Consider the following 144179-nt stretch of genomic DNA (forward strand, 5'->3'; position numbering starts at 1 on the left):
CATAGACACACACAAACACACACATACACGCATAATTATTCTACACATATTGTTCAGGCATGAACATACGGCATCGTTCAAGGACTTGCTCAAGTGTCCCACGACTGCCTTAAAGACCAACGGACGTTACATTACTGCCTGTGTTATCTAAACGCGATCCCACGCCTGCACACTCACTGTGGTTCAAGTGTTAAGTGACAAGGATCGCGCAGCTGCATCGTTTAGAATTACACTTATAGATTAAGGTTTACACAGCTGCATACAACACTGTGTTAGTTAAGATAGGCTAACCAATAGAATTAGACGTCCTCATGCGGCGCCCTACAAACGCACCATGCGGACCATTCTCATTATAGATATTGTCCAATAGAAATCAAGTTCCACATGCTGCTGTGCTGTACACAGCGTGAGTTTTGAATAAAAGCACAAATCGTGCGACAGCACGAGTAGTACAAATCAAAGAATCGACGCGTATTCATTTCAAGTGTAAAAGTATCTACATTTTTTTGGTCCTTCGAGCCGGATATCCTTATTCTTGTTATAATATAATAAGTTGAAGATAAGGTTATAATTAAAAGTAATCAGTGCTTTATATGTGATTAAAGATTTAACTGATTCTTATAAGCGTTTCTGTGGCTTTAACAACAGAAAGTAGTGATATAGTGCCTTAATAAGTGATTTAGGGTGCTCGACTAGCGAAAGCAAATTTGTTAAATAAAGAGTTTAAGTGTGAATTGGTAGAGTCAGCTGTGAGTCGAGGCACATCAAGGTCAACCAGGCGACTAAACTAAATTTCCTAAATTGAGCCGAAAACGACGGAGTTCGTCTCAAACAACTCAGCCCTCGTCAAAGGTGTAGTGATCGACCAACAGTATTTCAACGAGAGGATCTTCGACACCACCATGGCTCGTATCAAGCAATATAGGGAGTCATTGATGAAGGGAAAAACCTCTGTCAGAGAAATTGCAACCGCTTCAAAAGTACTTGAAGTGGAGGCTGAAATTGCACGCGATCCAAAAGTACCTGAAGTGCAGTTTGAATTTGCATCTCGTAATTCAAGCCCAGTTGATCAATTGGGTGAGATAGCAGATAAGCGGGCAGAGCGCCTCAGGCAATACCTTACACAGGTGCACAAATGCCTAATGGGTAATGACATGAATGAGCTTCTAGATGCCAAGGACCGGATGCAAATCTTATGGTCAACTGTCCAAAGCACGCTCGACAAATTGGAAAGCAAATATGAAAGTTTCGCCTTTAATATAGACGATATCGATTTGCTAAGAGAGGAAGTTAGCCTTGTTTCCCGGAAAATTGACAGGAAGGCAAGTAACCTCAAGATGCAGAAAGAAGAGATTCCAGAATTGCCCAAAATAGAGCTTCCCAATTTCAACGGGAACTCGAAAGACTGGCCAATATTTTTCGAGCTGTTCAAGGAGGTCATACACGAAAGGAAAGATCTCAGCAACGCAAGGAAACTCAATTACCTCAAGACTTGCCTCAAGGGAGAGGCCAACCTGGTAGTTGGCCACCTGCTGAACGGATCAGCAGCAAATTATTATTCAGCATGGGAGCTAATTTGCAAGCGATATGAAAATAATCGCAAAATATTCGCTGATCGTCTGCGCACGATTTTAGAGCTGGAGCCACTGACTCATGAGTCACAGGAAAGCATACGCAAGTTTTTGGATACAGCAATGGAAAGTATCCATATCATTAAAGAAAAGGGTAACATTGGGCAGGACGCAGACGTAATTTTTGCCCAAATATTGCTAGGCCGATTTTCACAAGAGTCGTTGCAATTGTATGAGCAACACGTGAAAAAGGCAAGACAGATCCAGAAACTGCAAGACGTTTTTGAATTTATTGATCAAATTTACAACTCAGTAAGTTCATTACAAAAGGACGTCAAAAAAGCTACAGCAATCCAGAAGCAACAGAAATGTGTCTACTGTAACTTTACTGGACAGTACATAGGAAGATGTAAAAAATTCAAGGCTACACCAGTTAACAAAAGGAGGGAGTTTACATCAAACCAGCATTTATGATTTCGCTGCTTTTGCAACCACAATATCAAAAACTGTAAAAAAGAGTGGAAATGCCAGTCGTGTAACAAAAATCACAATACGTTATTACATGAAGAAGCAAAAAAGGAAAGTGTGAACTACATGAACGAAACCAACGGCCAAGACACACTTTTGGCCACAGCTCTAATAAAAGTCAAAAACGCACGGGGAGACTATGAGCTACTTAGAGCATTAATGGATGGAGGATCGCAAAGAACCCTCATATCCGAAGAAGCCGCACAAATTCTACAGCTTCCAAGAGTAAAGCACGTAGTAGAAATACAAAGAATTTGTGCAGATGGCACGGAAATTTCAAAAAACAGCGTCCAATTAAAGATTAGACCAAGATTTGAAAGCAATTTCGAGACTCGACTCGGGACTAGACCAGACGTTGGCAAGCATTTGGAGACAATTTGCAGAAGAGCTTCCGCTATTGACAAAAATAAGTATTCCCCGTTGGATTGGAGATTAAAAATCCAATTCTATCCAAATACACGGATTTTGCGATGCGTCGGAGAAAGCCTATGCAGCGGTAGTCTACACCAAAATAGGAACTTGAGTTACCCTACTTGCGGCTAAAAGTAAAGTCAACCCAATCAAAAACAAAAAAACTATTCCCATATTGGAATTATGTGCCGCACATTCGCTGTCGAAACTTCTAACACTCGACTTTGGGGATGAACGGCGAAATACATGCTTGGAGCGACTCTCAGATAGCTTTGGCCTGGATAAAAAACAAAAAAAGTAAGGACAACTTCGTCAAAACAAGAGTGGACTATATTGCCAAACAGCTGCCGACGATAAATTGGAACTACGTAAAGTCTGAAGAAAACCCTGCAGATGTAGCATCAAGAGGCATTGCCCCAAGTCAACTCGAACCGTGCTCTATTTGGTGGCAAGGCCCAAAATGGCTAGCTTGGCCAAGAAGGGAATGGCCGCGTCACAAGGAAGTGGCAACTGTCTCCACAGTGTGGAAAAAGGATAATGGATTCTCAAGTCTACTCACAAAGTACTCTAGAATTTAACGGCTTGAAAATGTCATCGCATATGTACTCCGTTTCATTGCCAAAATGCATAAAAAAGTTTCAAACTCAGATCATTTAACGGTGAACGAGGTGAAAAAAGCGCGGACAACAATTATTCGCCTACAACAGCAAACAGATTTCACGCATGAAATCTCCTTGTTAAAAAAGAAGAGACCACTGGAGACAAAAAACAAACTACTTCCACTCAACCCATATTTGGACCAGGATGGAGTTTTACAGGTGGGAGGCCGTTTGCAAAATTCAAATTTGCCATTTGGGGTGAAGCATCCGGGCATCATGGAAAAATCCCACATCGCGTGGCTGTTAATAAATAATGACCACAGAATAACTCTTCATGGCGGGATCAAATTAATGCGAAATGTAATTGAGCGCGAATATTGGATTTTTGGATTGCGAAATCGCCTAAAGAAGTTTTTGCGAAATTGCACAACGTGCATAAGATACAAACAAAAAGTATCAAAACAACTTATGGGTAACCTTCCCAACTATCGAGTTACCGCAAAATATCCTTTCCATGACACTGGAATTGACTACGCGGGACCTTTCTTGATACGTTGCTCAAAAGGCCGAGGTCAGAAGTCGCATAAAGGCTACATTTGCCTATTTGTCTGCATGGCAACCAAAGCGATTCATTTGGAAGCAGTGAGCGACATGACAGCAGATAAATTTATTGAAGCACTTCACCGATTTTTTGCAAGACGAGGCACAAACTTTATTGGCGCTGCGAAGAAATTAGACAAGGAGCTAGCAGCTGCCATTCAAAACAATAACAGAGTGGCACCTACAATGGAGAAAGAAGGCATCAAATGGCATTTTATCCCCCCGGGAAGTCCCCATATGGGAGGCTTATGGGAAGCCGGAGTGAAATCGGTTAAATACCACTTAAGGCGTGTCATCGGTGAAAACAGCTTTACGTATGAAGAGTTTGCTACACTCTTATGCCAAATCGAAGCAGTCCTAAACTCGCGGCCACTAATAGCGATGGGCCGTGATCTGGAATTAGATGATGTTCTTACGCCTGGACATTTCCTAGTCGGAAGGCCACTTATTGGTCCACCGAATTCATCGACGAAGAAAAGAGGATCGGAAATCTGGACAGATGGCGATATATGCAGCGAATAAGGAGCGAATTCTGGAGAAAATGGAAGGAAGACTATTTGGTAACCCTGTTCACAAAAGTGAACAAGAGCTCAGAAGTTAGCATAGGGAGCACAAGCAAAAAGTAGGCTAAGCAACAAATCTCGGTCTAAAAATAGCCGCATGCAGCAGTGGTACAGACCAACGCATAGTAGATAACAGAAAATGCATAGGCAAATAGGACCGCGACAGCGTTTAAGGGTGGGTGCACACTGCGTTTAAGAAAGGCTTGAAATATACATATGGAGGGGAAATCCACTTGACACCGTTAGGATAGAATAAGACAAAAAATGTAAAATTAGAGTAAGTACAATGTTTAGAAAATAAGAAAGAGTAAAATATTGAATTATTAGTACATAAGAAAAAACCTAGTAAATAAGACAAAAATTGTATAAATACTGAAGGAATTTCAGAAATAAAATCAGAATTAAATTGGAAATTTAAGCATTGGTTTGTTTCCTTTTTTGTTCTCTCAGAGACGCTCTACACGGGATAAAGTGTAGCCTCTGATAGTGAATAGTTCCTAGCTGTATAGCAAGGAACTATTTACAAACCCTCCAAAAAAGATCTAAATGGCAAACGGAAAGCTCAAATTTAGAAGAAGGGCTGGTTGTTCTTGTTAAAGAGGAAAATACACATCCTGCGAGATGGCCAATGGGTAAAATTGTACATATTACAAAAGGCCGAGACAACAAAGTAAGAGTTGTCAAAATTAAGACAAGCAGCGGCGAAATTCAGAGATCGCTGAACAAAATCTGTCCACTACCAATTTCAAAAGAGGAGAAGATAGGAAAGGAGAGCCTACCGGAACGGAGAACTAGACAAAATACAACGTTTGCCTCATCATTGTGTCTTATGTTGCTTCTTCAAATGACTACCGCAGCCACAATTCCATATCGAAATACAAGCAACTTACACATTCAGGAAATTGGAAAGAACTCTGCCATTTTCCTTGAGAAAATCGGAAAAGTTGAGGTAGTGTGGTCTAATTGGAAAATGTTATTCTACTTCGATCTACAAGCATACTTCGATGTCTTGACTCAGTCAAAAGTTTTAATTGAAAAGTCAAAAGGAATATGTTCAAAGTTACAGGAATTCGAACAACAATTTATTGCGGCTTCTATCAAAATCGAGCAGCAACTAAGCTCAATGGACGAAAATAACAAGCTCATTATGGAAACTACAAGAAACCGCAAGAAACGGGATTGTGCTAGTATTTTCGTATGTCCTGGTGGTTTCTTCGACATATCAGTAACCGCGATTGGTATGATCAATATAAAAAATTTATTGGATAACCAGAAGGAGTTGAAAGCATATGCTGGAAATCAGACGTCAGTTATAAGAGCGACACAAAACTTGGTGAAAACAACTACCGAAGAAGTTAATAAAAGCTTGAAATAAATCACGGATAGCCTGGAGAATATGGCTGATGCAGTCAACATATAGTATATCGAGAATCAATCAAATTTTTCTTGATCATAAATGGCAGAAACTCGGAACACCGGTTACAAGCAATCTACAAACTTCTCACAGCGCAAGGAATATTCAAAGACGGTATTGTTATTATCGAAGCAACTATACCACTGTACTTGAACCAAAATTCGGACATCTTTAAAATAATTCCTATGCCGGTAGTCAAAGCTGGGCACAAAATGATACCAGTGGTCAAAGCGAGAACATAGCTCGCTGCTCTTCACTCTTACCATTTAATGTCAGAGGCGGAACGTTATAAATGACGTCAAGAGGACGATGAAACAATGGTATACGAGGGAAACTGCCAATGGGAAGATGCTATCAACAATATGTGTGAGATATCGCCACTCAAACCACATACCGACCTGCTATGCACCATGGTTGACTACAAGGAGCAATCGTTTTGGATGAGGCTGGATATTCCTAATCGCTGGCTATACAAACTTTTTGCTGAGACGACTGGTTCACCTTCCCCAACAAGGTATCATGCACTTAGAAGCTGGTTGCTTAGTAAGACTGAGTGGAATATCAATGCAAGCACCGGAAGCAATTCAGTCATCCGCAGCACGGCATTATCATGCACATTTCGTCAAAGAGTCAAATGAGACGAATTCATTCGAGCTCGCACCAGTGAGCCATATAGTGGTAAACAATACAAAGGCGCTCAACCAGCTTCACCAACAGATAAAGCAATTGGAGGAACATAAAATACGCCTTAAAAAACTCAAATTTTACACAGTGACGGGCCACTCATCATTAGTTTTAGTAATAATAGTAATTATAATCATAACAATTTATGCTAGATTAAGATGTATGCAAATTTCATGATATTTACACTCAAGTAAAATTTGGGCCTTAAGACCGAAAAAAATGTTGGGCATTATGTCCGACAAAAAAAGGGAAATAACGCCCAAATCATTTTCGGGCGATAAGTCCTCGGGTGTTATGTCAAATTATTTACACTTATGACGTGAACAGACTTGCTGCTATAGTATGACTTATGGTCTATCGGAGAATATGACAAGAGCGTAAAAGATCTCGATGGAGGACGCTGTTGTGGAAGTACCATGGCGCACCTGTCTGGAGCTGTAGGCACGTGTTCTGGATCTTATTTATATGGTAGTCGGCAGCAGTTCTGCACACCCAGAGGTGTTTATTCTAGAGAGAGATGCTGCTTCTACAATTGAGAAGCCAATGAAGCTGCTTCATTGTTTAAAATCGCCTGTCGTTCAGGTAACTGCGCAGCAGGAGGAACAGAGTTGCCCAAAAAGAAATAATCTCTCCTCAGAAATCCCAAATCCACTCGAGCAAAGATGTGAGATTCAGATTACAACATAAGTACATACTAGTCCCACATTTGAACATTTCCTATTTTACTGAAAAGTAAAACACTATGCGCTTCCCTGTTTGTATAGTTGTAACACATATTTGGTGTTGCGTGCAGATATTGCGCCAAATAAGTGACAGATACAACACTAAGGTCGTCGGTTCTATACACTGTATAAACATCGCTCATCTAAATTAAAATGATTTTTTGCACTAAGCCTTCCTGTTGGAAATATGTATATGGGGGTGATAAGGTGCGGCATACCAGAAAATTATTAAAAATCAATTTTGGTAACTACATTTATTTTTTTTTTGTTGGAGGCAAATTTTGGCGTTTCGGTTAACAGGTGGGAATAGTTTAAATATAAAAAAAAATTAAATGAATATGTAAATACTTTTCATCTATTTTTTTGGGCAAAGCCTGAAACAGACAATAAAATCAGAATTAATTGTTTCTTAGACGACGTTAATTGCAAGTCCATCCATCTATCTGTATGAACCCGTGGATCTCAAAATGTATAATGGCTGGAGTAACCAAACTTTGAACACATGATTTAGTTCTCGGAAGATAATGATTTTTCTCGTAGTACTCCCATTCCCACGTTGGAAATTCTCACAACTTTACAATTTTTTAATAAAATATTCCATCCGTTTATATTGCGGCGGTATTAAATTATTATTTTAAGCAGTCTTAATTAAACAATAATAGAATTTTTAGATTGAATGAAATATTGTATTAAAATATTTATAAATTATTTGTTCAATTGGGTAGGAATATATATACGAGTATATGGATAGCGTACGCGTGACTCGAATATTTCCCCATGCTTCTGCACAAATTTGTAGCGTTACGTACTTTCCACTATAGGAAGTTATGAAGTACATTTGTTCCGATTTAATAAACAGGGATGGCCATTTCAATCCAATTACACACGAGTACATAATACGCTGGATCTATTGCTACACACTGTCGCCTGTTTATGTTTCGAACCATAACTAACGTCGCACTGAAGCTAAGGCCAAGCATGAAACCAAGAAGCCACTAATGCTCTTCGCTCACTAAAATTTTTGGTGCTCTTCAAACCGAATTTGAGTTTTCTCTAAACCTGTTATTTAACAGAAGACACTCAAACGAACCGGTAACCATGAAAACTGATGGCGTTCATTCAGCACACACTTAGTAGTCGTTGGAAATTAAAAAGCCGCGCACGGTCCAACTCTAAAGCTTCCTCAGCATCGGCGTGGCCCATTTTAAATCGAAAGTAACGTCGGCTTTAATTGAGCCTCAGTTCTACTTTTGTCTTTTTAGTGCATTGGCGAAATAGTGAAAATACGGTAACCTTCGCAATATATAAATACAAGTATTATGTTTGTATAAGATTTGGATGTGAAAAGAGTTAAATTTCAGTGAAGAACTTCAAGATTCCTTTCTAAAAAAAATATATTTTAGATTTAATGATATTTGTAATTTGTAAGTTTAAGTTTGATTGAGCCACTGTAGGTGGGAACGTAAGGATTTCAAATAATATGTTTATATTCTTCGGAGAAACGCAGGCTTAAATAAAATGTTTCTTAATTAGAACTGAACGCTATTATCATTAGCATTCGACTCGTTTTCTTATATGTGCGAATTAAACAAACAAAAGTAAAATTAAAAAAGAAAGAAAAAAGTTCAGCACGTCCCCTTACTTTCACTTCGGGCTTGAACTGAGTATTCGCACGTTTGCGATAATATAAATAAAAAAATAAATAAATGTATATATGTATGTATTACGTACCTATATGTGTGTATATTTATGTACATATATATGAATTTTGAAGAAAGATATGATGTGAACGCATTATCTTTCAGCAATAGTATGACTGCCTTAAATAGTTATATGTGTGTGAATTCGTGTGAATTGTGAATTTTTTCCCAGACACCAACAAAATATGTATCCAATGGTATAAAATATATTAAAACTCTAAAATCAGCAGACACTGCGGTGGTTGCCTTCAGTTACCACTTTCTATTTATGTAGACCAGATTGATGAGAATGAATGTAACAGCCAAAAGGCATAATGAAATGAGTGGTTCCAGACATGGTCGTCTGCCCGTCGACCTGTCTGTATGAACGCATCAATCTGAGAAAGTTTAAGAGGTGGAGCTACCGAACTTTGTAGGACTTCTTTGCATAACAAAGCTAAAGGAATACGAAAAATAAAATTTGAATAGGATTTACCCTCGGTAAATGTTTGTAATTCAAATTTCCGTAATTTTTCAGCAATACTCGTATATTCTATTAGTACTTATATGCCCTAATATTAAGCTTCATCCTATTTATTCCTGCCCATTCTCTGTCAGAATTATCTCATGAACAAGGCAGTATATACATACATACTCATAAATACGAGTATGTATGTGCTGCATACAAATGTACATTTATATACTTGACAATATTATTTATATACATAACTTTCAAAATGTTGGCTATCTGCGAACTCGCCAACAAAGGGCTGACGCCTATTAGAGCGTATACGTGTGTGTACATACATACGAGTGTATTAACTATACTCGTATGTATTTGATTGTAAAAGAGTTGTCATTTCTTAAAATATATAGTGCTCTAAAAATGTGTCATCATGCTCTGTAGGCTTGATAAATATGGTACAATATATATATATATATATATATATATATATATATATATATATATATATATATATATATAGAGTTTAATTTAATTTAATCAGCTATGGAATCGAGTGGAACAAAGTTGTCTTTAAACTGAGTCGCTAAAAGCGCTGAGTTTGCTGATGAGATTAAATTAAACTCAATTTATATTCAAAACCAGTTTTCCTTTGTAGCCGTTTATGAGTTGCCGAATTGTTGGTTTGCATTAAAGCTGGGCAGGCGTCGCCTTTTTATTATGGCGCACACGGATTCACATTTTAAATTTAGTATCAAGTTAAAACAAGATCATGTTTAAGTGACTTCTAATTACCGAATTCTGCTGGATTGTAGCACAAAAACGTATTTAAGTATTTCAAAATTGTTCTTGTTGTTTTTGTCTGTCAATGAAATGTCTTACATTTCTCTTTAGTTCAAGGAAATGTGAGCTCTTGCCTGTGCTGAGACGGTTTATCATCCGTTAATTTGAAAAATTGCATCTGTTGAGGTTTATAACGTTTTAAGAGCCTATGAATTTTCCGCTTAAACAAATTGAACAACGAACAGACACCGAACAGAAAACACATTTTCTGCGTATTCACATAAGGTATTATAGTCTCCGAGATATAGACGATTATACGAACGGCGTTACGGAAAAACCCCATTATTGGGAAAATGGGGGGGAAAATCATAAAAATAAAACAAACTGGTATAGCGTACACACATAAGGCATCACAAATTTGGAGTCTCTAGCTCTTATAGTCTCTGAGAACCAGGTGTTCATACGGACGGACAGACAGACATGGCTAGATCGACTCGTCTTGTCATGCTGATCTAGAATATGGGGGGTCTGCCACGCCTTCTTCTGCCCGTTACATTTTTCAGCTCGCGCAAACCTAATATACTCTACACTGTACATTTCATGTACATAGTATAATAATACATAATTACTGAACCGGGCGAGCAAAACTCTAGCTTCCTACTCATTATAGCCTGTACCCAAAGGGTAAAAGGCTATACTAGTTTTGTGGGAATTTATGTAACATACAGAAGGAGGCGTGGCAGACCCCACAAAGTATATATATATATATCAGGGTGACAAGTCGAGTCGATATAGCCATGTCCGTCTGTCCGTCCGTCCGTCTGTATGAGCGCAAGGATCTCAGAAGGTACAAGAGCTAGAATATTCAAACTCGGTATCCAGATTCCCATAAGCCCTAGGCAGGTCAAGTCTATTTTTTATTCTGATACACCCCCCAAGTTTCATCATGATAGGTCAATTCTGAAGAAAGTTATAGCCATAAATAAAATCGCTGCTCATGCTCTGCTTGCAGCGCTGCCCGCATCTGTTGTTGTTGTTGCTGCTTGGGTTCAACTTTGTTCTGCATACATACACGTATATAAACACGCATAGACATGTGATGTAAATGTAAAACTGTACATAAACATGTCTTCTATGTATGTATTAAATAGATTTTCTTAATTAATTTAATAAATTAATTAAATTTTTTTTAATTTAATTATTTTTATACTCTGTACATGAAATATACAAGAGTATATTAGGTTTGCGCGAGCTGAAAAATGTAACAGGCAGAAGGAGGCGTGGCAGACCCCACAAAGTATATATATTCTTGATCAGCATGACGAGACGAGTCGATCTAGCCCTGTCTGTCTGTCTGTCCGTCCGTCCGTCCGTATGATCACCTGGATCTCAGAGACTATAAGAGCTAGAGACACCAAATTTTGCACAAAGATGCCTTATGTGTGTACGCTATACGAATTTGTTTTATTTTTTTGATTTTCCCCCCACTTCTCTCCTATGGGGATTTTCCCGATTTTCCATTCGTATAATCGCCTATATCTCGCAGACTATAAGACCTAGGAACATCAAATTTTAGTCCAAGATGCCTTGTGTGAATACGCAGAAAATGAATATTTTGGAATTTCCCTCCCTCCCCGCTCTCCCCCGCAAATGCGATTTTATCTAACTCCCGTAATTCTTGGAATTTCGAACTAAAATTTTGCAAATACCCCCAGTTAGTAATTATGTGTCCGTATGCCAAGTTTCACTATGATAGACCGATTTAACAAGAAGTTATAGCCATAAATATATTTGCTGCTGCAGCGCTGCTCAAGCGCTGCCCGCGGCTGTTGTTGATGCGGTTTGGTAGATGCGCATAGGCATACATACACTCACACAGACGCAATTGCTATGTAAATGTGCAATTATACACCCTTTACGTGAGTTCGAATACCAAGAGAGGTAAAATCGATCAAATTGTTTTTTTTTATTTTCTTAATTTTTTTTATTTTTTATAATTATTGTAAACATATGTACAGAGTATTTCAAAGTCGGGACACCCGACTTTAGCTTATTTACTTGTTGTTTGTATCTTAGAAGCCAGATGTTTCTGTCGCGATGACTGGATATTGTAGTAATTTCGTAAAAATACATTATTATTAAAGTTCAAGCTTTCGACAAATTTTGAGTTCGAATAACGCTCTGAAGATTAAACAGAGAAGTTTTGTGACAATCTACAACAGTTGAGTCACATTTTACTTCAAATGTTATTTTTTAAGGAACATTTCAAGAATGTCGCACCTTAATAGGTAACTTTAGATTGATTAGTATTTGTTTCCTTATCTGTATAGTAGCATTGAATAACCAACTGACAAACTGTTGTATTTGCAGCTAAATCCTTAGTTGGTATTATTTGGGCTTCATCGGTTCTACACTGCATTTCCATCTACCCACGACTGACTCGAGCTGGATAACAAATTGTACACACGACGATACTCTGCATCTCATATGATGAGAATTCAGCTGTGACTTTCGCAAGGTGAACAATTTACCCTTACTTTGCCTGTACGAGTATATAGTAAAATTATTTTCTTTATGCATTCGATCTCCATTATAAAATATTAATATTTTCAACAGTTTTAATTTCGCGATTATATATATACATATTAAGTTAACATTTGTGAAAATCTTCGAAGGCTAAGCTAAACGAATATAGTCCACATATTTCCAAGAAGACAGTATGATCATGACTGTTTGCGTGGTTGAATTGCGTAAAAAACAAAAGATTTAAATCGAATTACAATTTTCGGGAACGTACGTTTCGGTGCTACTAAACGGTTAAAATAAAATTATAGTTTTTTTACTACAGCCATATTTTAGTATAAATTATCGCAGGAAGCGGAACAAGCTAATCAAATTGTTCTAACAAATTATTATTCGTGCTTATTTTTAGAATATGCTACGAGTGCCCCCCATAAGTATATCAAGTTTAAGGCCATGTGGTTTTTTGTTAATACTCAGCTCACTCATTATAAATGATTGCAATGCCCATGGAAGGCTTATAGAGCCTCCAAGCAGGGCGTCTGCTTGGAGATATGGATTTCAAACTCCACCAGATTACAATGATCATGAGCTGTATTGTGGCGGTTTTACGCGCCAGTGGAAACACAATGGTGGAAAATGCGGAGAGTGTGGAGATGCTTGGGACTTGTCAGAGCCAAGACCACATGAGAACGGAGGCCAATGGGGACAGGGGGTGATTGTTCGTAGGTACTTACCCGGATCCGAGATGTCTATTAGAGTTGAATTGACGGCCAGCCATATGGGGTAATGTTATAGCTGTGCTGTTATGAAGGTTATATTAAATGTCTTCACCTTTATTTTGCACAGATACTTTGAGTTTAGATTGTGTCCTGAACCTAATGCTAAGCAGACGTGCTTAGACAAAAATATTCTGCATATTATTACGGGTTTTCCATCACAGCCAAGTCCGACGGATGCCGATTTTCGGTTTTATCCTCGAAATGGTAGCCTGATATACACTATCAAAGTTCGTTTGCCTGGTAAGCTTGTAGTTCTTAAACTGCTAGTTAATAATTCAAAGTAAAATATATAATGTATTATTAAACATGTTTGTATCCGGAAAGCAAATTCGTATGCAAAATGAATTTGGATATTAAGCCCTTTATTAATGCTTGTTTTTTAAGTTTCAAGCTTTTTCTCAAACAGTTTTGAGCATACGTGGTGTGTTCAGAAAGTAAGGTGACTTCTAAATTTTCGCGGGCAACGTAAATTCGATTATAAATATGTTGTTAAGTTAGATGTATTTTGGTGCGATTGAATGGTTCGATGAACTACTTTTTCGGTCTAGGCTCTCTTGGGTGCTCCCATTGGGACGATGGGGCTTTGGTTTCGATGTCATAATCATTTACCCAGGATTCGTCATCACTTATGACCCTTTTAAGAAAATCAGGATCATCACTGACGTCATTCAAAAGCCCCTGAGCGATGCTCATGCTACGGTTCTTCTAATAAAAATTAAAAAGTTTTGGAACAAACTTCGCTGACACACGTCTCAAGCCCAAAACATCCGAAAAAATTGCACGACACGAGCCGACTGATATGCGAACATACTCACCAACTTCTCTTATGCTTATTCGATGATTTTCAAAAGCAATTTTCTTCACAGCTGCGACGATATCTTCTGTTGTTGATGTGCTGGGGCGTCCAGAGCTAGGTTCGTCGTCGGCATGTTTTCGACCATCTTGTAATAATTTCTTTAAATTACAGCAGACAACAAAATTTGAAGTCTCCTTACTTCTTGAACACACCACGTATTTCAATATATAGACAATATAGATATATGTATATTGATTGTATATTTTAATTAGTAAAGTTTTTATTATTTTATTTATTATATTATTAGAAATAACGTGCAATCAATGCGTACTACAGTGGCGGTATGTGGCAGGAAACAATTGGGGAACATGTGATGATGGTACTGGAGCGGTCGGCTGTGGGCCACAGGAGGAGTTTCGCGCTTGTGCGGATATTGCGATTTCAACGGAGATTCATACAAATATGCGTCCTGTTAGACCAACGTATTATACAACCGCTACACCATCTGTACACATGAACAATACAAGCATAGAGCGGACACAAAATGAATCGTTTAACTTTACGATACTGACTGGAGTCATAATTGTATTGACCATTTTAATCCTGAGTATATGGTACCTATACCGATGCCATCTGTCTAATATTAAAGAGTGGACAAATTCGTTCTCAAGTCGATTCTGCAAGAAGACAAGGAAAGGTAACACTCTAGTAACTTTAACGCCACCCAAAGTTATGCCTCTATGTATACCAGTAAGTTCACTGGAAAATACTGCCAGAAACCAGACGCCTCACCAACCACCGCCTGTTCCACCACCAAGATGTAAACGTCAGTCGCGAATCAATAACATGTTAGTCCATGAATCCAGTATTGCTTAGTGAAAAACTCGCTTTGCTCTGTGCTCTATAATGAGATTGAAATTTTAAGACTTAATCGATGAAATGCAGTACTGCCTTATTAATATTTATTTCTGTTTCTTGTAGCATAATTTTTTAAGTATTTCTATGCATTTTTCTCATATTATACATACAAGTATATTTAAAAATTGCTAGATCCATACAATCGACTGCCTTTTAGGAAGTTTGGCTTCAACTTTTGCCTAGATATCTTTTTATTGTTTTAAATAAATAGCATTATTGTACACTGATAAATGAATAAACAAATATCTTATTCAAATTACCTTATTTAAAATGGCTTATGTTCGTAGTTGTAGTTAAGTGGACTTACAAGTAGGCTCTGAAAATCACTCAGTTACTTTGAATAGTGAAGTACACCTAGCCCTCGCTTAAAACGGGGGTGCGTACCTAGAAAACCTCGTGGTAAGCGAAATCGTGTTAAACGAGACATTGAATTCACACAAAATATGGGATTTGGATATATACACAAAAAATGTTGCTGTTTACATTAAGGTCCACACATTTTCGAAATTACCATATAATTTAATAATTGTCCTCCTTAGGACAGATTTTAAATAAAGAATAAACATTTAATAAAAAACAAAATGTTACTCAAAGTGTTGAATATTTAACATTAACCGTAAAAAATGTTGAAGCAGCTTAATATAAAAATTTAAGAACCATTTGGTGGTATTCGCATATAATCAGTTTAAATATAATCAGTTTAAACAACCGCTGGTCATAATTTCTTCCAACATCCATTGAATGTTTTCTATTTAAGCTCTTTTAGAGACAAAATAAACAATTCAAGGCAATAGAAAATTTCTTCCCAGTACTGATTGGATCGATGGAGTCAGTTTCAGTTGTATCCGAAATCCTGAGTATAGAGCCCCTGATGTACTCGTAGTAGTATGTTTATACTCTGTACATGAAATGTACAAGAGTATATTAGATTTGCGGGAGCTGAAAAATGTAACAGGCAGAAGGAGGCGTGGCAGACCCCACATAGTATATATATTCTTGATCAGCATGACAAGATGAGTCGATCTATGTCTGTCGGTCCGTCTGTCCGTCCGTATGAACACCTGGATCTCAGAAACTATAAGATGTAGAGACACCAAACTTTGCACAAAGATGCGTTATGTGTGTACGCTGTGCAAGTTTGTTTCTGTTATATATAATCATTGTCGTTCAAACCGACTCTGAATATTTGTAAGAGTCACAAAATTGGGGTCGATGGTACAAGTTATAGATTGTGCCACTATTGGGAGACATGATGATGACGAAGTGCGCGATCTTGAACAACTTCAAAGTTCTGGTGTTTTAGACAAATATGAACACTTGTGGTGGCATATAGTAGATCATATTCATGCAAATTTTCTTAAACTCGTAATACAAAACGCCAGGTCTACGAATGGGAACCATCTGCTGACATTGTAAATTATTCGGGCTTGTGGCTAAGCTCTTTCCAATAAAGCAATGCTTGGATTCCATTTTATCGTATATTAACCCAGTTGCAGAGATTTCTCTACAGGCTAATGCCATCATCTTTTTCCGTTGTCGGTAAATTTGCAAAGAAGTCAATCTACAACTACGCATTATTGAAGTGATGACCGGACAAAGCCAGGTGGGCGTCCTCTTGTTATATTTTTAATTTTTTTGATCATAGTATTAGTCGGTATAATTTGACGATTGCTGGGTTTATTAAAAGAAGCTTTCTTTATACGACAGGAGATGAATTCAATAAAAAGTTTAATTATTGAGCGAGAGAATTTTTACATAGGCCCCTGTGATTAGGTCTTTAGACTATCAAAAGTTTGTTTTTTATTTGAATATTCAAATTATTTATAGTGCTCCATAACATTTATGATAAGCTTAAGAAATTATTTCGTCTGTTGACCCAGATATTCCGGATAAAAGCTTTTTCGTAAATTTGCGCAATTCTAGTGGGTCTTTATTATTAAAATCGTCCATTATCATTTGCATTTGCTCTTTCAGTCCATCAGCAATTGATGTTGTAATACGGTCTTTAAACAAATTTGTTATTGGACTTAAAATAATCCCTGTTAACTGTCGAATCAAGCGAGTTTGGTCCAATTGCACATGAATGTTTCTGAAAAAAAAGTTTCTTGTAAAATATAAAGGTAACCAAAAAAGGAATGCTAAAGTCGATCAGGCTTAACTCTTAAATACCCTGCATCCACTCCAAAAAAAGGATAAAGAAAATTTAATTACCTTTAAATAAATGTTGTACCCAGTACCCAAAGGGTAAAAGGGTATACTAAATTAGTGCGGGTGTATATAACACACAGAAGGAGGCGTTTCAGACTCCACAAAGTGTATATATTATTGATCAGGGTGACAAGCGGAGTCGATTTAGCCATGACCGTCTGTCCGTCCGTCTGGATGAGCGCAACGATCTCAGAAGGTACAAGAGCTAGAATTACCAAACTTTATCCAGCCGCCCATAAGCCCTAGTCAGGTCAAGTTTGTTTTTTTTTATTTTGATACACCCCCCCACTCCACCGCAATTCGTGTTTTTTCTGATAACTTCCGTAATTCTTGGAATTTTGAAATCAATTTTGGTAGTTAAATCCAGTTATGTGTCCGTTTGCCAAGTTTCATCATGATATGTCCAATCTGAAGAAAGCTGTAGCCATAAATAAAATAAAAGCCCATGCGCTGCCCGCAGCTGTTGTTGTTGTTGCTGCTTTGGTTCAACTTTGTGCTGCATACATACACGCATATAAACACGCATAGACACGTAATGTAAATGTATGCTGTTAAAACTGAACATAAACATGTCTTCTAATTTAATTAAATTAATTAATTAATTAATTCAATTTTTTTAATAATTTTATTTTTTTTCTTTTATTCTGATACACCCCCCATTCCCCCGCAATTCGTGTTTTTTCCATAACTCTTGGAATTTCGAACTAAAATTTGGTAACTACATCCCGTTTAAGTTCAAAATTCCAATTCAATTATGGAAAAAACACGAACTGCGGGGGAGTGCGGGGGTGCATCGGAAAAAAAACTCAAACTCGTACTTTCTCGGTCTTAGAAGAATCTGGATACCATGTTTGGTTGTTCTAGCTCTCTTCTGAGATCCTTGCGTTCATACAAGCAGACGGACATGGCTATATCGACTTGTCTTGTCGTCGTGAGCAATAGTATATATTTAAAACAGTTTGTCTTGACTGATTGGTGAACAACGCACAGCCCAAATGGTAAAAGTTAGGAAGCTGAAATTTTGACTCAAGTATCCTTTCATATAAGAAGCGGTTTGGGAAACAGGCTCCAATGTTTTTATGAAACTTATTTTTTATACTCTCAGTAATATTTCAAGGGAAACTGATTTGTTTGAAAAATCCGCATTTTTCAACCCATCTTCAAACTAAGTTTTTAAATTCAATAAAATACAAACAAAACTCCACATTCTGTTTTTTGAATTATTCCTTGGAGATTGAATCATTGGTGTAAATATAAATATAAATTATGTATATTTTAATTATTAATATTATTACTATATATATTTATATATAACATACAGGGTGCGCCATCTTTTATGTCGGTATGTAGATATTGAATAACTTTGTCATTAGTGAACCGATTGACTTGAGTAGACCAGTGTTGAAAACCTCAGTTCAAGAAATTGTACAGAACCAAATTTAAAAAAAATATCTCATACTTGAAAATCGGTTGTTTATTTTCAAGGATATTCAATGGTTGCATACCGACATAAAAGATGGCGCACCCTGTATTCTTACCTGAACTCTATAATCCGGAAATCGTGAAGATGAAGTTTTGAATTTATAACATTAACAGCCAGCTCCGCATAGATTATCGTGTCATCAAGTGACCCAATTACTTTTCCATATCCCTCAATAGCCATCACCTTGAGCATAAAATTATACTCAAACTGTACATAAGACAAATAATTAAATATAAAGTCAATAGTTTATAGAGGGCATATACATATGTATGTATTATTTGTCCAATGCTCAACATATGAAAAAGTCCCTGTGCAAATCAGTTTGTCCCATATTTAGCTTAAGAAAATCAAATAAATGGATAAATTAGCGTGCCCGACTTTCGAAAACACTCTGCAACTACGAGTTTTGTAGAATATTTACAAAAATTATAAAAATACCCTTTAACAAAAGTTAAAGGGAATAAATCGACTCTTTCAGTGGTCTGTCATCACTCCTGGTCCATTTTTAACTTTGCAGAAATCGTATAGTTTATTTTTGTACCTTTTAGCTGCAGAGTATAAAAATTGGTTTGATGAATAAATGCATTTATAATATTCATTAATTTCTTAACGATTTTGGAGAATTATATGAACATTTGTGGAAAAGGTCCACCGAGACCAACAAATTAAAAGTTCTTAAACTTAAATTTTTATACTGTGTACATGAAATGTACAAGAGTATATTAGGTTTGCGGAAGGTGACAAATGTAACAGGCAGAAGGAGGCGTGGCAGGCCCCACAAAGTGCATATATTCTTGATAAGCATGACGAGACGAGTCGATCTAGCCCTGTCTGTCCACCTGTCCGTATGAAGATCTGGATCTCAGAGACTATAAGAGCTAGATACACCAAATTTTGCACTTATATGCCTTATGTATGTACGCTATACGAACTCGTTTTATTTTTTAACTTAGCTATACTGGCTTGTCTCGTTTTCAAGAATATACATATAACAAGTATACTTTTTGAGGTCTAACAATAATCCATCTGGGTTTTATATGCATTAATAGTAAGCCAATATGTACGCCTTGGATACCGAGTATACTATATGATGTTTATTGTTAGGGGAATTTTTTCACAATCTATGAATGTACAATTTTTGAGTATGAAAATAATATGAAAAAATATTACCTGCAACTCATTGATCCTTAAGTAAAATCGACATAGAAACGATTTACCTTTATATGTCATCAGTGCAGTCCCATTTCTTCGTATAACAGAAAGGTTATAAACAATTCCGTTGGTCAATAATAGACTTGCTTCATAAGTAATAAATAGCGGCTTCTAGACAAATTGTAGTGGCTTACTTGAGAATTATGTATAATCAAGTTCAATTGAGTTTGAACGTACAACAGAAAGACTCTCTTTCATATCCGGCAGCTTTAAATGTTCTATACCCAGAGTGTGAAGATGTTGCAGCACCATTGGTGTAACTACATCTACTTCTTCATTTATATTAGTCCATCCGACATCGTTCTCTTCAAAACCACTGCTGTCGTCCATATCGCTAGAGTTTTGTTCATCACGACGAAATCTTTCAATAAAAAAATATTGATTGTTTGTAAATGTTACTTCATTTGGCATATCATAAATAAAACATTGCAAGATAAGTGCAATGAAAGTGTATATTTACTCGAAGGGCTAGGGTTATTATAAATAAACTGAATGTAGTAACATAAGCATAAGCGAATGAATGTTCTAATATAAGATCACTACTTTGTTGTATTTCAACAATTCTCCGTTTCAGTGGCTACTTGTTGCTACAAAATCAAATAAGATCAATAAACTACTTAAACTTCAAGTTTTAACATTCGCCAACGGAAGTAGATTTGTCATTGACGAAAATATGAAAGATCGGAATCGCCGCTACCTATCCGAAGTCTCCCTGTTGCAATATACTGCAACAAAGTTAATTAATGTAAAATAAATAAGTTCACAATGTCCCTGACCGCAAGAAAAATTGTCACCGACCAATCCCGTTGGATTGGGCCGAAGTCCAACCACCGAATGCGAAGCGGCCAACATCGACGCCGCTGCCACTAACCTAAAAAGAAAGCTCCAATCAGTCTTAAAATATGAAGTGAATAATCCTGTGAACGTACGATTATAAGTTCCGAGACCCTAACAATAATCTTAATTATTTTCAGTTTCCTTTTCATTTGTAAACGAAAAAACTGTTAAAATCAATTATGTACTTATATGTAACACAAGTAGGTAAGAATAGGTGCAATACCTAATATCATGTTCCTGTTGATAATTGGCACTCAATGCGGCAGCAAAGATTAAAATGAGACCAATGCTTATCATCAGTCGGATTATATACATGATTATTAGATTATTATTTAAGCAATTAATGTAATATGTGTTTGTTGCTTTAAACTTGTTTTATTTATTATCCAAACGTTAGCAGGCTGCATCAATAATAGAACTGAAATTATTAAATATACAATCATACTCGGTGAAGTGTTTATTTAAACTACTCCGAGATATGCAATTTAATAAAGTAATGTGTTTTCGGAACATGAATGGCATACAGAAGACGCGATTAATACATACATATACATAAGTTGTATACAAGAAAATTACGCGATTACCAGTAATGCGTAAATACTTTTAAGCAGCAACAGTTCCTGTAGGCTTTTGGAATTGGGCGTGGGCCGCGATACTTATTTAGTCAGTACGCAAAATGGGCATATATATATATATATATATATATATATAGATATATATATATATATATATATATATATAGATATATATATATATATATATATATATATATATATATATATATATATATATATATATATATATATATATATATATATATATATATATATATTTATATATATATATATACATATATAAATGACAAGATATAGTGTCAAGTGTGCCTCTTTTAATGCCAAACTCGATCTGCTTGCATGGGTTCGCCATAGCTATTTCGCATCTAGTTTTTGAACACGAATGGTACTCAGAATTAAATTAATCAAAACAAATCACGCTGCTACTAGGGATGCGTCAGCACTTTATAATCATTTTATATCTATGTTCTCGTTCCCCTTCCAACTTAGGTTTACAGCGTACTGACTAAATCACTATTCATTTGTACATGTATATGTATTTCGAAATAGTTTTGAATCACTGTAATTTGCACAATTGAGTTATTGTGCTGCGTGAATAGTCTACCAATGTCAGCAGTTTGTTTCAATTTGTCACCCAAGTGTGGCAGCCAATAAGAACGAGATTTACAGTGCACTCGATGACGGTACCTCACGTGCGCGCGGTTACAACTTAACTGCTGCTGAGTTGCGGGAGCTTAAGCAGTTAGTGTATAGATGTAGCGAACAGTACCCGTACGATACCGAACAGCCTTGATCTTGCGAAGCTTTTGAATGCTTTTCCTACGCCGATGCTAAGCTACAATTGCGATTAAAGCTTGGCCGGTTAGTGCTTCTATTCGCATAGGAGACTGCTAAGTGTCATAGCGTTGAAATTTCTTTGTATGTATGCGTATGTTTAGATGTATATGTACATTCTATACTATAGCACTAACCATACAACAATTTTGATGGGACGTTTTCGTTATATGAAATGAAGCATCTATGTATATGTTGTATGGTTAGTGCTATAGACAAGCACGAGGGGTGATGCGATAAATCAGTCTGTGTTTTGCGACCCCACCTTATTGAACACACACTGGAGGAACAGTTGACGAAATAAATGAATACAGCATTTGTCAAATATTACTTTTGCATCGACAGTTATTAGTTGGTATACTTAAATTGAAGATGGCTGTGATGGCTGAAAACCATGCAAACACTCATCTTACATATGCACTAGTATATGTGTGTAGATGAGCATTAGACATGATTTAGACGTAAATACATATATATGTACATAGTATGTTTCAAATGCATTCATTATATCACGAAATCACGTTTGCGTAACACTCTTGCAAATGCAAGTAAGCGAAGTACATTTTCTGCGACATAAGCCTAGTGAAAGCAACCGGAAGTTAGTATCATCGTATAGCTCACGTAGCTTATGTTATGATGACTACGTTGTTGAAATCCAAATTCCGCGCAGATTAAAATTCTGAACATAATAAGGGACATATAGACTAGACTTTTCTTGCGTGTTGAGAAATGACAATTTTCAAGTGTTATCGATAGTCATGTTTTTGAAGGGTGCTAGATTAAAGTTTCTATAGGACACAATATTGAGAATATAATTGATCTGCGTTTGCTCACGGCATACACTTAAGTACATAGAAATACATACATACATACACGTATGTACGACAGAAAATAAAACACAAATGGAGCCCGTTGGATGTGTCGCTGACCTTAAAGTCGCATTTTAAGCATAAAATTATTATTTTCGAAAGTTTCCTAATAACACGATCACAAATGCATAATTAATTAATTGCCAGCCCAGCAAGTAAAAGTAACAAGAACTGAAATAGCTTATTTCAGAGCTATCTTCGACTGCGCCGAAGACATGTACACGTATACCCTATACTTTTCATTGTAGCTTATTTATCTTGCTATGTTCGTACGATCCCATTTTTCATTAGAAATAATTTTTCATGTATTTCATAAAATATGACAACAACATAATCAATATGCAGTTATGTTTCAATATGTCTATAAGAAAACATGTTTTTGATACAAAAACCTTTCTTAATTCTTCTTGATCTGACATGGTTGGTCTCGTGATTGAAACCGACAGGTGGACATTGGAACTTGAATATCATGCTGATAAAACTATCTATATGAATGAACCCATAACATGTTATTTACGATGCTTCCTTATGAGTGTTACATGAAATGTTTGAAAAAATCTTGGTTCATTGAAGGTTAAATGCATCATTAGCTTGGCGATATATACATATGTGTTTAAATATAAAAATGTTAATAGTGTTAAGTGCTTTAAGGCCCTCCCTGAGAGATAAGCTGAACATCATTGCAAGCTCCTTCTACGATGCCAAAGGGCTGTATATGATCTGGTTACACCCCCCATCTGGCGATACGGCATCTAGACTGACTAGAATGTTAAACGTTGTGGTGTGGCCAAAAATTGTAATCCGATTCGTAATGATATGCAAATATCAACAAGAAAGTAATGCTAAAGTCAACAAGTACCCTGTACCACCCCATACAAAAAAACAATTAATTTAATTAACAAATTAAATTAAATATAAAATATTTAACACACATAAGTGCTTATGTACAATTTCAACAGGATACATTTACATCAGTGTCAAAGCAGAAACAACAGCTGCCGCAGAGCTTGGGCAGAGATTATATTTATGGCTTTAAATATCTTCATAATTGACCTATCATGACGAAACTTGTTATACATAATTACTAACTGGAGGTATTTGCCAAATTTGAATCAAAAATTCCAAAAATTACGGGAGCTATGGAGTAAAAACATGAATTGCGGGGTAGTGGAGGGTAGCAAAAAAAAACAGAAGCTCGTCCTTTCACGGACTTAGAAGAATCTGGATACCATGTTTGGTTATTCTAGTTCTTATACTTTCTAAAATCCTTGCATGCATACAGACAGACGGACATGGATATATCGACTCGTCTTGTCATCTTGATCAAGAATATGTATACTTTGTGGGGTCTGTCACGCCTCCTTCTGCCTGTTACATTTTTCTGCTCGCGCAAACCTAATATACTATTGTACATTTCATGTACAGAGTATACAAATGTAATTAATCAATTAAATTAAACAATGATTATTCAATACATGCATACATAACTGGGGACCTATCTTTATGTACAGTTTCAACAGCATACATTTACATCAGAATCGTGTCTCTGTGTGAATATGTATATGCGTGTATGTATTATTATATTGCTATGAGTAGAATTAAACAAACATTGCCAAAAAATGTATTCTTTGTGTTTCATTTTCTTTCTTTATTGATCACAATATACAGTTTTACACTTGCTTTAAATTAATGTCCAAAAAGTTGGAGTAAAATAAAATGAAATTCATATAATATTGTTTAGGGTATTGCTTAGAGGCAGAACGTTGTTAGCCAAGGCAACAATGGCAGACGCTGGATGATTGACAGCCAAATCACAAAATACATGGCACTGGTTATCTCTTGATCCAGCTTGAGGGCGAGCTACAAATGCAAAAATCTTTTTTTTTACAGTCCTTTCTAAGCCTTCATCATAGGCGGTAACGGTCCAATAGTGGTTGTCTGGATTTAATGTGAAGTATGAAATATTCTGTGCTACATAATGCCGCCTAAAAAATGCTTTGCGTGTATTGTCCGTTAGAGTGATGCCCTGTGGTGAAATTTTTAAATGTACCTCTATGGGAAAAACTCGATCGAGTTGCCCGTACATTTCATAAACGGCTTTCCGAACAGCTTCCTTGCCAGTAAGCGACTCCATGTTGCATTGAAACAAATAAAGTGCATTACAGGTGCATCCGTGCCCCAATGATTGTTTCTGGTTGACACTAAGGTCGTCATGGGCTGAGGTAATATATAAATTGCGGTCGGGTATACGGAGCGTGCAAGGCAGAGCCAACTGGTTGATGGAGTGCTGATACACAAAGGCAGATAGGGATGTAAATATTGGCTCGTTTGTGCAACCCTTTAGGTGTACGCCTCGCGTCGTTGGCTCTAAGAGAAAGTGCCTGACAAGCTCGTCTCCATTTTCAGAGCTTATAGCAACTCCAGGCGGTGGTTTGTCAACACGCAGAACTAGACCAAACGCGTTTTGGTATGTTGTCGAGTTGCGAATGATAAAAGTTCCAGGTGGTGCATTGTGCAGCAAGTCGACGGCCTCTCTGCGCGACACCTTTGGCTTGTACCAGTACTGTGAAGAATTTTTGGCAAAATTCACCAAGTGCGGTTCAACCTCTTGCGTAGGACATGACCAGTCAGCATGTGGAGATATTGGTGCGCAATGGCTGGAGCTGGATGCATTTGGAGGGGCCGGTAATGTGGGTGTAATAGAACGGTTGGTTCCCGTCAGATTATTCCCATTAGCTACTCTCTCTACTGATGATGGCGTATTAGCCAAATCTACAAATTTTATAACGGGAACATTTCCAGCTTGATCAAAAACTTGTAATTCGCTGAGCTGACAGATCTTCTCATTTTCAGAACAAAGCAATGTTTTGTTGAGCTTCTCGTGAAGCACATCTAAGTCTTTTTGAATAGCTGCTTTTTGTGCTAGCTTGGTGGCCACATTATTTTGCTCGCGCAAGGCTAGTTCCTTTCGTTCCATTAGCATCTCCTCAAACTCTTGCCGCGACGGCGTCTTACGCAACACTGGGCTCGATTGCACAATGCTGGGTCGAGTGAATTTTCGGACTGTTGATGGACTTGGTGAATAATTGCACCGCATGTGCTTTAACTTATTTTCCTCCAGATCGACATGATTTAACTTACTAGTGCTAAAGCCAGAGGGCAGATTGCCATATGTAAAAGGGAGTGCATCCTCCCGGACATGGTATGGAATATTCTCCAAATCTTCAAAGTTTTTAGTATTTTCCTCTCTAGGAGATCGATCTGTTACATCAATAGACACAGATTGATGCATATACATCGGAGCCATTTTGCAAGCACAACAATTGTTCGAGATGATTGTGCTTCAAATTTGATAAGCTATAAATAGCTAGATATAAATAGTTATGTGTGCTTGTATATGTTTGTGTACAATGTTCCGTGCTTCCGTGCACAAAACTCGCGTCCGACGTGGAACAACTCTCGCACTATACTGAGGGAATGCATAAATACCGCTCATTATTTTTGGTCTTGCCCAAACTTAGTACATGGGACGTCACCTCGGACGGCGGCGCCTGTAGCGGCTTAAGCACCAGCCCCCTACACTGCAGTATTCTTAATTATTTATTAGATGAACCGAATGAACCCCCCCCTCTTCCGCTACAGAATTTCGTCAATAGCGTCCACATTACAAATGGTACCTAAACCAAACTGCACACATCATTTATATATAATTCTCTACTGTTGTTTAAAATTTTATTAAATTCGGTGAATTCTAAGCAGAATTATTAGCGAAACAAATTCACTCCAGCGCAACCCCTCCCCCCCAACTGCAGCAACAAGTTCGCTCTTCTTCTTCCTCTTTTTGCTGCTGCTTTGGGCGCATATAACTCAGTGACGGAAGTTTACCTGGGTACAGGGTATTACACTGTCGGGCTTGCTCGACTGTACCGTTCTCTCTTGTTATATCTGGTGAAGCATATTCGGCCTTCCGTCTACATTGATTCGAATTCCCCATAATTTTACTTTTAATTTAAACTACTACAACTACTATAGTGCTACACTCCAAGATGCATACATAATGCTTATCAATGTTATAATATTATAATTCTCTGTCCTGCATTCCCGCTTGTACCATTCCCACTCATTATAACCTGTACCCAAAGAGAAAATGTATACAACTTAGGTACCAATGTACGTACCACAAAGTTACAATAGTACTATATACATATTTATTTATTTTTATAGCCTGCACCCAAAGGGTGAGAGGCTATACTAGTTTTGTGCGCATGTATGTAAAACACAGAAGGAGGCGTGGCAGACCCCACAAAGTATATATATTCTTGATCAGGATGAAAAGACGAGTCGATATAGCCATGTCCGTCTGTCTGTCTGTCCGTCTGTCTGTATGAGCGCAAGGATCTCAGTAAGTACAAGAGCTAGGATAACCAAAATTGGTATCAAGGTTCCTATAAGCCCTAGGCAGAACGAGTTTGTTTATTTTTTCTGATACACCCCCCACTCCCTCGCAATTCGTATTTTTTCTTATAACTTCCGTAATTCTCGGAATTTTAAAATCAATTGTGGTAGGTACATCCAGTTAGTACTAATGTGTCCGTGTGCCAAATTTCATCATGATAGGTCAATTCTGAAGAAAGTTATAGCCATAAGTAAAATCGCTGCTCATGCGCTGCCTGCAGCTCTGTCGGCAGCGCTTCCCGCAGCTGTTGTTGTTGTTGCTGCTTTGGATCAACTTTGTGCTGCATACATACACGCATATAAACACGCATAGGTACGTGATGTAAATGTATGCTGTTTAAACTGAACATAAACATGTATTCTAATTTAATTAACATTAATTATTTTAATTAATTAATTCATTCTTTTTTTTTTAATAATTTAATTTTTTTTTTTTTTAATTTTCCTTTTTGTGGAGAGTACAGGCTATTTTACTGTCGGGCTTGCTGACTGTAGCGTTCTATCTTGTTTTTTATTTATTTATTTAATTGACAAATAACTGTCAATGTTAAACATAAAGAAAAGAAATAACATAATAGATATACATTCAAATATTGAAAAAAAACATAAAAAATAAAAATTTAAATTAAAATAGAATTACAAACGATTTAACGAGATTCAGACCGGATCAGGAAATTAAGTAAGCAAGATTTAATCGAACTAACCGAACTCTCATGGCCAAAAAGATGACTCAAATTATTGTAGTTGCTACACAGAACCTGAAACGGACTGTGCAAAGCATAGTTGCTGGTACAGCGATTTAGGCTTATGGGAACAAAAAATCTTGAAGGTCTTTGTGGTACCGTAAAGTTAATTTGCCTAACAAGCACCGAAGACTCGATGTCGCCGGTAATTAGTTTATGTATAAAAACAACACTTAATAAAATCCGGCGGTTAGCAAGTGACGGAAGACCTAACAATTGTAGCCTGTGAAAATATGATGGTAGAGGGTCAGTTCTACTCCATCCAAGACCACGTAAGGCAAACAAAAGAAATTGCTTTTGAACCGATTCAATGCGATTTTTATGTATTTCATATTGCGGGTACCAGACGTTACAACAATATTCTAAGGTAGGCCGCACCAAAGCCGTATACAAAATAAGTGTTGTGTAGGGGTCTTCAAATTCAAATTCAAAACGCGGTCTACAGGAGAGTTATTTAAATAATATGAAATGAAGTGAGGCTTGCATCGGTGGAACGTCATTAGCTTGCATTTAACAAAATTTAAGTTCAACAGATTCCGCGAACACCACAATTGGAAGGCATTGAGATCAAGCTGTAAATTATCATGAAACTGAACATCGTTATATGAGAGGCAAAGTTTTACGTCGTCGGCATACATTAGTACACGAGAGTAAGTTAGGGATGATGGCAGATCCTTTATAAAACAAGTAAAAAAAGCTAAAGTCGGGTGTCCCGACTTTGAAATACTCTGTACATATGTTTACAATAATTATAGAAAAAAAAAAAAATAAGAAAATTTAAAAAAATTTGATCGATTTTACCTTTCATGGTATTCGAACTCACGTAAAGGGTATATAATTGCACATATACAAAGCAATTGCGTCTATGTGAGTGTATGTATGTTTATGTGCGTCTATTTGTGTCTGTGTAAGCATTTTCGCAGTCAACTAAACAGCAACATCAACAACAGCCGTGGGCAGCGCTTGGGCAGCGCTTGAGCAGCGCTGCAGTAGCAAATATATTTATGGCTATAACTTCTTGTTCAATCGGTCTATCATAGTGAAACTTGACACACAGACACATAATAACCAACTGGGGATATTTGCACAATTTTAGTTCGAAATTCCAAGAATTACGGGAGTTAGAGAAAATCGAATTTGCGTGGGAGAGGGGGGAGGGAGGGAAATTCCAATACCCATTTTCTGCGTATTCATATAAGGCACCTTGGACTAAAATTTGGTGTCCCTAGGTCTTAAAGGTTCCGAGATATAGGCGATTATACGAATGGAAAATCGGGAAAACCCCCATAGGGGGGAAGTGGGGGGGAAAATCAAAAAAATAAAACAAACTCGTATAGCGTACACACATAAGGCATCTTTGTGCAAAATTTGGTGTCTCTAGCTCTTATAGTCTCTGAGATCTAGGTGATCATACGGACGGACGGACGGACAGACGGACAGTCGGACAGACGGACAGACAGACAGGGCTAAATCGACTCGTCTTGTCATGCTGATCAAGAATATATATACTTTGTGGGGTCTACCACGCCTCCTTCTGCCTGTTACATTTTTCAGCTCGCGCAAACCTAATATACTCTTGTACATTTCATGTACAGAGTGTAAGGAGTAAACAGTAGAGGACCTAAATGACTACCCTGTGGGACCACCGAAGTTACTGTTTAAAAAAAAAAATAAATAAATCCGTCCTTTCTCGGACCTAGGAGAATCTGGATACCAACTTTGGTTGTTCCAGCTTTTATAGTTTCTGAGATCCATGCTTCCTTCTGCATGTTACATATTTTGCACAAGCCTAATATACCCTTTTTACCCTACGGGTACAGGGTATAAAAATGTTAATAATGTTAAGTGCTTTAAGGCCCTCCCTGATAGATAAGCTGCACATCATTGCAAGCTTCTTCTACGATGCCAAAGGGCTGTATATGATCTGGTTATACCGCCCATCTGGCGATACGAGATCCAGATTTGGGGATTGCCTGTGGCATCGAACAGACGACTGACTAGAATGTTCAACGTTGTGGTGTGGCCAAAAATTGAAATCCGATTCGTAATGATATGCAAATTTCAACAAGAAAGTAATGCTAAAGTCAACAAGTACCCTGTACCACCCCATACAAAAAAACAATTAATTTAATTAACAAATTAAATTAAATATAAAATATTTAACACACATAAGTGCTTATGTACAATTTCAACAGGATACATTTACATCAGTGTCAAAGCAGAAACAACAGCTGCCGCAGAGCTTGGGCAGAGATTATATTTATGGCTTTAAATATCTTCATAATTGACCTATCATGACGAAACTTGGTATACATAATTACTAACTGGAGGTATTTGCCAAATTTGAATCAAAAATTCCAAAAATTACGGGAGTTATGGAGTAAAAACATGAATTGCGGGGTAGTGGAGGGTAGCAAAAAAAACAGAAGCTCGTCCTTTCATGGACTTAGAAGAATCTGGATACCATGTTTGGTTATTCTAGTTCTTATACTTTCTAAAATCCTTGCATGCATACAGACAGAGAGACGGACGGACGGACATGGATATATCGACTCGTCTTGTCATCTTGATCAAGAATATGTATACTTTGTGGGGTCTGTCACCCCTCCTTCTGCCTGCTACATTTTTCTGCTCGCGCAAACCTAATATACTATTGTACATTTCATGTACAGAGTATACAAATGTAATTAATCAATTAAATTAAACAATGATTATTCAATACATGCATACATAACTGGGGCCAAAAATCACATTTAAACCATTAACCGCCTCGCCGTATTCACCTGATATGGCACCGTGCGACTTCTACCTTTTCGGAAAAATGCATTTGCACATAAACGAAAAAAAAGCGTTATGTAGACGTAGAGGCCATTCAAAAGGCTTGCACCGGCATACTGGCGGCCATACCAGCCAACGAGCTAAAACACTCGTTCGACATGCTTTTGGATCGTGCAAAAAGCTGCATTGAGCTGTATCCACATTTTTATACCCTGTACCCGTAGGGTAAACAGGGTATATTAGGTTTGTGCAAAGTATGTAACATACAGAAGGAAGCATCTCCGACTCCATAAAGTATATATAGTCTTGATCAGCATGACGAGAGAAATCGATCTAGACATGTCCGTCCGTCTGTCCGTCTGTCCGTCCGTCTGGATGAACGCGAGGATCTCAGATACTATAAAAGCTAGAATAACCAAAGTTGGCATCCAGATTCTCCTAGGTCCGAGTAAGGACGAGTTTATTTATTTTTTTTAATTTTCCCCCCCTTCCCCCGCTACAGAATTTCGTCAATAGCGTCCACATTTCAAATGCTACCTCAACCAAACTTTGCACACATAATTTATATATAATTGTCTATTGTTTCGTCTATTGTCTCGTCTATTGTTCTCGCCAGTACAACCCCCACAAACTGCAGCAACAAGTTCGCTCTTCTTCTTCCTCTTTTTGTTGCTGCTATGGGCGCATATAACTCAGTGACGGAAGTTTACCTGGGTACAGGGTATTACACTGTCGGGCTTGCTCGACTGTAGCGTTCTCTCTTGTTATACCCTGTACCCGTAGGGTAAAAAGGGTATATTAGGTTTGTGCAAAGTATGTAACATACAGAAGGAAGCATCTCCGACCCCATAAAGTATATATATATTATTGATCAGCATGACGAGAGAAATCGATCTAGACATGTCCGTCCGTCTGTCCGTCCGTCTGTCCGTCCGTCTGGATGAACGCAAGGATCTCAGAAACTATAAAAGCTGGAATAACCAAAGTTGGCATCCAGATTCTCCTAGGTCCGAGTAAGGACGAGTTTATTTTATTTTTTGGAATTTTCCCCCCCTTCCCCCGCTACAGAATTTCGTCAATAGCGTCCACATTTCAAATGCTACCTCAACCAATTCAATTCGGTCAATTCTAAGAAAAGTTATTAGCAAAACAAATTTTCGCCAGTACAACCCCCACAAACTGCAGCAACAAGATCGCTCTTCTTCTTCCTCTTTTTGCTGCTGCTATGGGCGCATATAACTCAGTGACGCAAGTTTACATGGGTACAGGGTATTACACTGTCGGGCTTGCTCGACTGTAGCGTTCTCTCTTGTTTTTTGATAAAACTTTAATTTTACTGTTATTATTTACAACAACTTAAATTAAACTTATAGAAATATACAAATACAGCTTAAACTAGGAGTTCAGTCTTATTTAATTATTTATATCATTTAATTATTATTTATTTAATCTTATATTAAATAAATCTATTAGGAAGATCAGCAGGGTGTGATCTCTTCAGCCTCCTTCTTACTACTCTTCTTCCTTTTCGTCGCCGTTTCAGCAGGCGCCTTGCTAATACATTCACATGGGTTCGCAGACGCTCCATGTATTGCTCAGCCTGCTTATTTAGCACGTCTCCAACTTTTTGCACCCCTAGATCCCTTTCTATGTGTGCCGTTTTCATGTACCAGGGGGCACCTGTTAGGAGGCGAAGGGTTTTCGCTTGCAGGACCCGGATTTTCTGCAGGTGTGACTTTCCATAAACTTGTAAGCTATATCGCCAAGAGGGAGCGATACAGGACTTCTAAACAGTCACTTTGTTTTTTAGTGACAGTTTTTTGTTGGTTAGGAGCCATCTCATATTGTTTATTCTAACACTGAGTGTCTTTACAACAGAGCATATGTGCTCTCGAAATGTGAGGCGCCTGTCCAAAAGTACGCCCAAATATCTGTAGCTCTTGGTGTGATTCAACAGCTGGTTCTGTAAGGAAACGCCAGGACAGCTCATCCTGCTAGTAGGCCATTGTGCCAGACTCTGTCGAAGGCCTGCCTTATGTCCAAGCACGCCGCCACCACGTACTCCTTAGCCTCAAATCCCTCAAGGATGAAATTTGCTACCCTATTCAATTGTTCTGGTGTTCCGTGGGATTTTCGGAACCCAAATTGAAAGGGAGGGATTTTAGTTGTCACTTCTTTTAAGGACAAAAGTCGTTTCAGCAGGTACCGCACAAAATACTGGATAACACGAACACACATACAATGACGTCACGATATGGCTTAGAAATTGATTCTACATACCTTGATCTTTGCTTTTCATACTTATACTTTTATTATACTCTGTACATAAAATGTACAAGAGTATATTAGGTTTGCGGAAGCAGAAAAAGTAACAGGCAGAATGAGGCGTGGCAGACCCCACAAGGTGTATATATTCTTGATCAGCATGACGAGCCGAGTCGATCTAGCCCTGTCTGTCTGTCCGTCTGTCAGTCTGTCCATCTGTCCGTATGAACACCTGGAGACTACATATAAGAGGTAGAGACACCAAACTTTGCACAAAGATGCCTTATGTGTGTACACTATACGAACTCGTTTTATTTTTTTGATGTTCCCCCCCACTTCGCCCCTATGGGGGTTTTCTCGATTTTCCATTCGTATAATCGCCTATATCTCGGAGACTATAAGACCTAGGAACACAAAATTTTAGTGTGTATTTTGGAATTTCCCTCCCTCCCTAACTCCCAAATGCCAAGTTTCTTCATGATAGGCTAATTTAACAGGAAGTTATAGCCATATATGTACATAAGACTAAGTAGTGCCCGCTGCTGTTCTTGTTGTTACTGCTTTGATCAGGCACACGAGACATACACAGACACACACAAATACACACATACATGCATAATTATTCAACACATATGTACAGAGTATTTCAAACTCGGGTTACCCGACTTTAGCTTCTCTACTTGTTTTTAAACCAATAAGCGAAAGTTGGCAAAAAGTTTCTTCCAATTTGCAAATGCCAGGGCTGTCACCGATCAGCTAAGTTCATGAACGTGCCAAATTAACAGGGTTGCAACAAAGCTCAAAAGAACGTTGTGTTCTAATTGGGGTGTTTATTTATTGGAATTGTATTTATATCCAAAAAATATTTTCAGAAATTATTCGATTTTATGCCGCTGTGGGACCATATTGAAGTGTGACTAGTTTTAGGAGGTTGTGCATTGATGTCTCTTACAAATAGTTTTGATTTTACCAAAAAATTATTTTTTACAATTTTTGCAATTAAATTTTAAGCGGATTTGCTCGGGACATTTTTTCGATATGCTATTTTTTTTTCTCCTTTTTTACAAAAATATACAAGTATATGAAAAACTAGCAGGTATTGCCCGTCTTAATCCGGCTCAATATAATGTTTCCAATTGTATTTATTTTGTGTGTGCATAACCTACCCATATGTTTTCACCTTAAAGGTTACCAGTAGGAAGGCATTTAAGGTATTTAAATGAACATTTTCTGTTCTTGACAAAAAATTATATTTTTTAAAGCTCGTTTTCCCCCCTTTGGAGCTAGAATTTTCAAAAACCTTTCTTAGTGTGCTCCTACACTATGATGGATACTATGAAAGGATACTTGAGTCCAAATTTAAATTTTCATTTGAGTCTTTTCGTGTCATATTGAGTCAATACGGCCACGCACAAGCTCGGAATATGAAACACGGCATTCGTGTCAATGCCGTGCAGCGATGAGCCACGATCAAAAAGCACTGACAATTCTCATCTCAATTTGCTAGAGTAAAACTTTCGATAGTTGAAGCTACCGATACCATCAAAATATCGAAGTTTGAATGCAATAAGCAGAATATTTAAATAATAAAATCTAATTATTTATTGAGATCAATAAGAACAAATCATATACATACATACATACATCTGCCCGCAATGCGAAGCAGAATATGCGTAGCTCCGATATTCGGTTTCTGCTTTACTATCGCTTACGCAGTCGTTGCCTAGCGACGGTAACTGTAAACTTTTGGCGTTTTGCCTTTGCAATAAACATTAAATGGTCAAAACGAAAGAAGAAGAGCGAGCCAATGACTTGCAGTTGTTGTTTTTAGAGCATTATTTTTTTTACAATCAAACAACTGTGTTCGATTGCCCAATGTATACATTAATACGAATGCGAATGAATACATATGTATGTTTCTCTTTACTTTTTCAACCGTACGTAGAGAACCGCACACATAGACACGAACTGTTGCTTGTTGTGTGTGTGAGTGTGTGTATGTGATGTCCCCAACTATTTGATATTTGTTGTTGCTGCATAAAGTTATTAATGAAAACCCTAATGCCAAATGCACTAAACAAAGACAAAATTACTTTTAACAAGAGAGAACGCTACAGTCGAGCAAGCCCGACAGTGTAATACCCTGTACCCAGGTAAACTTCCGTCACTGAGTTATATGCGCCCATAGCAGCAGCAAAAAGAGGAAGAAGAAGAGCGAACTTGTTGCTGCAGTTTGTGGGGGTTGTACTGGCGAGAATTTGTTTCGCTAATAACTTTTCTTAGAATTGACCGAATTGAATAAAATTTTATACAACAGTAGACAATTATATATAAATTATGTGTGCAAAGTTTGGTTTAGGTAGCATTTGAAATGTGGACGCTATTGACGAAATTCTGTAGCGGGGGAAGGGGGGGAAAATTCCAAAAAATAAAATAAACTCGTCCTTACTCGGGCCTAGGAGAATCTGGATGCCAACTTTGGTTATTCTAGCTTTTATAGTTTCTGAGATCCTCGCGTTCATCCAGACGGACGGACAGACGGACGGACATGTCTAGATCGATTTCTCTCGTCATGCTGATCAAGAATATATATACTTTATGGGGTCGGAGATGCTTCCTTCTGTATGTTACATACTTTGCACAAACCTAATATACCCTTTTTACCCTACGGGTACAGGGTATAACAAGAGAGAACGCTACAGTCGAGCAAGCCCGACAGTGTATTACCCTGTACCCAGGTAAACTTCCGTCACTGAGTTATATGCGCCCATAGCAGCAGCAAAAAGAGGAAGAAGAAGAGCGAACTTGTTGCTGCAGTTTGTGGGGGTTGTACTGGCGAGAACTTGTTTCGCTAATAACTTTTCTTAGAATTGACCGAATTGAATAAAATTTTATACAACAGTAGACAATTATATATAAATTATGTGTGCAAAGTTTGGTTTAGGTAGCATTTGAAATGTGGATGCTATTGACGAAATTCTGTAGCGGGGGAAGGGGGGGAAAATTTCAAAAAATAAAATAAACTCGTCCTTACTCGGGCCTAGGAGAATCTGGATGCCAACTTTGGTTATTCTAGCTTTTATAGTTTCTGAGATCCTCGCGTTCATCCAGACGGACAGACGGACGGACAGACGGACGGACATGTCTAGATCGATTTCTCTCGTCATGCTGATCAAGAATATATATACTTTATGGGGTCGGAGATGCTTCCTTCTGTATGTTACATACTTTGCACAAACCTAATATACCCTTTTTACCCTACGGGTACAGGGTATAAAAATGTTATGTAATTTTCAATTAATTAACATTTCTTGCTCTGTCAGTGCAAGACGAATGTACATACATACATATGTAGATACATATGTACATACATAGATGTGCACATACATATGTATCTATGGACATTCACACATTAATGTCTCACATTTTGCTTTGGCTATTTCAATCATTTGCACGCAACTACACGAACAGCTGCTTGGATGTGTGTGTGTGTGTGTGTATGTATACTTAGTTGTCCCCAACTGTTTGATATTTTGTATTGTTTGTTCTGCCTGCTTTTGTAATGTGCATATTTTGAAAATCCTTGAATGCGAAGTTGTAGATTTAGTTACGTAGATTACATTACCCAAATTTTAAATCGATCGGACTAAATTTATAACACAAACTTTTCATTTGAAATAGTGAATAAATATTAAAACCCCAATAATTCAAGCTCCAACACAAATTTCGAAAATCCGAGTATGCAGTTTTTTCGGATTTTTCAAACAAACTTTGGAGCTACTTTTCCCCCCTTTGGAGCTCGAATTTTCCAAAATCCCTTCTTAATGCTCATCTACACCATGATAGGATACTTGAGCTTAAATTTCAGCTTTCTAGCTTTTACCGTTTGGGCTGTGGGCTGTTGACGCGGTTTCCTTTTGTGTCCCAAGAAAGCCTCAATAATTCAAGCTCCAACACAAATTTTGAAAATCCGAGTATGCAGTTTTGTTTGTATTCTTTAATTGATTTTAGAAACTAAGTTTTGAGTCGATCGGTTGAAAAATGCGGATTTTTCAAACACACTTTGGAGCTACTTTCCCCCCCCCCCCCCCTTTGGAGCTCGAATTTTCCAAAATCCCTTCTTAGTGCTCATCTACACCATGATAGGATACTTGAGCCCAAATTTCAGCATCCTAGCTTTTACCGTTTGCTTTTGTGCCCCAACATTTTTTTTACAGGAAAACTCCCATATTTTAGGCCCCAAAAAAAATATCAAAAAACCAAGTATACAGTTTTTCTTGGAATTGTTCTGAGAGTATACAAACTAAGTTTAAAGTTAATCAGATGAAAACTGTAGATTTTTCATACAAACGTTGGAGCCTGTTTTCCCCCTTTGGAGCTCGAGTTTTCCAAAATCCCTTCTTAGTGGGGACCTAGACTTCGAAAGGATACTTGAGAAATTTCAGCTTCCTAGCCCTTACCGTTTGGGCTGTGCGTTGATCACCAATCAGTCAGTCAGTCAGTCAGTCAGTCAGTCAATCAGTCAGTCAGTCAGTCAGTCAGTCAGGACAAACTGTTTTATATATATAGATGCTAAGTAAAACGCAACGCTTTGCTCTTTTGTCTGATTCTGCATTCTTTGCTTGTTATACTCTGTACATGAAATGTACAAGAGTATACATATTAGGTTTGCGCAAGCTGAAAATTGTAACAGGCAGAAGGAGGCGTGGCAGACCCCACAAAGTATATATATTCTTGATCAGCATGACAAGACGAGATGCCTTATATGTGTACGCCCTATGGGGGTTTTCCCGATTTTCCATTCGTATAATCGCCTATATCTCGGAGACTATAAGACCTAGGAACACCAAATATTAGTCCAAGATGCCTTATGTGAGTACGCAGAAAATGTATATTTTGGAATTTCCCTCCCTCCCCTCTCTCCCACGCAAATCGTAACTCCCGTAATTCTTAAAAATTTCGAACTCAAATTTGGGAAATACCCCCAGTTAGTCATTATGTGTCCGTATGCCACTATGATAGACCGATTTAACAAGAAGTTATATCCATAAATATATTTGCCGCTCCAGCGCTGCCCGAACCTGTTGTTGATGCTGATGCTTTGGTTGACTGCAAACATGCTTACACAGAAACGAATAGACGCGCATAAACATACATACACTCACATAGACGCAATTGCTTTTTATATGAGCAAGTATACACCCTTTACGTGAGTTCGAATACTGAGAGAGGTAAAATCGATCGAAATTTTTTTTAATTTTCTTAATTTTTTTAATTTCTATAATTATTCTAAGCATATGTACAGAGTATTTCAAAGTCGGGACACCCGACTTTAGCTTTTTTACTTGTTCTCTCCAATGCCTGCACGCCTCTTTTTTTTCTCGCTGCTATTTTTACTCAACTACCTTTCATTGATAGACGCATTGTAGTACATACCTTAGAGCTTTGCTGAATATATGGCATACTCGTATCATCTTGCCTTGCAACATCGATTTTAATTTTGGCTCATCAAAAATGGTCAAATCAGCAAATAAAATCCACATCATTTTTATACCCTGTACCCGTAGGGTAAAAAGAGTACATTAGGTTTGTGCAAAATATGTAACATGCAGAAGGAAGCATCTCCGACCCCATAAAGGATATATATTCTGAATCAGCATGACGAGAGAAATTGATCTAGACATGTCCGTCCATCTGTCCGTCCGTCTGGATGAACGCAAGGATCTCAGAAACTATAAAAGCTGGAACAACCAAAGTTGGTATCCAGATTCTCCTAGGTCCGAGAAAGGACGAGTTTATTTATTTTTTTTAAATTTCCCCCCTTCACCCCTACAGAATTTCGTCATCATCCATCCACATTTCAAATGCTACCTAAACCAACCTTTGCACACAATATATATAATTATCTACTGTTGTATAAATTTTATTCAATTCGATTAATTCTAAGAAAAGTTATTACCAAACAAAATTCTCGCCAGTACAACCCTTCCAAACTGCAGCAACAAGTTCGCTCTTCTTCTTCCTCTTTTTGGGTCTGCTATGGGCGCATATACCTCAGTGTCGGAAGTTTACCTGGGTACAGGGTACTGTCGGGCTTGCTCGACTGTTGCGTTCTCTATACATTATATTTTCTTTCAAAAAATGTTGTAAACATGGGAAAAGATGAATACTGTGCAGTTATGAGCTATTTGTTTTTGGAGGGCAATGCGACGATAGGGACGCTTCCCCACCAATCCGGGAAGATCAAAAGATGCTACTAATGGCGAAAACATTACCAAAATTCAGAGAATGATTCGGGTCGAGCTCCGAATCAAAGTAAGACAGATAGCTTAGAATACCAAGATGTTTAAAGACCGCGTTTGCCATAATTTGAACAACGAATTTCACCTGAGAAAGATAATTTTCGATTAAAAGCGTGTTCGAATGGACTTTTGCAAGTCTCGATATTGCAAGTGGCGATGTTGCAAACGGCGATGTTTACGCGTCGGAATCTTTATTTCTTGAGCTCAAAGTTGATCTTGGGGGAGAGAAACTTTCATCAAATGGAAAGGCTATTTACCTAGGGACGCAACCATTTTGAGGAGTGGAAAAAACTTTTGGAACGCTTTGTCGTTAGGAGAAATGTATTGACTTAAGCCGGCCATCTACGCGCGAATTTGTTCGTCGAATTTTGTCTTTCGGAGGTATTTTTTCGTGAAGAATAGAAATGTTTCTATCTGTTTCTAAGGTCTGTTCGAACACGTTTGACAATAGATTGCATTGTTTGCATGAACGTCATTTGTAAAAAATACTATATTTGTGGACTAAGTCAAATTGAGCTACGCATTACATATTGCTCGAATTCACTGAATGTTTCCAAAAGGAGCCATCCATGAAAACAAGAAGAAGACTATTAAAAATAATTTTTTTTATATATGCAAATTTAGGAAAGTTTAAAAACTCACAGACTAGTAATCATTTAGTTCTATTTTGCATGTATGTATGAATGTATGTATACACGAATGTAGTTGGTATGGCTAAAATCTTAATATGTGCAGATCAATGAAGAAATACATTGATAAATTTGAAAAAAAGCCTGACATGTAGTGTACTATTCTGCCAGCTTAGTGTTACAACGAATATTGAATGCTAAAGAACTGTGATTGCATCTAACGCTACTTCCCCAAAAGAGATTTTTTAAATTTTGCGAATTTACTTCTGCATTGATTCCTGCGTTCTATTAGTTTAATTTTCGAGAGATGTCAGATTCAGTTAGTTAAAGTTCTTTTTATTTACAACAAGTACAATATATGTATAACTAGAAGCATTTTTCGCGATCGTTCCAAACAGGCTCAACTTACTGTGAATTTGGTTTCTTTAGGTTTCTTTTATATGCAAATGTAATTCGTGCAAATACATAAATACATATACATGTATTTACAGTACACGATCGCATATACATATGTATGTACATATGTACTGTATATGCAAATACTTTCAAAATAGTAAGTTCAACGAACGACTTATGTATTTATTGCATAAGGTTTAATGAATTTGAAGTTCATTAACACCAACTACACATACGTATATATAAGTACATATGTATATATAGGTACAAATACCCACAAGGGTAAGTGCATGCAAATTTATATAACTTTTGGTGGGCCGGGCAACAAATACAATGTATTTTAATACGAGTGTAAATGTACATGTGCCTTTGCTCGAATACATACTTCTGAAGAAGCAAATTCACTTTCTTTTTATACCCTATAGCCGAAGGGTATAAAGGGCATATGAGGTTTTGGGTTAGGTATGTAACAGGAAAAAGAAAGCATCTTCAACCCCATAAAGTATATACGTATATTCTGTCCGTCTCTTTCGATGAAGCCTAGATCTAACTTGGTATGTACATATGAAGGCTTTCCTAGATTATTAGATTTTTTTTGGTTTCCCCCTATCCCCGCTACAGACTCTGTAGTACAGAGTTACATTAATACTCTGTTCCAATAAACAAAACATTGCGTACGTAAATTATACATATGTAAGAGTATGTGTGCCTCTACCACTAATTAAATTTCATTCAAATCAGTTAATTCTAAGAAAAATGCGAATGTGCGAATGTGATCAGGGTGACAAGCCGAGTCAATATAGTCGTGTTCGTCTGTATGAGGATCTCAGAAGGTTGGAGAGCTAGAATTACCAAACTTGGTATCCAGGTTCCTCTGAGCACTGGAATTCTTGGAATTTTGAACTCAAATTTGGCATATATGTACATCCAGTTTGTGGTTCTTTGTCCGTATGCTAAGTTTCATCAAGAGTATATTAGGTCAATTTTATAGCCATAAACATAATCTCTGCCGAAGCTCTGCCCGCACCTCTGCCCACATCTCTGCCCGCACAGTTGTTGTTGTTGTTGCTTTGGTTCAATATTTGTGCTGTGTATAAACACGCAGAGACACGATTCTGATGTAAATGTATGCTGTTCAAACTGTACATGAACTTGTCTCCACTTTTGTATATACATACATAAATATTAATTTTTGTTTTTTTAATTTCTTACTTTTGGTGGGAGGTACAGGGTATTTAAGAGTTGAGTTCGCTCGACTAAAGCATTCCTTTCTTGTTTTGGTACAGGATATCACATTGTAGAGCTGTAGCGTTCCATCTTGTTTTTATACTCTGTACATGAAATGTACAAGAGTATATTAGGTTTGCGTATATATATTCTTGATCAGCATGACTAGACGAGTCGATCTAGATCTCTGAGACTATAAGAGCTAGAGATACCAAATTTTGCACAGTAATGCCTTATGTGTGTACGCAATACGAGTTTGTTTAGTTGTTGCTGGAACGGTTTCAACATTCAAGTGTAATATCAAAATAATTTTTCAATTGATAAAATATTTGAGGAATTTCCTATATCAAATAAAGCAAGCACGACGAATATTTGTACGCCTATTCAAAAATAAAGCTATATACGATTTTTAATTTCGCTCAGCCCTTAAGTTGTAATGCGTGGCAAAGTCGAAGACAATTTATGCAATTAATCGACTTAAATTACCTCGGAATGTTTGTGGTCAAAGTATTTACCATTTTGATTTCGTGAAGAATCCGTAATTAAGTAAAACATTGACTTAGCGCTTGTATATAAAAGCAACTTTATATGAATTTATAGGTTTAATTGCAGTTTGTTTTGCAATTCGGTTACACCAGCTCTTTGGGGCTCCGTCACAAATAACAGCCTGAAGCTACATAGTGAAAATTGTGATCTATTTAAAATAGTGCTACGGTAGAAGAAAAATATACTCCCAAAGACAATAAACATAAATCAGAAGCTTAAAAGTGCTTACAATGGCTGCAGAAATCGTGTTTAAAAAAAATCAGAAGTATTCTAGATCGCGTCCTGAAACTGACGGTGATGATATTGTAATTTCTGGAATGGCAGGAAAGTTTCCGAACTCAAGAAATATTGCAGAATATGAATACAATCTTTATAACAAGGTTTGTACATTTCCCACTTTCATTATTTATTTAAATTATAAGTTTTTCAATTAACCTTACGGTTGTTGTTCTTAAAAATAACATAATGGCGTGCCTTTGAATGCCTCAAGACCCGAAGTAATATTAAAAAAATGTATTTGTTCGATTATACATTGGATATTTAAACTCACGTAAAGGTTGCACATTTTCATAGAAATTGTGTCTATGTAAGTCTTTGCGTGTCCGTGTGTATGTAATACAGAGCTGAGCCAAAGCAGCAGCAACAACAACAGGTGGGCGCTGAGCTTGGCAGAGACTACATTTATGGCTATAGCTGCCTTTTAAATTGACCAATTATGATGAAACTTGGCACGGATACATAATCACTAACTGTAATAATCAAAATTTAAGTTAAAAATTCCAAGAGTTATGAAATTATGAAAAATCGCTAATTGCGTGGGAGAGGGGGAGGAAGGAAAATTCCGAAATACACATTTTCTGCGTAATTCACGTAAGGCATTTTGGACTACAATTTTATGTCTCTAGCTCTTGTAGTCTCCCAAATATAGGTGATTATAGACGTAATGTGTATATCAGGGGTGCCAGAGAAATCTCTGGAGGTTTCGCCTACAGTTGCTTTTGAAAAGTCTCAAAAAATACATCAGTGCCACAGAACTTCGAAAGATTTCATTTTTTCGAACTTCCCCTCCAAGCTGTCAGCAACAGCTGCCTGTCGTAATCAAAACTCCTGGCAAAGCAGACTAGGCTTGAAAATTCAAAAGTGATTTCTGTGGCACCGTGAATTGGTTTTGAGGCCAAGCTTGGGCGGAAGACATTTCTGTGCACCCCTGTACTTATATACAGTTTTAAAAACAAGAGAGAACGCTACAGTCGAGCAAGCCCGACAGTGAAATACCCTGTACCCAGGTAAACTTCCGACACTGAGGTATATGCGCCCATAACAGACCCAAAAAGAGGAAGAAGAAGAGCAAACTTGTTGCTGCAGTTTGGTAGGATTGTACTGGAGAGAATTTTTTTCGGTAAAATTCCAAAAAATAAAATAATCTCGTCCTTTCTCGGACCTAGGAGAATCTGGATACCAACTTTGGTAATTCTCGCTTTTATAGTTTCTGAGATCCTTTCGTTCATCCAGACGGACGGACGGACATGTCTAGATCGATTTCTCTCGTCATGCTGATTCAGAATATATATACTTATGGGGTCGGAGATGCTTCCTTCTGCATGTTACATACTTTACATACAAACCTAATATACCCTTTTTACCCTTTTACCCTTTTTACTCTGTACCCAACAGGGTATAAAAACCACGATCAAATGATTAACAATCTAAAATGTATATTACAAAATAGTTATACTTATTTGAAACAAGAATTGCGTCAATTATATATTTTTAATAAAACTTTCGTTTAATTCGGCAAAATGTGATGTTTAAAAAATGTAATTTTCTTTTTGAGCCAAGGGGGCATCTCTATTGCTTGCAGCATGCGTGTGAACGCTAGTGTTTATAGCCTGTACCCAAAGGGTAAATGGCTATATTAGTTTTGTGCGAATGTATGTAACACACAGAAGGACGAGTGGCAGACAAAGTATGCATATATATTATTGATCAGGATGACAAGTCGAGTCGATATAGCCATGTCCGTCTGTCCGCCCGTCTGTATGAGCGCAACGATCTCAGTAAGTACAATAGCTAGGATAACCAAACTTGGCATTCACGTTACCCTAACCCCTAGGCAGATCGAGTTTGTGTTTTTTCCCACTCCCCCGCAATTCGTGTTTCCGTAACTCCCGTTAGGAATTTTGTAAGCCATGTTTCATTACAATAGGTTGATTAAGACGAAAGTTATAGCCATAAATATTAACTCTGCTGAGGCTCTGCCCGCAGAAAAAATGGCTTTGTTAGTGGCAAAACAAACGAGATTTGAAAGATTTGAAAAAAGGACCCGAGAATTGGTTTTGAAGCGCAACTTGGGCGGAAGAGATTTCTGTGGCACCCCTAATACTCTTGTACTTTTTAGGTACAGAGTCTAAGGAGTGGCTTTTTAACGCACATATACAACATAATTTACAATCGGATAACAAGACACAATAATGATTAAACAAAAAGAAGTATTAATTTTAAATACCTTCACAAACATATGCAGCTTCTACATTAAATTATTCTTATCTTAGATCGATATGGTAGATGATGATGAGCGTCGCTGGCGCCACTTTAATCCTGAAATTCCAAAACGGTCGGGCAAGATTAGTGAGCTCGAAAAGTTTGATGCCACATTTTTTGGCGTGCACTTCAAGCAGGCTCATACAATGGATCCGCAAACTCGCATATTAATCGAGACCGCGTACGAGGCGGTAATAGATGCTGGTATCAATCCGAAGACTATCCGTGGATCTAAAACAGGCGTATATATTGGATCTTGCATATCAGAATCGGAAAAAACGTGGTTTTATGAAAAAGTATCATCTGGTGGCTTCGGTATCACAGGATGCAGTCGTGCCATGATGGCTAATAGAATATCTTACTGCTTGGGACTTGAAGGACCTTCATTTTTGCTCGATACGGCTTGTTCTAGCTCCATGTACGCATTGGACAATGCGTTCAGTGCTATTAGGAATGGTGAGATAGACGCAGCAATTATAGGAGGATCAAATTTGTTACTGCATCCTTTTGTGACGCTTCAGTTTGCTCGGTAAGTTATATACACGTACATAAATAAATTTCTTTCTCATTTAATACACTCAAATTAATTTTCTTAGACTTGGAGTTTTGGCGCCAGATGGATACTGTCGTCCTTTTGATAAAGATGCTAGCGGCTATACCCGTTCTGAAACAATAAATTGTCTATTTCTACAAAGAAAAAGAGATGCGAAACGAGTATATGCAAGTGTGATTTATTCTAAAACTAACTGTGATGGATATAAGCCAGAAGGAATAACATACCCATCAGGAAAAGTGCAAGAAAAGCTGCTTGATGAATTTTACAAGGAGATTGATATTACTCCTAATGATTTGGGCTATTTGGAGGCACATAGTACTGGAACAGTAGTAGGAGACCCAGAAGAGTGCAGAGCAATCGATAATGTTCTCTGTAGTCAACGTGAAGAACCGTTATTAGTTGGCTCGGTGAAATCAAATGTCGGCCATTCCGAAGCGGCATCAGGCATATGTTCCTTAGTCAAGGCGTGTTTTGCTTTTGAGACGGGTTTGATACCACCAAATATTCATTTTACTGAGGCCAAGTCCGTAATTACTGCCCTTGCGGAAAAGCGGTTGATTGTTGTTGACAATACTATGCCACTTCCGAAGCCCTACATTGGCATCAATTCCTTTGGATTTGGAGGCGCCAACGCCCATGCAGTTTTAAAAGCACTCCCTAAGCCAAAAATAAATTTTGGTCTCCCCGAGGACGACGTGCCTCGAATTTTAGCCTGGGCGGGTAGAACAGAAGATGCCGTTAACGAGATTTTTAATGCCATAGAAAAGAGACCATTGGATGCGGAGTTTATTGGATTGTTACAAAACATACAGGAAGATGAAGTCTCAGGCATGGTGTTCCGTGGCTATGCGGTTTTCGAAAACTGTGGTGTGGAGCCAACAAAAGCATTAGTCAAGGATATTCAGCATTACACTGGGCTTAAGCGACCTGTTGCTTGGGTTTACAGTGGAATGGGATCCCAATGGAGTACTATGGGAGCCTCTCTTATGATTATACCCCGTTTCCGAGAATCTATCGAACTATGCCATAAGACACTAATTCCAAAAGGGATCGATTTGATTCATATAATCACATCAAACGATCCCATAATATATGAGAATATACTGCATTCGTTTGTTGGTATAGCAGCAGTGCAAATCGCCTTAACGGACGTCTTACGATCGCTTAGTCTTGAACCTGATTACATTATTGGCCATTCAGTTGGTGAATTGGGCTGCGGCTATGCAGACGGTGGCTTTACAGCTGAGCAAATGATTCTTGCAGCTTATTACCGAGGACGAGTTAGTGTAGATCTCGAGAAAATAAGGGGTTCTATGGCAGCAGTCGGTATTGGGTACAAACAAATAATACACATTCTGCCTAAAACAATTGAAGTGGCTTGCCATAACGGGTCAGATTCGTGCACTATTTCTGGTCCTGAGGAAGAAGTTGCGAAATTTGTTTCTGATCTAAAAGCAAAAAATATCTTTGCAAAAGAAGTACCTTGTTCTAACATTGCATATCACTCAAGGTACATCGCCCAAATGGGCCCACATTTGCTCAAGTACATGAAAGAGATCATACCAGATTCTAAACTAAGGACATCGAAGTGGCTCAGTACAAGTGTTCCCAAAAAAGATTGGGACCTGCCTGGCAGTAAACTTTGTTCGGCTGAATACCATACTAACAATATGTTGAGCAGTGTTCTTTTTGAGGAAACATTCCCATTGATTCCCAAAAATGCGCTAATTATTGAAATAGCACCTCATGGACTACTAGGTGCTATCTTAAAACGATCGGCGCCAGATGGTATTTATGTTCCCCTAACACAACGCGGAAATAAAAATAATGCCATTTTTTTTATGGGCGCACTTGGAAAGTTAGTTTTAAATTACTATAAAGTTTTGGATTAGTTTTAATGCTTTGTATATTTGCAGACTATACCAGAATGGAGTTATGGTTCCAATGTCTAAGTTGTACCCTAAAGTAAGCTTTCCAGTGTCACGCGGCACTCCCAGTATTAGCTCATTGATACGTTGGGATCACAGCGAAGATTGGTTTGTAACTAAATATGAAAATATGAAAACTAAGTCCAGTGGAGAGCGCGTGTTTTCTGTAAACTTAGCCAGCGATAATGAGGAATTTATGAGTGGCCATATAATAGATGGTAAAATCTTGGTACCAGCAACATGTTATTTGCAATATGTTTGGGAAACATTCTCACTTATGTATCATGGACCGAGTTACATGGATGTACCTGTAGAATTCGAAGACGTACGATTTTTGAGAGCTACAAATATGTCGGCAAATAGCGAAGTTGAACTGAATGTAATGATTCATTATGGTACTGGACATTTTGAGGTAAAGTGATAATACAAGTGCATTGGAAAATATCAATAAATTCTTTTTTTGATATAACTTTAATATTTGCATCAGATTACTGAGTCCGGCAGTCTTGTGGTCACAGGACAAATTAGAGAAATTGAAAATCCTACCATTCCCAAAGCTTACAGCTTTCAGAAAGAAAGTCAATTTCCTATGGTATCAAAAACGGGTTTCTACAAGGAGTTAAAGCTACGAGGCTATCACTACAATGGTGCATTTCGTGCGGTACATAAGGCCCGCTCAGATGGACTCTATGGAAAAGTGGAATGGAATTACAACTGGGTGACATTTATGGATGCAATGCTGCAGATTCATATTTTAGGTACAGACTCCCGTTCCTTACTGCTGCCAACTAAAATACGAAAGCTCCGAATAAACGGTGTCCACCACTTCAACTTAATGGCCGAAATGGATCCGGAAAATCGCGTTTTTGACGTGTATGTAGATCACAAGTACGATCGTATTATTGCCGGGGGTATTGAGCTTATCGGGCTTCACGCCAGTCCGGTGCAAAGGCGTAGACCGCCCGGTGTCCCTGTATTGGAGAAAAATGAGTTTGTCCCCTACTTACCAAAACAAGTTTTTGGACTGTCGGATGCAGTACGTATTTGTGTGCAGCATTCGCTCGAAAATACTCCGACGCTAAAAATGAAGATAATAGAAGTGGATACGGAAGGAAGAGACACAATATTGAGCCACTTCATAGATGCTATTGAAGACCTACCGGTAGTTACTGCGGACTACATGCTGCTAACGGATAGAGAATTGGGAGATATTCCTGGCGTTCATACCGAAAATGGCAAACTATCGACTCAGTCTAATTGTCATTTCGTCATAGTAAGCGGACTTTTTGAAGGATTTAATGGAGAGGATGTTATAACCGCACACAAAGTACTCACTGACAGCGGTTACCTTCTCGTCAGAGAAAGGAATTGTTTAAACATGAATGCCTTGAAAATACCAGAGAAGTTTCGATTAATTTCTGCCATTCCGCTGGAAAATAACGAAGATGTTATTATACTCTTGCAGAAAGTATCGAAATATATAAACGTAGAACCTGTTTTGGTTGAAGTGTCTGAAAACGACAACAATTTTGAATGGATAGTTCAGGTACAATCAGCCATGTCCACAAAAACACCAGTGGTAATATTTGCATTCAATGAAAAATTAAGTGGTATATTAGGCCTGGTTAATTGTTTGCGGAAAGAGCCTGATGGTAACTTGATTTCTTGTTTCTATATTAATGATGAAAATGCACCGAAATTTAGCCTATCTGATCCGTTTTACTTAGATCAATACACTCTTGGGCTGGCAATCAACATTTATCATAATGTAGGTACATGATTGAGGTCTGACATATTAAATACTAATCCAATATACTTTTTTCAGGGATCTTGGGGCAGTTTTAGGCATTTAAAATTGCCAATCGTAGATGAATTAAAGCCCAGGTTGAATCACATTTATGGCAACGTAGTACTACGAGGAGATTTATCCTCACTTCGTTGGTTTGAAGGGCCACTTTATCCAGATGATTGCTTGATTAAGGTGGCATACTCTTCATTGAACTTTAGGGACGTGATGCTTGCCACAGGGCGCTTGGCTGTAGAGCTATATGGTTCTACTAGGATGGATCAAAGTTGTGTACTTGGCTTTGAGTATTCTGGCATCCATACGAGAACGGGAAAGCGTATCATGAGCATGGTTGTTAAAGGTGGAGTGGCCTCTTATGTGGAGAAACCATCCAAGCTTATATGGGAAATTCCTGATAACTGGACTTTAAAAGAAGCAGCCACAGTTCCAGTGGTTTATATAACAGTATATTACGCGTTCTTTATGGCAACAGACATCCGGAAAGGTAAAACAATACTTATTCACGCTGGCACTGGAGGCATCGGTCTGGCAGCAATTCGCGTAGCATTGGCCTATAATTTAGAGGTATTCACAACCTGCAGCACGACAAAAAAAAAACAATTCCTATTGGAGACCTTCCCACAACTTAAAGGTAAAGAAAATGAATGACGCAGTATATTATATAAGATACATTCGTCTATCCCGAAGCTATATACTTTTATAAAAAAAAAACTATTTTTCATACTGGACATGAATCACTATACATTAAATATACAAGAGTATATTAGGTTTGCGCGAGCAAAAAAATGTAACAGGCAGAAGGAGGCGTGGCAGACCCCACAAAGTATACATATTGTTGATCAGCATGACAAGACGAGTCGATCTGTCTGTCCGTTTGTCTGTCCGTATGAACACCTGGATCTCAGAGACTATAAGAGCTAGAGACACTAAATTTTGCACAAAAATGCCTTATGTGTGTACGCTGTGCAAGTTTGCTTTATTTACCCGATTTTCCATTCGTATAATCGCCTATATCTCGGAGACTATAAGAACTAGGGACACCAAAGTCCAAGATGCCTCTTATGAATACGCAGAAAATATGTATTTTGGAATTTCCCTCCCTCCCCCTCTCCACCGCAAATCGTAATTTTCTCTAACTCCCGTAATTCTTGGAATTTCGAATGTGGCAAATACCCCCAGTTAGTGATTATGTGTCCGTATGCCAAGTTTCACTATGATAGATCGATTTAGCAGCCATAAATATATTTGCTGCCCAAGCGCTGCCCGCAGCTGTTGTTGATGCTGGTGCTTTGGTTGACTGCAAACATGTTCACACAGACACGCATAGACGCACATAGGCATACATACACTCACATAGATGCAATTGCTTTGTAAATGTGCAATTATACACCCTTTACGTGAGTTCGAATACCGAGAAAGGTAAAATCGATCAACATTTTTTTAAAATTTTATTATTTTTTTTAAATTTCTATAATTATTCTAAACATATGTAAGAGTATTTCAAAGTCGGGACACCCGACTTTAGCTTTTTTACTTGTTATAACAGATATACATGTATGTACTGATTTCACATGGTCTGACTCTACACTTAGTATTATTATTATTATTACTTCTGTGCTATTGACAGAATCTCACATTGGAAATTCGCGAGACACATCATTTGAGTTGATGATCCAGCGGGAAACTGATGGCAAAGGTGTCGATTTTGTACTTAATTCCTTATCAGAGGACAAGTTGCTGGCTTCAATCCGTTGCCTGGGGCAATCAGGACATTTCTTAGAAATCGGTAAATTCGATATGGCTAACGATAGCAAACTTCCTATGGGCTGCTTCCTTAAAGAGCTCACTTTTCACGCTGTACTCGCTGATACCTTACTCGTTGCGTCCGACGAGGAGATCTGGGTAATTGCTTGTTATATTGGATCATTGATCTAGGACAACTAATCAAAATATCTTACAGCACTTAAAAAAATTAATTGATACGGATATTGCCAGCGGCATTATTCAGCCACTGCCTGTAACTGAATTCCCTGCACATGAGATAGAGCAGGCATTCAGATATCTAATTGGTGGCAAGCACATTGGCAAAGTAGTTATTCAAGTGCGCGATTATCCAGATGCGCCAGAAACACTTCCTGTGCGAGTTTTAAAGCAAGTGTATTTTAAGCCGCATCTCAGTTATATAATACCAGGCGGACTTGGTGGGTTCGGAATGGAACTCGCAGACTGGATGGCCATGCGTGGTGCGCGCAAGTTAGTGCTTAGTTCTAGTCGCGGTATTACTAAGGACTATCAATCTTACAGAATCGCGTATGTATATATATATATTGATTGAATTTACTGAAATTACTAAATTTTTGATTTACTACAGACTTTGGAAGACCTATGGCTGCGAAATTTTAGTTAGTACTGCAAATATATCCACGTTGGAAGGCTGTCGTACCTTATTGCTAGATGCGGCCAAGCTAGGCCCCGTTGGTGGCATATTCAATCTAGCAGTTGTATTGCGCGATGCCATATTTGCTAACCAAACTCCAAATCAGTTTATAGAAAGTTTCGCTCCCAAGGCTGTGGCAACTAAACTACTTGATACCCTCTCCCGCACATATTGTCCCCATTTGGAGCATTTTGTTGTGTTCTCCAGTGTCTCCTGCGGCCGTGGAAACGCAGGTCAATCAAATTATGGCATGGCCAATTCGATTATGGAGCGAGTTATTGAAAGCCGTGCTATAGCCGGCTTACCAGCTAAGGCTATTCAGTGGGGAGCTGTGGGCGAAGTCGGACTTGTTGCAGATCTGGCAGAAGAGAAAATCGATATGGAAATTGGTGGAACATTGCAACAAAGAATATCGTCTTGTCTACAAGAGCTTGATACATTGCTGACTGTTGAAGCACCAATTGTAGCTAGTATGGTAGTTGCTGAGAAACGGCTTGGACGCTCGGGAAATGAGAGCATAATTGACGCGGTAATGAATATCATGGGCATACGGGACCTGAAAACAGTATCTTTGGGAACAACTCTGTCCGAGATGGGCATGGACTCACTAATGGCTGTAGAAATTAAGCAGACTCTCGAACGAGACCATGAGCTATCTTTGACACCACAAGATCTGCGCTCTCTTACATTCCAAAAGCTGCAAGAATTTTCCGAAGCCAGGGAGAAAGAAAGCACTGATGCAGTCAAAATGATATTTGCTTCCGAGAGTAAGCTGCTTGGTATGGACCTTTTACTACGAAACTTGGGTGACGAAGCAAACTGTAATGAAGTAATGGTTGCGCTTAAAACATTGGCACCTTCAGCAAAACAAAGTGTTTCACCAAATATAATAATTCCCGGATTGGAGGGTACGGCTGGAGAAGCATGGTATAATATTGGAAAAGCTTTACATAGTAGGACCAATGTATTACAGCTGCATCAATTCGCTGCGTTGGAAAGTGTAACTGATATTGCTAATAGCATATTAGAGGTAAATTAATATTATAATATTTTTTAAAAGTTACCTAATATTGTAAACCTTATGCAGAGTGTGAAGAACCTTTTGAAACCTTCTGATCCTTTTTATATAATTGGATATTCATATGGATCTTTTGTGGCTTTACAACTGGCTGCACTGCTCGAAAGCTTTGGTTTTCGGGGTCATATCATGTTAATAGACGGTGCACCCCACTTTTTGAAGAAGCTTACTAATCTTCATCTTGGTGAAAACTTTACCGACGCTGACTTGTACAACCTGCTTTTTTCAAGCATTGTCAATCAAATCTTTCCCGAGCAAACGAAAGAGTCAGCCGCTTTGATGTTCAGCAAGCTTCCTTCTCTAGAGGAGAAAATGGGTCTATTTATGCAGTTCGTCGATAAACAGCATATATATAGCAAAGACTACTCTAAAGTAATGGTAGAAGCTATGTTCCGGAGGGTTAAAATGGTTGCCAACTTTGATTTGACAAGCGTTCCGGTTTTAAAATCTCCAATTACTCTTGTCCGCCCTGCAGAAGTTTCACTTCAAGACATCGAGGAAGATTATTGTGTTTCTCAGCTAACTTCTGGAAAGGTAGTGCTCAAAGTCATCGAAGGTAATCATACCACCATGCTGGACAATCCTGTTCTGTCTCAGTTAATAAACGATTTTGATCCCGCACTCCTGGATGACAAAAACTTTGAGCAATACATTCGAGATGTTAAAGCAGTTTCAGTAGTTTAGAATTTAATTAAATGTACTAAATTAAGACAGAATCCGAGTCAATTTTTATACAAACTTGAAATAACTAGATATTTTTAAACTACTTATAAAGAACAATTTTAAAGTAAATTTAAAAATCTATGTTCGTTATTTGGCCTAAAAATGACAGCGTAAAATATAATACAAACGTATGATATAAAAACCACGTTATTATTGTTTGATTGGAACAGTGAATTTTCACTCTAAGTTGAAGATAAATTTACCAATAACAATGATATTATCATTATATGTGTATATCATATTATAGAAAAGACATTGAATTAAAATCGACGGAATAGTGAATTCTCAATAGAAGTAATTAAAAACAAGAGAGAACACTACAGTCGAGCAAGCCCGACAGTATAATACCCTGTACCCAGGTAAACTTCCGTCACTGAGTTATATGCGCCCAAAGCAGCAGCAAAAAGAGGAAGAAGAAGAGCGAACTTGTTGCTGCAGTTTGGGGGGGTTGCACTAAAGAGAATTTGTTTCGCTAATAACTTTTCTTAGAATTGTCCGAATTGAATAAAAAAAATTAAAAAAAAAAAAATTAAACAACAGTAGATAATTATATATAAATTATGTGTGCAAAGTTTGATTTAGGTAGCATTTGAAATGTGGAGGCTATTGACGAAATGAAATGTGAGCTTAAGTATCCTATCATAGTGTAAGAGAGCACTAAGAAGGGAGCTTGAATTTTGTGTTATAAATTTTATGCGATCGATTTAAAATTTGGGTAATGTAATCTTCGTAACTAAATTGACAACTTTGCATTAAGGGATTTTCAAATTTTAGAAATACTGTTCTTGCTTTACAAATGCAGGCAGAACAAACAACATAAAATGCATATCACACAGTTGGGGACAACTTAGTATGCATACACACACACATATACAAGCAGCTGTTCGTGTAGTTGCGTGCATGTCAAGAAATATTAAAAGTAATTTTTTTTGTTAAGTACATTTGGCATTATTTATTTATTATTTAAACGCATTGTGCATTTTTTAATCAAAATTATAAAATTTTTGGACCCCCTTTTGAAAACCTGCGTACCCCCTTGGCGGACTACACATACGGTTCTCTACGTACGGTTAAAACAGTAAAGAGAAACAAAACCCATGGATGCATATGTACATATGTATGTACATTGGCACGCTCCTATTCTTTCGTTCACATTTTTTTTATCATCTACTCCTTTTTATTGCACCTGCAAAATGCCAAAAATTTACAGTTACCGTCGCTAGGCAACGACTGAATAAGCGAAACTCATACATATGTATATGATTTGTTCTAATTGAACTCAATAAATTATAATATGTTATTATTTAGATATTCTGTTTATTGCATTCAAACTTCGATGTATCGATAGTATCGGTAGATTCAGCTATCGAAAGTTGTACTCTAGGAAATTGAAATGAGAAGTGTCAGTGCTTTTTGATCGTGGCTCATCGCTGCACGGCATTGACACGAGTGCCGTGTTTCATATTCCGAGATCGTGCGTGATCGTATTGACACAATAAGGCACGAAAAGATACAAATTTAATATTAGTATATACTCTTATAAAGATGCGTTATCTCTATATATATATATATATATATATCAAACAGATTGTCCTGAGTGACTGATTGATTGATGATCAACACACAACCCAAACGGTAAAAGCTAGGAAGCTGAAATTTGGAGTCAAGTGTCCTTTCATAGTATCCATCACAGTGTAGGTGCGCGCTAAGAAAGGCTTTTGGAAAATACGAAATATTTTGGCAAGAACCAAAATGTAACAGACTACTGAATAATATTTTGTCAAGAGCAGAAAATGTTCATTTGAATACCTAAAATGCCTACCTACTGGTAATTAATAAGGTGAAAATATATGGGTAGGTCATGCACACACACAAAATAAGTACAATTTGAAGTATAGTATTATATTGAGCCGGGCTAAGACGGGCAATACCTGCTAGTATTCATATATGTATGTATATATGAATATGGAAAAAACACGATTAGCGGAGGAGTGTGGGGGTGCATCAGAAAAAAAACACAAATTCATCCTTTCTCGGACTTAAGAGAAATTACCAAATTTGGTTATTCTAGCTGTATTGCGCAGAGCCGGACTGGTGCGAGGATAATAAAACGCGACAAAGTTTTGTGGATGAATGGACAACGTCGATAGCTCGACGGCTTTATTTATATATAAATTCTTATCCTAGTTCTTATGCTATCGTTTACATACTATTAGCGATTTCTTATCTTCTACGATGTGTGCGTACTTTGTCAGGTAGCTCATGTTAGCCAGCCGCAGCATGCTCATCCGGCGCGGTGGCGAGTCTGAGCTAATGATTTGTGTACCTACACATCCTTATCTATTGAGCTGGCATCTGCTAGCTACGAAAGGTTGATGTTATGTTCGGCATCTGAGGCCGAACTCATTATTATTTAAGTAAGAGAGCATATCTGAGTATCCTATCGAGTTTATATCTCTAAGAATGTGATAATCTACCATTCGTGGTCTAGACGGAGCAAATCTAGCTTATTTACGTTTATTTAGAACCTCGATAGGATTGAAAAAGCTCCCCACCTTGAAAGGACTCCCTTTCAACTAGTTAATTAATCCTTAATGTGTTTACGTTTAATTGTACATGATGATATATAATTTTTTAGTTTTTAGGATAAGCGTGGTAAGGTAAATGTTACATGGCACATCTTTTTAAATATGATTACGATCGCCACGATTAGACCAAATCCGACAATCCAGGAGGTGATACTGATACCATAAAGTGCCATTTGATGTTTATCAAGATGAATAGGGAAATCGAAGATTGTTTTGATCATTTCACTTCACCCTCTACCTGCATGTGGCTTATTTCAGGCAACTGGCTGGGCAGATTTACTGTTGGTAGAACGAAGTTGTCGTCCATTGAAGCATCTTCGTATGCCCACAAGTTGGCTTCTTCGGTATGTAGGAAGCATCCCAGTAATAAGCTGAAGGATCCCCTCACCACATAAGGTGAGGCTTGTGTCATTTTCCTTGCAATGCATTTCCGCTGTTATTTTATGTGGCAGTAAAAATATCCAGGAATTAGCCTTGTGAAGTTGACCCAATAGTTGCGAGGGTTCATCACGTCTACTTGGCAGGTAGGCGGCAGCGTGGTTTTTTTTAGTAAACGCATTAGTCGCAATTTGTAGCAGAGTTAAGGTTGTATATTGGGTGGATTCTAATGTATTTAATAACACACATACATACACCCTTCTTATTGATATGAGTTACTAAGAAGGAGTAAAATTTATTTTGGATATTATTATTTTAATGATTTTTTGTTAATTTTTAGATTTTTTTGTTATTATACTCTGTACATAAAATGTACAAGAGTATATTAGGTTTGCGGGAGCTGAAAATGTACCAGGCAGAAGGAGGCGTGGCAGACCCCACAAAGTATATATATTCTTGATCAGCATGACGAGACGAGTCGATCTAGCCCTGTCTGTCTATCTGTCTGTACGTATGAACACCTGGATCTCAGAGACTATAATAGGTAGAGACACCAAACTTTGCACAAAGATGCGTTATGTGTGTGCGCTGTGCAATTATTTCGCCCCACTTCCCCCCTATGGGGGTTTTCCCGATTTTCCATTCGTATAATCGCCTATATCTCGGAGACTATAAGACCTACGGACACCATATTTTAGTCCCACATGCCTTATGCGAATACGCAGAAAATGTGTATTTTGGAATTTCCCTCCCTTCCCCCTCTCGCCGGCAAATAGTAACTCCCGTATTTCTTGGAATTTCGAACTCGAACTTGGCAAATACCTCCAGTTAGTGATAATGAGTCCAAATGCCACGTTTCATAATGATAGGCCGATTTAACAGGAAGTATGTATATCTATATATATAAAACAGTTTGTCCTGACTGACTGACTGACTGACTGACTGACTGACTGACTGACTGATTGGCAATCAACGCACAGCCCAAACGGTAAGAGCTAGGAAGCTGAAATTTGAACACAAGATCCCTCTTATAGTGAAAGTGAGCACTAAGAAGGGGTTTCGGAAAATTCGAGCTCCAAAGGGGGAAAAACGAGCTCCAACGTTTGTATGAAAAATCTACAATTTTTATCCGATTAACTTCAAACTTAGTTTGTATACTCTCACAAAGAATACAAAAAAAACTGTATACTTGGATTTTCAATATTTTTCCTGCGGCCTGAATAATAATGATTTTCCGGTGGAAAATTCGGTAAACGAAAAGCTATGTGCAATCAACGCACAACCCAAACGGTTAGAGCTAGGAGGCTGAAAATTGGACACATGTTGTCTTCAGTGGTGTAGGTGAGCACTAAGAAGCGGTTTTGAAAAATTCGAACGCCAAAGGGGGGAAAACGGGCTCCAACGTTTGTATGAAAAATCTACAATTTTCATCCAATTAACTTCAAACTTAGTTTGTATACTCTCAAAAAGAATACAAGAAAAACTGTATACTTGGTTTTTCACCATTTTTCCTGGGGCATGAAAAAGGGGGGGTTTTCCGTGGAAAAATTGAAACACAATCAACACCCCACAGCCCAAACGGTAAAAGCTAGGAAACTGAAAGCTGGGCTCAAGTATCCTATCATGGTGTAGATGCGCACTAAGAAGGGATTTTGGAAAATTCGAGCTCCAAAGGGGGGAAAAGTAGCTCCAAAGTTTGTTTGAAAATTCTGCATACTCGGTTTTTCGAAATTTGTGTTGGAGCTTGAATTATTGGGGTTTTAATATTTATTCATTTTTTCAAATGAAAAGTTTGTGTTATAAATTTTGTCCGATCGATTTCAAATTTGGGTAATATAATCTACGTAACTAAAATTACAACTTTGCATTTAACGATTTTTAAAATATGCATTTTACAAATGCAGGCAGAACAAACAATACAAAATATCAAACAGTTGGGGACAACTAAGTATACATACACACACACATACATATATACAAGCAGCTGTTCGTGTAGTTGCGTGCAAACGGTTGAAGTAGCCAAAGCAAAATGTAAGACACTAATGTGTGAATGTTCATTTGTACAAATGTATGTACATATATACATACATACATATGTATAAAAGTACATTCGTCTTGCACTGACAGGGCAAGAAATGTTAATTAATTAAAAATTATTAACATTATAACATAAACATTTTTATGTTATTTTTTCTTTGTTTAGTACATTTGGCATAAGGGATTTTAGGACAACGGACTACAAGGGCGTACGCAGGTTGGGCAGGGGGGACATTGCTCCCCTTAGAAAGAATTTCGCATTATGAATTACACCAGCACCATATGTATTACATACGTACATACATATATACATACGTCTGTATGTATAGTATGTACATCAATAAGTATGTATGTACGTACATACATTCTTATATACATATATAGGTTTGTATGTATGCAGTGGGCCATCGAACACTGTTGTTTAATTGTAATAAATAGTGTTCTATGTTTTCAAATCAAAATTTTTAAAACAACAACAACAAGTTATTGGCTCGCAAAACTTCTTTCGTTTTGATAATTTACGGCTGTTAATTGCATACGAAAAATGCCAAAAGCTTACAGTTACCGTACACACACAAATACATTTGTATGTATGTATGTACATATGTGTACAGTGAACAATCGAATACAGTATTATAATCAATAACTCTCAAACGATGTTTTTCGATGTATTTGTATTCGACATGTATTACGATATATCAACACAAGTATCGATATTTTCGATATATCGCATTTAATTTTATTATTGGGGTTTTAATATTTATTCACTTTTTCAAATGAATAGTTTGTGTTATAAATTTTGTCCGATCGATTTCAAATTTGGGTAATATAATCAACATTATATCAGCAAATTGGCATTCAACGATTAAAATATAGCAATATGTTTTTTACTTGCCATATATCAAATATCAAATAGTTGGGGACATCGCATACACACACTCACACATACATACAACAAGCAACAGTTCGTGTCTATGTGTGCCCATGCATACATACATATGTACATGCATATGCATGTATGCCTGTATATGTATGTAGCATGTACATACAAAACAACAACAACAACTTTAAGTTGTTGGCTCGCACATCTTCATTCGTTTTGACCATTTAATGTTAATTGCAAAGGCAAAACGCCAAAAGTTTACAGTTACCGTCGCTAAGCAACGACTGCGTAAGCGATAGTAAAGCAGAAACCGAATAACGGAGCTACGCATATTCTGCTTCGCATTGCGGGCAGATGTATGTATGTATGATTTGTTCTTATTGATCTCAATAAATAATTAGATTTTATTATTTAAATATTCTGCTTATTGCATTCAAACTTCGATATTTTGATGGTATCGGTGGCTTCAACTATCGAAAGTTTTACTCTAGCAAATTGAGATGAGAATTGTCAGTGCTTTTTGATCGTGGCTCATCGCTGCACGGCATTGACACGAGTGCCGTGTTTCATATTCCGAGTTTGTGCGTGACCGTATTGACTCAATATGACACGAAAAGGCTCAAATGTGAATTTAAAATTAGGATATACCCTTATAATTATTCCCCCTTTTTTGCAAATCGTCTATCTTAAAACGTTGCGTTATCTCTATATATAAAACAGTTTGTCCTGACTAATTGGTGATCAACGCACAGCCCAAACGGTAAAAGATGAAATTTGGACTCAAGTATCCTTTCATAGTATCCATCATAGTGTAGGAGCACACTAAGAAAGGCTTTTGGAAAATTCTAGCTCCAACGGGGGGAAAACGAGCTTTAAAAAATATTAGTTATAGTGGTCATGTTCGTTGAACGAAATAGTTTGGCAAGAACAAAAATGTAACGGACTACTGAACAATTTTTTGTCAAGAACAGAAAATGTTCATTTAAATACCTTAAATGCCTTCCTACTGGTAACTTATAAGGTGAAAACATATGGGTAGCTTATGCACACACAAAATAAATACAATTGGAAACATTATATTGAGCCGGGTTAAGACGGGCAATACCTGCTAGTATGACCATATATGACCAAGCAGTGCTCGCAGCTGTTGTTGTTACTGCTTTGCTCAGGCACACGAGACATACACAGACACACACATACACGCATAATTATTCTACATATATGTACAGAGTATTTCAAAGTCGGGATACCCGACTTTAGATTCTCTACTTGTTTTTGTACACCTTTGGTTACATTATTGGCGTTTTAGTAAGGATTCCATTCTTTTTTGCAAATATAATATAGCCCATGTTCACCGTCGGTAGTGTAGCTTCCCAACAGTGAAAGAATCAATTAAATCGGTCCAGTACATTCGGAGCCTTTCCAATTCAAACAAACAAACAATCAAATCTTTCGTCTTTATATTAGTATAGATTACATTCTTATTGTTTGACTTAACAAGCTTGGATTTATACTGTTCATTTTCAAAACTATTTTGTATTTTAATTGTGTTACTTGTTTGAATTGCGGTTGTAACTACCGCATTTGACGAGTTATCCTCGTCTTCGGCAGGAAAATGACAAACATTGTGTACCGACCTTAAGGATATTCCATTGCTTGTCCTTACTTCTACCATTCTACAAAGGCCATCTTTGCCTACAATGGGCTTTGTGACCCTGCCCCTCTTCCAATGCATTTGGGTTAAATTTTCTTCCTTTAATAAGACGACGGTTCCCGGTTTTAAATTTGGCATTACTTTTTCCCACTTGTAACGCTTTTGTAATTCGGACAAATATTCGAACGACCACCGTTTCCAAAACTGTTCTTTGTTTTGTTGAACTGCCTTCCAGTGGTCTCGCAACCCTTCATAACTTTTACTGTCTACTGAGTCTACTATTATGTACAAAGACTCTCCCAATATAAAATGCCCTGGGGTTAGAACCTGAAGATCATTTGGATCTTCTGATAGCGGAGCTAATGGTGTTGAATTCAAAATCGCTTCTATTTCTATCATTAGTGTGGACATTTCTTCAAAGGTCATTGATCCTTCTACAGAACGCGTAAAATTGTTATAGCCTGTACCCAAAGGGTGAAAGGCTATACTAGTTTTGTGCGCATGTATGTAACACACAGAAGGAGGCGTGGCAGACCCCACAAATTATATATATTTTTGATCAGGATGACAAGACGAGTCGATATAGCCATGTCCGTCTGTCTGTCTGTCTGTATGAGCGCAAGGATCTCAGTAAGTACAAGAGCTAGGATAACCAAAATTGGTATCAAGGTTCCTATAAGCCCTAGGCAGAACGAGTTTGTTTATTTTTTCTGATACATCCCCCCATTCCCCCGCAATTCGTATTTTTTCTTATAACTTCCGTAATTCTCGGAATTTAAAAATCAATTTTGGTAGGTACATCCAGTTAGTACTAATGTGTCCGTGTGCCAAATTTCATCATAATAGGTCAATTCTGAAGAAAGTTATAGCCATAAGTAAAATCGCTGCTCATGCGCTGCCTGCAGCACTGCCGGCAGCGCTGCCCGCAGCTGTTGTTGTTGCTGCTTTTGTTCAACTTTGTGCTGCATACGTACACGCATATAAACACGCATAGGTACGTGATGTAAATGTATGCTGTTAAAACTGAACATAAACATGTATTCTAATTTAATTTAATTAATTCATTCTTTTTTTTTAATAATTTAATTTAAAAAACCAATTTTTTTTTTAAATTTTTTCTTTTTTGCAGAGAGTACAGGCTATTTGTGGGGTCTGCCACGCATCTTTCTGCCTAACTCCCGTAATTCTTGGAATTTCGAACTAGAATACCCCCAAATACCCCCAGTTAGTTATTATGTGTCCGTATGCCAAGTTTCACTATGATAGACCGATTTAACAAGAAGTTATAGCCATAAATATATTTGCTGCTGCAGCGCTGCCCGCGACTGTTGTTGATGCTGGTGCTTTGGTTGACTGCACACATGTTTACACAGACACGAATAGATGCGCATAGGCATACATACACTCACCCAGACGCAATTGCTATGTAAATGTGCGATTATACACCATTTACGTGAGTTCGAATACCGAGAAAGGTAAAATCGATCAAAAATTTTTTTTATTTTCTTAATTTTTTTTATTTTCTATAATTATTGAAAAATCGCTAGCTTTTTAGCGATTGCAACAAACAATATTTAACTAGTTATTAGTATTAATTGAAGACACGCGGAAATCTTTCGATTATTAATATGGCTTTTAAAGGCTTGGAAAATTGGACAAGCGAGGTTCACAGTGCCGATATTGCAAGACAAGTGTTTTGCCTGCTGCCGCTACAAGTCAGCGGGCCGGCATAAGAAAAAGAATGCACAAAGAGAGCGCCACACAGAGCGCATTAAAGGGCGCGATAGAGAGCGCAAAGAAAAGGCTTAGAAGCTAAGTAGGGTGCTCCAACTATTATTGTAAACATGTGTACAGAGTATTTCAAAGTCGGGACACCCGACTTTAGCTTTTTTACTTGTTTGTATTTGCCCCAGTCATTAAATCGTCCATGTTAAAGTAATTTTCAAATGCTTCCGCTGCCTTAGCCCATTTATTTTTTATGTTTTCTGCGGATTTTTTCAAACATTTTACTACTAAATATGGCGCTGCTTTTGTTCCATACTTTAATGTTTTCAAAGCGTATGTACTTAAAGGCATTTCCTGTTCCCATCTCCAATATATAAACTGATATTTTTGATGATCTGGCTTAATCCAAATTTATCTATACTTTTTTTTTATATCCGCTGCAATTACATACGTGTGTTTTCGGAATCGAAGTAATATGTTAAACAAATCTTCCTGCTGGAACCTGCATGGACCTGCATGCAATACGTCGTTTAATTCTATGCCATTAGACGTTTTGCATGATGCATCAAACACGACTTTCGGCTTGGTAGTAGTGCTTTCCAGCCGTAACATAGCGTGATAAGGGAGATAATATTTTGATTCTAACTTTTCCGCATTTGCAAATATCTTCGTATGCCCTCATTCTATATATTCTTTTATGAAATTTGTGTATTGCTTTTTTAGGCTTGGGTCTTTATTGAATTTTCTTTCTAATGCCGAAAAACGTCTTTTAGCTTGAAATTGAGAATCTCCTAAATTTTTCGGTGTATTTTTAAATGGCAGAGCAACAATATATCGTCCATCAGCTCCTCTTGACACATTTTCTTCGAATTCCTGTTCACATTCTAGCTCATCGTTTGATAATGTAATGTTTTCTGTAGTTTTTTCTTCTATTTCCCAAAATCTTTTATGCTGATGTTCAATGCCAACTCCAGAATAGGTAACTATTCGACCTTCTTTTGAAGGACTCTCTAACTCTATTTTACCGTCAGCAGTCCACACCAAAAGCGTTTCTCGTAAACTCAATCATCCTTTCGTTCAATTGAACCTTTCCAGATTTTTCCGTTTCATGCACCAGATGTATACCGAGAAGCATATCAATACCTTGTGGAATGTTGAACTGTGGATCCTCTAACTCTCTGGGTTGTGGAATATTTCCAATTTCAAATCTTTTCTTTGGCATATTAGATACAATTTTTATACTCTGTACATGAAATGTACAGAAGTATATTAGGTTTGCGGGAGCTGAAAATTGTAACAGGCAGAAGGAGGCGTGGCAGACCCCACAAAGTATATGTATTCTTGATCCGCATGACAAGACGAGTCGATTTAGCCCTGTCTGTCTGTCTGTCCGTCTGTCCGTCCGTCCGTCCGTCCGTATGATCACCTAGATCTCAGAGATTATAAGAGATAGAGACACCAAATTTTGCACAAAGATGCCTTATGTGTGTATTCTATACGAGTTTGTTTTATTTTTTTGATTTTCCCCCCTATGGAGGTTTTCCCGATTTTCCATTCGTAAAATCGCATATATCTCGGAGACTATAAAACCTAGGAACACCAAATTGAAGTCCCAGATGCCTTATGTGAATACGCAGAAAATGTATATTTTGGAATTTCCCTCCCTCCCCCCTCTCCCATGCAAATTGCGATTTTTTCTAACTCCCGTAATTCTTGGAATTTCGAACTAGAATACCCCCAAATACCCCCAGTTAGTTATTATGTGTCCGTATGCCAAGTTTCACTATGATAGACCGATTTAACACGAAGTTATAGCCATAAATATATTTGCTGCTGCAGCGCTGCTCAAGCGCTGCCCGCGACTGTTGTTGATGCTGGTGCTTTGGTTGACTGCACACATGTTTACACAGACACGAATAGATGCGCATAGGCATACATACACTCACCCAGACGCAATTGCTATGTAAATGTGGAATTATACACCACTAGCAGGTATTGCCCGTCTTAACCCGGCTCAACATAATGTTTCCAATTGTATTTATTTTGTGTGTGCATAACCTACCCATATGTTTTCACCTTATAAGTTACCAGTAGGAAGGCATTTAAGGTATTTAAATGAACATTTTCTGTTCTTGACAAAAAATTGTTAAGTAGTCCGTTACATTTTTGTTCTTGCCAAACTATTTCGTTAAACGAACATGACCACTATAACTAATATTTTTTAAAGCTCGTTTTCCCCCCTTTGGAGTTAGAATTTTCCAAAAGCCTTTCTTAGTGTGCTCCTACACTATGATGGATACTATGAAAGGATACTTGAGTCCAAATTTCATCTTTTACCGTTTGGGCTGTGCGTTGATCACCAATTAGTCAGGACAAACTGTTTTATATATAGAGATAATGCAACGTTTTAAGATAGACTATGTGCAAAAAAGGGGAATAATTATATGGGTATATCCTAATTTTAAATTCACATTTGAGTCTTTTCGTGCCATATTGAGTCAATACGGTCACGCACAAACTCGGAATATGAAACACGGCACTCGTGTCAATGCCGTGCAGCGATGAGCCACGATCAAAAAGCACTGACAATTCTCATCTCAATTTGCTAGAGTAAAACTTTCGATAGTTGAAGCTACCGATACCATCAAAATATCGAAGTTTGAATGCAATAAGCAGAATATTTAAATAATAAAATCTAATTATTTATTGAGATCAATAAGAACAAATCATATACATACATACATCTGCCCGCAATGCGAAGCAGAATATGCGTAGCTCCGTTATTCGGTTTCTGCTTTACTATCGCTTACGCAGTCGTTGCCTAGCGACGGTAACTGTAAACTTTTGGCGTTTTGCCTTTGCAATAAACATTAAATGGTCAAAACGAAAGAAGAAGAGCGAGCCAATGACTTGCAGTTGTTGTTTTTAGAGCATTATTTTTTTTACAATCAAACAACTGTGTTCGATTGCCCAATGTATACATTAATACGAATGCGAATGAATACATATGTATGTTTCTCTTTACTTTTTCAACCGTACGTAGAGAACCGCACACATAGACACGAACTGTTGCTTGTTGTGTGTGTGAGTGTGTGTATGTGATGTCCCCAACTATTTGATATTTGTTGTTGCTGCATAAAGTTATTAATGAAAACCCTAATGCCAAATGCACTAAACAAAGACAAAATTACTTTTAAAAATGTTATATAATTTTCAATTAATTAACATTTCTTGCTCTGTCAGTGCAAGACGAATGTACGAACATACACATGTAGATACATATGTACATACATAGATGTGCACATACATATGTATGGACATTCACACATTAGTGTCTCACATGTTGCTTTGGCTATTTCAATCGTTTGCACGCAACTACACGAACAGCTGTTTGCATGTGTGTGTGTGTGTGTATGTATACTTAGTTGTCCCCAACTGTATGATATTTTGTATTCTTGTATTCTTTAATTGATTTTAGAAACTAAGTTTTAAGTCGATCGGTTGAAAAATGCGGATTTTTCAAACAAACTTTGGAGCTACTTTTCCCCCCTTTGGAATTTTCCAAATTCCCTTCTTAGTGCTCATCTACACCATGATAGGATACTTGAGCCCAAATTTCAGCATCCTAGCTTTTACCGTGTGGGCTGTGGGCTGTTGACGTGGTTTGCTTTTGGGCCCCAACATTTTTTTTTACAGGAAAACCATATTTTAGGCCCCAAAAAACCAAGTATACAGTTTTTCTTGGAATTGTTCTGAGAGTATACAAACTAAGTTTAAAGTTAATCAGATGAAAACTGTAGATTTTTCATACAAACGTTGGAGCCGGTTTTCCCCCTTTGGAGCTCGAGTTTTCCAAAATCTTAGTGGGGACCTAGACTTTGAAAGGATACTTGAGTCCAAATTTCAGGTTCCTAGCCTTTACCGTTTGGGCTGTGCGTTGATCACCAATCAGTCAGTCAGTCAGTCAGGACAAACTGTTTTATATATATAGATTTACGTGAGTTCGAATACCAAGAAAGGTAAAATCGATCAAAATTTTTAAATTTTCTTAATTTTTTTTATTTTCTATAATTATTGTAAACATATGTACAGAGTATTTCAAAGTCGGGACACCCGACTTTAGCTTTTTTACTTGTTTTTACTAAATTATACTTCAATTTCGGTGTTGAACTCTATGGTTTTTGATCTAATCTGAACACTCATACCTTCGTTTAATTGAGAAAAGTTATCTGAAAAACCTTCAATAGTTTCCTGTACCTTTTCTGCCTTTAATTTTAAATTTCACTTAAACTCTGTAGTGATGAAATTTACTTCCGAGCTACTGTCTAGTAATAATCTACAGTTTTGCCACTTGCCTTCTCCATCTAATACTTCAACGACTGCTGTTTTCTCCTTTTTGAAACATTTTGAGCTTGTCACTACTGAATTGTCTAAATGTAAAAGCGTATGATGTGGACCGCTGCATGTGCGACAAACCCAACTACAGGCATCTGCAAGCATTTTCCACAAATTCGGTTCTTTTTTATTATTTGCCATCTTTCATTTTTTTCGTTATTTTTTTAAATTTCTGGCACTTATGTACGGGGGACTATAATTGCATTCCAAAACACAAGCCTTTTTTTTTCTATTTTGTGATATAAACTTGGCTTTTCATATTTATTCTTCCGCGCATTGCTGTTACCATCCATTTGACAAGCTTCTAATGCAGAACATTCATGCTCTAAGAATGTTAACAGGGGTAAATTTTTTGAACAGTTTTAGGGTTTTCTAGGGATTTTACATAACTAGTTCTAAGATTTTCGTTCTTTTTTATACCCTGTACCCAAAGGGTAAAAGGGAATTTTAGTTTTGTGCTGTACACTCGGAACACACACTGGAACACACAGAAGGAGGCGTGGCAGACCCCACAAAGTATATATATTCTTGATCAGCATGACAAGCCAAGTCGATATAGCCATGTCCGTCTGTCTGTCTGTCTGTTTATATGAACGCAAGCATCTCAGAAAGTATAAGAGCTAGAATAACAAAACTTGGTATCCAGATTCTCCTGAGCCCGAGAAAGGATGAGATTGTTCATTTTTTCTGATGCACTCCCATAACTCTTGGAAATTTGAATTAAAATTCGTTAGTCGCATCCAGTTAGTGATTATATATCTGTATACCAAGTTTCATTATGATAGGTTGATTAGAAAGAAAGTTATAGCTATATAACGAAGCCCAACCTCTGCCCGCAGCTGTATTTGTTGCTGCTGGAATATTTTATATTTAATTTAATTAATTAATTAAATTAATTCAATTTCTTTTTATACCCTGTACCCAAAGGGTACAAGGGTATATTAGTTTTGTGCGAGTGTACATGGAACACACAGAAGGAGGCGTGGTAGATCCCACAAAGTATATATATTCTTGATCAGCATGACAAGCCGAGTCGATATAGCCATGTCCGTCTGTCCGTCTGTCTGTATGAACGCAAGGATCTCAGAAAGTATAAGAGATGGAATAACCAAACTTGGTATACAGATACTTCTGAGGCCGAGAAAGGACGAGTTTGTTAATTTTTCCCGATGCACCCCCCCACTCCCCCGCTATTCGCGATTTTATAACTCCCGTAATTTTTGGAATTTTGAACTAAAATTTGGTAGTCACACCCAGCTAGTGATTGTGTGTCCGTATGCCAAGTTTCATCATGATAGGTCAATTATAGCTATAGTTATAGCCATAAATATAATCTGGCCCAACCTCTGTCCGCAGTTGTTGTTGCTGTTTGTTGACTTAATTCTATACTGCACACATATATCTCCACTTATGTATATATGTATTGAATATTTTTTTATTCATTTATTTAATTCAATGTTTGAATTTCATACGCGTTCAATGTACACAAATAATAAAAGGATTTACAAACTATAAAAATAACTTAATTTGTAAAATTATTGAAATTTTGTTATGTATGCTCCCGTGTTGTACTGAATCGATTAGATCACACTTAATTCCCTGAATATCCGCCATTATTCTTGATGTTTATTTCGATTTCTGCACCCATAAAGGATACCAACTTCTTCTTCTTCTTTAAAATGCTCTCACATCTATTATTCTGTCCAGGTGTGCATCTATATTGATTCATAAAGAAATAGGACATAAACATATGTACATATATATGTAATAACAGATCCAAACATAAAGTATGTCGCATCTTTGTTGTAAACTGTGTATCTGAATTGCCAGGTCAGGAGTATCAAATAGCTAGATCACCAAATAAAACATACTCGTATTAGACATAGATATGCAAGTACTTGAACACACAGTAGGTAAAAGTTAAGTTAATATTCATACGTATAGTGTGTAGTTGGCAGTTAATAAAGTATGTTGCTTTATGTATGCATTTAAGTGCACGTCTGTTTAAATTTTTACCTAGTATCAATTCCCTTTCAGCTTGATCCCTCGGTTTTTTAGGTTTGTTTGCATAGTGGTACCTGCTATTTTGTTTAGAAAAATAGAAAAATGGATTTGCGCGTGATATTGTAGTATATTTTTGCTCCAGTTTAGACTTCTCCCCTTTGATGTGTATCGGAGTATGTACGTTTCAATTTTAATTTAAAGTAACGGTAAAAGTGAACTTCCTTTAATTAATGCACCTTTTCGGTATTAGTGTATACTATTTTTGTTAGAAGGCTTGCGCCACTTTGTCTGCCTCCTTATATATGCTTACCCATACATATATATGAACGTACGATAACAGTGTTCATTTTATGTAAATTTAAACATTTTGTCCGCTTTAAAAAAAACATTTCCATTTAAGCCGTCACGTAGAGTATTTTTTTTTAGGAAATTACATAACTGACCCTTTTTAATAAGTCTTTTTAAAGACTACTTCCCATTTTTAAAATTAAATTTTAAAATTTAAAATTATTTTCGATTTTTCGTTTTAATTATTTGTATTTCTATATTTAGAGTACAGACAAGCCGAAAATGATACAAATAGTAATTCACAGAGAGCTCGTAGGGAAAATTTGCAGTATAGAGAAGTTGAGCGTCGGCAAGATAGCCGACAACGTTCGGATCGGCGAAATTATGCAGAAGTTAGAGTACAAGAGCAGGCACTTGACACAATGCGTCGTGAGCATCGTAGACAGGACTCAGTAGTCAGGGAACAGGAGCAAGTAGGTAATACTGCACTACGCCGATCCCGCAGACAGGACTCAGATGTCAGACAACAGGAACAGGCAGTAGACACAATACGTCGTGCAACTCGTAGGCAGGACTCAGAAGTCAGACAACAGGAACAGGCAGTAGACACAATACGTCGTGCAATTCGTAGGCAGGACTCAGTAATCAGGGAACAGGAGCAAGTAGGTAACACTGCACGGCGCCAATCCCGCAGGCAGAAGAGTTAGACAGTTCGGAAATATGGGACAAAGTAGAATAGCAGAGAACAGACAAAATGCATCTCGAAATAGGCAAGAACGAATGAATACCGAACCTAATGTCCATATAGAATTAGATTATCTTATTCGCGCGTTTAATAGGACAGTAAAGCAAGGTCCTGATCAGGTTTGCCTCTGCTGTAAAGGCTTGTGGTTTCCAAAACAAGTCCAAAAATTAAACCGTGTTTGCATTGAAACGACAAACCGTTTTAGTACGGAAATACTATTTCTATCAAGTCAGTTTCCTTCTTCTGACGACACTTACATTTTTTGCAAAACATGCGCTGCTTCTATTAAGGGTGGCAGAAAACCTTTAAATTTGATTACAAACAATTTAGATTTTCCAGAGCTTCCCGAATGCCTCAAAAGCTTGACGGCATTAGAAGAAAGATTAATTTCGCCCCGCCTTCCATTTATGATAATAAAGTCGCTAGGCTATGAACGCCAAACAGGGCTAAAAGGAGCTATAGTTAATGTCCCTATTCCTGTTGCAAACGTAGTTTCTTCTCTTCCGAGAGCTTTTAATGAAGCCGAGGTTGTTCAGCTCCACCTCAAACGCAAAATGGAAAGTTTATGCAGCAATAAACTATTTGATTAACACAGAGGTATATAGAAAAAATGTAGTTAGCATTAATGAAGAATGGATAGCTTCTTTTAATTCGGATGTGGTTCCATTTGTTGCGTCACCACTTGATAGGGAACTAGTTCAGGAGTTAGCAAGCACACGGACAGAGCAACGCGACCAGGTTGAAAGTCTAGAAGAGGAAGAATTAAATCCAGGTGGGCAAGTTGCATTGCTAGATAATATTCCTGTAGAGAACATAGATATTGGTAGGGTAATTATAGCACCTGGTGAAGGTCAAAGGCCTTTGAATCTTATTACAGATTCCCATTCTAAGGAGCTGGCTTTTCCGACTATTTATGCCGGTAGTGAAAGGAAAAGTTCAAGAAGCTTAACGCATATAGTACGTTCAGAACTAAGGAATATAGACAGAAGATCCTGCAGGCCAGATAGCTTATTTCATGACTATAAGTCTTTAGAAATGATTAATATTAGGAATAATATATCTACCTGCTTACGAAAGCATAGCGCCATTCAAGGCATAACGGCTGGAAATGCCCTAAATGAGGATCACATGGATAACATAGTTCGCCACGACGATGGTTATAGAGTTTTTAAAGGTATTCGTTCGTCTCCAGCCCATTGGGAAGATGAAAAGAAAAAGGTACTAGCTATGATAAGACAATTCGGTCTTCCTACCTTTTTTATAACTTTGTCAGCTGCTGAGACTAGGTGGTCCGAACTCTTAGTTATTCTTTCCAAAGTAGTAGATAATATTGTGATAACTGAAGAAACAGCATCCGGTTTAAGTTTTAATGAAAAGGCGCGACTAATTAGAACAGACCCTGCCACTTGTGCTAGATATTTTGATTTCCGTTTTAGAGAGGTATTAAAATTGATGAGGAAAAATGGGGGTATATTCGGTAGTCATTTTGTTACTAAGTTTTACTGGCGTGTTGAGTTTCATCACAGAGGTTCACCGCACATTCATGGTACGTTTTGGCTTGATAATGCCCCAAAATTAAATTTCAATGATGACACGTCAATTCCTCCAGTCATCGATTTCATTGATCAGTATATTACTACTGATGTAAGTGATCAAGCCGTTAGTCCGTTCATAGGATACCAAAACCACAAACACAGTAATTCGTGTAGGCGTAAAGTAAGAGAACAGCTAATTTGTCGCTTTGGTATTCCTTACCCTCCAATGCCTAGAACAGAAATTTTAGTTCCATTGCCTGAAAATTTTCCAAATATTTCAATTCATAAGGCCAACCCTGAAAAAATTAAAGAAGCATTAAATGCTGATATAGATTCTGAAATTGTCAATAATCTTGATATATTTGACAATTTTCTATCACACATTCATGTGAACTTTGAGGATTACAAATACGCGCTTAGATCGAACCTTAAAAAGCCCCAAATTTTTCTTAAAAGATCTTTTAAAGCGCGTATGAATAATGCTTACAACAAGCACCTTCTGTCTCTTCAAAGGGCTAATATGGATATTCAGTTCATATTAGACCCTTATGCTTGTTGTAGCTACATTATTAATTATATTAATAAATCGCAAAGGGGCATCTCAAATTTAATGCGCGAAGCTATGGATGAAGTTCAAAGGGGCAATTTCACTATAAAGCAGTAACTACAGCACCTAGGTCATAAATTTATTTCGGGTACAGAGATATCTGCCCAGGAAGCCGTATATTGTTGTCTGGGCATGCAATTATCAGCAAGCAGCAACGCTGCAAAATACATAAATACGGGCTTACCAAAAAATAGAGTTAGAATGCTCAAATCTAAACAGCAATTACGCAATCTTCCATCCGATTCAACAGATATATTCGTACTTGGACCATTGGACCATTATGTTCAACGCCCCAACGACCTTATTAATTTGTGCTTAGCAGAATTCATAGCTTATTATACATACACTAAAAAAGGACCAAAACGAACGCTTAATGACACCGTGTATGCCCTTATTAATGGTAGTGGTTTTATAAAGAAAAGGCGAAGTCCTCAGGTAATAAGATATAGAAGATTTAATTTAAATGCTGATAGAGATAATTACTTTAGGGAAATGGCAATGCTGTATTTGCCATGGAGAAACGAGCAGATAGAACTTTGAAATTGTGAAGAGGTATGTAGTGAGAATCAGGAGTTTATAGAAAATAACCGTAAGAAGTTTAATGTTATCAATGATGAGGAGCTACAGGATGCACTCAGGAGTGCAAATGAAGATAGCATAGATCAAAACGTTGAGGAAAATAACTCAGAAGAAAATCAGGCTATGTTAGATGATAGATTTCGAGTTTTAGGCTTGCCAGAAATAAATTCTCAGTTAAATGTTCTAAATTTAGAAACAAATAACGAAAATTCAGATTTGTCCGATAATAATAATGTCCGAGTAATAACACTTCCCTCTTTGATTTCGTCTGAAAATTTATTGAATATTATTAAATCCCTTAATTTGAAGCAGAGAGTTTACTTTAACCACGTCCTGCACAATATGAAAACAAAATCAGTTTTTCTGGAGATTGTTGGGGGTGGTGCTGGCGTTGGTAAAAGTCGTTTAATTTCAGTTATTTTTCAAGCCCTTTCAATATACAGTGACGAACAAAATTATTGGCACAGTTGGCATGTCTGACTTTCGCACAGTGTTTCTCCATGAAATATGGTGATATTTAAATAAAACAAATTTTATTCATATACATTGATCAATTTCCTACTAAAATTACTTTATTTCATTCATTTATATTTTTCCATTAATTTAAGAAAATTAAAAATATAAAAAAACAGCCGTTTTCGCCTGAACAAAATTATTGGCACACTTAACCAAAAATACTTAAAATTAACATAAATAACCGTTTTTAAACATAAATTAATATTTTGTGGCTAAGCCCTTATGTTTAATGACTGCTTCCAAGCATCTGGGCATCGAAGAAACCAAACTTTGAGTGGTTTCTGATCCAATATTGCGCCACTCCTCCACCAGTGCCACCTTCAGCTCGGCCTTTGTAGATATAGCGCGTTTTTTTACACGTCTATCTAATTCTTCCCACAAATGTTCGATGGGGCTTAGACCTGGAGATTGGGGCGGATGTGGCAAAGTATGTTTTACATGATGTGCAAGCCACATGCGCAGATCATAAGCCGTATGCTTTGGGTCATTGTCGTGTTGAAACGTGAACGTGGCTGGTATGTTCAACTTTTCGGCACTTTTTTTTAGATTTCTCTTAAGGATATCTAAATAATACTTTTTGTCCATAGTTCCTTCTATAAATTCAAGTTCGCCAACACCACCAGCGGACATGCAGCCCCACACAATGACGCCTCCACCACCATGCTTTACAGACAGTACTTCAACAAAAAGCCAGGTTGCAATCCGACTTCTACTAAAATTCTTCTGTGTGCACCTACGGGAAAGGCTGCCTTTGGCATCAGCGGTTCCACATTGCACTCAATGTTTTCTCTTCCGATTAATCAGTCCGGTTCAAACTTAAGACCATTAAGTTCCGACTTAGTGAATACTTTACATTCGAGATTAATTGATCTCAAGTTAATAATAATTGACGAAATTTCTATGGTAGGTGCCAAATTGTTTGCTTATTTAGACTCTCGACTAAAACCAATGCCAATGCTCTCTTGTTGTATATATATATATATATATATATATATATATATATATATATATATATATATATATATATATATATATATATATATATATATATATATATATATATATATATATATATATATATATATATATATATATATATATATATATATTGTATATATGTATTAAATTTTTTAATTCAACACTAATTTGTATCTTCAATTCCAAATATGATTGTTGTGAATGTAAAAGGTGTGTTTCTGCTTTTGTAAATCGCATGAATACACTCACAAAATAGGCTTAACGATAAATGACTCTTAGATTTGTTCAGAGTATATTTGTAGCGTTGTTAGCTAACACTAAAACGGTAAGTCGCTGTAAAAATGCGATCAGCTGAGATGTTAGAGATGGGCATGTGTCGGATGCTCTATGTGTTAGAGCATCAAAACTATCGATAGTTGAATCCGTCGATACAATCAATAATTCAATCTGCCCGCAACGTGAAGAAGAATATGCGTAGGTCCGCTTTCATATCTACTTTACTATAGGGATGTAAATCGAAGGGAAAACATCGATGTTGATGTACATCGATGTCTCGTTATAAAAAATCGATGCATGGTCGATGCATCGCAAAAAAACATCGATGCATCGATGTTTTAAAAAATTAACTTTCCATAGAAAAAAAGCTATTATTAGGGAGCTAACCAGCAGAGAAGCTTGAAATAAAAAGTGTTTATATATCAAAAGAGACTGTCATAGCATTTTACTTAATGTTGTTAATCAAAATAGTACTCGTAATATTGACTTTTGATGAACTTGTATGGCTTACTTAAAAAAACTTATTATAACAGTTTTTAAAATAACGACGCGTTGCAGCTACACCTCTTAGGCATATTAAGTGTGACATTACATACGAAAAAAAAAAGATCAAATACTTAACAACCTAAAATTTATATTATAAAATACACATTTTAACGAAAACATCAAATAATTTATGATATAAATATACATACCATTTTCGGTAAACCACACAAAGAAATGTGACCGTCAAACAAAACATGAATAATGTTCGATGTTTGGACAAACATCGATGGATCGACGATGCATCGTTAGCAAAAAAACATCGGAAAACATCGATGCATCGTGGTAAAAACATCGTCGATGCTCGATACATCGATGTTTTTTTACATCCCTACTTTACTATCGCTTAAGCAGTCGTTGCCTAGCGACGGTAACTGTAAACTTTTGGCATTTTGCCTTTGAAATTAACAGGCGTAAATGATCAAAACGAAAGAAGAGCGAACCAATGACTTACAGTTGTTGTTGTTGTATTATGTTTTAAAAATTTGATTTAAAACCATAGAACTTTATTTATTACAATCAAACAACAATGCTCGATTGTCCAATGTATACATACATATGTACATACATACGAATGTACATTCATGCTATATATGTACGTACACTGGCATACATACATATGTATATATGTATGTACATATGCATGCATGTTTCTCTTTACATTTTCATACATAGACCCGAACTGTTACTTGTTCTGTGTGTGAGTGTGTGTATATGATGTCCCCAACTATTTGATATTTGCGTTCTTTGTAATTTGTTGTTGCTGCATAAAGTTACTAATGAAACCCCCAATGCCAAATGTACTAAACAAAGAAAAAATTACTTTTAAAAATGTTAAATAATTTTTAATTAATTAACATTTATTGCTCTGTCAGTGCAAGACGAATAAACATACATACATACATAGATGTGTATGTCGGCGATTACGTAGAGTATCAGTTGTTTCACAATGTTTAACAGCTGTTTTGTTATATTCGTTGTTCTCGGTATTCTGCCAATTACGGCTTTATCCCGTTTCCTTTTAATTGAAGCGGCGAATTCAACAAGAGTGGGACGTCATTTGTGTTGACGTTGAGTGTGGCTCCGTTTACAGTGCGTGAGAGTGAGAACGCTAAGTGCTAAATACGATTGCAGCGAAAGTATGCGGCTGGCAAAGTAGTGTAGCGTTGTCGACTGATCAATACGACTGCATGCGGAGACTCGCTACGCTCCCTAAAATGAGTGATGTTGGAAAAGACCCAAAGGCCCAAGACCCAACTCTGACATCAGAAGTGGGATCTGTTCCTCTGTCTACATTGGCGGATGGACCATGGCGAGCAATTATGGAAATGCAGAACCAACATTTTATCGAGCTTCCAAAAGCACTACAACCAACAACAATTGACGCGCAACAAAACAAAATAGTCGCGCTACCTAAGTTCAATCCAGATTTTTCTGGAGTCAACGCTTTATCGTGGTCGACATAATATTGACAGAAAATATGTTGAAAGGCAGTGCACTTGTTATGGCCTTGAGTGCGTCGCTTGAAGGCAGTGCGTCACAGTGGCTTTCGCACATTTGTTACCCTGAAATAACCTGGCCGCAGCTTTAAGAATTATTTGTGCAGCGCTTTGACAGTGTCGAAACGCCAGCAGCCATGCTTTTAAATGTGTTGAGCAGCCGCCCAAATGACGGCGAGTGTTTATCGGTGTATGCATGCCGTATGGTGACGTCACTCACAACAAGATGGCGCGAAATGAGTGTGGAAGAAATTGCGGTGTCGGTAACTCTCGGACATTTAGCCAATATCGACAGCCGTTTGCAGCGACTAGCATTTACGTCAAACACGAGTTCCAGAATTGAGTTGCAATCAGAGCTAAAGGCATTCACGTTCAGTAAGAAGCGAAACCATTTCCCCGAAAACTTTGGAGGCGCAAATGTCAAAAGGCAAAAATCGTCAACCATCACTTGTCATTTTTGCGGCAAGCTGGGTCACAAATTGGTTGAATGCCGACTCAAAATGCAACAAAGCCAGTCAACACATAGGAATGACCGATATGGAAGTTAAGCGAGCCGGCTACAGGAGAAATCAAACATAACTTGCTACAAGTGTGGAGAATCGGGACACATTGCGTCTTATTGTACGAAGTTCGTGACTGGCGGCGGAAAAGGAACCCATCAGGAGAAGAGAGTCGAACAGTGTACCATAATAGAACCAAAGGGACATATGGTGCACTGAGGTGAGACCATTCCAATTATTTTCGACTCTGGCGCAGAATGTTCACTGATTAAAGAGATAAGTAACAAATTGTCTGGCAAAAGAATTAACAAAACTGTAATACTAAAGGGCATTGGTAATGCTAGTGTTGTCAGTACAATACAAATCTTAAGTACTGTATTAATTAACGAAAATTTTATCGAAATATTATTCCATGTAGTCCTTGATGAATATTTGAAGAATGACATTATAATTGGTCGAGAAATTCTCAGTCAAGGATTTCATATAATTATTACTCAAGATAAATTTGAAATTGTGCGAACTAAAGCGGTAAACTATTGCTCAGGTAACGAGAATTTAGTTAATTTTGATAATCTTGACACTGAACTTGAAGGCAAAGACAAAGTCAATTTAATTTCTTTGGCTCGTAAAAAAGAAAAACGGGTCTGACCGTCTGTGCATCGATTATCGCGAATTAAATTCGAACACAGTTTCCGATAAGTATCCGTTGCCTTTAATAGCTGACCAAATAGCTAGACTCCGTGGAGCAAATTTTTTTACGTGCTTAGATATGGCCAGTGGGTTTCATCAAATTCCTCTCCATCCTGATTCCGTCGAGTGTACGGCGTTTGTGACTCCAGATGGGCAGTACGAATTTTTGTCTATGCCATTTGGGCTCAAGAATGCCCCTTCGGTTTTTCAACGAGTAGTTATGAAAGCTCTTGGGGATCTGGCAAACACATACGTAGTCGTTTACATGGACGACATTATGGTAATAGCTTCGACAAAAAAAGAAGCATTTGACAGATTGCACGTTGTTTTAGATATTCTTGTCACTTCGGGGTTTTCGTTCAATATCACAAAATGCTCTTTCCTCAAAACTAAGGTACAATATCTGGGCTATGAGGTTAGTGCCGGCGAAATTAGACCAAATCCTCATAAGATTATAGCACTAACAGCATTGCCTTCTCAAAAATCCGCTACAGAAGTGAGACAATTCATTGGACTGGCTTCCTATTTTCGGCAATTTATACATGGATTTTCTAAACTAATGAAACCGTTATATTTTCTCACTTCTGAAAAAAATAAATTCACTTGGAAACCAGCGTAACAATAAATCTGAATAAAAGTTATTTCCATCCTTACGAATAAACCAATTCTTGTAATTTTCGATCCTCAATATCCAATTGAACTGCATACCGATGCCAGTTCTGACGGATATGGTACCATACTCCTGCACAAGATTGATAACAGACCCCATGTTATAGAATATTTCAGTAAAACTACTTCTGCTGAGTCAAAATACCATTCGTATGAGCTGGAGACTTTGGCAGTTGTAAACTCTGTGAAACATTTTCGCCATTATTTATCGGGACGAGATTTTACAGTGTTTACAGACTGCAATTCACTGAAGGCCTCACGGACGAAGAAGGACCTAACTCCAAGAGCACAACGATGGTGGTCATATCTGCAGACATTTACCTTTGATATTCAATATAGAGAGGGAAAACGAATGGCACACGTCGATTTTCTATCAAGAAATCCCCTTCCTCTAGAGTCTGTTAAAAAGAGTACTGTGAGTAAACTCATTGAAAAACGCGTTAATCTAACAGAAATTTCAAGCAACTGGCTTCTCGCTGAGCAGTGTCGCGACCCAGATGTAGTTGATATTGTTACTAAATTGAAAACTAATGTTCTGGATGAGGAAATTGCAAAAACTTACGAATTAAGAACAGGAATACTTTATCGAAAAATACAGCGTTATAGTAGAACCCGTTGTTTGCCAGTCGTACCCCGTGCTTTCAGATGGTCGGTGATAAATCAAGTCCACGAGTCTATCATGCATTTGGGATGGGAAAAGATACTTGATAAAGTTTATGATTATTATTGGTTCGATGGAATGTCAAAATATGTTCGAAAATTCGTTGACAACTGCATAACTTGTAAAATTTCAAAATCGTCTTCTGGCAAAATTCAAGCCGAGCTTCATCCCATCCCAAAAATTAATATACCGTGGCATACCGTCCACATAGACATTACTGGAAAGTTAAGCGGGAAAAGTGACAAAAAGGAATATATTATTGTTCAAGTGGATGCTTTTACCAAGTATGTCTATTTAAGTCACACCTTAAATTTGGATGCAGAGAGTTGCATGAAAGCCATAAAGTCTTCTATATCCTTGTTTGGAGTACCAAACCGCATAATAGCCGACCAGGGAAGGTGTTTTGCTTGTGCCAAATTTAGTGACTTTTGCTTGAAACAGAAAATTAATCTTCATTTAATCGCAACAGGATCTAGCCGCGCTAATGGTCAGGTTGAACGCATCATGAGCACGTTAAAGGGTTTGCTGACTGCTGTAGAGTCAGGTAACAGGTCGTGGCAGGAGGCGTTGGGTGAAGTGCAGCTGGCATTAAATTGTACAATTAATCGCACTACGAAAGCAAGCCCGTTAGAAATGTTTATTGGAAAGGTAGCGCGTCCGTTAGGTCTACTTCCACCTGGTGATGCGGAATTTGAAGTTGACTTGTCAAATGTAAGGGCTCAAGCAACTAAAAACATGTTAAGTACTGCTATTTACGAGAAATTGAGGTTTGACAAAGGCAAGGCAAAAATAATTAAACATAAAATAGGTGACTTTGTGCTTCTAAAAAACGAAGAAAGACACCAAACCAAATTAGACCCAAAGTTTAGGGGACCATTCGTAGTAACAGAAGTTTTGGATGGCGATAGATACACGCTAAAGGCGTTGAATAACAAAAGACTGTACAAGTATGCACATGAGAATTTGCGAAAACTGCTAGATGGGCAAATACCCACCGAGCTAGACATATGTGATGAGCGCACAGAAGTGCTTGAAGGTTACAATGAAGAATTCGTTGAAAATGAAGATGTGAACAACAGTGAGACTGTTGAGAATTTGGAAACTGTTGAGAGTGATGATGATGAGGTCTAAAGGACAAAAAGAGAAACTGAGTACACGTGTCACAATGCAAGCACAAGTGCAGAACTAATGTTTTGATCATGGCGTGTGGGGCATTGGGTGCACACAGTGTTGATATGGTTGTTGAGACGACAACAAACTTTGTATGAGAAAAGTAACTGAAAGATTGAGATATCGAAATTGATTGAAAAATGAGTGTTTTATTTGAAGTTTGTATTTTTATAAGAATTATGGTAAAAATGGAAGTTGTATTTAAGCAAAAGAAAATTCAATGAAGAAAAGAATTGCGCTGTTAATAATTATGAATACTCCGTTGTTTCATTTCGAATATTGTTAAATTTTATAATTTGTATTACGATTTAAGAGATTATTAAATGTTTTGCATAAAAAGGAGTTTATATGTTGGAGTTTACTGTAATGACTACACGAGGACGTGTCATAGGTAGGATGGCCGTGTCGGCGATTACGTAGAGTATCAGTTGTTTCACAATGTTTAACAGCTGTTTTGTTATATTCGTTGTTCTCGGTATTCTGCCAATTACGGCTTTATCCCGTTTCCTTTTAATTGAAGCGGCGAATTCAACAAGAGTGGGACGTCATTTGTGTTGACGTTGAGTGTGGCTCCGTTTACAGTGCGTGAGAGTGAGAACGCTAAGTGCTAAATACGATTGCAGCGAAAGTATGCGGCTGGCAAAGTAGTGTAGCGTTGTCGACTGATCAATACGGCTGCATGCGGAGACTCGCTACGCTCCCTAAAATGAGTGATGTTGGAAAAGACCCAAAGGCCCAAGACCCAACTCTGACATGTACATATGTATGTGTGTACGTTCACACATTAGTGTCTCACATTTTGCTTTGGCTATTTCAATCGTTTGCACGCAACTACACGAACAGCTGCTTGCATGTGTGTGTGTGTGTGTATGTATACTTAGTTGTCCCCAACTGTTTGATATTTTGTATTGTTTGTTCTGCCTGCATTTGTAAAATGCATATTTTGAAAATCCTTGAACGCAAAGTTGTAGATTTAGTTACGTAGATTACAGTCCCCAAATTTGAAATCGGTCGGAAAAAATTTATAGCACAAACTTTTAATTTGAAAAGGTGAATAAATATTAAAACCCCAATAATTCAAGCTCCACCACAAATTTCGAAAATCCGAGTATGCAATTTTGTTTGTATTCTTTTATAGATTATAAAAATCAAATTTAATTGATCGGTGCAGAAATGCAGAATTTTCAAACAAACTTTGGAGCTCGTTTTCCCCCCTTTGGAGCTTAAATTTTCCAAAATCCCTTCTTAGTGGGCACCTTCACTATTATAGGATCCTTCAGGACCCTTTCAGCTTCATAGCTCTTGCCGTTTGGGCTGTGGGCTGTTGACGCGGTTTCCTTTTGTGCCCCATTTTTTGTACGGGAAAACTCCCATATTTCAGTCCCCAAAAACTAAGTTTAAAGTTAAACAGATGAAAATTGTAGATTTTTCATACAAACTGTGGAGCTCGATTTCCCCCCTTTGGAGCTCGAATTTTGCAAAAAGGATACTTAAGTCCAAATTTCAGCTTTTTTAACTTTTAACTAACTTTTACCGTTTGGGCTGTACTTTGATCACCAATCAGTCAGTCAGGACAAACTGTTTTATATATATATATATATATATATATATATATATATATATATATATATATATATATATATATATATATATATATATATAAATGATCAAAGTACAGCCCAAACGGTAAAAGTTAGTTAGTTATGTTCGGCTGGTTGAATGAGGATAAAAAAATAAACTCGATTTGCCTACGGATTAGGGGAACCTGAATGCCAAGTTTGGTTACCCTAGCTATTGTATTTGCTAAGATAGTTGAAGACAGACAGACAGACATCAAATGATAACAACGGCAAATGGATAACAAGTACTTATGTCAATACAAGTGGAGGTTCTAAAATCGGGTGTCTCCACTTTGAAATCTCTGTACATATGTATGTTTAGGTGTATCTGGGTATGCCTTGTCTGCCTGTGCACAGCAACAACAACAACAACAGTTGCGGGCAGCGCTTGATCAGAGAGAACCTATATATGGCTATAACTTACTGTTAAATCAGCCTATCATATTAAAACTTGGCATACAGACTCATAACTCACTAACTAAACCTATTTTCCGAGTTTCAATGAAAAATTCCAAGAATGACGGGAGTTATGGAAAACCAGTGAATGCTTGAAGTTTACGATTTGAATTGATATATGAAATATGAAATAACAGAAACATATAAGAGTGCCATTTTAAATGAATAATCATTAAAAATTTAGTTCTATAACCGATAAAATCGAGCAATTTTTCGCAGTGAACGATTTCTAAGAAAATTACACTTTCACAATTTTCTGGAGCCACTTAGAGCGGAAAATCGAAAAACCTTAAGTCAGTCATACGCCACTTATGTGCTTATCACTTATCTCTCAGCTGGGAAGCTGCGGAAGTCAGAGCTGGGCGGAAAAGAAAAAAAACTGCTTCTTTAGTTATGCATTATAAAATTTAATTCTTCGATTAAGCAATTAATTCCACTATTACCACCATGCTCAAATTAGAAAACAAGAGAGAACGCTACAGTCGAGCTAGCCAGACAGTAAAATACATACATTCCCACAAAACTAGTATAGCCGTTCACCCTTTGGGTACAGGCTATAAAAAGTAACGCACTCACCAAAATTCACTTACCAATCGATGAAAGCGCTTTCCGATGTCGCTGGAACTTGGCTAGAGAAGAGGCACTGGTTTTTAAGCATTGAAATAAATATTAGTAATAATTTTAGATTTTTATACCCTGTACCCAAGGGGTACAAGGGTATATTAGTTTTGTGCGAGTGCACATGGAACACACAGAAGGAGGCTTGGTAGACCCCACAAAGTATATATATTCTTGATCAGCATGACAAGCCGAGTCGATATAGCCATGTCCGTCTGTCTGTCCGTGTGTCTGTATGAACGCAAGGATCTCCGAAAGTAGAAGAGCTAGAATAACCAAACTTGGTATACAGATTCTCCTGAGCCCGAGAAAGGACGAGTTTGTTCATTTTTTCTGATCCACCCCCCCACTCCCCCCTATTAACGATTTTCTATAACTCCCGTAATTCTTGGAATTAATTTAATTAAACTAAAATTTGGTAGGCACATCCAGTTAGTAATTATATATCCGTATACCAAGTTTCATTATGATAGGTTGATCAGAAAGAAAGTTATAGCCATATAACCAGGCCCAATGCACACATACATACATATGTACAAGTACACAAACACGCATAAGGCACGATTCTGATGTAAATGTATGTATGCATGCATGGAATATTTAATTTAGTTAATTAATTAAATTAATTTAGTTAATTAATTTAATTTAATTAAATTAATTGATTAATTTAATTAATTTAATTTCTTTTTTGTGGGGTGGTACAGGGTATTTGAGAGTTGAGCCTGCTCGACTTTAGCATTCCTTTCTTGTTTAGACTTAGAATTTTCAAACTAAATGTTTGAGCAAACGCTATGAGGATTAGTTTCCTCTCTCGACATAACAAAAAAAACCATATAACAAGAAAATTACAAAAATACGATTTTTTATGGCTCAATAATTAATTCATATGATTAAATCTCACAAACTCCTAGTGCATTTTCACAAAGACAAATTATTAAGCTGAGGAGTCGTGTTGAAACCACCGCGACCGTGAAGCACTAGCCATGCCTTAGCTAGCAAGCCAAATTGTGGGGGTGCTTAGGTTGACTCGAATGCTTTCGGCGATCTGCTCCCTTATCCAACAAAACGCCTCTACGCAATACGGCTCTTCTCGGTTCAGCTGTGCCGTTGTTGTAACAAGAAAAGAATGATAAAGTCGAGCAGGCTCAACTCTTAAATACCCTGTACCACAAAAAAAAAAACAAGTAAAAAGCTAAAGTCGGGTGCCCCGACTTTGAAATACTCTGTACATATGTTTACAATAATTATAGAAAAAAAAAGAAAATTTAAAAAAATTTGATCGATTTTACCTTTCTCGGTATTCGAACTCACGTAAAGGGTATATAATTGCACATATACAAAGCAATTGCGTCTATGTGAGTGTATGTATGTTTATGTGCGTCTATTTGTGTCTGTGTAAGCATTTTCGCAGTCAACTAAACAGCAACATCAACAACAGCCGTGGGCAGCGCTTGAGCAGCGCTGCAGCAGCATATATATTTATGGCTATAACTTCTTGTTAAATCGGTCTATCATAGTGAAACTTGACAACTGGTGGTATTTCCAAAATTTTAGTTCGAAATTCCAAGAATTACGGGAGTTAGAGAAAATCGTGAATAGGGGGGAGTGGGGAGGTGTCATCCTGATCAAGAATACATATACTTTGTGAGGTCTTCCACGCCTCCTTCTGTGTGTTCCTTGTACACTCGCATAAAACTAATATACCCTTTGGGTACAGGGTATAAAAAATCGTTGGGAAGACATAGATTGGTACCATTCAACATTTCTGCTGCTGAGGACTGCAAATCTTCCTCAAAAGAAGATGGGCAAACGTATTTTTTACTGATTCGTTTTAGTGTACCTCTGCCGCTTGGATGTGACAAACCGTGGACTAATGCAAAAATCTTGGGCCGTAGGCTTTGTGGAATGTATACGCGCAAAACTCCAACAGACATATCGCAGTAGAGAGCGATGTAACGAGTTTTTTGGACTGAAGATTTAGTGATGTTCCACCTCCAAGCAATTCGTGCAACTCAGTGTGTGGTGCCTGGGCTTTCTCTTTGTCGTCTAAACTTACGGCGTTTGGCATTGTTATTGCGCACAATATTTAAAATGCGTCTGTTACACGATTCTCTCTGCCTTTAACATATACAATTGTTGTTGAAAACTGCGATATGTAAATAAGGTGACGTAGCTGTCTAAGCGATGCCTTTTCCAGGTGTTGATTGAATGCATAAAATAACGGCTTATGGTCAGTTTTTATAACAAAAATGCGAGCTTCCAATAAATGCTTGAAGTGCTTAACCGTTTCGTAAATAGCAAAAAGCTCTCGGTCGTAGGTGCAGTATTTTTTCGGCATTTTTTAATTTTTTTGAGAAAAATCACAAAGGTTCCCAAGAACCATTCACCTTCTGCTCAAGAGCTGCACCAATCGCAAGATCCGAGGTGACGCTTACCAATGCAAACTCGGCATTTGGAGAAGGGGACGATAACATATTTGCGGCCATAATACTGCGTTTACATTCCTTAAAAGCTTGACACAAGTTCGGCGACCAGTCTATTCTGCGCTTGTCGTTATTATAGCTTGTACCCAAAGGGTGAAAGGCTATACTAGTTTTGTGCGAATGTATGTAACATACAGAAGAAGGCGTGGCAGGCCCCACAAAGTATATATATTATTCATCAGGATGACAAGTCGAGTCGATATAACCATGTCCGTCTGTATGAACGCAAGGATCTCAGCAAGTACAAGAGCAAGAATAACCAAACTTGGTATCCACATTCTCCTAAGTCCACCCCACTCCCCCGCAATTAATGTTTTTCATAACTCCTGTAATTCTTGGAACTCAAATTCTTTAACTCAAATTTCGCATATACATACAGTTAGTGATTGTGTGTCCGTATGTTAAGTTTTATCAGTCAATTCTGAAGCAAGTTATAGCCATACATAAAATCGCTGCCTGCAGCTCTGCCCGCAGCTGTTGTTGTTGCTGCTTTGGTTAAATTTTTTGGGCCGCATATATACACGCATATAAACACGCAGAGACACGATTCTAATGTATACTTGTATGTATGCTGTTGAAACTGTACATGATAATGTAATTAAATAATTTAATTAATATAATTTTTATACTCTGTACATGAAATGTACAAGGTTTGCGCGAGCTGAAAAATGTAACAGGCAGAAGGAGGCGTGGCAGACCCCACAAAGTATATATATTCTTGATCAGCATGAAACGCCATTCGTATAATCATGTAAATACGCAGAAAATGTGTATTTTGGATATATATATTTTTATACTCTGTACATGAAATGTACAAGAGTATATTAGGTTTGCGGGAGCTGAAAAATGTAACAGGCAGAAGGAGGCGTGGCAGACCCCACAAAGTATATATATTATTGATCAGCGTGACAAGACGAGTCGATCTAGCCCTGTCTGTCTGTCTGTCTGTCCGTCTGTCCGTCCGTATGAACACCTGGATCTCAGAGACTATAGAGACACCAAATTTTGCACAAAGATGCGTTATGTGTGTATTCTATACGAGTTTGTTTTATTTTTTTGATTTTCCCCCCCACTTCCCCCCTATGGGGGTTTTCCCGATTTTCCATTCGTATAATCGCCTATATCTCGGAGACTATAAGACCTACGCACACCAAATTTTAGTCCAAGATGCCTTGTGTGAATACGCAGAAAATGTATATTTTGGAATTTCCCTCCCTCCCCCCGCTTCCCCGCCAATGCGATTTTCTCTAACTCCCGTAATTCTTGGGATTTCGAACTAAAATTTTGCAAATACCCCCAGTTAGTAATTAGGTGTCCGTATGCCAAGTTTCACTATGATAGACCGATTTACCAAGAAGTTATAGCCATAAATATATTTGCTGCTGCAGCGCTGCTCAAGCGCTGCCCGCGGCTGTTGTTGATGTTGCTGTTTGGTTGACTGCGAAAATGCTTACACAGACACGAGTTGATGCGCATAGGCATACATACACTCACACAGACGCAAGTGCTATGTAAATGTGCAATTATACACCCTTTACGTGAGTTCGAATACCGAGAGAGGTAAAATCGATCCAATTTTTTTTTTATTTATTTTTTTTTTATTTTCTATAATTATTGTAAACATATGTACAGAGTATTTCAAAGTCGGGACACCCGACTTTAGCTTTTTTACTTGTTATATAAATATTTTTTTTTGGGAGTGAGTACAGGGTATTTAAGAGTTGAGCAGTCCTTTCTTGTTTTTGTAATTAATGATTTAGCATCCGTAATTCATTAAATTTTTGACTCAAATTTGGGTAATACCTCCAGTTAGTGATTATATATTATTAGGTAGGATACTGCACATATTCTCACACACACACACGCGGGCTAATATTCCTTTCTTGTTTAAATTGAAATTGAGCTTAGAAGTTTCATAAAATTACCCAACCAATGTTCAAGGTAGAACTGACTGTATGCCTATAAATAAAAACGTAGTTCACCCAATTTACAAGCTGCAATATCTACTGCACCGTAAAATCACCGTTGAGGAACCGCACAAACGAAATGGAACTGTCCAATGTACAAACTGGCAGGAATATGGACACACAAAAACCTATTGTACCCTACGTATGTAGCAACTGTGGACGAAACCACACTGCCAACTATAGATGCTGCCCTGTATACAAAGAGTTAAAAAGTCGCGTAAGTCAACAAAGATCCGCAGCTCGAAATCCAGTCATCCGACAAAACTTGCCATACATACCATTAACTACGATTCCAGGAGTATCTTTTGCTAAGGCGTTAAGTTACACCAACGAGTCGTACGCCTCAGTCTCTAAACAAACCACTGCAGGAATAATGAATCGTCTGACATCGCAACAGAGGCCAGAAACTACCACCCAACATACCACTGCAAATCCATCCCAATTGCCTAGTGGGATTGAATCAATTCTGGCAACTCTAACAAATACAATGGTAGCAATGCAACAAATGATGTAGGAAATTATGCGCAATCAAAATCTCCTTCTGGAAGTACTAATCAAACAGAAATCTACTAAAAATTTGTTTCTGAAATGCGAATGGCATTTCACAGCACAAATGCGAGCTCTTACAGTTCCTCAATCAACATGACATTGACGCCATGCTCATATCAGAGGCTCACCTAACAAACAAAAATTATTTTCATCTCAATGGCTACAACTTCTATGTGACCAATCATCCCGATGGTAAGGCTCATGGAGGTACTGGCATCCTTATAAAGCGTCGCATCAGACACTTTCCGTTACCATCATTTGCTACAATTTATCTACAGGCCACAACAATTCATATCGAAATACAAAGCGGCTATTTAAGCCTAGCCGCAGTATACTGCCCACCGCGCTTCTCCGTTTCTGAGGCAGAATTTGTACATTTCTTCGACCTACTAGGTAACCCCTTCATAGCAGCTGCTGACTAAAATGCCAAACACACACATTGGGGATCCCGACACATCAACCCAAAAGGAAGACAACTATATAACGCTATAATAACACCACGAAACAAGCTTGACTTTATTTCTCCGGGCTGGCCTACATATTGGCCCACAGATCCGAAGAAGCACTTAACAGATCTATCATCGGATCACTTGCCAATCCTTCTTCACCTTTATGACCACCCACAGTACTCGGAGCGCCCTTTTTAACTTCTAGAAAAACTGACTGGCTTAAATACAGGAAGTACGTAAGTTCCCATATTGATCGCTGCCCAAACATTAATTGCAAAGATGACATAGATACCTCAGTAGAAGAATTAGTGTCTGTAATGTCACTGGGGGCAAAACATTCCACTCCAGCAATCACAGCTTATAAACCTTACAAAAGCAGTCGTGTTCCCAGGGATATTGAGGAGCTGCTACGAAATAAGAGAAGACTTCGGCGGGGGTGGCAAGTGCACATATCACCTGACTCAAAAATAGCCAACCATCTACTACGCAAAGCACTAGAAGATGATAAACACCGAGCTCAAATTGACTATATGGAGCAACTCTCCTCAAACAACAAACGATTCCTATTGTTGAAAGCTAAATCATGTCGACCAATAGAGAGTGAATTACCATTACGTACACAAAGAGGAAAGTGGGCTCGCAGCAACGAAGAGAAGGCAAATCTATTTGCCCCCATTTAGAAAAACTCTTCAAGCCACATCCAGCGACAAATAGCTTTGTGCTCCCACTAAACAATGATCTTAAAGCTACCACGCCTCTCGTGTTCCAAGCAGGAGAAGTCACAAGTGTCATTAAAGGCCAAGTTTCAAAGCAAAAAAAAAAAAAAAAAACGCCGGGCCACAGTCTAATTCTAAGTCTGATCATTGAATTGCCGAGCTGTGCAGTATATGTTCTCACCATAATGGAGAAAATCTGTCATCACAATGATCCATAAAGACGAAAAAGACAAGTCTCAGCCTTCATCATATAGACCTATCAGTCTCCTGCTCGAAGATATTCGAAAAACTGCTCTTAAATTGCATCAAACAGCACATACACACCAACAGTGCAATACCAAATCATATAAAACATGGAACCATTGAACAAGTCAACCAAACAACCTCTGAGATACAGAATGCATTTAAAAAACGAGAGTATTGCTCCGCTGTTTTTCTGGATGTCGCCCAAGCCTTCGACCGCGTTTGGCTGGATGGCTTAGTTCACAAAATCAAAATATTACTTCCACAAAACATCCTTAAAATACTGGAGTCATACCTACAGCAAAGAAGCTTCGCAGTTAGATGCAAAGATTTCCTTTCCGAATACCATCCAATTGAAGCTAGTGTACCCCAAGGGAGCGTGCTTGGACCGACACTGTATATTATAGACACAGCAGATATACCGACAAACAGTCATACAACAATTTCGACATTTTCTGATGATACTGCCATCCTAAGTGCCCAACAGGAGCTACAGATCACAGATCACAATCATCTCACCTCGTGGCCATAGAAGAATGGCTAGCACACTGGCGCATACATGTAAACGAGCAAAAGTGAAAACATGTCACCTTTACCCTAAATAAACAAACTTGTCCTCCATTGTAGCTAAACAACATCAATATTCCACAAAAAATGATGTAACTTACCTTGGTGTCCATTTGGATAGACGGCTTACTTGGCGCAAACACATCGAAGCGAAGAGAGATCAACTGAAACTAAAAGCTATTAATCTACATTGGCTTATAAACGTCCGTTGACCACTAAAACTGGAGTACAAAGTACTCTTGTACAATGCAGTTCTCAAACCAATTTGGACATATGGCCGGAAAATATCCGGAATGATTTAAATGTGGGACCTGTTAAAGATGAAATCGCTAAGGTGAAAGCAAAGTACCAGCTTAAGCTTCGGAACCATCCAAATAGACTTGCGCAGAATTTAACTTGGCAGGCTAGCCATACACGACTCCGGCGAAGAGACCTCCAAACCCAGCAATAACAGTTAGGGCCATAATTCAAATATTTAATTGTAATTAATGAAAGAACTATATTAGAGTAAGATTTGACTACTTATCGTACTATATGTCTCCGTGAGAGAAGATTCGATAAATAAATAAAACTTGAAAAAATGAAGTTTCATTCTGGTCAGAAATATTTTTTTATACTTAAATCTATTAGGATGACTACCGAAAATATCTAATTAAACATACAGACAGAAATAAAACAGAATAAAATTGACAAAAACAATTCTAAACCACTGTGCAAGGGCTCCTCGCATTATAACTTGAGAATTTCTTTGCTATTTCCAGTTGCATGCAATCTTCTTATGAATGATTTCGACTTGTTTAATATAAGTTTGTCTTTAAGCGACCGACTAGTCAGAAATAGGCCCACAGCAAACCGGTTTTGAGAATGAGCAAGTTAAGAGGGAATCTGTAGTACGGTGATTCATATTGAAGCGCAGTTTCCAGTTGATTTCTGTCTTATCAGCTTGTACTGCTTATTTGCGTCAAGTTTAACAAACATAATAGATGATAGATTGAACACAAATTCTCTATCTAATTAACAAACATGTTTTACTTAGCTCTTAAGAGAGGAGGTAATCATGAACCAAGGGACTCTCTTAATCAAATGAACCTGAAGCCCGCAATATGTATTTCGGATGCTCATCAATTTTAGAAGCAGTCGTAGCTTGTTTTCGTTCATGTATACAGCTTTGAATCGACCGGTATAGCTCAGTTGTGGCTTGCAAAAGCTGAGACAGAAAACAAAGACATAATTGGAGCAGTAATCATCAGGTATATTATTGAAAAACAAATTGTGGTCAAGGCTGTTTAAAAAAATAAAAAAGTGAGCTAAATTAAATATACTTGTGCAGATAGCATTGCAGCTAAAGTATGGAAAATATTCTTCTCCGTATAAAAATGCAAAAATTCACTATCGTGTTCGTTTCACAAGTGACGTAACGAAGCGGACGCATACATATGTATATTATTGCGTTATCTAATACAACAAAGTTTAAATTTTCAAATGCAGGTTTTCTATGTATTTGTTATTTTGCGAGAACAATGATATACATGTTCTAAATAGTTTGTTTAACATAAGTTTTATTTCAGAAAGCTTATCAGTTTAAATCCGGATCAGTATACTTTAATGTGCTTTCAAATACGAGTACACAATACAGTACGAGTGCATAGTATTGACCTGGCGAACTTCATACTGCCTCAGAATAAATAAAAGATGTGTCGTGCAATCAAAATATCGCGCGTTTTAAAGTTTTCCCCAACAATGACAATGCGGCTTAGTCTATTGTTGATGCGTTGAATTGGCGTTCGTATGCTCCAACAAACCGTGTATCAGCTCTGATCTGATTTGAAAACATTACTAGACATACGATTCATGATTAATCATGCATAATGTTCATGTAGTGCCGCTCTCTTTGTTTTTGTGTTTGTAAACAATGAATTCGAACCCTACTAAGTAACGTAGAGCTCTTCTCGCGGGATTTCTTCTTCATCTGCAGTATTTGCTAATTTTAATTTCTTTAAGGTTTCGTTGAAGAAAATTAGATCTAGCTCGTAAATGCAATCGTTTGAAAATCACGGTCGAAAATAGAATTTCGGAGAATTACAAACAACCTGCCTGAAAAACTACACACACATGCAAAATGCTAATAGTATCTTTCTTAATGTTCACTCATCACAGAGAAATCTCGAAGTGATCGGTGAAAAATAAAGAAAATCGTTACAAAAAAATTAATTGTATCGGATTCAAATCAGTATTAATGCAGCACCTCCTCCCCTCTCACCTACTTCTTTTTAAACGGATTTAAATTTGTTGCGATTTCTCTACTTTTTCAAGACGAGTCGATATAGTCATTTCCGCTTGTCACTGTTTCCGTCAGTAATTCGGGTCCCAAGACAAATTCCAACAAGGTATGAAGTTTTTCGATTTTCTTTCTTTTCATTTACAAGCGAAATGGAAAGAGCGAATAAGAAAGAGTGTACTGTTTTTGGAACAAATCGAAATTAGACTCTTACGAAGTAACTTTACTTAAAATTGTGTTGACTAATCCATTATAAATGCCAACAGTTGCTAAACGACGATTTTTGAGTACCAATTTCTGGATTTGCTTAAAGTATTGCTCAGTTGATGTTCTTCGTCGGTTAGATTTTAGAATTATGTCATTCATAAATTTGTATTTTGACGTAGTCTAGTTTCAAATCTTCTGCAACATTCTTAACGTAAAAACGCTACTTTTGCAAAAAAACGAGCTTTTTATACTCCGTTAATTTTTTTTTTTTTAGTTTTCTTTATTCATCGAATCTTATCTCTCGGAGATTTACTATAAGTAGTCAAATCTTAATCTAATATAATTATTCAATTAAATACAATGTTTTTGCTGGCTGGGGATGTATCTTCGCCGGAGTAGCGTATGACTCGCCTGCCAAGTTTAATTCTGTGCGAGTCTATTTGGCAATACTCTCGTTTTTCAAATGCATTTCCTATCTCAGAGGTTATTCGGTTGACTTGTTCAATGATTCCAAGTTTTTCGTGAAAACCAAATTGGTGATTTGGGATCGCACTGTTGATGTGTAGGTGCTGTTTAATGCGATTCAGGAGCAGTTTTTCGAATATCTTCGATAGGCACGGCAGGAGACTGATAGGTCTATATGATGATGGCTGAGACTTGTCCTTTCCGGCTTTATGGATCATTGTGATGACAGATTTTCTCCATTGTTGAGGATAATAGCCCCATTTCGTCATGCTGTTGAAAATGATGGTTAGAAAATATACTGCATAGCTCGGCAATTCAATGATCATTTTGAAATTAAATCGTCGCTTTTTATAGCCTGTATCCAAAGGGTGAAAGGATATACTAGTTTTGTGCGAATGTGCTTTGGTTGACTGCAAACATGCTAACACAGACACAAATAGACACGAATAGACATGCATACACTCACATAGACGCAATTTCTATGTAAATGTGCAATTATACACCCTTTACGTGAGTTCGAATACCAAGAGACGTAAAATCGACATTTATTTTAAATTTTCTTAATTTTTTTAATTTCTATAATTATTCTAAACATACATATGTACAGAGTATATTTGAAAGTCGGGACACCCGAATTTTTATAGCCTGTACCCAAAGGATGAAAGGCTATACTAGTTTTGTGCTAATGTATGCAACACACAGAAGGAGGCGTGGCAGACCCCACAAAGTATATATATTCTTGATCAGGGTGACAAGCTGAGTCGATTTAGCCATGTCCGTCCGTCCGTCCGTCTGTATGAGCCCAAGGATCTCAGAAGATACAAGAGCTAGAATTACCAAACTTGGTATCCAGGTTCCCCTAAGCCCTTGGCAGGTTAAGTTTATTTTTTTTATTCTCTTACACCTCCCCACTCCCCCGCAATTCGTGTTTTTTTATAACTTCCGTAATTCTCGGAATTTTGAAATCAATTTTGGTAGTTACGTCCAGTTAGTGCTTATGTGCCCGTGTGCCAATTTTGATCATGATAGGTCAATTCTGAAGAAAGTTATAGCCATTAATAAAATCGCTCTGCTTGCAGCGCTGCCCGCAGTTGTTGTTTTTGTTGCTGCTTTGGTTCAACTTTGTGCTACATACATACACGTATATAAACACGCATAGACACGTGATGTAAATGTAAAACTGTACATAAACATATCTTCTATGTATGTATTAAATAAATTTGCTTAATTAATTTAATAAATTAATTAATTTTTTTTAATATTATTTTTAAAATTTTTCTTTTTTGTCTGTACTCTCCACAGGCTATTTTACTGTCGGGCTTACTCGACTGTAGCGTTCCCTCTTGTTTTCACTTGTTTATTGAATAATATCGCCTGCATATCTATACTAATATTTGATTGTTTGTTTGTTTGTTTGAATTGAAAAGGCTCCGAATCTACTGGACCGATGTAATGGTTTCTTTCATTGTTGACGGTGAACATGGGCTAATAATAAACGCCAATAATGTAACCAAAGGTGTAAAAAATTACCTTAAAAAACTTCTGAATAGCATGCTGTCAGTTCCTAATCATCCTCGAAACATTGTCACTTTAAATATTAAGGCAATATTATTCAAAAGCCCCCAGCCAAATAAAAAATTACAAATCGATCGACACCGTGATTAATATTGAAGACATTTAAATTCACTAAGCCCTTCGGAATTGCAATCATGCTTTTGAGAAATTAAAGCCTTCCAAGCTTGTGCAATGGGACGAGGCTGCTTATTAAGGAATTGCAGGAAAATTTAAGTGTAGCAACTATTATCAACGGCCCAGCAACTGGTCAACTAGCTCATATAACGAGGATACTGATGATCCCATTTGATCATTTATATGGCTTCAATTTCCGGTAGTCCCAAGGCCAAGTCTTCGAATTAGTAGGGATCAACATACGAAAGAAATGTTTTACGGTATAATTATCACGGGTCGTAGCTCCTGAAAATCAATTTATTTTGCATCCACAAAATAAAACATCAAATATTCCAAAATACACAGTTTCTGCATATTCAACTAAAATTTGGTGTCCCTAGGTCTTATAGTCTCCGAGATATAGGCGATTATACGAATGGAAAATCGGGGAAACCCCCATAGGGGGAAAGTGGGGGGGGGGAATCCAAAAAATAAAACAAACTTGCACAGCGTACACACATAAGGCATCTTTGTGCAAAATTTGGTGTCTCTAGCTCTTATAGTCTCCGAGATCCAGGTGTTCATACGGACAGACGGACAGACAGGGCTAGATCGACTCGTCTCGTCATGCTGATCAAGAATATATATACTTTGTGGGGTCTGCCACGCCTCCTTCTGCATGTTACATTTTCAGCTCCCGCAAACCTAATATACTCTTGTACATTTTATGTACAGAGTAAAATAACAAAAAAATTTTAAAAACGGACAAAAAATCATAATAAATAATAAATTGAACATACTATCTACATTTTCAGGTTTTCATAATGACGCTGCGAAACATTGCATCCTTAATTGTGGCTATGGTTGTGGCTATGACGCTTTTCGTAGATACAGAATCACAGCAAACGTCGAACGTGGACAAAAATATTAGAGATATTTTTAGCAGAAGCCCCAGTGACTCTAGTGGTTTTGCGACAGTTGTCACACCAGTGCCTTTAAACCCCTCTAGTCCACAAATTGACTTTAATTCCATCAGTGGAAAGACAGCGTCATGCAACTGTGTGCCATACTACATGTGCGATCCTTCCACAAATACCGTAACGGAGGACGGTGCTTTTGACGGTTTTGGGCAAATCGACATTCGCTTCAATGCTGATGATCCTGTCTGTCCATCCTCGGTTGACGTTTGTTGTGCTGGAAATCAGACACGCAGCGAAGTGCTGAACCCCACGCCTCTGGTAAACCGACCTAATCAGCCTCGTGGATGCGGTGTTCGTAATATAGACTTAGACTTTTCTCTTGTTGGAGCCACACATAACGAGGCTGGTTTTGGAGAGTTCCCATGGACTGTGGCTCTATTGCACGCCCAAAACTTCAGCTATTTTTGCGCCGGCTCCCTTATCCATCCACAAGTTGTTCTAACTGCTATGCACTGCATACAAACGCACCAGCCGGACAGCTTTTTAATTAGAGCAGGAGAGTGGGACTCGCAAACGACTAAGGAGCGGCTTCCCTTTCAAGAGCGTACAGTCGAGCGTATAATATTGCACCCCCAGTTTAATGTCAGAAACGTGGCATATGATTTTGCGCTGGTTGTGCTTAGTCAAGCTGTAACCTTAGATGATCACATAAATGTGGTGTGCCTTCCTACCCAAAACGCTGATCCAGTGCCTCGTACTACTTGTTTTTCAACGGGCTGGGGAAAAGACGTTTTTGGTGCCTCTGGCAAATACAGCGTCATCATGAAGCGCGTACCGTTGCCGGTGGTTGACTTCAATACATGCCAGGTACAGCTGCGCCGCACACGTCTGGGGCCCAAATTTGCGCTGGATCGTTCATTCATGTGCGCTGGAGGCGAACGTGGAATAGACACTTGTCAAGGTGATGGTGGAGCGCCACTCGCATGCCCAATCGGTACTGCTTCGGAAAATCGCTATCAACAGAGTGGAATTGTAGCTTGGGGTATTGGTTGTAATGAAGAGGTGCCTGCAGCATACGCAAATGTTGCTATAGCTCGTAACTGGATCGATCAACAGATGTTAGCCAACGGCTTCGGTACGGACATTTATACAGCTTGACCCGACGCGCGTGATTTCTCATATAAATCTAAGACTTTTTGCTGAATCGTTTGTAGTTGTTTGAATAAAGCAAACCCGCTCGCGCTTAATCAACATTAAAAATATTAGAAAAAATAAAAAACGAAAAAGAAAGAAAGGCCTAAACGGTAAACTTGTAAGGTCAATGTAATGAAAAAGTGTCTTCGCCCTTCCGATACGAAATACAAATTTATATAAAATAGTTATCGGAATAAAATACATTTCATTAAATACCAAATACCTTAACCAAATCCTTAAAATATTTTTAGCTTACAAGACTGTCAAATAGTGGAGCCGGTATTCAAAAATACATATGTCCACAATTTTAGGAAGCTTGGGAAATCTATTATCATGAATGTTCTATGAAAAAATATCTGATGTATGGCGGTGTTTATTGTAATATACTTTTGGCAGTTGTCATGGCCAGACCTGCATTCGAGGGAGTAAATAACTTTACTTAGCCTTTATATTTTGGTAAATTCCGATCATAGAATAGTCTACAAAGTCCGCACTCGCATGTTGTATGCATGTGTGTGCGATAAGCTTTGTAATCTTATTTAGTTTTTTAAAGCTCCTACTAGAGGTGCCCTGCTATTAAGTCGTACTTTTAAAAGCTAAACTTAAAAATATGGTCTGTGTCTGTGCCATCGGTGTGACAATCGAGGCCGTCACCGTCTTTGCAGTGTTTGTGAGAAGCGCTGAAAGCTTTGGCTCAATCTTCCTAAGCTCAGTATATTCGAAATTTTTTGTGGTGAGTTGATACCTTATTTTTGGTGCAACCGATGCTGCTGCGTGCTATTTGTAGAGTTATCTGATTAAATGCCGATAGAAGAGCGAGGTGATAAGACGTCCGGAGACTGCGACATCTGCTCCAGATAAATCATCACCATTTCACTCATGGTGTATTATGCACTAGTCGGCACCTCAACATTGTACATCAACATATGTTCTCTCACCTTTGCAAAACCCCTATGAACTTGAACTTGACCAACGAGAATGTGTGCCGTAGGAGCAATATATTCCCTTTATGGTGACGGGGCTTGGAATGTATGCAACGATTAAAGAAAACAACGGATTACCCTATATGTGATAACGGGATTAAGGCCCCTAGTTTATGTATAGTGGTGCCTGTTGTTTGCATACAAATCGTGGGAAATTTCATGGCGTGAGAATGCTCTGGGCAACCGGACGCATTTATTTCGCTCCTCACCAAGGGGGAGGAGTAAGTTCGATTTCAGCATCCCAAATCGCTAGTAAAGTTCATAAACTTTTTTTGCTTTATTTGCGAGTACATACATATGTACTTTTGTGTATATGCGGGTACCGAGACCCCGCCACGTTCCATGAGTATTTATTCACATTTGTGGCTCTCAACAAAGCCATGATTTTCGGATGCGTGTCAGTCCAATATGGTTTCCGCATTAATCTTGCTCCGGTAAAAATTTGCTCCGAAGCACCTTGAAAACCAGTAGTATTGGGTTTCATTATAGAAAAACCTATTAAATTCATTCATTTAATTTGAATTGTTTAGCGCCAAAATATTTTAACCTTGATGTAAGGAAGTGTTTATAGTTTTAAGTTAATGTACATTTATTTAATTTACACAACATGGGGACAATTGTTATCAGTTCAGTGAATGGGGAAATAATTTCAGTCATAATAATCGGTCACTACTGGATGCGCGGCTTAGTCGTCCACATACTAAACAATGACATTTAATAGAATTTTTTGTCTTTTAATAAAGCTCTCAATTAATAAAGGTAGTTTACAGTTATATTTTCCATCTTAATAAATTTTTAACCTCAAATACAATAACTTGGGTATAACTTGGGCCTTTTCCATAAGGAATTTATCACAATATGGCTTTGTAAATAATAGGAGTGGATTTGTAATGCTATATCTTATCCCTGTGGAAAATGGCGTTTTAGATTTTTGCAAATATATTTAAAACACCAGAAGGAAACATCTCCGCCCTATTAAGTATATCACGGGTGCCACAGAAATCTATTCCGCCCAAATTTCACCTCAAAATCAATTCTCGGTGGCACATAAATTTTGGAGGTTTTAAATATATCGTATATTTTGCCTGGAGATTTGATTAAAAACACCAACAAAGAGATTTTTCGACATAAAAAAATCATTGGAATATAAACCTTATAAACCGGAAACTGCAATTTCAATATACAAAACGGACGAGTCAAACAAAGTGAACTCAATTTCAAATGCTAGTTTTTTGCAGGGGAAAACATAGATTTGCACATTCTGCAAAATTCGAAATGATGTTATAAAAAAGGTAACAAATACATTTAATTTTTAATAAACAATATCAATGGAATTCTTTAGTTGGATCAGATGCGCTTCTCAAACATTTGTGTTGTATTTTGTTCCATATTAATCATTATTAATTCCATATTCCGGAAACGGCGGAAATTCTTGCTGGCTAATGTTAATGCAAATTGCGTATTCGTCTTTTATTTAACTTAGTACGTTACAGAATTTAAACTCAATTAGTCAATCAAATGTAATCGCTGTCAGTAATAGCTGACAGCTTGCTTAAAGGGGAAGTTCGAAATATTGAAATCTTCCGAAGTTCTGTGGCATCGATGGATATTTTTGGAAATTTCAACAACAACTGTAGAGGAAACATCCGGAGATTTCTGTGGCACCCCTGTATATATTTTTGATCTGCATAAAAAGACAAATCGATGCATTCATATCCATCCGTCTGTCTTTTTACGTGAATGCTTAAATTACGGAAACTATTTCTTTCTCCTTTTGAGTCTGTTATGCGGGCTTGCGGATTGACTAACGGATCATATCGACTAGCCTCACCATACTAATCAATATTGTATTTATTTTAGGGGGTTTGGTCCCCCTGCTTCTGGGCGATAAATACTTTCGCATTTCTGTGACTTTCTTAGGACTAAAAATTTAAAAAAGTTGTATGGATCGTCAAAATTAGTATTTTGTTAAATCCGAGCATTATTAAGGGAATTTTCATTTCTAAAATTTGTATTTTCATGTTGCCCACCATGTTTCATTAACCATATGAAAAATTATGAAAAATTGTTTAGATTCAAAAATGGCAAGAAAATAAGGCCGTAAGCAAATAATAAAAATTGTGTATTTGCAGCATTAGAAAAAGTGCCCTTAAGAAAAGGAAGCGTAGCAGCGGCTTTTATGGCTCTGGGATTTAGACCAAATGGCATTAACTCGTCTATCAATCGTCTAGTCTGGTTTGCATTTATATATTTTATGAGGCCTGTTCTTAACTTGTTGCCCACATTTTATATACACTTTTATCTTTTGGGTGAGTGTAACGAGACAAAATGAACTATACGGTATGTCTGTCTATTAACTTTATTATCCTAACGACAAACGAAATCTTGATCGCATTACATTGTTCCATGTTTTAAAAAAAACTTGTTCGATTTTGAATACTATGTATAATATTTATTACTTACAATATTGAACGCAAGTTTTCTCGTTCTACCTGTGTATAGGATGCTATTAAATTCCATTATGTTAGTAATGTCAAGCTAATACGAGTATGTAATAATTGTGAAATCTCCAAAACTGTCGACCATTTTGCTTTAAACTTAGCCTATCTCTCATGCATTCAACTGTTGAATCTGAACTTAACATAGCTTCTTTGGTTATGATTGTAAGCAAGCCTCTATTTTATGTATTAATATTTAACTGTTAAAATTGGCGCGAAACCATTTCTTATAATTATAAAATTCTACTATATAAACAGATTTAGTCCAGGGCTCCAATTACCCCAAATTATGAGAAAAGTATAACTATTTACAAGTAATAAGTTTATCATTTAGCTTGGCCGTGCGTAGGCTCAGCGCTGCTTGGCAGTTCCACAAAATACATCTAAGGAAACCGAAGAGAAACCCTAGAAGTATTGACTTCGGCCTGATCTACTCATTTGAATTTGCGCTACACTTCGATGGATAGTGGATGACATAACTGTTGACTGATCCTGTTGCTTATCGGGACAATCAGTGGCATATACTGATTTGATAGGCTGCAGAGAGTGATGTTCGTTAAAGCTAGTTGGCTCAGTCGACGATGTCACTGTAATCGCTGGTATACTCGTATTTTGTTGAGCTGTACTGGTCGGTATTATAGTGCGACTACTGCTGGTAGTGTCGGAAGGAGAGCACAAGGTCGCTGATAGTGGCAACATGTTGAAGCCCATTAATGGTGGTCGTACTGCGATAGATATTGGCAGTGACGCCTTCCGATTGAGCGAATGTCATCCATAGAAGTGTTGGGCAGTTCTGTCAGCGGACATTCCACGCGATAAGGTGTGTGGTACTGTGGTGTCATAATATACGCTGCTGCTCGATGGCAACGCTGACACGGGTGGAGGTGAGGGTGTTCGCACGAAACCCATGTTGTTTGGTAGAAGTGTGCGTCGTAACGAGCTGGCGTGCGCTTGATGTTGACCAGCCATTATCACGGTGCCACTAAGATACGAAGGCGACATGGTATTAAGGCTACTGGGGCCGAGCATATGAGGACCTGCGCGAGGGGATTATATCAAGATTAATATCAAATAGTCATCTGGGAGAATGGTCGAAGATTTCAACGAGCCTTTCGGCCATTGAAAATCAAATAATACTTACCCATTTGCATGGCTCCACTTACTAATGGTTGGGTGATGCTGGTGTAGATGGTAGCGGGCGGTGGCGTGGGTTGGCAGCCACGGCCACTGCTCATAAGTTTCGTACGACCTGTTCCTGGCCCTGTCTCTGTTTCGGACAAAAGTAAGCCGTTGTGCTGACTGACTTGCGCCTTTGCCATCAGAACGGTGGTAGTGGCTGTCGATGCAGACAATACGCCAGATGTGCAGTTCGGTGAGAGTGCATGGTTCATGCAGGTCCCCTATAAGCAGTAATATTGGTGTATCACAGTAATATCCAAGTCCAAAGACCATGAAAAGACAAAACGCATATCCGTAAGTTAGAGCTGTGAAGGTTAAATACATTTGTTTGAAAAAAGTCATTTAGCTGATAATCCACAGATACCTATCTGTCTCACCAAGCTAATGTATATTCGTGCATAGCCAGTACATGTGATCTTGTGTATCATACAATGTTTATTGTTGATAACGATACCAAAATATATGATATAGTTTAAAATAGGAATATAATGTAAAATGATGATGGCGAATATTAGCATATGCAGCTAATGCACTCTGGTTCGACGGCTGACTTCTCTGACGGTTTCTCTCTGCTTCTTCTTCTGACTGCTGACTTCTGCTTCTTTCTTTACGGCTGAAGACTGTGTTCGTAGTGCGGCTGACAACTTACTACTGACAACTAAGTACATTTCTACTGACTGCTTAAAACCAAAATGAGTACCGAGTACTGATGGCGATGCTGCTTCTAGGTGTTCCGCCATTCTCACTATCCTGCCTTCCCATCTTACATACATTAAGCAATTGGGATCTTCCACGCATACATATAAGCTTTAATTTTCTTAAGAATTTATATATCATGATGAAACATAGCATGTGGGCACAAATATCACAAACCGGATGTACAAGTATGTAATTGTGAGATTTTTGTTTTTTATACCCTGTAGGGTAAAAAGGGTATATTAGGTTTGTGCAAAGTATGTAACATGCAGAAGGAAGCATCTCCGACCCCATAAAGTATATATATTTTGAATCAGCATGACGAGAGAAATCGATCTAGACATGTCCGTCCGTCCGTCTGTCCGTCTGGATGAACGCAAGGATCTCAGAAACTATTTTTTTTTAATCTTCCCCCGCTACAGAATTTCGTCAATAGCGTCCACATTTCAAATGCTACCTAAACCAAACATTGCACACATAATTTCTATATAATTATCTACTGTTGTTTGACATTTTCTGTCAGTTCTAAGAAAAGTTATTAGCGAAACAAATTCTCGCCAGTACAACCCCCCCAAACTGCAGCAACAAGTTCGCTCTTCTTCTTCCTCTTTTTGCTGATGCTATGGGCACATATACCTCAATGTCGGAAGTTTACCTGGGTCCAGGGTATTTCACTTTCGCCATTGCTCGACTGTAGCGTTGATGGTTGCGGCGTGATTCGAACCGAGTACCTACTCAAGGAACGAAATTTTGGGAGTCCTGCTCACTCGTTGAGCTACAAGAATTACTAGTTATGGAGTATCTATATGGCAAAAGCGGGGGTCAGATCTTACAGCTCTCAGTTCATACCGTCGGACAGACAGATGGATATGGTACAGAACTAGTACATATAGCGTTTTGTACCTTTAAGGTATGGGGGAAAAATTATAAGATGGCCTGCTTCTCTTCATTGAAAAACAAGTGGAGAAGCTAAAGTCGTATTGCCCGACTTCGAAATACTCTGTACATATGTGTAGAATAATTATAACAAGAGAGAACGCTACAGCTGAGCAAGCCCGACAGTAAAATACTCTGTACTCTCCAAAAATAAGGAAAATAGACAGACAGATAGACGGATAGACGGACATTTCTATATCGACTCGTCTTGTCATCCTGATCAATAATATATATACTTTTTGGGGTCTGCCACGCATCCTTCTGCCTGTTACATATTTCAGCTGGCGCCAATCTAATATACTACTCTTGTACATTTTATGTAGAGAGTAAAAAATAATTAAGCGAGTGAAAATGGTAGATAATTTTTGTATATTAATATTTATATTGACATACATTTAGATTTTATATATAAACATATCGATCAATGAAATTAAGTATTACTCACATCATTTCGAGAGGACACGCTGGGCAGTGAAATTGGACTCAATATGTCCACATCAGCGTCAATGTCTGAGATATCACCGAAGGAATCGGCCGCATGTTTTGTGCCACCTTTTAACTGGTGAATGTTGATTCTTGTATCTCCACCTCGACCTGCCGCATCACCAATTGTCTTGGCCCTGCTTCCTTCGATTGCGTCGCCCTTTTTCCGCACACCGCGGTGCTTTTGCAAAGTCATCCTCCCTATAACAACCGTCACGCATAATAGGACACCAATCGTCGCTGATATGAGTAAATAGAGGTAGAACTTTTGCTGATGTTCTGCATATGAGTTGAAGAAAAATAGACAAAAATAGAATGAGTAATGCGATTGTGGCATAGCAATGTCAGTTGTTAGTCATAGCTTGTTAAATAAAGGCGTCCACACTTTGTTTACTAAGTACAGATTGTTAGTTACTAACATGACAAGCATAAATTGTATATGTAGAGTATATTTTTGTACCAATTGGGGAAATGTAAGGGGCACTGAACTGGGTGGGTCTTTAAATCTAAAGCCATAACAAAGACGTCAAAATATTCTTATCCAAGAACACGTACATAAAATAAACTACCTTTCCAATTCTATCTTTACTGTGATAACATTTTTTTCTCCTGTCGATGATCAGCTGTTGAATAATCTCGCGAATGCTATTATTAGTTTTGGGCAAAATGTGGCACCAAATTTATTACGGTGAAGTTGTCGGCAGTGTTAAACAGAAATACATATTTGGATTATTCTCACATGAGAGCTCAAAGCGTATTAACAACATGCGTGCAGAGTGGTAATGTAGAACTCACTCCTTATGTGCAAATAGGTGTCCAGCCAATTTATCAAGAAACCAACGACTTCGACATGCTCCAGGATATAATCTCCTTCAGTGCAGTTGAGGCTAACAAGGTCCAAATTATCGACCATCTGGCATTTGCGCCGGTAGAAAAAGTTTTTAGCAGTACTCTGAATGCTCTCTTTATTTTTTGCCACATCCGTAGCTATGTCGGATTCCTTACTGTCTTCCGTCGCCTTTGTAATTACTTCAGCAGCTCCAACATCTTGTTCGTGCGTAACTGCTGCGGTCGTCGGCTGTTCTTGATTCATTGCCGCCATTATGCGATTCAGAAATCGCATCGATAACCCAAGTTTATCTGCGAAAAACGGCATTCGTATGCAATTTCCTATACTTGTATGACCTATTGATGTTGATTTCCACAGTGAATATGCGTGGACATAACACTTTTACTAAGCAAATAAAGTAGAATTACTAGCTTAGAGAAATTTTGAATATTGAGTAGATTCGATAAATGTTTGGTTTGATGGACGTGAATACTAATGGTATGTTTTATGAACGATCAAGGTTATAGGAATAAAGAAAATTCTAGTAAATGGTAAAGGATAGCAGTCTGTATTTGAAGAAATCTCCAGTACTTGTACAACTTTTATTATGCAGCCATTGGCTACACGAATCGATATAGATTATACAAATTAGTTCAGTTAAACTATCATAGTCATTATGATATAACTAGTATATCGAATGACTGGATTCTTCAGTACAACAATGCTCCATGACTTTCATAAAAGAGCAGAAGACTGTTGGGATACTTTTAACAACTGATAAGGATCAGTATAATGTGCATTGTATAAATAAATTGGACTACCCCTGTATAAACGGAATTTTCCACAAGTAAATTGTATGTAATTATCTAATAGCGAAATAATTGAATGCCAGTACAATGGAGCTCGAACTATAGCAGCGTTCCCTTTCTTCTTTTTTTTTTTTTTTTTGCTTCTGTTAAAAAAACATAGCAACAACATCCAATTTTCATCTTCTTCTTTTTGATCAAGCATTGAATATAACGGTCGGCCTTGGCTGTTTGGGCAAGCTAATTTATATGTCAACACAAATACATATGTAGCAAGTACATAATCTGACTTCGCTCAAATTTAAAAATGTGTAATGTTATGAATATTTAAATGGTTCAATCTAACTGGTTCCGACCTTTTACATGGAAGCATCAGTAGGACACAAATATCTTAAAGGTATCATTGGCTAGCCCAAAAGATTTTATCGCGAGACAACAAAATCAAATAGCACTCGCTTATTGATTCTAATAAATGACGCTGTACATGGGCATACTACTCTGTACAAGAGTATATTAGGTTTGCGGGAGGTGAAAAGTATATACATTCTTGATCAGCGTGACAAGACGAGTCGATCTATCCGTCTGTTAGTGATTTTGAGTCCGTATTGCAAGTTACATAATGATAGGCCGATTTAACAGGAAGTTATAGCCATATCTATATATATAAAACAGTTTGTCCTGACTGATTGGTGATCAACGCACAGCCCAAACTATAAAGCTGAAATTTAGTAGGCGATAGAAAGGGATTTTGGAAAATTCGAGCTCCAAAGTTTATTTGAAAAATTTTCGGTTTTTCACCGATGAACTTCAAATTTGGTTTTTGCAATCTATGAAAGAATACAAAACAAGAAAGGAATGCTAAAGTCGAGCAGGCTCAACTCTTAAATACCCTGTACCACCTCACAAAAAAAAAAATAAATTAAATTTAATTAATTAAATTTAATTAATTAATTAATTTTATTAATTAAATTAATTAAATTTAATTAAATTTAATTAATTTAATTTAATTAAATTCGGGAAAAATGAACAAACTCGTCCTTTCTCGGGCTCAGGAGAATCTGTATACCAAGTTTGATTATTCTAGCTCTTATACTTTCTGAGATCCTTGCGTTCATACAGACGGACGGACAGACCGACTCGTCTTCTCATCCTGATCAAAAATATATATACTTTGTGGGGTCTGCCACGCCTCCTTCTGCCTGTTACATCTCTGTCGGCAGGGGTTGCTGCTTTGACTTATACTCTGTACATGAAATGTACAAGAGTATATTAGGTTTGCGGGAGCTGAAAAATGTAACAGACAGAAGGTGGCGTGGCAGACCCCACAAAGTATATATATTTTTGATCAGCGTGACAAGACGAGTCGATCTAGCCCTGTCTGTCTGTCCGTCCGTCCGTATGAACACGTGGATCTCAGAGACTATAAGAGATAGAGACCCCAAATTTTGCACAAAGATGCCTTATGTGTGTATGCTATACGAGTTTGTTTTATTTTTTGGATTTTTCCCCCCTATGGGGGTTTTCCCCATTTTTAATTCGTATAATCGCCTATATCTCGGAGACTATAAGACCTACGGACATCAAATTTTAGCCCAGGATGTCTTATGTGAATACACATAAAATTTGTATTTTGGAATTTCCCTTCCTCCCCCCTCTCCCAAGCAAATCCCGATTTTCTTTAACTCCCGTAATTCTTGGAATTTCGAACTAAAATTTTGGAAATACCCCCAGTTTGTTATTATGTGTCCGTGTACCAAGTTTCACTATGACCGATTTAACAAGAAGTTATAGCCATAAATATATTTGCTGCTGCAGCGCGGCTCAAGCGCTGCTCGCGGCTGTTGTTGATGTTGCTATTTGGTTGACTGCACACATGTTTACAAAGACACGAATAGATGCGCATAGGCATACATACACTCACACAGACGCAATTGCTATGTAAATGTGCAATTATACACCCTTTACGTGAGTTCGAATACCGAGAAAGGTAAAATCGATCATTGATTTTTTTTTTATTTTCTTAATTTTTTTATAGCCTGTACCCAAAGGGTGAAAGGCTATACTAGTTTTGTGCGCATGTATGTAACACACAGAAGGAGGCGTGGCAGACCCCACAAAGTATATATATTCTTGATCAGGATGAGAAGACGAGTCGATATAGCCATGTCCGTCTGTCCGTCTGTCTGTATGAGCGCAAGGATCTCAGTAAGTACAAGAGCTAGGATAACCAAAATTGGTATCAAGGTTCCTATAAGCCCTAGGCAGAACGAGTTTGTTTATTTTTTCTGATACACCCCCCCACTCCCCCGCAATTCGTATTTTTTCTTATAACTTCCGTAATTCTCGGAATTTTAAAATCAATTGTGGTAGGTACATCCAGTTAGTACTAATGTGTCCGTGTGCCAAATTTCATCATGATAGGTCAATTCTGAAGAAAGTTATAGCCATAAGTAAAATCGCTGCTCATGCGCTGCCTGCAGCTCTGTCGGCAGCGCTGCTCGCAGCTGTTGTTGTTGTTGCTGCTTTGGTTCCACTTTGTGCTGCATACATACACGCATATGAACACGCATAGGTACGTGATGTAAATGTATGCTGTTTAAACTGAACATAAACATGTATTCTAATTTAATTTAATTAATTATTTTAATTTATTAATTCATTCATTTTTTTTAATAATTTAATTTTTTTTAATTTTTTTTTTTTTATTTTTCTTTTTTGTGGACAGTACAGGCTATTTTACTGTCGGGCTTGCTCGACTGTAGCGTTCTATCTTGTTTTATTTTCTATAATTATTGTAAACATATGTACAGAGTATTTCAAAGTCGGGACACCCGACTTTAGCTTTTTTACTTGTTTATCATATTCTTATAGAGAAACAATCGAATTTAACTAATTTAAATAATAATTCAAATTTTGAATAGCCCGTTTCAAGATATTCGAATGCAAAGGCGCGCAAGCGCAAACTTTCTCGTTAAGATATTTATATTACACTTTTGTTTTGCTTATATTTCTTAGAGAGAAATATTTTCATTGACTTTTGCTAGTTAAAATGTTCCTGCAATCACAAAGAGTCAAAAAAGAATGCATAAGAGACCATGCAGATAACTGTAAATTTTGACTTTACATTGTCATATATTTTGATGTCCCGTGCGACATCCAAAAACATCATTTGTCATCAGTCAAATATTGATCACAAATAGTAATTATCAAGTAAAAAAGCTAAAGTCGGGTGTCCCGACTTTGAACTACTCTGTACATATGTTTAGAATAATTATAGAAATTAAAAAAAAAAAATTTTTTTTGATCGATTTTACCTCTTTTGGTATTCGAACTCACGTAAAGGGTGTATAATTGCACATTGACATAGCAATTGCATCTATGTGAGCATATGTATGTTTATGGGCGTCTATTATTGTCTGTGTAAGCATGTTCGCAATCAACCAAAGCATCAGCATCAACAACAGCTGCGGGCAGCGCCTGGGCAGCGAATATATTTATGGTGATGATTAAAAATAGCTGTGAGAAAAAAAGCGTGTAGGCGCTGAAGAGAAAAATTGAAGAATGACCTAATGAAGTTGCAAAATATTAAAAGTAAACAGGACTTTAAAAAAAAGAACAAATGTTTTTTTAGGCAAAATCAATTTATTTTATTCAAAATAGTCTCCTCTGCTTCAATACAGCTTTTTGCACGATCCAAAAGCATGTCGAACGAGTGTTTTAGCTCGTTGGCCGGTATGCCCGCCAGTATGCCGGTGCAAGCCTTTTGAATGGCCTCTACGTCTGCATAACGCTTTCCTTTTATGGGCAAATGCATTTTTCCGAAAAGGTAGAAGTCGCACGGTGTTATATCAGGTGAATACGGCGATGCGGTTAATGGTTAAAATGTGATTTTTGGTCAAATAATCGGTCACAAGCGTCCATCGATGAGACGATTCTGAGCAATTTTTGGTCGTCTGTCAATTTGTGCGGAACAAACCGTGCACACACCTTTCGTAAGCCCTAATGTTCGGTCAAAATGCGATATATCGATGTTTTGGAGATGTTCAATTCCATTTCCATCAATTTCAATGATGATTTCGGCTGATTTTTGATGAATTCACGCACCGTTTCGATGGAATTTTCGGTGATCACGAATTTTGATTGGCCCACATGTTGATCGTCATTTATGTCCTCACGACTACTTTGAAAACGTTGAAACTACTCGTGCACTCTGCTACGGGATAGGCAATCATTGCCATAAACTTGTTCCATCAATGGAAACGTTTCAGTAAAAGTTTTACCAATTTTAAAATAAAATTTAATGTTGGCTCTTTGTTCGAAGCTCATTTTCGCACCGATAACACAAACACACAGACACTTAAAACGCAATATCTTCACTTCCAATCGATGAAATGTCATAAAATCGGTAAATATAGCAGATTCTAACGCACTAGTCGACATATTGATAGCGCCACCAGGGGGCGCTAGATTCAAAAAGTCCTGTTTACTTTCGAACCCACCTTGTATGTGTAGTATAATTATGCGTATCTAGGCGAGTATGTGTGTATTTGTGTGTGTCTGTGCAAACCAGTAACAAAAACAACAGCTGCGGTCACTGCTTGGTCATCTATATATATAAAACAGTTTGTCCTGACTGACTGACTGACTGATTGGTGATCAACGCACAGTCCAAACGGTAAAGGCTAGGAAGCTGAAATTTGGACTCAAGTATCCTTTCATAGCCTAGGTGCCCACTAAGAAGGATTTTGGAAAACTCCAGCTCCAAAGGGGGGAAAACAGGCTCCAACGCTTGTATGAAAAATCTACAGTTTTCATCTGATTAACTTTAAACTTAGTTTGTATACTCTCAGAACAATTCCAAGAAAAACTGTATGGTTGGTTTTTTAAATTTTTTGTTGGGGCTTGAATTATTGGGGTTTTCTTGGGGCACAAAAGGAAACCGAGTCAACAGCCCACAGCTCACATTGTAAAAGCTAGGATGCTGAAATTTGGGCTCAAGTATCCTATCATGGTGTAGATGCGCACTAAGAAGGGATTTTGGAAAATTCGAGCTCCAAAGGGGGGACAACGAGCTCCAAAGTTTGTTTAAAAAATCCGCATTTTTTAGCCGATCGACATAAAACTTGGTTTCTGAAATCAATAAAAGAATACAAATAAACTGCATACTCGGTTTTTTAAATTTTTTGTTGGAGCTTGAATTATTGGGGTTTTCTTGGGGCACAAAAGGAAACCGCGTCAACAGCCCACAGCCCAAACGGTAAGAGCTAGAAAGCTGAAATTTGAACTCAAGTATCCTATCATGGTGTAGATGCGCACTAAGAAGGGATTTTGGAAAATTCGAGCTCCAAAGGGGGAAAAGTAGCTCCAACTTTTGTTTGAAAAATCCGCATTTTTCAACCGATCGACTTAAAACTTAGTTTCTAAAATACATTTAAAGAATACAAACAAAACTGCATACTTAGATTTTCGAAATTTGTGTTGGAGCTTGAATTATTGGGGTTTTAATATTTATTCACTATTTCAAATGAAAAGTTTGTGTTATAAATTTAGTCCGATCGATTTAAAATTTGGGTAATGTAATCTACGTAACTAAATCTACAACTTTGCATTCAAGGATTTTCAAAATATGCATTTTACAAAAGCAGGCAGAACAAACAATACAAAATATCAAACAGGGGACAACTAAGTATATATATACACACACACATACAAACAGCTGTTCGTGTAGTTGCGTGCAAACGATTGAAATAGCCAAAGCAAAATGTGAGACACTAATGTGTGAATGTCCATACATATGTGCACATCTATGTATGTACATATGTATGTATGTACATTCGTCTTGCACTGACAGAGCAAGAAATGTTAATTAATTGAAAATTAAATAACATTTTTAAAAGTAATTTTTTCTTTGCTTAGTGCATTAGGGTTTTCATTAATAACTTTATGCAGCAACAACAAATATCAAATAGTTGGGGACATCACATACACACACTCACACACACAACAAGCAACAGTTCGTGTTTATGTGTGCAGTTCTCTACGTACGGTTGAAAAAGTAAAGAGAAACATACATATGTATGTATGTATGTATGCCTGTGTATGAATGTATGTACATTCGTATTAATGTATACATTGGGCAATCGAACACAGTTGTTTGATTGTAAAAAAAATAATGCTCTAAAAACAACAACAACTGCAAGTCATTGGCTCGCTCTTCTTCTTTCGTTTTGACCATTTAATGTTAATTGCAAAGGCAAAACGCCAAAAGTTTACAGTTATCGTCGCTAGGCAACGACTGCGTACGCGATAGTAAAGCAGAAACCGAATAACGGAGCTACGCATATTCTGCTTCGCATTGCGGGCGGATGTATGTATGTAGTAATCGAAAGTTCTTCACTTTGACACTTTAGTTATTATTGTATTATTTATTTATTATAGTTTGTTTGGTGACAATATGCTTATTATATTATGGTTATATTATATCGTTTAATGACGATAGTTAATGTTGTGGGTAATGAATATATTGGCTTAGCTTAATTTACAAACGACGATGCGATCGAAACGAGATTCTGTTGGCAACTGTCGAGTATGGTGAAATGCAATAGCAAGAGAGCAAAGGTACAAATGAGAGCGACATTTAGTGGCGTCGGCCACTTCTTGTTGCTCTCTCTATTTGTGGCGCATCTTGGATTCCCACATTCGGCTGTCCTGACGTACCCTTCGACCCGAAGGGGTCCCAAGGCTTCATATATTCTGCAACAGTCGATGCTTTGCAGGGTCCTTCTCCAATTCCGACATTCTCTACCTCATACCTGCCATGATTCTTTACTTTAACCACTTTATAAGGACCTAAAAACTTTCCTTTTAATTTTAATCCAGTCCCGTACTGTGTGCGCTTAATAGACACCAGATCATTCACTTTATATGCACGACTAGTCTTTCTTTCGGAATCATACTGTCTCTTATTCTCATTTTGTAGCTTCTGTATGTTTTCACGGGCCTGTTCACGTATGTTATTACGCTCGTGTTCCAGTTCCACTATTAACTCTTCCTTGATTAATTCCTTAATTTCTTTATCATCTGAGAAGCGCATTTCAATACCTGTCAAAAGCCTAAACGGTGAAAACTTTGTACTTCTTGGTGGTGTGTCATTAATAACCTGCTGCACTCTTCCCAAATGCTTGTACCAACTTCCGGGACATTCAAGACTCAGCTTTGAAAGGATAGGCACCACAATCTTGTGCAATCTTTCAACCTGGCCATTACCGCGTGGTACTCCAGTAGCAATTAATAAATGGATTATTTTTTGTGTCATGCAATACTCTTTAAACGTTTGTGATGTAAATGCTTTCCCCCTATCTGACACAATCCTAGAGGGGTTTCCAAAATTGGTAGCCTGCCTTTCTAAGCAACTGATTGCTTCATCGGCCCCAGTACTGCGTTTCGGATACAACCACACGAATTTTGAAAATGCGTCAACGATCACTAAGATCGTTTAAGATTTTATAGCGTTTATTTGTCAATTCCATAGGCCCTACGTGATCAATATGATAAGTGGATAAAGGCTTATCCCCCTTGTCTATTGGTGCCAAAAAGCCTTCCCTTTTTCCAGCTTTTGCATTAACTACAATGCACTCTACGCAACTGTTTACGATGCGAGAAACCTTTTCTTTCAACTTTGGAATGTAATAGTTTTTCTCTACAAGATCTTGTGTTTTCTTTTCTGAGAAATGGCCTTGCTTATGAGCAATTAATATTATTTCATTTTCCATTTGGCTAGGTACGACTATGAGCTCTCGACTTGGATCTTTAAAAAGAATTTGGTTTTCAATGTAAAAGTCCTCATATCCCTTTTCCTCAACGATGCTTCTCAATACCTTGGTCCAATTATCTAAAAGTTGAGCTTCCTTTAAACGATGAGCTACGCTATCAGTCAATACATAACACGATACCCGACTCAATGCGTCCACGTGCCGCATCTTGGAGCCTGACCGATGCTCAATTTTAAAATCAAAATCTTGGAGATACATTGCCCATCTTGCAACACGCAATGGAACATCCTTTTTCTTGAGTGTCATAGTGAACGCGTTGCAATCAGTTACTATTTTAAACTTTATGCCCAATACATACACTCGCCACTTTATCAAGGCACCCATTACCGCAAGAACTTCGAGTTCGTAAGAGCTATACTTTTCTTCACAGGCCGTGGTCTTCCGACTCATGTACTGAACAGGGTGAAAAGCTCCATCTTCGGAATCCTTTTGGAGCAACACTCCCCCGAAACCGTATTTACACGCGTCTGTGTGAATTTCCGTTTCCAGTCTGGCATCATACAACTTTAGCACAGGACCGCTAGTTAATGCTGATTTTAATTGGTGGAATGCAACATTTTGCAACTCTCTAAATTCAAACTTGGCATCCTTTCGCAAAATGTCCGACAGAGGCTTAGCCATTTCAGCATATCCTTCCACGAATCTCCTAAAATAAGATGTCAGCCCCAAAAAGCGTTGAACTGCCTTCTTATCGTGCGGTGTTGGAAAATTAGCAACCGCTTGAGTTTTTTCTTCGCCTGGCTTTATGGTGCCATCTTGCACAATATAACCCAAGAAGTTCACCTTCTTTTGCAATATCTGACACTTAGACCAATTTATGCGTAAACCATTTCTACTTGCAACTTCGAGTACTCTTTCAAGTTTTACGAGTCCGTCATATACGTCTCTGCTGGGAATAATTATATCGTCCATATAGACGACCGCGTCCCCATTTACAATCAACTCCCGCATGACTGCCATTATAAATCTAGTGAAAACTGCTGGGGAGTTTGATATACCAAAAGGTACAAACAGAAACTCAAACTGCCCATTCATGGTAACGAACGATGTGTATTTCTGGGAACCTGCCTCGACAGGCACATGGAAAAATCAATTTGTTAAATCCAATGTTGAGTAAACTAATGCAGCCTGAAGCTTTTCCAAGACAGAATCCATCTGTGGCATGGGAAAATTATCTCTTATCACTTTCTCATTCAACTTCCTGTAATCGCAACATAACCGTTTCTTTCCATTCTTTTTTGTAACCAAAACGACTGGTGAAGCATATTCGGATGTGCTCGGCTTTATAATTCCATCTGCTAACCATTCTTTTATTTGCTCGTCAACTATCTTTTGGTCACATACTGCCATGCGCCTTGGATGTTGATATACTGGCAACTCATCGGTTAATAGGATTTTCATATCAATCTGAGCATTCGGATTTCTAACAGGCTTATAGACTTTGATTAATTGCTTAACTTTATTTGCTTCCGACACTTTCAAATGAGACAAATTTAACTCTATACCCATTTCATCCTCTATTAGGCTAAGCATACACATACTCTTAAATTCATCTAAGAACTCGCTGCAGTGACCATTCTCAAAACCTACAATTTTGTTAAATTCATTTGATGCCTTGCTTATCAATTCTGTGCCCATTTTAGTTACTATCATATCGACATTGTTAAGTATTGTCCTGCCAAGTATGGCCTCGAAAGCCATGTCTTCATCTGGAACCACGTGAAACTCAACTCGCATCTCTATGCCATCAATCTTCACAAGTAGAACGAAGCTTCCAAACGTCAAAACTTGATTGTCGCCTATACCGGTTAAACATTTTGCGCATCCAGTAAATTGTTTAATGCCTAGCTTGAAAAAGACACATCTGCGCATAAGACACAAGTCCGCTCCAGTATCTAAAAGTCCTTTAAAAAATATTGAACCATGAACAACTTCTTTTAATTCGAGACCCGAAGCGGTAAAATTGCTTGACGGCTTAGTTACCTGCTTCGCCTCCTGCACTATGTTCGTCGACCTTTCTTGTTTGATTTGGACATCGGACTTGCATTGCGCTGCGCGATGACCTGGTTTTCCACATTTAAAACAATTAAATTAAAAACATGCGACGTCTCACCACATTTAAAACATTTGCGTGCTTTTTCTGTAACCCATTCCTTGTTTGTTTTGCTTCCGCTCTTATCACCTTGTGTTTCATACCTGTTTAACGACGCGCATGAACCACGAGCTTTTTGATAAGCTTCTATTTGGACTTTTAATTGTTTAGTAGTTTTCGCCTGATACAACAGTGATTTGTTTGCCCTAGAATCCGGTATACCTTCTACAAAATACTCAATAAGGCTTTCGTCATCGAGATTTGTGTGCTTTGCTATTTCCATAAGAGCATATAAAAAATCTTTTAGGGTCTCACCCTTTCTCTGTCGCCGCTTACCTAAACGTCGGTGGACCTCTGCCGCTGACAACTTGACCTGAAACTCTTCAGTCAATGCCTCTTTTAACGAGTCCCAATTTTGAATATCACGCTGACTCCGAATAAAAGATCTTGCAGCTCCTTCTAATAGTTGCTTTGCATACACAAACAATTGTAATTGATTCCATTGCATAGCAAATTGAGATGAGAATTGTCAGTGCTTTTTGATCGTGGCTCATCGCTGCACGGCATTGACACGAGTGCCGTGTTTCATATTCCGAGTTTGTGCGTGACCGTATTGACTCAATATGGCACGAAAAGACTCAAATGTGAATTTAAAATTAGGATATACCCTTATAATTATTCCCCTTTTTTGCACATAGTCTATCTTAAAACGTTGCGTTATCTCTATTTATAAAACAGTTTGTCCTGACTAATTGGTGATCAACGCACAGCCCAAACGGTAAAAGATGAAATTTGGACTCAAGTATCCTTTCATAGTATCCATCATAGTGTAGGAGCACACTAAGAAAGGCTTTTGGAAAATTCTAGCTCCAAAGCGGGGAAAACGAGCTTTAAAAAATATTAGTTATAGTGGTCATGTTCGTTTAACGAAATAGTTTGGCAAGAACAAAAATGTAACGGACTACTGAACAATTTTTTGTCAAGAACAGAAAATGTTCATTTAAATACCTTAAATGCCTTCCTACTGGTAACTTATAAGGTGAAAACATATGGATAGGTTATGCACACACAAAATAAATACAATTGGAAACATGATATTGAGCCGGGTTAAGACGGGCAATACCTGCTAGTATATACATATGTGTCTATAACTTCCTGTTTAATCGGCCAATTATTATGAAACTTGACACACGGACTCATAATCACTAACGGGAAGTATTTTCAGAATTACCATGAAAATGAATTAAGAGAGTTATGGACTGGGGTGGAGGGGGGAGGGAGGGAAATTCCAAAATATTCACATAAGGCATCTGGGACTACAATTTGGTGTCCCTAGGTCTTAAAGGCTCCGAGATATAGGGTATTATACGAATGGAAAATCGGGAAAAGTATTGGGGGGGGGGAGGGGTGGGGAAATCCAAAAAATAAAACAAACTCGTATAGCGTACACACATAAGGCATCTTTGTGCAAAAGTTGGTGTCTCTATCTCTTATAGTCTCTGAGATCCAGGTGTTCATACGGACGGACAGACAGATAGACAGGGCTAGATCGACTCGTCTTGTCACGCTGATCAAGAATATGTGGGGTCTGCCTCCTTCTGCCTTTTACATTTTTCACCTCCCGCAAACCTAATATACTTCTGTACATTTCATGTATAGAGTATAATAACAATGTTAATGTTAGCCATATTTACATGAAATAAATTAATATTTAATTAAATATCGACATTCTCCTAATTATTCGCTTTACAAAGAAAATTTGTGTATCCATTCACCGTGCATACGGATTCGTGTATTTTTACAGCCAATTACGTGATCGCGCGGTGACAGGCCGAAAAAAGTCGACACATGCCCATCTCTAGTATCTCAGCTGATTGCATATTTACAAGCGATTTACAGTTTGTGTTAAACGGTTGCATCAGTAACAACGCTACAAATTTATTCTGAAGAATTCTGGGAGACATTAGGCTTATTGAATATATTCTTGCGGCTTACAAAAAAAAATTAAATTATTAAAAAAAAAACATACCTGACCTCAGGGGAACCTGCATACCAAGTTTGGTCATTCTAGCTCTTGTGCCTTCTGTGATCCTTGCGCTCATACAGACGGACATGGCTCTATCGACTTGACTTGTCCCTCTGATCAATAATATATATATTTTGTTGGGTCTGCCACGCCTCCTTCTGCCTGTTACATACATTCGCACAAAACTAGTATAGCCTTTCACCCTTTAGGTACAGGCTATAAAAACACGTATCGATAAGTGTTGAACTGTACAATTAAATACATACACTTAAATGTATGTATATATATGTATGTACATGCATATGAGGATAGATAGCGCCTGCATCAAAAAATAAAATGTACATAAGTACATCCCCAGACATCCCGATTTAGGCGGGACGTCCCGATTTTTAAATCAAAATTAAATGTCCCGCGCAGGGCAGGGTTTGTCCCGCTTTTCGGGAATAATTCGTCCACGCGCGCATGTATGTAGATACATGTTTCTAGAAATTACTTGCCTTGATTTATCTCTATCATACTATATACATATGTATGCACATATAACCATACATAGTATTTATTGTACTTTATGTTCTACCTCTCGAATCGTACCAAAGTAATTGGCTATTTGGGAAATGTACTCTTTACATTCTTTAGAGAAAGTCGGAAGAGAAATATCATATAGAGCTCAATAAACGTATGATTGTAAGCACAAAAACTGAGCAGGCAAAGTCGGGAAAGACCTGCTAGTATGTCTAAATGACCAAGCAGTGCTCGCAAAAAAAAAAAAAAAAATCAATAGAGAAATGTCCGACCGGCTGTCTGTATCAATGAAAAGATCCCACAAAGTACAAGAGCTAGAGATTCGCCTAAGCTCTAGACGTCTACCTGTACTTAATGTTTTTTCTCCCCCGCTATTTGTGATTTTCCATAACTCCCGTAAGTTTTAGAAAATATTTTCATGTCAGACTTTGAACCGATTCAAGTTCCCAACTTGACGACAGAAACCAACTTCCCTGCGGGCCTAAGTACTATGCCAGAATGATGCTATGAATATGGGGATGCAAAGACGTAGGCGCTATATCTAACTATGATGCTATCGCAATGACGATCTTTCTTGCCTAACACAGTAACAAACGTTGACTCAAAGAAGTTTTTTTTACTGACACCTACCTTCCAAAGTGACATCATTGGGTGAAAGCAATGGGGGAAAATTAGTGCTTGTTTGACCTTCGCCGATAGCAATTGGCTCGAGCTCGTATGGTAATCCTGCGTTAGGTATAGCCCCCTGCAATTTTGGGGCTGGCGGAACTGCTTCAGATTCCTTATAAAATTGATCCTCGTCATACAATTCATCGTGGTCGAACTCCAGCTCGCCCTGCTGCAATTCGTCAGATTCTGGAGCGGTTTCGTAGCGATCTTTAAGCACCTTTCGCGGAACTACAAAAATGAGTTACGCCTTGGCAATAAATAAAACCACGATAATATGGTGTTATGATGTACTTACTGCAGGTGTAAACGACTTTAAGATACATCCTCACATCTGCTTTGCATGGTCTGCCGAAGGTGCTCGAGTCTGCAGTTACGGAACAGCGGCGCCTCCCATGGCAAATCTGCATAGCTGTCTCGGTAGCGTAGGATACAAGGCAAGCTACAAATGAAGGTAGATAGTTAGTAGGTAGTAGCGGATTTCTACAAATTAATACTTTGTAACACGCAGAACTACTTACTCGACTTACTGCTGCCTCCGGCAATCGAAGACATGCTGTCGGTGCCCGAGACCTGGCTATTGCATTGCACGCTCTCACGTTCTGTGTGGCCGAAGCTAGCACTGTAAATGGCAATACGCGAATACGGATTGCACACTAAAGGCATGCTATCATTTTCGCACGCCACCTTGCTGCGAAATTCATCTATCAAAAATATATACAAGTATGTTGAATTTGTGAAAGAGCACACAGCATTACAATATTAAAACGGATCAGAAGTTATCAGATGGGTCACATTATTTGGTTATTGATTTTGTGAACTAATAGGATTACATTAGGTGTGTGCAATGTATATATGTAACATTCCCCCTGTTAAATCTACGACCCCATAAAGTATATTTGATCATAATCAGTATAAACAGACGAATCGATACAGCCACGTACGTCTGTCTAAATGAACGCCTGGATTTCTAAGACATCTGAGCCCACATTGACCAAACTTGTAGACTCCCCTTTTTTTGTTTCCCCCCTCCTCACCTACAGAATTTCGTGAAACCAGACTTTGCACACCTAATCAATGTATAATTTTCTACTCTACTCTCTACTTGTTTTGAATTCCATCTGAATCGGTTAATTCTAAGAAAAGTTATTAGCGAAACAATTTAATTCCAGTATTACGCCCGCAAACTGCAGGAGTACGTTTGCTCTTCTTCTTCCCCGTTTTTCTTCTGCTAGGGGCAAATGCAACTCAGCGCCAAAAGTTTGCTTGGCTTAAGAGTATTTCAATGTTGGACTTGCTCGATAGAAACATTCTATCATGATTAATATGGACCAGGGCGGCCCATCTTTAATACAAACTTTGTGCTCCAACTCTGTAGCTTCATTGCAGACTTACATGGACGGCACTTATAGGCTATCTCCACAAATTTTCGTATACGAGAACAAGGATCTCCAGATGATCGCGATCTGGAATTAGCTGCGAACTTGCAGTGCCGTTTCTTTTGGCAAGTGTCGACTACCGCTTGCAGTAGCGCATACTGTGAAAGGTAGAGATAAAGAGCAAGATGTTGATCACACTTACTTACCCTTGTATAACACTCAAAAGAAAGTATAATCGACCAAGTGTGATAAATATGTACAATTTTTAATAACTTTAATATTGTATGTAGGAATTGTATTACTGAAACAGGTAGATTGGGCTCCCGAGACCATTATAATATTCATTTTATTAATGAACAACGTTCAGCAAAGCGAACCCGATGCATTTTTATACCCTGCACCCAAATGGCAAAAAGGGTACATTAGAAATCATCTCCGACCACAAGAGAAAGAAAAAATAAATCTATACAGCTATGTACTCGTACGTCTGTTTGATTGTCTGTCTGGATGAACATCTGGCTGAGCTCACATTGACACAACTTAATATTTATGTAAGCTCCAACTCCTTATCCCCAGGCAACATGAGTCATTATACTCTGTACATGAAATGTACAAGAGTATATTAGGTTTGCGGGAGCTGAAAAATGTAACAGGCAGAAGGAGGCGTGGCAGACCCCACAAAGTATATATATTCTTGATCAGCGTGACAAGACGAGTCGATCTAGCCCTGTCTGTCTGTCTGTCCGTCTGTCCGTCCGTATGAACACCTGGATCTCAGAGACTATAAGAGATAGAGACACCAAATTTTGCACAAAGATGCGTTATGTGTGTATTCTATACGAGTTTGTTTTATTTTTTTGATTTTCTCCCCCCACTTCCCCCCTATGGGGGTTTTCCCGATTTTCCATTCGTATAATCACCTATATCTCGGAGACCATAAGACCTAGGAACACCAAATTTTAGTCCAAGGTGCCTTGTATGAATACGCAGAAAATGTATATTTTGGAATTTCCCTCCCTCCCCCCTCTCCACCGCAAATGCGATTTTCTCTAACTCCCGTAATTCTTGGAATTTCGAACTAAAATTTTGCAAATACCCCCAGTTAGTAATTATGTGTCCGTGTGCCAAGTTTCACTATGATAGACCGATTTACCAAGAAGTTATAGCCATAAATATATTTGCTGCTGCAGCGCTGCTGCAGCGCTGCCCGCGGCTGTTGTTGATGTTGCTGTTTGGTTGACTGCGAAAATGCTTACACAGACACGAATAGATGCGCATAGGCATACATACACTCACACAGACGCAATTGCTATGTAAATGTGCAATTATACACCCTTTACGTGAGTTCGAATACCGAGAAAGGTAAAATCGATCATTGAATTTTTTTTTATTTTCTTAATTTTTTTTATTTTCTATAATTATTGTAAACATATGTACAGAGTATTTCAAAGTCGGGACACCCGACTTTAGCTTTTTTACTTGTTTTATTTTGTTGTCTGTACGTCCGTTCGTCTCTCTGTATGAGCGCAAGTATCTCAGCAAGTGCAAGAACTAGATAAACCAAACTTGGTATCGAGGTTCCCCTAAGCCCTAGGCAGACCAAGTTTGTTTTTTTTTTTTCTGATACATCTTCTCACTCCCCCGCTGATCGCGATTTTCCATAATTCATGGAATTTTTAACTGAAGTTGATCCCTTTAGTGCCTTTGTGGCCATCTAGGCCTTCATCATCATCTTCATCATAATATGTCATAAATGTAATCTCTACCCAAGCTCTGCCCGCAGCTATTGTTGCTGCCGCTTTGATTTAATTCTGTACTGCACTCATACATGCACATAAAGACGCATCTACACAATTGTGATGCAAACGTATGCTGCTGAAACTGTAAGATAATGTCTCTACAGATGTATGTTCAAATTAATGAATGTTTTTTTAAACCTTTTTCTCTTTTGCGGGAGTGGATATAGGGTAATTCGCTGTTGGCCTTGCTCGACTGTAGCGTTCTTTTTTATTGTGAAGTTTTTATACTTCATTATTTTTAAGCTTTCGTATAACTAGTTCGCATAAATACGAATAAGTAGGCTATTTCATCATTAAAAAATAACGAAAATTAACGAAAACTGCACCATGGATGTGCCAATCTACCTGATCCTTCCACAGTTCCTATAATGGTTGGTCGATGGTAGAATTGCTTACCTGTAATCCGCTTACGGTACACGTTTCCGGCGACTTCAGCTCGTTTTCGCTGGCAATGTGGATGAGAGCCTCACCGCCACTTCCGCTCGTGGCGGAGTTTTCTTGCGAGATGGGAGGGCAGAGGCTGTGGTCGGTCAAATCTGTTTGAACGTAATTGTTTCATAATTATTGACGTTACCGAAGCTCTTGAAGATTATGCAAAGTGCGACAGACTGGAGTCGCAAACGAAGCGAAATTAATAAAAGTACCTAACTATTTATCTTCAATCCACCGCATTTCTTGCCACTTTGTCGCAATTTATTGGCACATACGAGAATACGAGTACAAGTATATACACGTACATTTATGTGTTAGCAGATGTAAACTTACCACCCGCTCGTCCATATTGGGCCAGCTCTATTGAAATGCTGGTACCGCGTGGGCAACTCAGTGATAACTGTTCAGAATCGCATCCGGCGCGTTGGTATGTCCGCAAGGTGCCAGCCAAAAGGGCTAAAAGTTATCAAAGATCAAGAAACAAAATTAGTAAGAAATCGCCAACCGAAACAAATAAAGAACGGAGATAATTACAGTTCTCAAGAAGAAGGAGGAAGAAGCTTGGGGCGTAGTTCCTGGATAAAATTGATTTGCTTAAAAAGTAATAGATTTGGATACAAGACGAAATACCTGAGAACTACTTTTAGTTTTTTATATACTCTAAGCCAAATCCATCTCTGTTTTCCTAATTATACTATGTACATGAAAAGTTCAAGAGTATTGTGGCGGTTACATGCAGTCGGCCAATGTATACACCCCTAATTGATAGCAAGCTATCGAAAGGATAGAAGCACTTGGTGACTGATCGAGATACAGCAGCGTCGTCCACCATCTCCGCACGTTAATTTCACATATTGTATAATTTAAAGTTATTAAATAAAGTGGTTATTGTTACAAATATTATTATTATCACAACAAGATCCCACATTGGTGACCCCTACTTGATCTAACTCTGCGGAGACGTCAAATTTTAAAGAATATAAACTATCAAATGCTACGGCTTTTTCTGTGGAATTACACACATACACACAAGCGCAAATACATTAAATGCCCGCGTCACTCATACATACATATATACACACGTTTTAAATAATTTCATAACTTAATGAAACATCGAACCATGAGTGATTGTTCTTCAGACGACACAGTAATTGAAGGTACAAGTACGTCCTCTGCTGATCCAACTCCGATTGAACCAAACATGGATTCAAACAACATAGTTAACCGTGTGGCAGTGAAAGTCCCACCATTTTGGGCCGAACGTCCCGAGATCTGGTTTGCTCAAATTGAATCGCAATTTTGCATCGCAGGAATTTCAGCTGACCAAACAAAGTTTCACACTGTTGTGGCTTCAATGGAATCAAACGTAATTGCTCAAATTACCGACGCTGTGCTCAATCCGCCCGCAAATGTCAAATACGAGAATCTCAAGCGCAGTGTTATAGAGCAGATGAACAGATGAAGATTCGCAAACTTCTTTCTGATATTGACTTGGGTGATCGCCGCCCGACGCAGCTCCTAAATGAACTTCGTGGACTGGCCACAGACCGCATAAGTGAAGATTTTCTCAAATCTTTGTGGACGCAACGTCTGCCACCACATGCACGTGCCATTCTTCAAGCATCAGGCGATGATTTACAAGGTTTGGCGAAATTAGCTGACAAGGTCCGAAGGCTCGAAGTTGGAGGATTCGGCCAAGTCAACGTTACTTCTAGTACCGCAACGCCATCTAACCCAATAGACAAAATAATTGCTCGCTTGGATAATTTGGAGAAATGCATTCGTTCTCGTTCCCGTTCTCGAAACCGTTCACCAGGAATTAATACCCGTAACGCTTCTTCCTCAGTTTGCTGGTTCCATGAGAAATTTGGCAACAAGGCTAAAAAATGCAAGCCACCCTGCTCATTTAACGATTCAAAAAACTCAAAACTACTTCTGTTCCGCCGCCCACCGAACCAGAAGTCAAAAGCTACGTAGCACGCATTTACGACAAGGGCACTCAACACAAATTTTTAATTGACACAGGTGCTGACGTTTCAGTTCTGCCGGCTTTGCCCAAAGATAGATTTAATCCAACAAACTCTTTCAGTTTATTCGCAGCAAATGGCACGCCTATCAAAACGTTTGGTGAAAGGCGCCTCAAACTGTCACTTGGACTGAGACGCGATTTTGTTTGGACATTCATATTGGCAAACGTTTCCATGCCAATCATTGGGTCAGATTTTCTGAGCCATTTCGACCTGTTGGTTGATGTTAAGCGGCGCACATTGATCGACACAAAAACATCGCTGCAATCACGAGGCATCGTTGTCCAAGCGTGCTACCCGACGATAGTATCGCACATCACTGACGACGATGTTGCTGACTTGTTGAATTCAAACAACTGGCAATTCACAACCATAACACACAGCCGTCACCTTCCGACGTAACACACGTTATCGAGACCAATGGACCAGCAGTTTTTTCGCGACCACGGAGGCTCACTGGCGACAAACTGGCTGCCGCTAAGAAAGAGAGAACGGGGCATTTGTCGTCCCTCCAGCAGTAGTTGGGCAAGTCCATTACACATGGTTCGAAAAGCTAACGGCGAATGGAGACCTTGTGGCGATTATAGAGCACTAAATGCAAAGACAGTGCCTGATCGCTACCCACTACCATTCGTTCATGATGTCACAAACATTTTGTTCAACAAATCTATATTCTCAGTCATCGACTTGCAGCGAGCGTATCACCACATTTCAGTCGAGCCAAAGGACATACCAAAGACCGCAATTACATGACCTTTGGTTTGCGCAATGCAGCCCAAACATTTCAAAGATTTATGCACAACGTATTGCGTGATCTCGAATTCACATTCGTTTATGTCGACGACATTCTCATCGCTTCTAAGAGTATGGAGGAACATAAGCAACATTTACGAACAGTGTTTGGACGACTTCAGCACAACAAGTTAACAATCAACGCTGACAAATGCCAGTTTGCAAAGAATGAGGTCCAACTCCTTGGTCATAAAATTAATGCAAATGGATTTCTACCATTGGAAGCACGAGTCTCAACCATACGAGATTTTCAGCAACTTACAACAGCATGTCAACTGAGGAAATTCTTAGGCATGATAAACTATTACCGCCCATTTATACCGAATGCGGTAAATAGTCAAAGCAAACTGCAATCGCTGATAAAGGGAAACAAGAAGAACGATAAAACTCCAGTGGAATGAACTCCTGACACTGTAAGAGCATTCCAGGAATGTAAGGACCAACTTGCCAACGCTACTTTATTGACATTTCTCGCCCCAAATGCAAAACTCTCGTTAAGCACAGATGCCTCTGACACCGCTGTTGGAGCTGTAGCACACCAACTAGTGGATGGCAAACTTCAGCCGCTTGGATTTTTTTCAAAAAAACTGAATCCTGCACAAACTAGGTATGGAACCTACGACCGCGAACTGCTGGCAATATTTTTGGCAATACGCCATTTTCAATATATTCTAGAAGGCAGACAATTTACTGTTTACACAGATCACAAACCACTTATCTAGGCATTCTCTCAAAAATTGGACAAAACTCCACCCGTAAGAGGAAGACACCTGGAATTCATAAGCCAATTCACCACTGACATCAAACATGTGTCTGGTAGAGACAATGAAGTTGCGGATTTACTCTGTCGCATTAATGCAATTACCGACATAAATTTCGACGCCATTGCTACTGCCCAAGAATCTGATCCGGAACTGATGCAAATGCTGAAGGATAACAAAACCTCATTAAATATAAAGAAGATCGCCTTGCCGAACACGTCGTTTTCCCTATACTGCGACGTTAGCACAGGCATAGCTCGACCATTCATACCACAGCAGCTGCGGCAGAAGGTGCTGCAAAAAATACATGGTCTATCACATCCAGGACGGAAAGCTACACAAAAGCTCATCTCAACACGATTTGTTTGGCCGTCATTGTCAAAAGACGTTGGCAATTTTGTACGCACATGCACGCAATGCCAGAGATGCAAAGTTCAACGTCACAACAAAACAGCAACCGGGAGCTATGGACCAACATATCAACGTTTTGATCACATAAATATCGATATCATCGGACCATTGCCAACCTCACGAGGAAACCGATACTGCTTGACTTGCATCGATCGATTTTCCAGATGACCCACAGCAATTCCAATTCCCGACATATCAGCTGAAACTGTAGCCACAGCGCTGATAAATGGATGGATTTCTTTATTTGGCGTTCCACTTCAAATCACTAGCGATCTTGGACGCCAGTTCGAGTCAACCGTTTTTTCTGGATTGATGCGAATTTTGGGTATTAACCATTTACGCACAACAGCCTACCACCCACAGTCAAATGGTTTGGTGGAGCGCTGGCACCGAACTCTTAAAGCAGCCATAAAATGTTACAGGACCAACGACTGGTGCGACGTCCTGCCTCTAGTCCTGCTTGGATTACGTACCACGGGGAAAGAAGACTTAGGAGCCAGCCCAGCCGAAATGCTTTTTGGTTCACAACTTCGCATTTCCGGCGAGTTCGTCACACGTGGGAAGAACGAGCCAAACGAAACTGAATTTATAAAATTGTTTCGAGAGAAAATTAGATCTCTCCGACAAAGCAGCACTTCCTGCCATAGCTCCAATGAAACCTTCCTGCAGCCCGATATTAAAAAAGCAACACACGTATTTGTTCGTCTTGATCGTGTTCGTACTCCATTGGAAGCTACGAGGGCCCATTCGAGGTTCTAAGCAGAAACGATAAATTCTTTAATGTCCGCTTGGCAAATAGAGATGTAAACATCTCCATCGACCGTCTGAAAGCTGCATTTTTGGACAAAGCGCAAGCACCGCCTACGATTGCCGTGGATCCCGAAATACTTTCACCTGCAGAAGGCTCCAGAGAAGAAACACCGACTCCATCCTTTACCACCACAAAATCGGGTCGAACCGTCCGGTTCCCTCCAAGATACCGATAGGTTCCCATCTAACGGCGGAGTACTGTGGCGGTTACATGCAGTCGGCCAATGTATACACCCCTAATCGATAGCAAGCTATCGAAACCACCATCTCCGCACGTTAATTTCGCATATTGTATAATTTAAAGTTATTAAATAAAGTGGTTATTGTTACAAATATTATTATTATCACAACAAGATCCCACAGTATATTAAATGTAACAGACAGAAGGAGGCGTGGCAGACCCCACAAAGTACTTGTATATATATTCTTGATCAGCATGACAAGACGAGTCGATCTATGTCTATCTGTCTGTGCGTCTGTCCGTATGAACACCTCGATCTCAGAGACTACAAGAGGTAGAGACACAAAATTTTGCACAAAGATACCTTATGTGTGTACGCTATATGAGTTTGTTTTATTTATTTGATTTTCCCCCCTATGGGGTTTTCCCGATTTTCCATTCGTATAATCGCCCATATCTCGGACACTATAAAAGCTGGGGACACCAAATTTTAGTCCCAGGTGCTTCATGTGAATACGCAGAAAATGTATACTTTGGAATTTCCCTCCCTCACCCCTCTCCCAAGCAATTATATTATTTAAATTAATAATTTGTTTTTAATTTAATTAAATAAATACATTTATACAAAAAGGAGACTATTTTATGTACAGTTTCAACAGCATACATTTACATGCAGCACAAAGTTGAACCAAAGCAGCAACAACAACAGCTTCGGGCAGAGCTACAAGCAGAGCAGCGATTTTATTTATGGCTATAACTTTCTTCATAACTTCATTCATAAAAAAATTCAAACTTGTACTTTCTCGGACTTAGGAGAATCTGGATGCCAAGTTTGGTTTTTCTAGCTCTTATACTTTCTGAAATCCTTGCGTCCGTACAGACAGCTGGACATGGCTATATCGACTCGTCCTGTCATCCTGATCAATAATATATATACTTTATGGGGTCTGCCACGCCTCCTTCTGTGTGTTACATACATTCGCACAAAACTAGTATGTATACCCTTTTACCGTCCCTTTTTTCGGCATAAAGTCCAAAAAAGAAGGTATCGTCGTATGAGCCTGTGAGCATTTTCAGTATTTTAAACTATGTATTTGTTTGATTTTTAATTATAATAGTAATACTAATATAATTTTATAAACATATACATATTCAAGTCCTCCCCCTCCCCTCTCTCCTCACGCTATAGAATTTAGTCAATACACTCCACATTTTAAAAGCAATATAAACAAAACTTGGCACACGTAATCAATATACAATTATTTACTTTACTTTATTTCATCCAAATCGGTTAATTCTAAGAAAAATTTCTCTACAAATCGATTACAACTTGGCATGTGCTTTTTAATATGACTGGCGAAGGCGTATACTTTTTCCGATATCAACATAATATTATATTCATTTTACTTAAATTTTCTGCAATATATACAGCTTAATTCTTGGAATTTCGAACTCAAACTTTGCAAATACCCCCAGTTAGTGATTATGTGTCCATATGCCAAGTTTCATCACGGTAGACAAATTTAGTAGGAAGTTATAGCCATAAATATATTCGCTGCCCAAGCGCTGCCCGCAGCTGTTGTTGATGCTGATGCTTTGGTTGACTGCAAACATGCTTATACATACACGAATAGACGCGCATAGACATTCATACTCTCACTAGACGTAATTGCTTTGTATATGTGCAATTATACATCCTTTACGTGAGTTCGAATACCGAGAGAGGTAAAATCGATCCAAATTTTTTTTTAAATTTTTGTAATTTTTATAATTCTTGTAAACATGTGTACAGAGTATTTCAATGTCGGGACACCCGACTTTAGCTTTTTTCTGGAGATAATATATGTATGTATTTGTCTCACACTTAAAATGAAAAAGGATAAATTGCACAATTATCGATATTCTATTAAACGCGTGACTTGGTATTCTTCTTAATTGAAACGGTAAAGCTGATAAAAAACAAATGTATGACAAAACATCATAAAACATAAGGAACAAATTTTGTATACCCAAAACATATACATATATATCTTAAAATAGCGGCAATATCAAAAACAAATTTTGCACAAATATCAATTTTACTGAGGTAATAACGAATACGACTCGGTGGGGGGATTTTATTTGCCAAACGGCCAGCTATGCCCCAATTCACAGCAGAGAGTAGTCAGATACGATATTAGATCTAACAAAAAATAAATGGATTTATTATAAATGGATAAAATGGTTTTTTCGGCAAAATCAATTTATTTTATTCAAAATAGTCTCCTTCTGCTTCAATCCAGCTTTTTGCACGATCCAAAAGCATGTCGAACGAGTATTTTAGCTCGTTGGCCGGTATGGCCGCCAGTATGCCGGTGTATAAAACAGTTTGTCCTGACTGACTCACTGACTGATTGGCAATCAACGCACAGCCCAAACGGTAAAAGCTAGGAAGCTGGACACAACATCTCTCTCACAGTGAAAGTGAGCACTAAGAAGGGATTTTTGATAATTCGAGCTCCAAGTGGAGGAAAATGAGCTCCAAAGTTTGTTTGAAAAATCCGCATTTTTCTACCAATCAACTTCATTTTGGTTTGGATTTTAATATCTATAAAAGAATGCAAAAAAGAACTGCATACTCGGTTTTTTGAAATTGGTCTTGGACCTTGAATTAGTGGGGTTTTAATATTTATTCACTTTTTCAAATGATAATTTTGTGTTATAAATGTTGTCCGATCGATTTCAAATGTGGGTAATGTAATCTACGTAACTAAATCTACAACTTTGCATTCAAGGATTTTCAAAATATAGAAATACTGTTCTTGCTTTACAAATGCAGGCAGAACAAACAACATAAAATGCATATCACACAGTTGGGGACAACTTAGTATACATACACACACACATATACAAGCAGCTGTTCGTGTAGTTGCGTGCAAACGATTGAAATAGCCAAAGCAAAATGTGAGACACTAATGTGTAAACGTATGTACACATGTCAAGAAATATTGATTAATTAAAAACGATTTAACATTTTTAAAAGTAATTTATTTTGTTAAGTACATTTGGCATTATTTATTTATTATTTAAACACATCGTGCATTTTTTAATCAAAATTATAATTTTGTGGACCCACTTCGGAAAACCTGCGTATCATATGTATATGATTTGTTCTAATCGAACTCAATAAATTATAATATGTTATTATTTAGATATTATGCTTATTGCATTCAAACTTCGATTTATCGATAGTATCGGTAGATACAGCTATCGAAAGTTGTACTCTAGGAAATTGAAATGGGAAGTGTCAGTGCTTTTTGATCGTGGCTCATCGCTCAGTTATAGTGGTCATGTGTGTGTACGTTTAACGAAATATTTTGGCAAGAACCAAAATGTAACGAACTACTGAATAATATTTTGTCAAGAACAAAAAATGTTCATTTAAATACTTAAAATAATTAATTAAAGTAATTAATAAGGTGAAAATATATGGGTAGGTCATGCACACACACAAAATAAATAGAATTTGAAGTATTATATTGGGCCGGGTTAAGACGGGCAATAACTGCTAGTAAATAATAAAAGACAAAATATAATTAAAAGCTAATTCCCGTTGGGGAAAGATTTATTAGCCAGTCTGGCGAGCTATGCCTCTACTCCAAGCAGTGGTGATCAGTGATACTGCCGGAAGTAGCTGAAAATATAGGATTTTATTGAGGGGAGAGAAAGCTCACTTGAGATTAATAAGTAAAAAGTGTTATAATTACTATATACTCGAAAAGGATTGTGCATGGCGTAATCACAAGTGCATCTTTTAAGTTAAGTTCCTTTTTGGCCTGGAAGTTACAGACAAATTTATACGACCTAGAAGCATAGCGAAATCAACAGGGTGACAAGACAAGTCAATATAGCCATGTCCGTCCGTCCCGTGGAAGTAAGCTGTAAGAGGTCTGAAGTCTTCGCTGCATGTTCTCTATATGTAAGTATCATACAACCATGTGGTCATTTCGAGTTTTAATCTTGACTTTACTATTAATCATAATAAGGATAAATGCATTTTTCACAATAATATAATATATCTACAATTTTTATACTCTGTACATGCAATGTACAAGAGTATACTAGGTTTGCGCGAGCTGAAAAATGTAACAGGCAGAAGGAGGCGTGGCAGACCCCACAAAGTATATATATTCTTGATCAGCATGACAAGACGAGTCGATATAGTCCTGTCTGTCTGTATATGAACATATGAACACCTGGATCTCAGAGACTATAAGAGATAGAGACACCAAATTGTGCACAAAGATGCCTTATATGTGTACGCTGTGCAAGTTTATTTTATTTTTTGATTCCCCCCACACACACATATGGTTAAGTGTTGAACTGTACAATTGAATACATACACTTACATATGTACATGCATATGAGGATAGATAGCGCCTCCATTCAAAAATATAATGTACATACATATGTATGTACATATCAGCGTTGCCAGACGTCCCGATTTTGGAGGGACATTCCGATTTTTCAATCAAAATTAAATATCCCGTGCGGGACAGGCTCAGTCCCGCTTTTCGGGGATAACTCGACCATGCGTGCTGAAGAATTTCGGACGAGTTGCATTTATAAGTGAGGACTGTATGTATGTATGTCGTTGTTAAATTTTACAGTGTTTAATTCTAGAAACTACTAGCCCTCAATGTCACAATCTACATATTTATGCATGCAAATTGTTTGCATTGGGGCCTTACTGGTGCATGAAAAAAATTTAATGTATTTATGTTCATATGTATGTGGGTATGTAAGTATGTGTCAAAGTGTTGGTGAGCCCCAATAAGTGATTTTAGAAAATTAGAAATTCGAGTAACTTTAATCTTGGTTTATGTACTTACTCTAAGAAAGAATACAAGAAAAACTGCGTTGTATTTTTGTAACTTATTATTAAAGATAATAACATAGCAAAATAGGTGTATATTTACCTAAGGGATCAACCCGATAAATAACCTCCGCCAAGACTGACCGGGTAATTAGGCATATAGCTGCCAGGAGCCAGGCCGCACATCTCCAAGAACAGCATTTACGGACACAGGAACGTAGGCGAGGACATGGGTAATGCAGCTGCTGTGCGGGTGCTGCCTCTGGTCTTGGAGTATTGGTGACCATAGCCAGCAGCCACAAAAGTTTGTTGTTATTGTTGAGGTTCCTACAGCTGCGGCTGCGCCTGCCGCTTTAAATATCTTAAGCTCTTTCGCAGCAATGATTAATATCTGATCTGATGCTTCCTTATAGAACGATTGGTGCGCTTTAAATGTTCGTATTTTCACAAGAATTGTTAAAAAGGAATTCACTAGAATTCACATTCCTTATAATTTTCATATCATGCCATTGTCGCTTGCATTGATAACACTTGGATAAATTGACCATTGATATTACAAATTTCACATTTCATACACTTCACACCATTGTAATTGTTCGTTTTCATAATTGCTGCAAACAAGCCGAATAATTTTATAATTTTATTGAAACCGTGTACCTGCCAGGACCATAGAGTCATTTATAAAATATTTGTCCTTTTCTATAAGTTAAATTGTTGACTACAATCATGTTTTCTTATCAGTTTAATACCGTGTACCCAATTGGTTGAAAGCTTTGCCTGCAGTCGTTGTTTTTGCTCATCTGCAAAGACACAAATAGACACTCATACGAGTATGTCTTTATTTATTTTTTAATTTTTATTAAAAATATATATATTTAACACTAGAAAGGCCACGGAGGTCAGTTTGACGGTTCGGCGATTTCATTCTTAAATATTTTACGAACAATGTTTTAGGTTCTTGGGGGGCTCCTGTTTTTATTTATTTAGAGTTCTAAGTTAGGTGTTGTTGTGAAAAATCGTGATTTGCTACAAAAATTCCGTCTCAATTCTTCTGAAATAGAACAAGAACTGTCGCGGGACGTACAACAAGATTTGTCAAGTGATGAAATTGGTGATGATTTATCAGACAATCTATTTGAAACCCGTGATGCAGAATTTCAACCGGAACAGGTCACTTTATCATCTGAAGACTCCGAAGTAGATTTCCCTGCTACAAATAACAATACAGGGTGCGCCATCTTTTATGTCGGTATGTAAATATTGAATAACTTTGTCATTAGTGAACCGATTGACCGATTAATGTTGTTTTCAAAAATTAGTCTGAAGAAATTGTACAGAACCAAATTAAATAAAAATATCTCATACTTGAAAATCGGTTGTTTATTTTCAAAGATATTCAATGTTTACATACCGACATAAAAGATGGCGCACCCTGTAATGTAAACTCGCACAGAGGACGCGGGGTATCTGGTAGATCCATTAGCGGTGGGCGAACAGCGCGCGGTGGACGTTGAGCTAGGACATATATAGTAGAATGTTACCATTAACAACTTTTTCACGTCTCTAAATTTGGCTAAAAACCTAATGGTCGAAAAGACGAGTATGGTTGGAAAAATGCGGTACGCAAGACGAGCAGTACCGCCGATTTGTATATCTATTCGTTCTACTAGATATGAAACGTTTATAATGAAAACAGAGATCGTCTATCTATTAAAATCAGGAAAAATGTTATTATTTTGAGTACTCTGAGCATAGTAATGGAAAATAGCTGGAACTCGAAGATGGCCCATTCGGGTTTTTACAATATACTTGATTTTGTCGATTCTGTTCCGAAAGGTAACAGGAATAAATTATCCTTCAACTTGGAGGCGATCTACGTTTATGTGTAGAGTAAGCGAAAAAAAATCTTAGCATTACAATAGTTCTGAAATAAGTACTAACAAACAATGAGAGACGGCAATGTCAAAAAAATAATAACTAATAATAAATTTAATTTGAATAAAAATAAATTGGTACTGCTTTTTATATAAATTTAAAGCAAAATACGTAATAATTTAATGAGTATTCTGACTAAATCCCTTATACCGTCAAATTGACCGCTACGGTCTTTGAAGGTATAGTTAGAAACCCGGTCTTTCTAGTGGTAAAAAGTAATTAATTAATTACTTTTAAATTGTTTTATTTTGTGGGGGTGGTTACAGGGTATTTAAGACTTGGGCCTGCTCAGGCCTCCTTACAGAACTGATATTAACATCTACATACATATACATCGTTCATCTATATCTGGAAACCATTATTTACTATTAACATTAATGATTTAATATTTATTTTTCAAAACTATTTGGATTTAAACATAACAGCTCTATAAATATGTATTACAAATAAAGATAGCTGATAAATAAAAACCTCATTTAGTACTTTATTATTTTTATCATCAACTTTTATTTTATATAAAGCTTTATTCTCTTATGAAGTTGCTTCAAACTATTCTATCCTTTGCTTTTACGTACAAATTGGAAAATATTTTGGTAACGAAAACTCTTTCTGAAAACTATATGGTACTGAATAAAGGAACGAATTGGGCAGCTGATGCGGCCGGTCCCTTGGCCACTGGCCGACGGTCACGTACTGCGCTCAGGAAAGACGCGGACGTGTTTATTTTTCCCCTATTCTCAAAGGTTTCCCGCCGTACGTTTCAAAACTTTTTAACGTGAATCGCCTACGTGGCTTTATAAGCCACCTACCATCTCAGCAACAGGACGCAGAGCCGAAACACACATACATATGTGTTTAGGTATTGGGAAATGGTATAGTAATTCATAGGCACGTGAAGTAGAATAATACAAAGAAAACGAGTCATGCGCCTTTCAACTTCTAAATTATTCATTTGGCTCCATACAAATCTTAAAGCTTTAAGCAACGTGACTTCAAGCAATGGTTAATGTAATTCAAAAGCATAGCTAACCAATTCTCGAAGGCATAAACAAAGTTGATAGCCAGCGCCAAAGATTAGATATTTAAACATTTAAATACATATGAGACCCAACGCAGAAACTTTAGTTTGCTTTGCTTTATTTCTGTCCTTAAGTTTTCACTTACAGTAGTAGCCGCTTCATGGTCAGCCTGTGGTCAGAAGTTTTGGGTACAATTGTGGTAAGTAAGAATTGGCCAACGACGAAGCACGAAGTGCTGAAAACGGAACAAATAACAACATTAAACTCAGCTCAGATCTCCTGAGCCCAAATGACGCTCTCGTTATACATACACACATAAGCGGGTGAAAAAAGAAGCCGCCTCTTCATGTGTATGTATGTAAAAAGTGTCTTATTTTTATTTATTTATTTCATCGACAAACAATGCAGTCGATGTAAAGGAAAAAGAAAACAAAAAATCAATACAAAAGAGAACTTAAACTAAAATAAACAACAATTTAAACAAAAAAAAAACCGATTTCAAACTATTAACAGGCACTAAAAAGTAAAAAATAATTGCGTATTCTTCTACAACTTAATATTCAATATATAATGTAGATACAATTATTGTTATTTTTGGAGTCGGTGTCAGCGGAGTCGGAGTCGCGCCGCGCCAGTCAAGAGAAAGAGGCCCTTTATTACGAACCATTTCAGATTCTTTTCTCTTTTTGTATATCTACTACGTCGTTCTTACGGTAATTCCTTGTGTTTAATGTTGACTATATTTTCGTATCAGCATTTCCTTGATTACCCGTATGTCTCAGCATAGTGTCGTATTAAAATTCGTTTGATTCGTTTAACTAGGTACCGGTTTATTTGTTGTTTCAAGGTAGCAGATATTGTCACAGTAGTTATACGTGTATTGTCGTATAAAAGTTAATTTGAAATTGGGTTTAATTAGGTATTGGTAATCTGTCACAGTATATTGTCGTTCGTATAAAAGTTAATTTGTAAAAAAAGTATTTCTTAAGGAATTCTCATATTATTACTGGTAGATTGATTGATGGATTATATTATATTGTAGTGTTTCCTTGGCTGACACCGACTCCAAAAATAACAATAATTGTATCTACATTATATATTGAATATTAAGTTGTAGAAGAATACGCAATTATTTTTTACTTTTTAGTGCCTGTTAATAGTTTGAAATCGGTTTTTTTTTTGTTTAAATTGTTGTTTATTTTTGGATTTTTATTGAATGTGAAGTACACTAACTAATGTGTATGAATATGGGTAGACCTAATAAACGTGTTTCTCATATGAGACAGCGCCGCTTAAATGAAGCAAAAGAAGTCATGGAGAAATTCCTCTTTCAACAGAAGAGTCTTGCGAACTTTTCATGTTCTAAAGAATTCGTCGTGGATAAACAAAGACTGAACCGAGCACTCTTGTTCTCAATATATTTTGTCGAAAACGTTCATCACACTGTCTGTCTGTCGTCTGCGAATATCTACTAATCTGATTTGTTGAGTTGCGGCTCTTGTTGCAGTTTGTTCTTCTGACTTTTGAGCTTTTAGAACGCTGGGGTCGTGTATTTTTGCTACACGCATTGTTACGGTTAGATTTTTTCGACGGCATTATACTGAAATTGAAATTCTATTTCACATGATATCTCATTTAAATTTGACACTCATCTACCGGGTGCCTTCGCATGATATCTAAAACCCATGAACATTTTGTATGTTTTAAGAATTATATGGATTTCTCATGGATGCCATTGTCAGAATTGGACTAAATTGAAATGGGATCACATGGGAATCATCAGCTTTCAAATACAAAAGGAATCATCAAAATCGGTTCACACAGCCGAAAGTTCTGAGGTAGCAATGAAAAATACAGTCGAATTGAGAACGTCCTCGTTTGCAGAACCTAACCAAACTCTCATCAAAGTACCCTTGAAGTACATCCTTTCCAATAAAAAAAGATTCATAGAAATCGGTTATCGTGATATAAAGTTATTCGTTCATTTGTCTTGCACATACTTAATACAAATTTAAGACTTATGCTGTTTTCTCATGGATGCCATTGTCAGAACTGGACTAAATTTATATGGAACCATTCTGGAATCACCAGCTTTCAAATGGTATAAGAACCATTAAAAACAGTTCACCCAGTCGAGTGTACCGAGGTAACAAACATTAAAAAAAAAAAAAAAAAAAAAATACAGACGAATTGATAACCTCCTCGTTTTTGAAATCGGTTAATAAAGCTATAGGAATAAAAAGCCTGTAAAAATGACACAAATATCTAATAACGAATCCGACACGGTGGGGGAATTTTATTTGCCAAACGGCCAGCTATGAGCTTGAGGAGCCTAAATTGAATCGTACCCCAAAAAAAAAACAAATGTAGACTAAATTAGCGCATTGTCGATTCTTAAATACCACCATATTTATAAAATAAATAATAAATAAAATGATATAATAAAAACAATGTATCCTTCGAAACATTTAAAGTTCGTCAGTCGCTGTACCCAAAAAAGGCTAAATCAACATGTTAATCGAGAATATACACACTCGGTGGGTTCTACCTCGCCTCCCTCAGCATGTTACATTTGTATCTTTATACAAACCTAATAAACGAGTACCTTTTACATTTCATGTACAGGGTATACGGATTATACGCATTTATAAACAGACGCACATGGCTATATCGACTTGTCTTGTCATGCTGATCAAGAATACACACATACATACATATGTATACTTTGTGGTGGACGAAAGTAAGACTGAAACATCAAAATTTTTTGATAACAATGTTATATCGAAAGAAATAATTCTGGTAAGTTCTAGTACATATAGTATGTACTATGAATCTCGCAGTTAGATGGAAAAATATTTAGTTTATATTTATAATATTAAAAAGAAAAAACAAGTAAAAAAGCTAAAGTTGGGTGTCCCTACTTTGAAATACTCTGTACATATGTTTTGAATAATTAGAGAAATTCAAAAAATTAAGAAAAATAAAAAAAAAAATGTAACGATTTTACTTCTCTCGGTATTCGAACTCACGCAAATGGTGTATAAGTGCACAATTGCGTCTATGTGAATGTATGAATGCCTATGCCCATCTATTCGTGTCTAAAGTAAACATGTTTGCAGTCAACCAATGCACCAGCATCAACACCAGCTGCGGGCAGCACTTGGGCAGCAAATATATTTATGGCTATAACTTCATGTTAATCTATCATAGTGAAACTTGGCATACGGACACATAATCACTAGCTGAGGGTATTTGCAAAATACGAGAGGTATATGAGATCATTAATTGCGAGGGAGAGGGGGGAGGGAGCGAAATTCCAATACCCATTTTCTGCGTATTCATATAAGGCACCTTGGACTAAAATTTGGTGTCCCTAGGTCTTAAAGGTTCCGAGATATAGGCGATTATACGAATGGAAAATCGGGAAAACCCCCATAGGGGGGAAGGGGGAGGGGAAAATCAAAAAAATAAAACAAACTTGCACAGCGTACACACATAAGGCATCTTTGTTCAAAATTTGGTGTTTCTATCTCTTATAGTCTCTGAGATCCACGTGTTCATACGGACAGACGGACAGACTGAAGGACGGACAGACAGACAGACAGGGCTAGATCGACACGTCTTGTTACGCTGATCAAGAATATATATACTTTGTGGGGTCTGCCACGCCTTCTTCTGCCTCCACCTTCACTTCTGATAGACCGATTTAGCAAGAAGTTATAGACATAAATATATTTACTGACCACGCTGCCCAAGCGCTGCTCAAGTGCTGCCCGCGGCTGTTGTTGATGCTGCTGCTTTGGTTGACTGCGAACATGCTTACACAGACACGAATATACGAGCATAAACATACATACAGTCACATAGACGCAATTGCTTTGTATATGTGCAATTATACACCCTTTACATGAGTTCGAATACCAAAAGAGGTAAAATTGATCGAAATTTTTTTTTAATTCTCTTACTTTTTTTTATTTTCTATAATTATTGTAAACATATGTACAAAGTATTTTTAAGTCGGGACACCCGGCTTTAGCTTTTTTACTTGTTTTAGCTTACGAGTGTTTATTCAGTCATATATTTCCGAAACGGTGAAAAACCTCCTTTTCTCCTTTCGGTTTATAGAGGAATTTCAAACTAATCATAACTATTGGAAGTGTTCGATTTTGGCGTTCAATATGTCGTTGGACGCGGAAACAATCTTGTCAACATAGATCCCCCAGGCTCCATCTCAGGATCAAACAAGTAAAAAAGCTAAAGTCGGGTGTCCCGACTTTGAAATACTCTGTACATATGTTTAGAATAAATATAGAAATTAAAAAAAATTAAGAAAATAAACAAAAAAAATTTGATCGATTTTACCTCTCTCGGTATTCGAACTCACGTAAAGGGTGTATAATTGAACATTTACATAGCAATTGCGTCTGTGTGAGTGTATGTATGCCTATGCGCATCTATTCGTGTCTGTGTAAGCATTTTCGCAGTCAACCAAACAGCAACATCAACAACAGCCGCGGGCAGCGCTTGAGCAGCGCTGCAGCAGCGCTGCAGCAGCGCTGCATCAGCAAATATATTTATGGCTATAACTTCTTGTTAAATCGGTCTATCATAATGAAATTTGGCATACGGACACATAATAACCAACTGGGGGTATTTCCAAAATTTTAGTTCGAAATTCCAAGAATTACGGGAGTTACGATTTGCGGGGTAGAGGGGGGAGGGAGGGGAATTCCAAAATATACATTTTCTGCGTATTCACATAAGGCATCTGGGACTAAAATTTGGTGTTCCTAGGTCTTATAGTCTCCGAGATATAGGCGATTATACGAATGGAAAATCGGGAAAACCCCCATAGGGGGGAAAGTGGGGGGGGGAAATCAAAAAAATAAAACAAACTCGTATAGAATACACACATAACGCATCTTTGTGCAAAATTTGGTGTCTCTATCTCTTATAGTCTCTGAGATCCAGGTGTTCATACGGACGGACAGACGGACAGACAGACAGACAGGGCTAGATCGACTCGTCTCGTCATGCTGATCAATAATATATATACTTTGTGGGGTCTGCCACGCCTCCTTCTGCCTGTTACGTTTTTCAGCTCCCGCAAACCTAATATACTCTTGTACATTTCATGTACAGAGTATAAAAATATGTTTTAAATAATGTCATTCAAACAGCGATAAACTTCTTTATGGTCAGTTTATTTGACCATAACACAAAATGTGAAAAGTGTATTTCCGTTGGAGATTAGTGCAGGTAAGCTTAAAACTCAAAGTAGATATAAGGACAAAACTCTCAACATGAAGTTTGACGGTAGTTATGAAAAGCATGAATACCTAGGGAATGGAGCGTACATCTTGAAACAAAACGGGAACTTATCCCTCCTCGGACTTTAGAAGAACATATGTATATACTAAGATTAATAGTAATTATATTATAGCTTATATTCCGATATGATTGTGAGGCGGGGCTGCGTGACGATGACGATTAACGAAATCCATGAGTGGCAGAAGCACCAAAACAAGGTATTAGCACACTACTCTACGCATCTATATATCAACTCATTTTGTATTTATGCTCAACTCCCTTTTTGTATTCATATTGTAAATAATTTTATGGGAGATATAAAAAGGAGGGTTGATTTAATCCCAGAAGGAAGCTAAGGATGTAATTGAATCTATGGCTCTGCTTCTGTTGTCAACCCAATCGGACATATATCGTGAATTTATGCTTTAAATTGTAATCGTCTAAGATTCTATAACCATAATATGTTATTCTTGTTATAAAAACAAGAGAGAACGCTACAGTCGAGTAAGCCCGACAGTAAAATACCCTGTACTCTCCACAAAAAAAAAAAAGAAAATTTAAAAACAATTTATTAAAAAAAAATAAAGTTAATTAATTAAATTAAATAAAAAATATTCAGTTCATATGTACATACATACATACAAAGTACAGTTTCAACAGCTTACATTTACATCTTCGTGTCTATGCGTGTTTATATGCGTACAGGAATGAGTCAAAGCAACAACAGCCGCGGGCAGCGCTGCTAGCAGAGCTACAAGCAGAGCATGGGCAGCGATTTTATTTATGGCTATAATTTTCTTCAGAATTTACCTATCATGATGAAACTTGACATACGGACTCATAATCACTAACTGGTATTTGCCAAAATTCCAAAAATTACGGACATTATGGAAAAAACTTTGCGGGGGAGTGGGGAGATGCATCGAAAAAAACTCAAACTCGTAGTTTCTCGGAGGAGACTCTCGATACCAAGTTTGGTTGTTCCAGCTCTTATACTTTCTGAGATCCTTGCGTTCATACAGACGGTCGGACAGACAGACGGACATGGCTTTATCGACTCGGCTTGTCATCCTGATCAATAATATATCTACTTTTGGGGGTCTGCTACACCTCCTTCTGCCTGTTACATACATTTGCTCAAAACTAGTATAATTTTCACCCTTTGGGTACAGGGTATAATGAGTATACTAAAGTTGTGTCACCCCGACCCTTTAATACTCTGTATCCATCCGTTCCGTCATTCAAATAAAATAAACCTTTGTCCCCGTATTGAAAATATATGTACATATGTATAATATAGTTTACCAATTTTTCTGTACAAAGCTCATAAATGCTAAATTTGCTTCAGAATTGCATATAAACCAGACTAATTTCGGTTCTAAGTCGATTTATGCACCGATTATAACTATATAATGAGCCGATTCTGATGAAATTTTAGAATATGGTGAATCACTAGCGAAGCATGTTATTTTTAGGGCTTTTTCACCGTTTAGTAACAGGATACAAAGATATCATTAAGCAGCGTGAAAGTCTTCTGCGGATCGCACTCATTGGTTTTTAATTGGTTTATAATCTTTGTTGTTGAATTATTGAAATGTGTTTGTTGGCCTTTTGAAAACTTTGTGGACTTGTATGCTCTGTTCCTGAATGGTAAAAGGGCATCCTCACTTAGAACGACGTATATTTAACGGAAAATGTGAAAATATTTTTTTTTGATATGGTAATACTCGACCATTATATACCAAATAAAATGTATATAAATGAAAAAATTATATCTAATATATCCTGCAATTAACTAAAATTGAACTGAAGTACACGTATTAGCTGTCGCAGAAGTTGCCCGACTTTTGGAGAAAATAATACAAGTATGAATAATTCATATCAATTAAAATATTTGATTCAAATTCAAACAATTTCGTAACAATACTGCCAACATAAATTCAGATTGCCTGAAAAATATCCTCAAAAATTGTATCAATTAAATCAACCGCAGCATTAAAAGAGGGTAGTTGCAGGGCGCATGAGTGGAATTTCGCACTCGTGATAGGCCTTATAAACCGAACGTGTTTTGTCGCCACCAGCTGCCCACACAACAAACTTGAAACTTCAGACCACTATCATAAGAAGGGCCTAACTTCAAACTTAAAGCTGCTAAATTGAAATAAGTATAGCGATAAAAATGCACTTGTTAGTGGTATTTATTGAAGTATCTGACAAAGCGGAGTGAAAACTGATTTAACAAATTTATCGCCAACAAGGGATGCCCTCGTTCCTCTACTCGGCGCACAGAAATAATTTGAGCTCTCTTTCCATGCAGGGAATATTGGCCTATGCCCAAAAGAATTCACGTGTCCACATATGTAAATATTTCCCACATCCTCGTGATTACATAAACATTAATATTAGAATTGTCGCCTGTAGCCGATTATAGTCATTAGTTCTAGCGCAGGAAAATATATTCGTATGTACACGTATATGTGATTGTATTCGTATCTACGTCCTTATATTATACGCATGTATTTGCAGTGGAAGGTTCTTTGTTGTGTTTTTTTTTTTTTTTTGGTGTTTTCATATTCACAACGCAATCTCAAGATTTAACGAGATTTTTTTTTAGTAGGCCACTGATTTGATTATTATAATTAACACGTCACTCTTGTTCGTTGGCGAGGAAGAAGATTTTTTGCACTTTCGCACTCCACAATTTAAATTTTTAACTGAGACCCGTCAATGAGCATTTTGGCATGCTGCACTTGCAGCCCTTTTCGACGTGCGAGATCTCGCTCAAAAGGAGAAGAAAATATTATTTTTAGCTATTTACAGTGGAGGGTACGGCGCAGTCAGCAAGCGTTGGAGGTGGCCTTTTTACAGCATCTGTGGTGATGTCACAACAACAACACCACCAACAACTCAAATACACACAGAAAATAAAGAGGGGCACCACTAAACACTGCCTTAATTTAGGGCGAGCCGGCACGTCCGCTTTCGATGTCAACGTATGCAGTGAGCGCGCTAGACTGGCACGCTCAATGACACGAGTGTTTACGTCGAGCCCCAATGAAACACGAAATGTTGCGAGCGGAGAAATTATAGGAATTGGGAAAGCGAAAGCGCAGAGCCTGCTCTCTTATATAGTAATGCGCAACACATGCCGGTTGGCACTCTTCTACGTTTGAAGACCTAATTTTTTACTAATTTATGTAACGTTTGCAATCAGTGGAGCGATTCAAAATACAACACAAGTCTAGTGCCGTGTGATTTTGTCCTTCCTTTTATTTACCACATGAACGGTTATCCATGCCGTGATGGAATTACACCCCTAGAATTATGATAGAATTATGGATACGAGAATTAAAAATATTTTATAAGTGAGGATTAATCGTGCGCTGCTAAAATTCTTCTTTTTATTTATTTTATTTTTTTTTTTGGTTCTTTTTCATGTATTAATGAAACTTACAAACTAAAAAATACATTTTAACAAATTACAATGAGAATGCCTCTATCTCAGTTGAGGATTTGGCTCTTTAGCCGTTTCAACGGCTGTCATCGCCGTAACTAGACCCAGACGACACAATTAAAATATAACAATTTGAAATATGAAGAAATCGCATCTCATATATCGATGTAAGAAGATAAAAAGGCATTTAAAACCGAAAACGAAAAGTTTGCACATTTGAATCGCTCTTGCTCGTTGTAGCATTTTACTTGTTCTCTCTTTAAACAAAATGATTAATTTTACAAACTGATGAGCACTTATTTTCGTGTGGTAAAATATTACGAGGATATACTGCATCCTGTTTGCTGCCTAAACAAGAGAGAACGCTACAGTCGAGCAAGCCCGACAGTGTAATACCCTGTACCCAGGTAAACTTCCGTCACTGAGTTATATGCGCCCATAGCAGCAGCAAAAAGAGTAAGAAGAAGAGCGAACTTGTTGCTGCAGTTTGTGTGGGTTGTACTGGCGAGAATTTTTTTTGCTAATAACTTTTCTTAGAATTGACCGAATTGAATAAAATTTGAACAACAGTAGACAATTATATATAAATTATGTGTGCAAAGGTTGGTTTAGGTAGCATTTGAAATGTGGACGCTATTGACGAAATTCTGTAGCGGGGGAATGGGGGGAAAATTCCAAAAAATAA

The 144179-nt window shown here is 37.7% G+C and overlaps 6 protein-coding genes across 9 annotated transcripts; 3 read left to right on the top strand and 3 right to left on the bottom strand.

Annotated features, from left to right (window-relative positions):
• Nucleotides 1-12879: 12879 nt before the first annotated feature.
• Nucleotides 12880-15173, top strand: LOC115621440. The gene is made up of 3 exons (XM_030515093.1): nt 12880-13323; nt 13387-13559; nt 14423-15173. The coding sequence occupies exons 1-3, from the start codon at nt 12953-12955 to the stop codon at nt 14989-14991; spliced, it is 1113 nt and encodes a 370-aa protein (XP_030370953.1). The 5' UTR covers nt 12880-12952; the 3' UTR covers nt 14992-15173.
• A 1629-nt stretch (nt 15174-16802) lies between these two features.
• On the bottom strand, nt 16803-22170 carry LOC115621344. Of its 3 annotated transcripts, none has more exons than XR_003995260.1 (6): nt 21953-22170; nt 20997-21174; nt 20114-20297; nt 19942-20047; nt 18780-18931; nt 16803-17122 (listed from the first exon to the last, which is right to left on the bottom strand). XR_003995260.1 is itself a non-coding variant. In XM_030514964.1 (6 exons), exons 2-6 carry the CDS (start codon nt 21086-21088, stop codon nt 16885-16887), a joined length of 819 nt encoding a protein of 272 aa, XP_030370824.1. In that variant the 5' UTR covers nt 21089-21191; nt 22016-22166; the 3' UTR covers nt 16803-16884. The 3 variants fall into 3 exon arrangements, 2 of the variants coding, with proteins under 2 accessions (XP_030370824.1, XP_030370823.1); XM_030514964.1 differs by having other exon boundaries at nt 19895-20047; nt 20997-21191; nt 22016-22166; XM_030514963.1 differs by having other exon boundaries at nt 19895-20047; nt 21953-22166.
• A 2630-nt stretch (nt 22171-24800) lies between these two features.
• On the bottom strand, nt 24801-26358 carry LOC115621897 (tensin-1-like). The gene is made up of 2 exons (XM_030515727.1): nt 25102-26358; nt 24801-24911 (listed from the first exon to the last, which is right to left on the bottom strand). The coding sequence occupies exons 1-2, from the start codon at nt 26356-26358 to the stop codon at nt 24801-24803; spliced, it is 1368 nt and encodes a 455-aa protein (XP_030371587.1).
• A 16137-nt stretch (nt 26359-42495) lies between these two features.
• Nucleotides 42496-53598, top strand: LOC115621841 (fatty acid synthase). The gene is made up of 10 exons (XM_030515652.1): nt 42496-42772; nt 44945-45462; nt 45530-47347; nt 47406-47829; nt 47905-49185; nt 49243-49855; nt 50852-51126; nt 51185-51534; nt 51596-52691; nt 52749-53598. Exons 1-10 carry the CDS (start codon nt 42623-42625, stop codon nt 53421-53423), a joined length of 7200 nt encoding a protein of 2399 aa, XP_030371512.1. The 5' UTR covers nt 42496-42622; the 3' UTR covers nt 53424-53598.
• Nucleotides 53599-91192: 37594 nt separating this feature from the next.
• LOC115620897 (phenoloxidase-activating factor 2) lies at nt 91193-96965 on the top strand. Its single transcript, XM_030514386.1, has 2 exons — nt 91193-91299; nt 95483-96965. Exon 2 carries the CDS (start codon nt 95492-95494, stop codon nt 96743-96745), a length of 1254 nt encoding a protein of 417 aa, XP_030370246.1. The 5' UTR covers nt 91193-91299; nt 95483-95491; the 3' UTR covers nt 96746-96965.
• Nucleotides 96966-100194: 3229 nt separating this feature from the next.
• On the bottom strand, nt 100195-142981 carry LOC115620566. 2 transcript variants are annotated; one of them, XM_030513856.1, is made up of 12 exons: nt 142859-142981; nt 131880-132387; nt 122273-122395; nt 121904-122043; nt 119725-119866; nt 118851-119033; nt 118628-118771; nt 118294-118560; nt 104352-104696; nt 103519-103835; nt 101404-101662; nt 100195-101299 (listed from the first exon to the last, which is right to left on the bottom strand). In XM_030513856.1, exons 2-12 carry the CDS (start codon nt 132061-132063, stop codon nt 101031-101033), a joined length of 2373 nt encoding a protein of 790 aa, XP_030369716.1. In that variant the 5' UTR covers nt 132064-132387; nt 142859-142981; the 3' UTR covers nt 100195-101030. The 2 variants fall into 2 exon arrangements, with proteins under 2 accessions (XP_030369716.1, XP_030369715.1); XM_030513855.1 differs by having other exon boundaries at nt 131880-132576; nt 142859-142896.
• Between the last annotated feature and the right edge of the window lie 1198 nt (nt 142982-144179).

Source organism: Scaptodrosophila lebanonensis, unplaced genomic scaffold, assembly GCF_003285725.1.
Source record: "Scaptodrosophila lebanonensis strain 11010-0011.00,11010-0021.00 unplaced genomic scaffold, SlebRS2 tig00000024-arrow-pilon, whole genome shotgun sequence".
NCBI lineage: Eukaryota > Metazoa > Arthropoda > Insecta > Diptera > Drosophilidae > Scaptodrosophila > Scaptodrosophila lebanonensis.

What these genes read in the sequence shown, in the direction of transcription:
- LOC115621897 (XM_030515727.1), bottom strand. Translation starts at nt 26,358, where the DNA reads ATGGCTCCGATGTATATGCATCAATCTGTGTCTATTGATGTAACAGAT. An exon ending in ATCGAGTTTTTCCCATAGAG is followed by an intron (nt 24,912 to 25,101) that starts GTACATTTAAAA and finishes TTGCATTTGTAG; the next exon opens with CTCGCCCTCAAGCTGGATCA.
- LOC115621841 (XM_030515652.1), top strand. Translation starts at nt 42,623, where the DNA reads ATGGCTGCAGAAATCGTGTTTAAAAAAAATCAGAAGTATTCTAGATCG. An exon ending in ATGGTACTGGACATTTTGAG is followed by an intron (nt 47,830 to 47,904) that starts GTAAAGTGATAA and finishes TATTTGCATCAG; the next exon opens with ATTACTGAGTCCGGCAGTCT. An exon ending in CGTCCGACGAGGAGATCTGG is followed by an intron (nt 51,127 to 51,184) that starts GTAATTGCTTGT and finishes AATATCTTACAG; the next exon opens with CACTTAAAAAAATTAATTGA.
- LOC115620566 (XM_030513856.1), bottom strand. Translation starts at nt 132,063, where the DNA reads ATGGTCACCAATACTCCAAGACCAGAGGCAGCACCCGCACAGCAGCTG. An exon ending in TTATCGGGTTGATCCCTTAG is followed by an intron (nt 122,396 to 131,879) that starts GTAAATATACAC and finishes GATAACTTTTAG; the next exon opens with CCCTTTTGGCTGGCACCTTG. An exon ending in CGGAGGCAGCAGTAAGTCGA is followed by an intron (nt 118,772 to 118,850) that starts GTAAGTAGTTCT and finishes CTTCATTTGTAG; the next exon opens with CTTGCCTTGTATCCTACGCT.
- LOC115621344 (XM_030514964.1), bottom strand. Translation starts at nt 21,088, where the DNA reads ATGTATATAATCCGACTGATGATAAGCATTGGTCTCATTTTAATCTTT. An exon ending in CAACAGGAACATGATATTAG is followed by an intron (nt 20,298 to 20,996) that starts GTATTGCACCTA and finishes TTTTATTGAAAG; the next exon opens with ATTTCGTCGTGATGAACAAA. An exon ending in TAAGGATCAATGAGTTGCAG is followed by an intron (nt 18,932 to 19,894) that starts GTAATATTTTTT and finishes TCTTATGTACAG; the next exon opens with TTTGAGTATAATTTTATGCT.
- LOC115621440 (XM_030515093.1), top strand. Translation starts at nt 12,953, where the DNA reads ATGCTACGAGTGCCCCCCATAAGTATATCAAGTTTAAGGCCATGTGGT. An exon ending in TTGACGGCCAGCCATATGGG is followed by an intron (nt 13,324 to 13,386) that starts GTAATGTTATAG and finishes TATTTTGCACAG; the next exon opens with ATACTTTGAGTTTAGATTGT. An exon ending in TATCAAAGTTCGTTTGCCTG is followed by an intron (nt 13,560 to 14,422) that starts GTAAGCTTGTAG and finishes TTATATTATTAG; the next exon opens with AAATAACGTGCAATCAATGC.
- LOC115620897 (XM_030514386.1), top strand. Translation starts at nt 95,492, where the DNA reads ATGACGCTGCGAAACATTGCATCCTTAATTGTGGCTATGGTTGTGGCT.